This window comes from Salvelinus fontinalis, chromosome 19 (assembly GCF_029448725.1).
Source record: "Salvelinus fontinalis isolate EN_2023a chromosome 19, ASM2944872v1, whole genome shotgun sequence".
Lineage (NCBI taxonomy): Eukaryota > Metazoa > Chordata > Actinopteri > Salmoniformes > Salmonidae > Salvelinus > Salvelinus fontinalis.
In genome coordinates this window covers 11,950,297-12,072,192 of record NC_074683.1, presented here as the reverse complement: position 1 = coordinate 12,072,192, position 121,896 = coordinate 11,950,297, and the positions used below count along the sequence as shown (strand labels likewise).

The 121,896-nt window shown below is 42.1% G+C and overlaps 8 protein-coding genes across 11 annotated transcripts; 3 read left to right on the top strand and 5 right to left on the bottom strand.

The window, feature by feature from the left end:
* Nucleotides 1–865: 865 nt before the first annotated feature.
* Nucleotides 866–61,439, bottom strand: pms1 (PMS1 homolog 1, mismatch repair system component). Its single transcript, XM_055870797.1, has 13 exons — nt 61,334–61,439; nt 60,406–60,560; nt 56,329–56,511; nt 56,131–56,233; nt 55,845–56,008; nt 52,262–52,372; nt 43,307–43,429; nt 42,415–42,561; nt 41,070–41,884; nt 25,041–25,517; nt 24,415–24,545; nt 4,969–5,129; nt 866–2,701 (listed from the first exon to the last, which is right to left on the bottom strand). Exons 2-13 carry the CDS (start codon nt 60,535–60,537, stop codon nt 2,504–2,506), a joined length of 2,745 nt encoding a protein of 914 aa, XP_055726772.1. The 5' UTR covers nt 60,538–60,560; nt 61,334–61,439; the 3' UTR covers nt 866–2,503.
* A 5,235-nt stretch (nt 61,440–66,674) lies between these two features.
* Nucleotides 66,675–73,899, top strand: LOC129816374 (ORM1-like protein 1). 3 transcript variants are annotated; one of them, XM_055870794.1, is made up of 4 exons: nt 66,675–66,773; nt 71,498–71,678; nt 72,483–72,665; nt 72,927–73,899. In XM_055870794.1, the coding sequence occupies exons 2-4, from the start codon at nt 71,505–71,507 to the stop codon at nt 73,065–73,067; spliced, it is 498 nt and encodes a 165-aa protein (XP_055726769.1). In that variant the 5' UTR covers nt 66,675–66,773; nt 71,498–71,504; the 3' UTR covers nt 73,068–73,899. The 3 variants fall into 3 exon arrangements, with proteins under 3 accessions (XP_055726769.1, XP_055726770.1, XP_055726767.1); XM_055870795.1 differs by having other exon boundaries at nt 66,675–66,781; nt 72,483–72,634; XM_055870792.1 differs by having other exon boundaries at nt 66,675–66,781.
* A 187-nt stretch (nt 73,900–74,086) lies between these two features.
* Nucleotides 74,087–79,702, bottom strand: adat3 (adenosine deaminase tRNA specific 3). Its single transcript, XM_055870790.1, is given in 3 exon segments — nt 74,087–75,067; nt 75,069–78,558; nt 78,880–79,702. Coding segments are annotated over 2 exon segments (885 nt in total). The 5' UTR covers nt 75,269–78,558; nt 78,880–79,702; the 3' UTR covers nt 74,087–74,382.
* A 99-nt stretch (nt 79,703–79,801) lies between these two features.
* osgepl1 (O-sialoglycoprotein endopeptidase-like 1) lies at nt 79,802–85,405 on the top strand. The gene is made up of 7 exons (XM_055870789.1): nt 79,802–80,323; nt 80,458–80,845; nt 80,931–81,135; nt 81,503–81,651; nt 82,924–83,054; nt 85,117–85,188; nt 85,260–85,405. The coding sequence occupies exons 1-7, from the start codon at nt 80,118–80,120 to the stop codon at nt 85,342–85,344; spliced, it is 1,236 nt and encodes a 411-aa protein (XP_055726764.1). The 5' UTR covers nt 79,802–80,117; the 3' UTR covers nt 85,345–85,405.
* A 27-nt stretch (nt 85,406–85,432) lies between these two features.
* On the bottom strand, nt 85,433–96,151 carry ankar (ankyrin and armadillo repeat containing). 2 transcript variants are annotated; one of them, XM_055870786.1, is made up of 23 exons: nt 95,334–96,151; nt 94,708–95,145; nt 93,759–93,922; nt 93,528–93,643; nt 93,157–93,337; nt 92,816–93,038; nt 92,697–92,735; nt 92,397–92,598; nt 91,795–92,003; nt 91,548–91,652; nt 91,050–91,297; nt 90,693–90,861; nt 90,362–90,603; nt 89,965–90,118; nt 88,434–88,595; nt 88,059–88,165; nt 87,788–87,910; nt 87,347–87,508; nt 87,062–87,179; nt 86,442–86,551; nt 86,065–86,261; nt 85,932–85,978; nt 85,433–85,843 (listed from the first exon to the last, which is right to left on the bottom strand). In XM_055870786.1, exons 1-23 carry the CDS (start codon nt 95,962–95,964, stop codon nt 85,623–85,625), a joined length of 4,368 nt encoding a protein of 1,455 aa, XP_055726761.1. In that variant the 5' UTR covers nt 95,965–96,151; the 3' UTR covers nt 85,433–85,622. The 2 variants fall into 2 exon arrangements, with proteins under 2 accessions (XP_055726761.1, XP_055726762.1); XM_055870787.1 differs by having other exon boundaries at nt 87,347–87,505.
* A 108-nt stretch (nt 96,152–96,259) lies between these two features.
* On the top strand, nt 96,260–98,640 carry zgc:136439 (uncharacterized protein LOC678627 homolog). Its single transcript, XM_055870791.1, has 8 exons — nt 96,260–96,792; nt 96,999–97,088; nt 97,198–97,277; nt 97,359–97,474; nt 97,720–97,817; nt 98,071–98,139; nt 98,220–98,278; nt 98,363–98,640. Exons 1-8 carry the CDS (start codon nt 96,601–96,603, stop codon nt 98,481–98,483), a joined length of 825 nt encoding a protein of 274 aa, XP_055726766.1. The 5' UTR covers nt 96,260–96,600; the 3' UTR covers nt 98,484–98,640.
* On the bottom strand, nt 98,516–101,990 carry asnsd1 (asparagine synthetase domain containing 1). Its single transcript, XM_055870788.1, has 3 exons — nt 100,575–101,990; nt 100,214–100,395; nt 98,516–98,983 (listed from the first exon to the last, which is right to left on the bottom strand). The coding sequence occupies exons 1-3, from the start codon at nt 101,988–101,990 to the stop codon at nt 98,737–98,739; spliced, it is 1,845 nt and encodes a 614-aa protein (XP_055726763.1). The 3' UTR covers nt 98,516–98,736.
* On the bottom strand, nt 101,984–108,736 carry LOC129816375 (ASNSD1 upstream open reading frame protein-like). Its single transcript, XM_055870796.1, has 4 exons — nt 108,525–108,736; nt 102,340–102,393; nt 102,163–102,238; nt 101,984–102,074 (listed from the first exon to the last, which is right to left on the bottom strand). Exons 1-4 carry the CDS (start codon nt 108,600–108,602, stop codon nt 102,043–102,045), a joined length of 240 nt encoding a protein of 79 aa, XP_055726771.1. The 5' UTR covers nt 108,603–108,736; the 3' UTR covers nt 101,984–102,042.
* Between the last annotated feature and the right edge of the window lie 13,160 nt (nt 108,737–121,896).

The following is a 121,896-nucleotide window of genomic DNA, read 5'->3' as shown; positions in this document are numbered from 1 at the left end:
AAAGCAGTGGCTTCTTCCATGGTGTCCTCCCATGAACACCATTTTTGTTTAGTGTTTTGCGTATTGTAGAATTGTCAACAGAGATGTTTGCATGTTCCAGAGATTTCTGTAAGTCTAACTGACAGTCTAGGATTCTTCTTAACCTCATTGAGCATTCTGCACTGTGCTTTTGCAGTCATCTTTGCAGGATGGCCACTCCTAGGGAGAGTAGCAACAGTGCTGAACTTTCTCCATTTATAGGCAATTTGTCTTACCATGGACTGATGGACATCAAGGCTTTTAGAGATACTTTTGTAACCTATTCCAGCTTTATGCAAGTCAACAATTATTAATCTTAGGTCTTCTGAGATCTCTTTTGTTCGAGGCATGATTCACATCAGGCAATGCTTCATGTGAATAGCAAACCTACATTTTGTGGGTGTTTTTTATAATGCAGGGGAGCTCTAACCAACATCTTCAATCTCGTCTCATTGATTGGACTCCAGGTTAGCTGACTCCTGATTCCAATTAGCTTTTGGAGAAGTCATTAGCCTAGGGGTTCACATACTTTTTCCAATCTACACTGTGAATGTTTAAATGATCTATTCAATATATACAAGAAAAATACAATAATTTGTGTGTTATTAGTTGAAGCACACTGTGTCTATTGTTGTGACCTAGATGAAGATCAGATCAAATTTGATGACCAATTCATCCATCAACAAAAACTTATTCAGAATATTTATTATTACTTTGTAGACTGAATTAAAAGTGTTGTGCAAAATCGAAATATAATGCATATATTAGATAGTCGATAAGCTGAATATGGACGTTTCTTGTAACCTTACGGCTTGCATAACTAAACTATGTAAAAAATAATAATTAATTGTATACCATGCATTTATTCACTTTCATTAACATTAGTAAATACACACATAAAACCATTTATTATGAAGACCTGCATTTTTTTTTATAAATCAGGAACACCACATCTTAATTATAAGCAGATCTTCAAATACGGGTTAAATAAATAAAAAATCTCAGCAATCTACACACAATACCCAATAATGATGAAGAGAAAATAGATTTGAAATTTTTGCAAATGTATTAAAAATAAAAAACAGAAAGACCTTATTTACATAAGTATTCAGCCCCTTTGCTATAAAACTTGAAATTGAGCTCAGGTGCATCCTGTTTCCATTGATCATCCTTGAGATGTTTCTACAACTTGATTGGAGTCTACCTGTGGTAACATAACCAGTCTATATAAGGTCCCACAGTTGACAGTACATGTCAGAGCAAAAACCAAGTCACGAGGAAGGAATTGTCCGTAGAGCTCCGACACAGGGTTGTGTCGAGGCACAGATCTGGGGAAGGGTGCCAAAAAAAATAATGCAGCAAGGAAAGTCCCCAAGAACACAGTGGCCTCAATCATTCTTAAATGGAAGAAGTTTGGCACCACCAAGACTCTTCCAAGAGCTGGACGCCCGGCCAAACTGAGCAATTGGGAGAGAAGAGACTTGGTCAGGGAGGTGACATTGAACCCGATGGTCAGTCTGACAGAGCTCCACAGTTCCTCTGTGGAGATGGGAGAACCTTCCAGAAGGACAACCATTTATACAGCTCTCCACCAATCAGGGCTTTATGGTAGAGTGGCCAGACAGAAGACACTCTTTAGTGAAAGGCATGGCAGCCCACTTGGAGTTTGCCAATATGCACCTAAAGGACTCTCAGACCATGAGGAACAATATTCTCTGGTCTGATAAAACCAAGATTGAACTCTTTGGCTTGAATGCCAAGCGTCACATCTGGAGGAAACCTGGCACCATGTTTTTCCAGAGGCAGGGACTGTGAGACTAGTCAGGATCGAGGGAAAGATGAATTGAGCAAAGTACAGAGAGATGCTTGATGAAAACCTGCTCCAGAGCACTCAGGACCTCAGACTGGGGCGAAGGTTCACCTTCTAACAGGACAACGACCAAGAGCACACAGCCAAGACAATGCAGGAGTGACTTCGGGACAAGTCTCTGAATGTCAGCCAGCCAGAACCCAAACCCAATCGAACATCTCTGGAGACCTGAAAATAGCTGTGCAGCAACGCTCCCCATCCAACCTGACAGAGCTTGAGAGGATCTTCAGAGAAGAATGGGAGAAACTCCCCGAATTCAGGTGTGCCAAGCTTGTAGCGTCATACCCAAGAAGACTCAAGGCTGTAATCGCTGCCAAAGGTGCATCAACAAAGTACTGAGTAAGGGTCTGAATACTTACGTAAATGTTTTATTTTGAATACATTTGCAAAAATGTCTAAACACCTGTTTTTGCGTCGTCATTATGGGGAATTGTGTGTAGATTGATGAACAAAAAACAATTTAAGTCCTTTTAGAGTAAGACTGTAACGTAACAAAATGTGGAAAGAGTCAAGGGGTCCGATTACTTTCCAAATGCACTTTATCCAGGGTTTGTTTTAACTAGCTCTATACTTCCATGGAAAAGGTAACAAAAAGGTAACAAAAAGGTAACAAAGCTACAAAATATTGGACATGATCTTCAGCGCCTCTTGTTCGGTGTCAGGAATATCAGAAAGGTGGTGGAAAAAGGCTTGCCCATGGATGCAGGCTTGGCTGGTCTCCTCTAGCTGCTGTTGCATCCGCAAAAGTGTGTCCTCCACATCCTCTTTGGCAAGGGTCACAGGCAGCTGACGGGCCAGTCGAACAGCTTCTCCCTTCAAGCGGAACACACCATCATGCATTAAAGGCAACATAATCAGTATATTTGGCTTTCACCTAGAGATAGTCTTGATCTAGTGGTCTTGATGTCGACATTGGGTCTTGGAAAGGTGTCTGCTTCTTGGCACCACTATCCTGGTCTGGGTCTTGATCTCGGCTCATAGTATCAGAAAATACCATTGTTTTTTGTAGTCTCTAAACTCATGTGGTCAAGATGCACCACCTTGCTTTCTGGCCAACTCAGTGGTCTTGGGGTAAGAGTATCTGCCCTGAGATTGGAAGGTTGGGTGTTGGGGAGATGGATTTGTGGTAAGGCCCTGTGATAGACTAGCAACCTGTCCAGGGTGTGTACTTGTACATCAAGCTGTTTTATGATACAAACAAGAGGTAGGCTTTTGCCCTATGGGCCATTCTGGTTTGGACATGGCTACTCTTACTTACCTTGCTTCTTAAACCTGGAAGCCGGATACCAAAATGTTTAGAGAGAATGTATTATTTCTCTTGGTCTCGTTTCATCACAATGAATTGGTCTTGGTCTCATGATGTCAATATACAGGGTCTAGGTCTCAATGGGTCTCTGGCTGTGAGTGTTCCAGTCTTGACTCCATCTCTACTTTCATCACATGATAAAGGGCTTTCAAGACCTTCACATCAATTTAACCATCCTACATTTACCCACAGGAAAGTACACTATAGGAACCTTACACATACACACACACAGTGCCTTCAGAAAGTATTCATACCCCTCGACGTATTCCACATTTTGTTGTGTTACAGCCTGAATTCAAAATGCATTAAATCAATGTTTTTTTCTCACCCATCTACACACAATACTCTATAACAGAGGTGGGCAATTCCAGTCCTAGAGGGCCGGATTGGTGTCACAGTTTTCCCCCAGCTCCAGCGAACAATAATCACCTAATCATGATCTTCAGTTTAGAATGCAATTTGATTAATCAACTTCGTTTGCTAGGGGTGGAGGAAAAGTGACACCAATCCGGCCCTCGAAGACTGGAGTTGCCCAACCCTGCTAGATGACAATGAAAGTGAAAACATGTTTAGATATTTTGCTCATTTATTGAAAATGAAATACAGAAAAATGTCATTTACATAAGTATTCACACACACACACACACACACACACACACACACACACACACACACACGTCAATACCTTGAAGAAGCACCTTTGGCAGCGATTGCAACTGAGTCTTTCTGGGTAAGTCTCTAAGAGCATTCCACACCCGGATTGTGCAAAATTTGCCCATTATTCTTTTAATAATTCTTCAAGTTCTGTCAAACTGGTTGTTGATCATTGCTAGAAAACCCTTTAAGGTCTTGCCATAGATTTACAAGTAGATTTAAGTCAAAACTGTAACTCGGCCACTCAGGAACATTCACTGTCTTCTTGGTAAGCAACTCCAGTGTAGATTTGGCCTTGTGTTTTAGGTTATTGTCCTGCTGAAAGTTGAATTCGTCACCCAGTGTCTGGGGGGGAAGCAGACTGAACCAGGGTTCCTCTAGGATTTTGCCCGTGCTTAGCTCCTTTCCGTAAATTTTTTATCCTTAAAAACTCCCCAGTCCTTCACGATTACAAGCATACCCATAACACAATGCAGCCACTAATATGCTTGAAAATATGGAGATGGTACTTTAATGTGTTGTATTGGATTTGCCCCAAACATAACACTTTTTGTGATCAGGACAAAAAGTTAACTGCCTTGCCATTATTTTTTTTTGCAGTATAACTTTAGTGCCTTGTTGCAAAAAGGATGCATGTTTGGGAATATTTGTATTCTGTAGGCTTCTTTTCTCTCTGTCAATTAGGTTAGTATTGTGGAGTAACTACAATGTTGTTGATCCATCTTCAGTTGTCTTCTATCACAGCCATTAAACTCTGTAGCGGTTTTAAAGTCACAGTTGGACTCATGGTGAAATCCCTGAGTGGTATCCTTCCTCTCCGGCAACTGAGTTAAGAAGGACATATGTACCTTTGTAGTGTCTGGGTGTATTGATACACCATCCAAAGTGTAATTAATAACTTCACCATGCTCAAAGGGATATTCGATGTCTGCTTTTTGTTTTGTTTTACCCCCCAAAAAATCTAAATTGAATACATTTTAAATTCAGGCTTTAACAGCAAAATGTGGAAAGAGTCAACGGGTGTGAATACGTTCTGAAGGCACTGCATATTCACACATATATTTGTTATTGTGTAAGTGAGCCTTATTTTCAGGTACACGAATCAATGTTTATTTCTTACCTGAAGGTAGTTGGTGACTTTTAGCGGCCGGCACTCCTGCACGGTCTTAGCATTCCTGTGCAGAACAGCTGTAAGGATCTCCCTGAGGTCCTCCATACCGAGGAAAGGCACGCACTCGGCCATCGCTGTCACTTCCAGATGTCTCTCAGTGGACGAGGACCCTGGCCAAAGAAAGCAGAAAACAAGGATTAATATACTCCAGACACTAACAACTATCTCCAGGAAAGAATAATAAATAAATATTGTGATTTACACCCATACTGGGATCCAAGTAAAACAACCAAGGGGCCAAATAGAGTGCTAAATGACTATTACGATGTCTTTGCAGACTGGAAACAAAATATTGAGGCGGAAAATGATCCTAATGGCATACAATGTTGTTGAATAAAAAGTATACAGTGTTGGTCCCATGTTTAATGAGCTGAAATAAAAGATAACAGAAATGTTCCATACGCACAAAAAGCTTGTATAATTTTGTGCACAAATTTGTTTACATCCCTGTTAGTGAGCATTTCTCATTTGCCAAGATAATCTATCCACGTGACAGGTGTGGCATATCAAGAAGCTGATTAAACCGCATGATCATTACACAAGTACTCCTTGTGCTAGGGAAAATAAAAAGGCCACTCTAAAATGCGCAGTTTTGTCACACAACAATGTCACAGATGTCAAGTTGAGGGAGTGTGCAATTTGCATGCTGACTGCAGGAATGTAAACCAGAGCAGTTGCCAGAAAATGTAACGTTTATTTCTCAACCATAAGCAGCCTCCAACGTTGTTTTAGAGAATTTGCCAGTATCTCCAACCGGCCTCACAACCGCATACCATGTGTATGCCGTCATGTGGGCGAGCGGTTTGCTGATATCAACATTGTGAACAGAGTGCCCGTGGTGGCGATGGGGTAATGGTAAGGGCAGGCATAAGCTACGGACAACGAACACAATTGCATTTTATCTATGGCAATTTGAATGCACAGAGATACCGTCACGAGATCCTTAGGCCCATTGTCGTGCCATTCATCCGCCGCCATCACCTCATGTTTCAGCATGATAATACACAGCCCCATGTGGGAAAGATCTGTACACATTTCCTGTAAGCTGCTAAGACCGTGCAGGAGTGAAACAAACATTTGGGATGCTCTGGATCGACGAGTACGACAGCGTGTTCCAGTTCCCGACAATATCTAGCAACTTCGCACAGCCATTGAAGAGTGGGACAATATGCCACAGGCCACAATCAACAGCCTGATCAACTCTATGTGAAGGAGATGTGTCACGCCGCATGAGCCAAATGGTGATCACACCAGATTCTGACTGGTTTTCATATCCACGCACCTACTTTTTTTCCAAAAGAAAAAAAAAGGTATCTGTGACCAACAGATGCATATTTGCATTCCCATTTATGTGAAATCAATAGATTAGGGCCTAATGAATTTATTTGCAATTTATGAAATTGTTGAATGTTGAATTTATATTTTTGTTCAGTATATATGAAAAATATTACCACAGTGGAGAGAAATGTTTTGCATACACCAAACAATGTGCTACTAGGCTTGGGTAGGTTACTTTCTAAATGTAATCAATTAGTTACTAGTCACCTGTCCAAAATTGTAACATCGCGGACAAACTGAAATGGTCCACCCACACAGACAGTGTGGTGAAGAAGGCGCAACAGCGCCTCTTCAACCTCAGGAGGCTGAAGAAATTTGGCTTGTCATCTAAAACCCTCACAAACTTTTACAGATGCACATCCTGTCGGGGCTGTATCATCCTGATGAGAGCATCCTGTCGGGGCTGTATCACCCGCCTGGTACGGCAACTGCACCACCCTCAACCGCAGGGCTCTCCAGAGGGTGGTGCGGTCTGCACAACGCATCACCAGGGGGCAAACTACCTGCCCTCCAGACACCTACAGCACCCAATGTCACAGGAAGGCCAAAAAGATCATCAAGGACAACAACCACCCGAGCCACTGCCTGTTCACCCCGCTACCATCCAGAAGGCGAGGTCAGTACAGGTGAATCAAAGCTGGGACAGGGAGACTGAAAAACATCTATCGCAAGGCCATCAGACTGTTAAAACAGCCATTACTAACATTGAGAGGCTGCTGCCTTCATACAGACTTGAGATCATTGGCCCCAATAATAAATGGAACACTAGTCACTTTAATGTTTATATATTTGCAATACTCATCTCATAGGTATATACTGTATTCTATACCATCTTAGCCTATGTCGCTCTGTCATTGCTCATCCATATATTTATATATTGTTCCAGTCCTTTACTTAGATTTGTGTGTATTAAGTATCTGTTGTGGAATTGTTTGATATTGCTGCACAGTCGGAACTAGAAGCACAAGCATTTCGCTACACTCACAATAACATCTGATAACCATGTGCATGTGACCAATAACATTTGATTTGTAACTGATTACAGTTAGTCTTTTTGTAATTAATTTGTATTGGACATATGTACCGAATACAACGGGTATAGACTATTGTGAAACGCTTGTTTGCTTATGAGCCCTTCCCAATGATGCAGTTAAAAAATGATATGAAAAAAAGATATACATTAAAGGAATAAATTAAAATACACAGGAATGGAGCTATATACAGGGACTCCTAGTGCCAGATCAATGTGCAGAGGTACGAAGTATTGGAGGTAGATACAGTTGAAGTCAGAAGTTTACATACACTTAGGTTGGAGTCATTAAAACTAGTTTTTCAACCACTCCACACATTTCTTGTTAACAAACTATAGTTTTGGCAAGTCGTTGTTTAACTTGGGTCAGACGTTTTGGGTAGCCTTCCACAAGCTTCCCACAATAAGTTGGGTGAATTTTGGCCCATTCCTCCTGACAGAGCTGGTGTAACTGAGTCAGGTTTGTAGGCCTCCTTGCTCGCACACGCTTTTTCAGTTCTGCCCACAAATTTTCTATGGGATTGGGGTCAAGACTTTGTGATGGCCACTCCAATACCTTGACTTTGTTGTCTTTAAGTCATTTTGCCACAACTTTGGAAATATGCTTGTGGTCATTGTCCATTTGGAAGACCCATTTGCGACCAAGCTTTAACTTCCTGACTGATGTCTTGAGATGTTGCTTCAATAGATCCACATAATTTTCCTGCCTCCTGATGCCATCTATTCTGTGAAGTGCACCAGTCCCTCCTGCAGCAAAGCACCCCCACAACATGATGCTGCCACCCCCGTGCTTCACGGTTGGGATGGTGTTCTTCAGCTTGCAAGCCTCCCCCTATTTCCTCCAAATATAGCGATGGTCATTATGGCCAAACATTTCTATTTTTGCTTCATCAGACCAGAGGACATTTGTCCAAAAAGTACGATCTTTGTCCCCATGTGCAGTTGCGAACTGTAGTCTGGCTTTTTTATGGCAGTTTTGGAGCAGTGGCTTCTTCCTTGCTGAGCGGCCTTTCAGGTTATGTCGTTTTGCTGTGGATATAGATACTTTTGTACCGGTTTCCTCCAGCATCATCACAAGGTCCTTCGCTGTTGTTCTGGGGTTGATTTGCACTTTTTGCACCAAAGTACGTTCATCTCTAGGAGACCACCTGAGTGGTATGATGGCTGCGTGGTCCCATGGTGTTTATACTTGCGTACTATTGTTTGTACAGATGAACGTGGTACCTTCCGGCGTTTGGAAATTGCTCCCAAGGACGAACCAGACTTGTGTATGTAAACTTCTGAACCATTGGAATTGTGATACAGTGAATTATAAGTGAAATAATCTGTCTGTAAACAAGTGTTGGAAAAATGACTTGTGTCATGCACAAAGTAGATGTTCTAACTGCCTTGCCAAAACTATAGTTTGTTAACAAGAAATTTGTGAAGTGGTTGAAAAACGAGTTTTAATTACTCCAACCTAAGTGTATGTAGACTTCTGACTTCCACTGTACTTCTCAGATGGAGTTCAGTGTGTCAAATCAGAGGGCCTGTTGTCTGAACCTCTGACAGTCTCTGGGGGTGCCACAGGGTTCAATTCTCAGACCAACTCTTTTCTCTGTATATATCAATGTCGTCGCTCTTGCTGCGGGTGATTCTTTGATCCACCTCTATGCAGACGACACCATACTGTACACATCTGGCCCTTCTTTGGACAATGTTTTAACAAGCCTCCAAACGAGCTTCAATGCCATACAACACTCCTTCCGTGGCCTCCAACTGCTCTTAAATGCTAGTAAAACTAAATGTATGCTCTTCAACCGATCACTGCCCGATCACTACCCTGGACGGTTCTGACTTAGAATATGTGGACAACTATAAATACCTAGGTGTCTGGCTAGACTGTAAACTCTTCTTCCAGACTCACATTAAGCATCTCCAACCCAAAGTTAAATCTAGAATCGGCTTCCATTTTGCAACATTTTGCCAGCAGCATACCACCCTGCATACCACTACTGGCTTGCTTCTGAAGCTAAGCAGGGTTGGTCCTGGTCAGGCCCTGGATGGGAGACCAGATGCTGCTGGAAGTGGTGTTGGAGGGCCAGTAGGAGGCACTCTTTCCTCTGGTATAAAAAATATCCCAAGTGATTGGGATTGGGGACACTGCCCTGTGTAGGGTGCCGTCTTTCGGATGGGACGTTAAACGGGTGTCCTGACTCTCTGAGGTCATTAAAGATCCCATGGCACTTATCGTAAGAGTAGGGGTGTTAACCCCGGTGTCCTGGCTAAATTCCCAATCTGGCCCTCAAACCATCATGGTCACCTAATAATCCCCAGTTTACAATTGGCTCATTTCATCCCCCTCCTCTCCCCTGTAACTATTCCTCAGGTCGTTGCTGCAAATGAGAACGTGTTCTCAGTCAACTTACCTGGTAAAATAACGGTAAAAAATAAATAAAAAAATAAACACAGCCTTCTTCACTCCTGCTGCCAAACATACCCTCATATAACTGACTATCCTACCGATCCTTGACTTCGGTGATGTCATTTACAAAATAGCCTACAACACTCTACTCAGCAAATTGGATGTAGTCTATCACAGTGCAATCCGTTTTGTCGCCAAAGCCCCATCTACTACCCACCACTGCGACCTGTATGCTCTTGTTGGCTGGTCCTCGCTACATATTCGTCGCCAAACCCACTGGCTCCAGGTCAACTATAAGTTTTTGCTAGGTAAAGCCTCGCCTCATCTCAGCTCACTGGTTACGATAGCAACACCCACCCGTAGCACGCGCTCCAGCAGGTATATTTCACTGGTCATCCCCAAAGCCAACACTTTTGGCCGCCTTTCCTTCCACTCCTCTGCTGCCAATGACTAGAACGAATTGCAAAAATCACTGAAGTTGGAGACTTATATCTCCCTCACTAACTTTAAGCGTCAGCTGTCAGAGCAGCTTATCGATCGCTGCAGCTGTACACAGCCCATTTGTAAATTGCCCATCCAAACTACCACCTACCTCATCGCCATATGTTTTTCTGCTCTTTTGCACACCAGTATTTCTACTTGCACATCCTCCTCTGCACATATATCACTCCAATGTAAATTGCTAAATTGCAATTACTTCACCACTATTGGCCTATTTATTGCCTTACCTCTTTACTTCACACACTGTATACAGATTTTTCTATTGTGTTATTGACTGTACGTTTGATTATCCCATGTGTAACTGTTGTTTTTGTCGCACTGCTTTGCTTAATCTTGGCCAGGTCGCAGTTGTAAATGAGAACATGTTCTCAACTGGGCTACCAGGTTAAATAAAACAATTAAAAAGAGCTGTACATTTCAATGAAACATGTGGAAGCCCAAAAATTGCCAACCCTGGAAGCCTGTGTTTCAGACATAAGGAAGTGGATGGCTTTTAAACTCGGACTAAACAGAGATGCTACTTCTAGGTCTGCTGTCGGATCTAACAATGAATCTTGAAGATAGTACAGCTCTCAAATAAAACTGAAGGACCTCGGCATTACTCTGGACCCTGATCTCTCTTTTGACTAACATATCAAAATTATTTAAAGACCCACTTTTTTACAGCTTCGTAACATTGCAACAATCTGAAACTTTTCGTCCAAATGATGCAGAAAAGCTAAACCATGCTTTTGTCACTTCAATATTATAATACTGCAATGCTCTACTCTCCGCTACCCGGACAAGGCACTAAATAAACTTCAGCTAGTGCTAAATATGGCTGCTAGAATCTTGACTAGAACTCCAGTGCTAGACTCTGGCTTCCTGTTAAGGTTAGGGCTGATTTAAAGGTTTTACTGCTAACCTACAAAGCATTCCTTGAACCTGCTCCTACCTAGCTCTCCGATTTGGTCCTGCTGTACATACCTACACATACGCTACGGTCACAAGACGCAAGGCCCTAGAATTTGGAGGCAGCTGGTGGCAGGGCTTTCTCCTATAGAGCTCCATTTTTATGGAATGGTCTGACGATCCATGTGAGACACCGAGTGGGTCTCAACTTTTAAGTCTTTACTGAAGACCGATCTCTTCAGTAGATCCTATGATTGAGTGTAGTCTGGCTCATGACGAACCACCTTTGCTGTGTCTGCTGGCCGGCTCCCCTCTCTCCACTGCGATTATCTGCCTCTGAACCTAATGGAACTGAGTCACTGGCTTGCTCGCACTCTCCCATGCCCTCCCAAGGAGAGGTGCATCACGTACCAGGCTTTATTCACTATACTTGACTTGAGTGCATTGAGTCACTGACATGATCTTCCTGTCCGGCATTGCACCCCTTCGTGCTTGTGTAGTAGGGCGATATCTTCGTGGGCTATATTCAGCCTTGTGTCAGGGTAGTAAAGTTAGTGGTCTGTTGATATCCCTTTGGTGATGTGGGGATTGTGCTTTGGCAAAGTGGGTGGGGTTATCTCCTGTCTGGGGGTAACTTTGGACGAGGCCACAGTTTCCCCAACCCCCCGCCTCAGTCTCCAATATCTATGCTGCAATAGTCTATGTGCCAGGGAAGCTAGGGTGAGTCTGTCCTATCTGGTGCAATTCTCCTGTCTTACTTGGTGTCAGGCATGATCTTAGGTATGCTCCCTCTAATTCTCCCATTTCGCTTATCTCTCCCGTTGGACCTGAGCCCAACGAACATGCCTCAGGACTACCTGGCCTGACAACTCCTCGCTGTCCTCATCACCAGTCCATCTGGTCGTGCTGCTGATCCAGTTTCTGCTGTTCTCCCTGCACCTGTTCACCGGACGTGCTACCCTATCCCGGACCTGCCGTTTTGACAACCTCCCTCTCTCTCGCTCTACTGCACCTGCTGCCTCGACCTCTGAATGCTTGGTTATGAAAAGCCAACTGACATTCACTGCTGAGGTACTGACCTGTTGCACCCTCAAACACTATGCTTATTATTTGACCCTGCTTTTACTTCATCTTGAAGAAAGATTTTGCCTTAATGGCCATGTACAGTGCATTCGGAAAGTATTCAGACCCCTTCCCTTTTTCGTGAAGTTATTACATTTTACAAATCTATTGCTCAAATACGCCCACAAGCCTCACAAGACTCGTCTGAAGGTCCCCGGTACCAGTTAAAAAAAATGAATTGAAGTAGACATGGAGATATTTTAGGCACTAAACTAAGGTGATAAATACATGCCAAAATGTTTTTAATAATGGTTTCCTTATCTTTATGTTTAGGGTAGGGGTTAACGTTAGGTTTAGGGTAGTGACGTCCCAAGGATCTCGGATAGCATTGACCCTAGCAAAATAGTCTTGTAGCCTCGCTTCTGCTTCCTCAGACCAATTCCGTATTGAGCGTGTCACTGGTACTTCCTGTTTGAGCTTTTCTTTGTATTCAGGAAGCAGGAGAATAAAGTCGTGGTCAGATATGGCAAAGGGAGGACGAAGGAGGGCCTTGTGTGCATTTCTGTGTCTAGAATAAAAGTGGTCTAAAGTTTGTGCCCCTAGTGGCACAGGAGACGTGTTGGTAAAAGTTAGGTTGAATGGTTTTAAGGTCTGCCCTCGTTAATGTCTCCGCCCACCAGAAAAGCTGCCTCTGGTTGAGTGGTTTCTTGTTTGTTTTTGCCCCCATTCAGTTTGTTGAGTGTCAGAGGTGTGGGCTTGTGGAGGGATGTAGACAGCCATGATAATTACGGATGAAAACTCTCTTGGTAGACAAAAGGGTCTGCAGCTTACTATGAGGTATTCTATATCAGGTGAGCAAAAGCTAGAGATTTCCTTCACACTGGAAGCAGTGCACCAGTTGTTTATGAAGAGGCACACCTCTTCCCCTTTGGACTTGCCCAAGGCCGCCTTCATCCGATCGTGCCGCTGCATGGAGAAACTACTGAGTTCTATGTACATAGAGTCATCCAGCCACGTTTCTTTCAAGTCTCTCTGATAGGAGACTCTTGAAAGATGCTCATCCATCTTATTCTCGAGTGACTGGACATTTGCCAATAGAGCGTGCCGGTCGGCTTTCTCTTCGTCTCAATCTCACCAGGATGCCGGCTCGTCTACCGTGTCCACGCCTTCTGTGTTTTGGTAGCCCATGAAACAAAGGAATGGGGTCCAGTATGAACAAGGAAACAGCTGAGTCAGAGTCGGATTTGAAGTTGAAATCGAGGTTAGTAACTGTCAATCTGATGTAAAGAAGTGTGTGGCGGTCATATGTGATACTAGTATGAACTTTGTCCAAAAAAAGTTAAAATGAACACAAAAAAGTCAAAAGTTGGGTTGGAACTCTTAAGATGTCGCCCTTCTCTGTTGGCGCCATCTTTCCATCAGATCCCATGTAACTTTAAACACATGTAATCAGTTACTCCCCAACCCTGTGTGCTACTATGAGGCAAAACCCTTGCCTGTGAACAAATAATCACGATACACATTTCTCTATTGCATCCAGATGATATGGGTTAACTACTTGTAGCGGCAGGTGACTCAAGACAATACAGTCGCCCTGCATTAATCACTCAGTAATGAGGAAAAACATTGGCGAAAGGAAAGCAAATGAAATAGGGGCCGCACTGGTAAAGGATCAAATTTGGGCCAATAAGCCGCCACTAAGCTATTCTGTAGGATAAAACATAGCACAACTTAAGTTCTAAGAGACCTCGGAGACAACAACCACTGTGACCATTATAATACCAGCTCTCATTTCCCCTATGACCAGAAATGGGAGCAATATTACATTACTGTTAAAAATCTGATATTGCTACTATCGTTGGCAATCGCTCCATCCTGGCTACCTAGTCTCACATTCACACCCACCTGCTGGGATTGGCAACAAAAATACTTGGAAATTCTTCCCTCTCTAAAGGGCAGCCATTATCTTCACCTGCACACTGTGGTACAAACCCACTGTGAGGGCACAGTGCCTGGCAAAATGCCAAAGTCAACTAAGGTGACCCATACCGGCACTAAAAACAACCAGGATTTGGAGAAGGCCTTTTGCACTTTTCAACCGCAAGAAAAAATAAGATCACACCAACTGAAGACAAGGGGGATGGGGAGTAGTTTGCTTTAGCTTTCACAGCCATTCAAGGTATTTGAGACTGTTCAGTACCATCTAACACCAAACACTATTAATAGGGAACACGTTTACACATTACAATGCAGATAATCTGTGTGGATGTCATATGAAAAACAAAAATAAACACAAATACTGACTGAAAAGCGAAACATTGAAAAGCTAGGGATTACAGCTACGACTAATGATAATGGGATGGATTTTTATCGTTTCCCCCCAGAGGGAATTCGGTCCCAAGTCAGCACCTAGACAAGGTACTTGAAATTGTTGAACACTGAAAACCCACTTCATACAAAGTAACGCGGAACCTTGAATAACTTTAAACATGTTGCATATGATGGAAGCATTTTGGGTGGAAAATGTTATATCTTTTTTTTTCTCTCATCCACTGCTAAAACAATACTGACACAGCAACTCTGTCAGAAATAATTTACCATAATCCTGTTACTCCAGCTCTTATGTTTGACATTTCAAAATTATTTGTGAACTATGACATTAATGACGTCCAGTGAGCCCAACCTTTGTTAAATCGAATTGCACAATCCTTCAGACCTTTAAACAGCTTGAATCAAGGAATAATAAAGGCCCATTTTCTAACATAAGGAAAGGGTGGGCTGTAAAATGCACTGTTTTATGTACCAGCGAGAGAAGGTAAGTAAAATGAAAGGAGCAGACCAGGAAAACAGTGAAGTCATCGAACAGGTAAAAAAATAAAATAAAAAAGTTTAAATCCTTTTTAACAAGTCAATAAACTTTCACTGTGTCCAACTGCATCACCAGGACCAGGGAAATGCTGACCAATATATTTTACAAACATTTTAAATTGTACCTTTCGTCTCTCCGCGTTTCAAAATGTTCTTTCAATTCGCATGAGGCTCAATGTATCTCCCCGGAGAAAGCATTCGAGCGAGTGAAACAGCACCCCTCTGTCTGTACGTGTAGGCCATCGATCTGATGCTCTCTGGTCAAAAAGAGTATGACATTGTGGGTGCAGTAGCATTGAATGCAATGGAAGCCAGCAAGAATTTGGCCTCCCTTAATATTTAAAAATATAAAATAGCCAATCAGCATTCAGCTAAACTGAGTGAGCTCAACTGTGAATGACACTTTTTTGGTATGCCAGGACCAATAGATTGGATTTGGCTTCCCTCCAATCGTATCACATCGAGAGCAATACGCCATTGACATAAACAACTTGAATTTTTGCATCTCGTCATGTTGTCTTCCTCTGGAAGCTAGCGAAAATTGTCCCTTTCCTAAATTAGCCAAGGATGGAGATAGGGATTTGAACTGGTGGTTTAACTTAATTCTCCGTACTGACCAATGATTATAACAGCGATTCTGATCCAAACTTACAAAGCATTCTGAAAGTATACAGACCCCTTGACTTTCTCCACATTGTTACATTACAACCTTATTCTGAAAGTAATTAAAATATTTCCCCCCCCTCATCAATCTACACACAATACCCAATAATGACAAAGCAAAAGTTTAGTCATTTTTGCAACAAAAAAAATACTATTACATTTACGTAAGTATTCAGACCCTTGACTCAGTACTTTGTTAAAGCACCTTTGGCAGCGATTACAGACTCGAGTCATCTTGGGTATGACACTACAAGCTTGGCCCACCTCCATCTCTACTATTCTATGGTATCTTAGTTACCTAATAATGTTTATATGTCTGGCATTACTCATCTCATATGTATATAATGTATTCTATACTACTGTATCTTAGTCCGTTCCGCTCTGACATCGCCCATCCATAGATGTACACTACCGTTAACAAGTTTGGGGTCACATAGAAATGTCCTTGTTTTTTAAAGAAAAGCACATTTTTTGTCCATTAAAATAACACCAAATTGATCAGAAATACAGTGTAGACATTGTTCATGTTGTAAATGACTATTGTAGCTGGAAACGGCAGATTTTTTAATGGAACATCTACATGGGCGTACTGAGGCCCATTATCAACAACCACCACTCCTGTGTTCCAATGGCATGTTATGTTAGCTAATAGTTTAAAATGGTAAAAAGGCCATTTCCTCATTATAAAACCCTTTTGCAATTATGTTAGCACAGCTGAAAACTGTTGTGGTCATTAAAGAAGGAATAAAATTGGCCTTCTTTAGACTAGTTGAGTATCTGGAGCATCAGCATTTGTGGGTTCAATTACAGGCTCAAAATGGCCAGAAACAAAGATCTTTCGTCTGAAACGCATCAGTCTATTCTTGTTCTGAGAAACTAAGGCTCTTCTATGCAAGAAATTGCCAATAAACTGAAGATCGCGTACAACGCTGTGTACTACTCCCTTCACAGAACAGCGCAAACTGTCTCTAACCAGAATAGAAAGAGGAGCAAGAGGACAACATACTCTGGACCTAGTTTTGTCCCATGGAATAAATGTTGTAGATCTTAATGTTTTTCCTCATAATCCTGGACTATCGGACCACCATTTTATTACGTTTGCAATCGCAACAAATAATCTGCTCAGACCCCAACCAAGGAGCATCAAAAGTCGTGCTATAAATTCTCAGACAACACAAAAATTCCTTGATGCCCTTCCAGACTCCTTCTGCCTACCCAAGGCCATCAGAGGACAAAAATCAGTTAACCACCTAACTGAGGAACTCAATTTAACCTTGCGCAATACCCTAGATGCAGTTGCACCCCTAAAAACGAAAAACATTTGTCATAAGAAACTAGCTCCCTGGTATACAGAAAATACCCGAGCTCTGAAGCAAGCTTCCAGAAAATTGGAACGGAAATGGCGCCACACCAAACTGGAAGTCTTCCGACTAGCTTGGAAAGACAGTACCGAACAGCCCTCACTGCTGCTCGATCATCCTACTTTTCCAACTTAATTGAGGAAAATAAGAACAATCCAAAATGTATTTTTGATACTGTTGCAAAGCTAACTAAAAAGCAGCATTCCCCAAGAGAGGATGGCTTTCACTTCAGCAGTAATAAATTCATGAACTTCTTTGAGGAAAAGATCATGATCATTAGAAAGCAAATTACGGACTCCTCTTTAATCTGCGTATTCCTCCAGGGCTTAGCTGTCCTGGATCTGCACAGCTCTGCCAGGGCCTGGGATCGGGAGAGACACTTAAGTGTTTTAGTTCTATATCTCTTGACACAATGATGAAAATAATCATGGCCTCTAAACCTTCAAGCTGCATACTGGATCCTATTCTAACTAAACTACTGAAAGAGCTGCTTCATATGCTTGGCCCTCCTATGTTGAACATAATAAACGGCTCTCTATCCACCGGATGTGTACCAAACTCACTAAAAGTGGCAGTAAAAGCCTCTCTTGAAAAAGCCAAACCTTGACCCAGAAAATAGAAAAAACTATCGGCCTATAACGAATCTTCCATTCCTCTCTCTCTCTCAAAAAAAAAAAGCTGTTGCTCAGCAACTCACTGCCTTCCTGAAGACAAACAATGTATACGAAATGCTTCAGTCTGGTTTTAGACCCCATCATAGCATTGAGACTGCACTTGCGAAGGTGGTAAATGACCTTTTAATGGCGTCAGACCGAGGCTCTGCATCTGTCCTCGTGCTACTAGACCTTAGTGCTGCCTTTGACACCATCGATCACCACATTCTTTTGGAGAGACTGGAAACCCAAATTGGTCTACACGAACAAGTTCTGGCCTGGTTTAGATCTTATCTGTCGGAAAGATATCAGTTTGTCTCTGTGAATGGTTTGTCCTCTGACAAATCAGCTGTACATTTCGGTGTTCCTCAAGGTTCCGTTTTAGGACCACTATTGTTTTCACTATATATTTTACCTCTTGGGGATGTCATTCGAAAACATAATGTTAACTTTCACTGCTATGCGGATGACACACAGCTGTACATTTTAATGAAACATGGTGAAGCCCCAAAATTGCCCTCGCTAGAAGCCTGTGTTTCAGACATAAGGAAGTGGATGGCTGAAAACATTCTACTCTTAAACTCAGACAAAACAGAGATGCTTGTTCTAGGTCCCAAGAAACAAAGAGATCTTCTGTTAAATCTGACAATTAATCTTGATGGTTGTAAAGTCATCTCAAATAAAACTGAAGGACCTCGGCGTTACTCTGGACCCTTTGTTACTTCTAGGTTAGACTACTGCAATGCTCTACTTTCCGGCTACCCGGATAAAGCACTAAATAAACTTCAGTTAGTGCTAAATACGGCTGCTAGAATCCTGACTAGAACCAAGAAATTTGATCATATTACCCCAGTGCTAGCTTCCCTACACTGGCTTCCTGTTAAGGCAAGGGCTGATTTCAAGGTTTTACTGTTAACCTATAAAGCGTTACATGGGCTTGCTCCTACCTATCTTTCCGTTGGTCCTGCCGTACATACCTACACGTACGCTACGGTCACAAGACGCAGGCCTCCTAATTGTCCCTAGAATTTCTAAGCAAACAGCTGGAGGCAGGGCTTTCTCCTATAGATCTCCATTTTTATGGAATGGTCTGCCTACCCATGTGAGAGACGCAGACTCGGTCTCAACCTTTAAGTCTTTACTGAAGACTTATCTCTTCAGTAGGTCATATGATTGAGTGTAGTCTGGCCCAGGAGTGTGAAGGTGAACGGAAAGGCTCTGGAGCAACGAACCGCCCTTGCTGTCTCTGCCTGGCCGGTTCCCCTCTCCCCACTGGGATTCTCTGCCTCTAACCCTATTTCAGGGGCTGAGTCACTGGCTTACTGGTGCTCTTTCATGCCGTCCCTAGGAGGGGTGCGTCACGTGAGTGGGTTGAGTTACTGACGTGATCTTCCTGTCTGGGTTGGCGCCCCCCCTTGGTTTGTGCTGTGGTGGAGATCTTTGTGGGCTATACTCGGCCTTGTCTCAGGATTGTAAGTTGGTGGTTGAAGGTATCCCTCTAGTGGTGCGGGGGCTGTGCTTTGGCAAAGTGGGTGGGGTTATATCCTTCCTGTTTGGCGCTGTCCGGGGGTATCATCGGATGGGGCCAGAGTGTCTCCTGACCCCTCCTGTCTCAGCCTCCAGTATTTATGCTGCAGTAGTTTGTGTCGGGGGGCTAGGGTCAGTTGGTTATATCTGGAGTACTTCTCCTGTCTTATCCAGTGTCCTGTGTGAATTTAAGTATGCTCTCTCTAATTCTCTCCTTTCTTTCTTTCTCTCTCTCTCTCGGAGGACCTGAGCCCTAGGACCATACGTCAGGACTACCGGGCATGATGACTCCTTGCTGTCCCCAGTCCACCTGGCCTTGCTGCTGTTCCAGTTTCAACTGTTCTGCCTGCGGTTATGGAACCCCTACCTGTCCCAGACCTGCTGTTTTCAACTCTTAATGATCGGCTATGAAAAGCCAACTGACATTTATTCCTGATTATTATTTGATCATGCTTGTCATTTATGAACATTTTGAACATCTTGGCCATGTTCTGTTATAATCTCCACCCGGCACAGCCAGAAGAGGACTGGCCACCCCTCGTAGCCTGGTTCCTCTCTAGGTTTCTTCCTAGGTTTTGGACTTTCTAGGGAGTTTTTCCTAGCCACCGTGCTTCTACACCTGCATTGCTTGCTGTTTAGGGTTTTAGGCTGGGTTTCTGTAAAGCACTTCGAGATATTAGCTGATGTATGAAGGGCTATATAAAATAAACTTGATTTGATTTGACAAGTACATTAGAGTGTCTAGTTTGAGAAACTGGCCTTCTAGGCAGAGTTCCTCTGTCCAGTGTCTGTTCTTTTGCCCATCTTAATCTTTATATTTTTATTGGCCAGTCTGAGATATGGCTTTTTCTTTGCAACTATGCCTAGAAGGCCAGCATTCCGGAGACACCTCTTCACTGTTGACGTTGAGACTGGTGTTTTGCGGGTACTATTTAATGAAGCTACCAGTTGAGGACTTGTGAGGCGTCTGTTTCTCAAACTAGACACTAATGTACTTGTCCTCTTCCTCAGTTGTGCACCGGGGCCTCCCGCTCTTTCTATTCTGGTTAGAGCCAGTTTACGCTGTACTGTGAAGAGGGGAAAAAAGCTGTAATAGTCATTTACAACAGTAACAATGTCTACATTGTATTTCTGATAAATTTTATGTTATTTTAATTGACAATTTCTTTGCTTTCTTAAAAAAACAAGGACATTTCTAAGTGATCCTTTTGAACGGTAGTGTATATAGTCTTAATTCATTTCTTAGATGTGTGTGTATTGGGTATATGTTGAGTAATTTGTTAGATACTACTTGTTAGATATTATTGCACTGTGGGAGCTAGAAGCACAAGCATTTCACTACACCCGCAATATTATCTGCTAATCACACGTATTTGCCCAACAAAATTTGATTTGAATTATCTGGCGAGTTTCTCCCATTTTCTATGCAGATCCTCTCAAGCTATGTCAGGTTGGATGGGAAGCGTCACTGCACAGCTATTTTCAGGTCTCTCCAGAGATGTTCGATCGGGTTCAAGTCCGAGCTCTGGCTGGGCCACTCAAGGACATTCAGCCACTCCTGCGTTGTCTTGGCTGTGTGCTTAGGGCGATTGTCCTGTTGTAAGGTGAACCTTAACCCTAGTTGGAGGTCCTGAGCACGCTTTCATCAAGGATCTCTCTGTATTTTGCTCTGTTAATATTTTCCTCGATCCTGACCAGTCTCCCAGTCCCTGAAAAACATCCCCACAGCATGACGCCGTCACCACCATGCTTCACCGTAGGGATCAAGCCAGGTTTCCTCCATACGTGACGCTCGGCATTCAGGCTTTGGCAGAGAATCTTGTTTCTCCTGGTCTGAGAGTCCTTTAGGTGCCTTTTGGCAAACTCCAAGTGGGCTTTAATTTTTACTGAGGAGTAGCTTACATCTGACCACTCTACCATAAAGACCTGATTGGTGGAGTGCTGCAGAGATGGTTGTCCTTCTGGAAGGTTCTCCCATCTCCACAGAGGAACTGTGGAGCTCTGTCAGACTGACCTTTCTCCCCCGATTGCTCAGTTTGGCCAGGCGGCCAGCTCTAGGAAGCGTCTTGGTGGTTCCAAACTTCTTCCATTTAAGAATGATGGAGGCCACTGTGTTCTTGGGGACCTTCAATGCTGCGAACATTTTTTGGTACCCTTCCCCAGATCTGTGCCGACACAATACTGTCTCGGAGCTCTATAGACAATTCCTTACTCGTGGATTGGTTTTCGCTCTGACATTCTCTGTCAACTGTGGGACCTTACATACAGTTGAAGTTTACATCACCTTAGCCAAAGACATTTAAAAACTCAGTTCTTCACAATTCCTGTCATTCAATCCTCGTAAAAAAGGATTAGGATCACCACTTTATTTTAAGAATGTGAAATGTCAGAATAATAGTAGAGAGAATGATTTATTCTCGCTTTTATTTATTTCATCACATTCCAAGTGGGTCAGAAGTTTACATACATTCAATTAGTATTTGGTAGCATTGCCTTTAAATTGTTTAACTTGGGTCAAACGTTTCAGGTAGCCTTCCACAAGCTTCCCAAAAAATTGGGTGATTTTTGGCCCATTCCTCCTGACAGAGCTGGTGTAACTGAGTCAGGTTTGTAGGCCTCCTTGCTCACAAATGTTCTATAGGATTGAGGTCAGGGCTTTGTGATGGCCACTCCAATACCTTGACTTTGTTGTCCTTAAGCCATTTTGCCACAACTTTGGAAGTATGCTTGGGGTCAATGTCCATTTGGAAGACCCATTTGCGACCAAGCTTTAACTTCCTGACCGATGTCTTGAGATGTTGCTTCAATATATTCACATACTTTTCCTGCCTCCTGATGCCATCTATTCTGTGAAGTGCACCAGTCCCTCCTGCAGCAAAGCACCCCCACAACATGATGCTGCCACCCCCGTGCTTCACGGTTGGGATGGTGTTCTTCAGCTTGTAAGCCTCCCACTTTTTCCACCAAACATAACGATGGTCATTATGGCCAAACAGTTCTATTTTTGCTTCATCAGACCAGAGGACAGTTCTACAAAATGTACGATCTTTGTCCCCATGTGCAGTTGCAAACCGTAGTCTGGCTTTTTTATGGCAGTTTTAGTGCAGTGGCTTCTTTCGTGCCGAGCACCCTTTCAGGTCATGTCGATATAGGACTCGTTTTACTATGGATATATAGATACTTTTGAACCCGTTTCCTCCAGCATCTTCACAAGGTCCTTTGCTGTTGTTCTGGGATTGATTTGCACCAAAGTACATTCATCTCTAGGAGACAGAATGCGTCTCCTTCCTGAGCAGTATGACGGCTGCGTGGTCCCATGGTGTTTTTACTTGCGTACTATTGTTTGTCAGATGAACGTGGTACCTTCAGGCGTTTGGAAATTGCTCCCACGGATGAACCAGACTTGTGGAGGGCTACAAGTTCTTTCTGAGGTCTTGGCTGATTTCTTTTGATTTTCCCATGATGTCAAGCAAAGAGGGACCGAATTTGAAGGTAGGCCTTGAAATACATCTACATGTACACCTCCAATTGACTCAAATTATGTCAATTAGCCTATCAGAAGCTTCTAAAGCCATAACATAATTTTCTGGAATTTCCAAGCTGTTTAAAGGCACAGTCAACTTAGTGTATGTAAACTTCTGACCCACTGGAATTGTGATACAGTGAATTATAAGTGAAATTATCTGTCTGTTAACAATTGTTGGAAAAATTACTTGTGTCATGCACAAAGTAGATGTTCCTAACCGACTTGCCAAAACTATAGTTTGTTAACAAGAAATGTGTGGAGTGGTTGAAAAATGAGTTTCAATGACTCCAACCTAAGTGTATGTAAACTTCCGACTTCAACTGTCTACAGGTGTGTGCCTTTCCAAATCATGTCCAATCAATTGAATTTACTACAGGTGGACTCCAATCAAGTTGTAGAAATATCAAGGATGACCAATGGAAACAGTATACACCGGAGTTCAATTTCAAGTCTCAAGACAAAAAAAATCTAAAAACCCGTTTTCGCATTGTCATTATTGGGTATTGTTGGAAGATTGATGTGGAAAATATTTTATTTAATACATTTTAGAATAAGGCTGTAACGTAACAAAATGTGGAAAAAGTCAAGGGGTCTGAATATTTTCAGAATGCACTGAAAATTCATACATTGTGCCCCTGGCCTGAGCGGATGGAAGTTCAATATGTAGCCAGATGTAGAAGGCTAATGTTAAAGAAGGCTAGCTAATGTTGCCCATGAAATGAAGTTAGGCTAGCGAGCAAGCATTTTAGCCAGGTAGCCTAGGATATCAAAAAATAAAAGCGTGTACTGTATGACAGCCATAGACCTTTTCGTCAACATGAAATAGAGGATGGCATTGGCGTTTCTCTACTAGTAGGGTGAGTCAACATGTTTTTTTTTAAACTTGCACACACACACACACACACACACTGTGAGAAATCAGAACCATGGTCAGCTACATAATATTTAGCTTACATTGTTCGGACTAAATTGTGTTTTGTATCTTTTAGTTGTCACTGTATTTAGATTAAGCATAGGTAATTTGATAATGTTGAAGTTGAAATGGTGCTGGAACAGTGGATGCAGCTCCTGCTTTCTTTGCAAATAGTTGTTTAGTAGTCTGAAAATGTCAGAAACATTATCTTGCTTGACCATGCTGTAATTTAACTGTGTTACATGCAATATGCTTTGTGGACTTCACTGGACAGAGATTTCTCTCAGGTTGTGATGAAACAAAGGTGTGGCTGAATTTTTTCTGTCACTGTCTTCTTATTGTCTCAGCCTTAGGCCTATATCACGGTCACAAGGCATATGAACTAACAGGTTACAGCACACACACAACGCAATTATCACAACACAAGGTTGTAATATGTCATTTTTTCCCTGGCTTGTCTTCCCCAATGATTTTAGCCACACACCGCTAATGAAAGAACAGGTGTCCCTCAGGGCTCAGTGCTGGGTCCCATGTATTGTTGTGAATGTTTTACATTTGTCTTTATCAACTCAAGATTACATGTCCTACTTAAATATGGCTCAACTAACTAACCAACCAATGATAATGAAAAATCTTTTTAATTCATATTCTACCCTACCTGGAGTGAGTGTGATTTGAAACCCGTTGGCCACAAGCCTGGGATCTGAGAAGATGGCCATTCCTCTCAGCTCAGGACTTCCCTTCTCCATTGTACAGAGAGCCTGAGTATACTCTGCACCCCCTAGGACACTAAAAAAAGACAAGCACATATTGCATTAACAAAGCACACCAAATCTATACCTGGTACCACATGGGACAGTGATCCAAAGAGTAATTATGTACACTGTACAAAAATATAAACACAACATGTAAAGTGTTGGTCCCATGTTTCATGAGCTGGAACAAAAGATCCCAGAAATGTTCCATACGCACAGAATGCTTATTTCGCTCAAATTATGTGCACAAATTTGTTTACATCCCTGTTAGTGAGCATTTATCCTTTACCAAGATAAGCTGATTAAACAGCATAATTATAAAATTACCATTCTACTCAGTAATTTATAAGTACTGTATAGCAGGTAACAGATAAATAGAAAGCTGTAAAATGAAGTGTAACATATGGTGTTACATAATGACTAGATTATATAATGCATTATGAAATCACTCTGAACTTATGAGCTAAGAACCAGATTGCGTCAATGTTCACATTTCACTGTTGGGTAACGTATCACTCAGATTTCTCACCTATCTGTTAACTGTATAGGGTTCTGCAGGCTCGCTGCTGGAAGTATATTATTCTCCAGAAGTCTCTTAAACAGCAAGGCCTCCTCCACCCGAAATGGATTTAACAACATGAGCTTTCTACCACATAAAACGACCCAGGCGCTTTGAGAGGCCAAGCGGTTTACAAGCCGGAGGCCCTGAGGTCTTGGGCTGCTCTGGAACGAGAGGCGATGAAGCCGCTGCCTGAGGGTAACCACACTGAACGGTAGGGGTTGTGAGGGCTTTGGCCCAGGGCTCCTCTTTTTCTGGGGCTGGGAAAAGAAGAGCTGGTCTAGGACCGGCTGGTTAGAAGGCAGGACCTTGCGTTTCTGGCCCTGGGGCCGACTCAGCGGGGAGGCCAGACAGAGCCGCCTCTCGGGCTCTCTCACATCTCGATCAGAGGCCAGCTTGGTCTGGAGGTCGTAGCGTTCCAGGTGTTTCTTTGCCTTATCCTCATACCTGCAAGGACCAGAAACCAATTAAGAAATGGTATATTATCATCTACAACATAACACAAAGGTATCTCACTCAAGGTCTCTGTAAAAATGTAGCAACAGACCTGGACAGGACATAAATGCATTTAGTAGTTTATTTGAAAATGCCAACTTTTCAAATACTCGAGGTAGTCGAATATAGTTTATATAGAGTTTCAACAAAAACTATTTTCTTTGACATTCAAATACAGATCTAAGAAAAACTATTTATAAAGTATTTTGAATAACTCTCAGGAAACCAAATAATATTTGAAGGTATTTGAATATATGCAAGTTATTTGAAAACAAAAAATATATATTTTATGGCTGCCAAATATTTGATTAACCAAAAACTACAACAGTTAGTTGAATTAGTCTAAATACTGCATATTATCATAAACACATGGTTTGGAGGGCTCTTAGAGATTAATCTTAGTATACCCATATCGACGGGTTGGCAGACAGTCACGAAAATGACTCAAGCGCATCGATGAGGCCGGAAGGCGTGGGTTATGATTCTTAACTGACAGATGGCTCGCAACAATGACAAGAAGCTGCCATTGATACTGTCTTGTTTTGAGGTCTTTTGATTGATGTCATGTCTATGCTAATATGGCTAAAATTAGCTAGCTATTTAAGCAACAACTCTACCCTTACTAAAAAAGATTGCAGTTATCCAAAATAACAATATTTTTTACACTGCAGTTATTCTGCAATTACTACACCTAAAATACCAGTCAACTGCAGTTTCAAAACATTTTTGTTGTAAGGGTAACCATGTATTTGAGAGAAAAAGGATGCTCATTGTGCAAATGTATTTATGCTTTCAATAAACATTTGGAGATAAAATATAGTTTACATGTTATCAACAGTCTTTGCCAACCCAGTCTGTTTTGGCCCACATTTGCACACGTGTCAGTTTTGTTGCTAAACAATCAACTGTCTATAGCCTAGACTTAAATACATAAGGGACATGGAATACATTTTCATAATGAATGAGACATAAGGTAATAAACTAACACTTGGCATCAAGTTCTTATGCATGTGTAGTAACTGATTATTTCTATAGCAACATTTTCCTTACATAGTACTTTGGAAATTGATTTATAATGCATAATATAAGCGGAACAAGGAACAGAACCTATTCCTCGTGTACATTAGTTAACTCTCAGCTCATTGCTATGCAATTATGAAAGTATTATGTAACAACTTGCTAATATAAAATATTGCTCCAGAAGTCATTTTATTATAATAACTCTTTAATGTTAAGTGTTACTGAGAATGCTAACAGTAACAAAATATGGCTATTAAGTGTTAAAAGGAAACACTCAAAACTTCCTTCTTGAATAAACTACATCCAAGGTATGTGGACAATTGTTAGTTTGTATTCTGAGGAAACTATCCCTTTAAAAAAGACGACAGATGACAAGAAAGACGACAAGAACACTTACCCTCAGAAGGACAGAGGATCAAAGTTGTTTTCGCTAAGCATCCAATGTGCTGTTTGCAAATGGATTTGAATTACTCTGCAGCATTTTTAGGTATCAAAAAAATTGTTTGCGGCATGTTGAAAGAGTCATACAGTAGCTGAGCATAACATCTTATTTATACTTGTCCTTACAAAATATAATTGGTTTGAATTGATTATGTACACCTGGGGCTATAGACAGTCAGGAGAATGGACATTTACAAAATGTTCAGATAGAAATGTATTGTGTTCATCAAATATGACTGTCAGGAGATTGTGTGTGCTCTATTCATTCGATCTTCAACATGCAGTTCCAGATTTGTATACATTTTTATTTAACTAGGCAAGTCGGTTAAGAACAAATTCTTATTTACAATGACGGCCTACCCCGGGCAAACCTGGAATCCCGGCCGAATATGATACAGCCTGGATTCTACACAGGGACTAGTGACGCCTTTTGCACTGAGATGCAGCGCCTTAGACCGTTGCGCCACTCGGGAGTCCTGATAAAGATAGTCCTGCCTTTAGTTGACGGTAGCATTCGATTTAATAGTTTTAGAAAACTAGTTGCTTTCTCAGCTCTGTATTCAAGTAATTTTTGGGGATCTGTATTCAAATAGTTGTAGTCACCTCCAAAGTAACCATTTGGTCGCCCCTGAAAAAATAGTTACTTTCCACAAAGCAGAGTTAAAACTATAGTTATCCCAGATCTGGTCAGCAATCACATTCAGGATTCCTCCTACTTCACCTCACTAGACGCAGCACAAAGTTGCACTGGGTTATAAACCATCTTTAAGATGTTAAAAGGAGTACTGCACTCAAAAATGCTTATTCCTAGGATTTTTTTTAGTTGTTCAAATCAATGAGAAAGTGCTTTTTAAACACTAATATACCCTTTAAATTGTCAATCTTAGAATTCAGAACTATCTACAAATTTGAGCGAGCTCAGAAAGGTAGTTATTGTAAGCTACTGTGCATTATACAACGGGTGGGTCTAATCCTTAATGCTGATTGGTTAAAAAACGCATTCCAGCCATTGTCTATTCCACAAGTTACCACCGTCTAAATCTTTGACATTAAAATTTCAATTTACTTTGTTCCATCTCACTGCACAATCCACTGTCTCATCAGCCCAGCCAGACAATTTATAAACTTGATCTCCACTATAAAAAGCATCTAGATATCTCACATTTCTTTTAGACTAACAGCAGAGATTTGTATAAACCTTGCGGTTTGTCTCGCCAACATTTGCAACATTGTTTCAATATTCAAATTCGATCTCCAGCTGTCCCATAGTAATGAACGTGTCGGGAGTCGGGACAATACATTATTGACAGGCAGGCAGCGTTTCTCAGCCAGTTGAAATCATGAATCAGCTGGCATCATTTATATGGATATATACTGTGAGGTTCTGAGTTATACACTATAGCCCTTACTATATCACGTGATTGAATATTAGCAACTGTTGGCCTGGGCGTCTGTATGTGTGTGCTGGAAGTAACAGTTAGCCCCAGATAAGTGTGCTGGGAAGCTGTGGTTAGCCTTGAGCGAGAACAGTGGGCTTTGTATACAGGTGCAAATAGCGCAGACAATGTTGCCGAGCTGTCTGACCTCAGTCTCTGGGGTGAGGGAGCGTAATCTACACAGCAACAGCGCCGGGACACCAAAGAGCGCAAAGAGGCTAGGACTAGCCTGAGCGCCGGCGATAGGCTGGGTGAGTCTAAACCACGTCCAGTCTCTACTCTGTGACAGGCCGGCTCGGAAGCAGGAACTAACTCTGTCAGAGTATATTATAATGCCTTTGTCAGGAACAAGTCAGTTCTCTATCTTATCCTGCGTGATGATACATTGAACCCGTATATACGAAAATTGCATTTGCAATTTATTACTTAGTTAATCAAAAATACATAGCATACAATTGGTGACTCATTGTCATACTTATCCTTATACCGGATTGAATTGACGCAACCCTAACAATACAAAGAAATGTCAATTAAAAAAAAGATCAAACGAAGAGCAGCTAGTTTGCAGTCTTTCCAGCTTCAGTTTGAAGTGATTGCGTTAGCTGTGTTGTAACCCTCTGAACAACAGCGTCCTGACAATTCGGATTATGGTTCATTGTTTAGCTAGTTACATGTCTAAACAAAAAGACTCCACTATGCAAGTAACCATTTCAATAGAATGTTCATGATGTCACTGCGACAACTGGCTATCTACCCCGAATTCAGAGCACTCATCTGAGAGCGCCAGAGAGCAGAATAACTGACACATTTTTGAATGCTCAGCACCCGTTGAATATGGCCACTGTCAGTAAATGTTGGCAAAAAAACACCTACTCATTCAAGGGTTTCTCTTTATTTTTACTACTTTCGACATTGTAGAATAATAGTGAAGTGATCAAACCTATGAAATAACACATATGGAATCATGTAGTAACCAACAAAAAAAAAGTGTCAAACAAATCAAAATATATTTGAGATTCTTCAAATAGCCACTTTGCCTTGATGACAGCTTTGCACACTCTTGGCATTCTCTCAACCAGCTTCATGAGGTAGTCACCTGGAATACATTTAAATTAACAGGCGTGCCTTCTTAAAAAGTTAATTTGTGGAATTTCTTTCCTCAATGCGTTTGAGCCAATCAGTTGTGCTGTCACAAGGTAGGGGGGTATAGAGAAGACAGCCCTATTTGGTAAAAAAACATGTTCATATTATGTCAAGAACAGCTCAAATAAGCAAAGAGAAACGACAGTCCATCATTACTTTAAGACATGAAGGTCAGTCAATGCAGAACATGTCAAGAACTTTGAAAGTTTCTTCAAGTGCAGTCGCAAAAACCATCAAGCGTGATGATGAAACTGGATCTCTTGAGCAACGCCTCAGGAATGGAAGACCCAGAGTTACCTTTGCTGCAGAGGATAATTTCATTAGAGTTACCAGCCTCAGAAATTGCAGCCCAAATAAATGCTTCAGAGTTCAAGTAACAGACACATCAACTGTTCAAAGGAGACTGCGTGAATCAGGCCTTCATGGTCGAATTGCTGCAAAGAAAACACTACTAAAGGACACCAATAAGAAGACTTGCTTGGGCCAAGAAACACGAGCAATGGACCGGTGGAAATCTGTCCTTTGGTCTGGAGTCCAAATTTGAGATTTTTGGTTCCAACCGCCGTGTCTTTGTGAGACGCGGTGTGGGTGAACGGATGATCTCTGCATGTCGATTTCCCACCATGAAGCATGGAGGTGGTGGTGGGGAGGTGTGGAGGTGCTTTGCTGGTGACACTGTCAGATTTATTTAGAATTCAAGGCACAGTTAACCAGCATGGCTACCATAGCATTCTGCAGCGATACGCCATCCCATCTGGTTTGCGCTTAGTGGGACTATCATTTGTTTTCAACAGGACAATGACTCAACACACATCCAGGCTGTGTAAGAACTATTTGACCAAGGAGGACAGTGATGGAGTGCTGCATCAGATGACCTGGCCTCCACAATCCCTCAACTAAATTGAAATGGTTTGTGATGAGTCAGACTGCAGAGTGAAGGAAAAGTAGCCAACAAGTGCTCAGCAACTCCTTCAAGACGGTTGGAAAAGCATTCCTCGTGAAGCTGGTTGAGAGAATGCCAAGAGTGTGCAAAGCTGTCATCAAGGCAAAGGTGGTTATTTGATGAATCTGAAATAAACAAATCTAAATATATTTTATAACACATTTGGTTACCACATGATTTCATATGTGTTATATAATAATGTTGATGTCTTCACTATTATTCTACAATGTAGAAAATAGTAAAAATAAAGAAAAACCCTCAAATGAGTAGGTGTTCTAAAACTTTGACCGGTAGTGCAGGTTTATTGAAGGTGTCACAAGTTGTGACCACTTAAATATTCTAAATTCACATATGGAATCTTGATTCAATTTACTCTAGTGAATCTAAGTGGGTCCCAGTGACATGCAGTAAATCATAGCTTAGAAAATGTGCAGAAAACGTCAAGATAAAAAAACATCTGCTACTAGTAGCCAGATGGGGGTGGGAGGTGAATCACTCAAAATGGAAGTGGGGGACTGTTAAAATATCCAGTCTTGACCTTCCACTTGGAATTGTTCCACATTCCTGCCAATTAACATCAGCGGCAGTGTGTTGAGGTTTGCTAGCTGCTGTAAATACAGAAGCTTTTTGAGTCACCTCAAGGCTAGGGGTTAGGGCTAAAGTAGCTATAACATGCTTGAAAGCAATAACTACTGCTTGTATCCAAGTATGATCAGACATTGGTTCAATACACTAAAATAAGAGTTTAGCTCCACAAACCCCATTCATTCACAAAAACACACATCTTTCTCCGCATTATGTATGGCACTTCCTTTCACAAGTTTTGTGTTCATGTATTGATTCGGCAAATAAAAGAAACCCATCCCGTTTTACTGTCAATCTGAGTCGTTTATGCCCTGAAACGCCACGTTTAAATTTAAGGAAACAGTCGCAAGTGAAACAGGAAACAGCAGTCCAGGGTGACAGAATAAAAAAGTAATTGAACCCAATTCAGAATGCACAAATCATTGTTGTCAGAGGGACACGTCTCCGTTTCTGGGAAAGTATATTAAAAATAAGCTAAAAACGGTCAGAAAAAGTTAACTATCCTTTCAAAGTTTGTAAACTTTTGTGAAGTGCAGAAGCGATGCCAGTATTCTGATGTGAAAGGGAAAGGAGCATTTGTGGGGAGCTCAAGGGACAGAGAAATTTTTGGGGTGCTCCCAAAATTCTGGAGTAATATTGCTAGCGTTGCTATATAAAAAAGTGTCCATCTATACTGTAAATCGCCTTCTACCAACGCCGAACCTTCTGGAAGTCCAAACAGTACAGCCTTAAGACAAAGGTCCACCTACACAACAGCAATGCAAAGCCTGTGTAAAGCAGTAAGGCAATTTAAGTCTCTCTGGATAAAGTGTGTGTTTTCAGATTCCAGCCAGGTGTTGGTTGTGCAGTGCACAGATGGGAAATAAGGGAGAGATCTTCAAAAATCCTCCCAGCAGCTGCAGTGTCCACTAAGTCCGACTACAGTGGACCGTGTTATACTCAATGTTTCAAGCTACTGCATTATTAGGTAACACAATGTTTGCATTTAGAGCCTGGCTTTCATAAGAGGATCAAAAGTATATTCTGCGTGCAATAAGAAGTCAGTGCTTCTCTAGCACAGGGATTCTGGAGGAGGATCAGGTCTATACATTTAGCTGGAAGACAGCCAGGGTTTTTGTTATCTTTCCTCAGTCTATTGCTTCATATAATCACAACAAATAAAACATTGCAAGAGCTACATCAAGCGTGGGGGGGGGGGGGGTCTGCTAACTTCTACACGCTTCCATATAAATAATCCTATGGGTTTATGGCACTGCATCCACACATGCAACTGACCTGTGTTACTAAAGTTCATGTGAGAGCGATAACGATTCCTAGAAGTGGTGTGCCACTTAACAGCAGCGGCGAAAGGAGCCAAATATTTGCCTCCTCTTATTTCATGTATAAGACAGCACTAACACAAGGCGGGATTCTAAACAGATGTCTTTTTCCATACACTCGTCCATACCGTACATAGGTTCCACACGTAGGCTAATGCTGATACACATTTTCCGTCCTTTCAATTGGTATGCAGTAATCTAGGATAAATTCAGTAGAGGGTAATGATGTTATTCCATGTTGTTCGGTCTCGGTGGATTGAGATCAGAAGACAATGCCGTTTATGATTGGTTTTACTGGCCTGTGAAAGCATTTCTGGATGTTGTTAGAAGTCCAGAGAATGGTAGTACGACATGTATTGCCCATCTTTGATCCGTCCGATTAAAATAAATCTACACTGTTAGGAAAGCACAAAGGTGAGTTGCCTTGTGCTGAATCATGAGTCAAGCAGACCCTATTATAGTGTGCTGTGGTATAGATACTGCTGAAAAATCATATCCTCTCAGTTGTGGAAAGGCAATTAAACAAAGGACACAAAATGTAAGATATGCAATGTGTAATTCCCCAAAGTTGCAAAATGTTCAAAATATTGGTAGCACTTTATAATAACTCCACATAATAAAATATTTATAATTAGTAAATAATTTATTCACAAATGATTAATCATTACTCATTTGTAAATGTTAGTAACCTAGTTATTCCCACGTTTATAAACAACTTTTAAAGTATTTAATAAGATGTTTAATATTGTTCCTTATAAAACATTTACTAATCATTATTTTTGTGTGGTCTCAACTAAAGTGTGGGCTATTTATACTTTATAAATACTGACACAAGTGTTTCTTGGAAGTGGCTTTTCTACAAAAACTAAAAGTGTGGATTGCAATCAACCAAGAACTAGAATCTCACATAATTTGGTCAGGTGTGCGATTAAGTTCTGGGTCCATAAGTGTTAGAAATTGGGAGTTTCGGTTTGCCCTCGCAAAAGGAAACTCTTAGCCAAAGTCCGCAATTAAAAGACTGAAGCAATGGAGACAATAAAAAGGTTAAACATGTGAACATCTCTACCCGCAAATCACACACACATATACAGTTGATGTCGGAAGTTTACATACACTTTAACCAAATACATTCAAACTCAGTTTTTCACAATTCCTGACATTTAATTAAAGTACAAATTCCCTCTCTTCGGTCAGTTAGGATCACCACTTAATTTTAAGAATGTGAAATGTCAGAATAATAGAGAGAATGGTTTATTCCAGCTTTTATTTCTTTCATCACATTCCCAGTGGGTCAGAAGTTTACATACACTCAATTAGTATTTGGTAGCATTGCCTTTAAATTGTTGAACTTGGGTCAAACATTTCAGGTATTCTTCCACAAGCTTCCCGCAATAGGTTGGGTGATTTTTGGCTCATTCCTCCTGACAGAGCTGGTGTAACTGAGTCAGGTTTGTAGGCCTCCTTGCTCGCACATGCTTTTTCAGCTCTGCCCACAAATGTTCTATTGGATTGAGGTCAGGGCTTTGTGACGGCCACTCCAATACCTTGACTTTGTTGTCCTTAAGCCATTTTGCCACAACTTTGGAAGTATGCTTGGGGTCATTGTCCATCTGGATGACCCATTTGCGACCAAGCTTTAACTTCCTGACCGATGTCTTGAGATGTTGCTTCAATATATCCACATAATTTTCCTGCCTCATGATGCAATCTACTTTGTGAAGTGCACCAGCCCCTCCTGCAGCAAAGCACCCCCACAACATGATGCTGCCACCCCCGTGCTTCACGGTTGGGATGGTGTTCTTCGGCTTGCAAGCCTCCCCCTTTTTCCTCCAAACATAACGATGGTCATTATGGCCAAACAGTTCTATTTTTGCTTCATCAGACCAGAGGACATTTCTCCAAAAAGTACGATCTTTGTCCCCATGTGCAGTTGCAAACCGTAGTCAGGCTTTTTTATGGCGGTTTTGGAGCAGTGGCTTCTTCCTTGCTGAGCGGCCTTTCAGGTTATGTCGATATAGGACTCGTTTTACTGTTGATATAGACACTTTTGTACCCGTTTCCTCCAGCATCTTCACAAGGTCCTTTGCTGTTGTTCTGGGATTGATTTGCACTTTTTGCACCAAAGTACGTTCATCTCTAGGAGACAGAACACGTCTCCTTCCTGAGAGGTATGACGGCTGCGTGGTGGCTGCGTGGTCACATGGTGTTTTTACTTCTGTACTATTATTTGTACAGATGAACATGGTAACTTCAGGCGTTCGCAAATTGCTCCCAAGGATGAACCAAACCTGTGGAGGTCTACAATTCTTTTTCTGAGGTCTTGGCTGATTTCCTTTGATTTTCCCATGATGTCAAGCAAAGAGGCACTGAGTTTGAAGGTAGGCCTTGAAATACATCCACAGGTACACCTCCAATTGACTCAAATTATATCAATTAGCCTATCAGAAGCTTCTAAAGCCATGACGTCATTTTCTGGAATTTTCCAAGCTGTTTAAAAAGGCACAGTCAACTTTGTGTATATAAACTTCTGACCCACTGGAATTGTGATACAGTGAATTATAAGTGAAATAATCTTGTCTGTAAACAATTGTTGGAAAAATGACTTGTCATGCACAAAGTAGATGTCCTAACCGACTTGCCAAAACTATAGTTTGTTAACAAGAAATTTGTGGAGTTGTTGAAAAAATAGATTTAATGACTCCAACCTAAGTGTATGTAAACTTCCGACTTCAACTGTATACGGACACGCCTTCAAATTAAGAGATTCTGCTATTTCAGCCACACCCGTTTCTGACAGGTGAATAAAATCGAGCACACAGCCATGCCATCTTCATAGACAAACATTGGCAGTAGAATGGCCTTATTGAAGAGTTCAGTGACATTCAACATGCCACCGTCATAGGATGGCACATCTCCAACAAGTCAGTTCGTAAAATGTCTGCCCTGGTCAACTGTAAGTGCTGTTAACCTGTTGAGGATGGGGGCGCTGTTGTCACTATTTATGCTAATCGTGTAATTTTTGAAACGGCTTCCCACAAAATTCTTGATCGTACAATATGCATATTATTATTATTATTAGATAGAAAACAGTCTATAGTTTCTATAGGAGTTGAAATTTTGTCTCTAAGTGGAACAGAACCCATTCTACAGCAATTTCCCTGACATGGAGTCAGATTTCAGAAATGTTGGCCCCTGATCTGGAGTCAGTTAAAAGGTCACAGTTATTGCTATGAGTATACGGACACTGCTTACGTCTTCCCCTGGATGCCTTTACGTGATGACGATTTGAATGGGGTCGATTGCGCGTTCACAGGCACTACAAATGAAAAAACCCTGTAGCTAGGAACTCTTTTCTTGCTGCGTAATGCGCCTGGAGGACATCGACCAGCACTTGTTCCAAGCATTAGTGGAGGGAGTAATATTACTCGGGTCATGTTTCTACTCGTTATGGGAGTTAAAAACATCATAAGGTAGTTAATTTAAAGCGTTTTATAGCAATTTATATGCGTTTAGTGCGATTTTGGGACATTTATTTCTGAAACGCTGTGAATTGCTGGGCACGCTTCCAGTTCATCCCGAACGCAGTTGGCATTTCCACATGGCAAGAGGACAGCTTTCCACCAAAAGACGATTAGACCCAAGAAAGGATCCTTTGCCCAAGATACTGATGGAAGAACAGCTCAAAGTAGGACATTTTTATTATGATAAATCGTGTTTCTGTCGAAAAATGTTAGTGGCTTAGGACGCCATGTTTTTTGACGTAGCTTCGCTTGGCGCAAACTGTATTGAAAAGTAAGGATAAATTAAAAAATGTAATTCCGCAGTTGTATTAAGAATTAAATTGTCTATCAATCCCTGTCCACCCTATATTTTTTAGTCACGTTTATGAGTATTTATGTATAAGAGTAGATCACTGTCTAATATGGCGCACGGACATTTTCTCACCAGCTGGGCTACATTTCTCATTGTCTAACCATGATTTTGGTGGCTAAATATAAACATTTTCGATCAAACTCTATATGGATTGTGTAATATGATGTTACAGGAGTGTCATCTGAAGAATTCTGAGAAGGTTAGTGAAAAAATTAATATATTTTGGCGATGTTGACGTTATCGCTCACTTTGGCTAGAATCAATGCTGGGCTGCTATGTGCTATGCTAATATAACGATTTATTGTGTTTTCGCTGTAAGACACTTAGAAAATCTGAAATATTGTCTGTATTCACAGGATCTGTGTCTTTCGATTAGTGTATGCTGTGTATTTTTACGAAATGTTTGATGATTAGTAAGTAGGTAAACACGTTGCTCTATGTAGTTATTCTAGTCCATTTGTGACGGTGGGTGCAATTGTAACCTATGCCATCTACCTGAAATATGCACTTTTTTCTAACAAAACCTATCCCATACCATAAATATGTTATCAGACTGTCATCTGATGAGTTTTTTTCTTGGTTAGGGGCTATAAATATCTTAGTTTAGCCGAATTGGTGATAGCTACTGGTGTTGGTGGACAAATAAAAGATGGTGGATTATGCTAATGTGTTTTTAGGTAATAGATGTACATCTTTACATATTGTGTCTTCCCTGTAAAACATTTTAAAAATCGGACATGTTGGCTGGATTCACAAGATCTGTGTCTTTCATTAGCTGTATTGGACTTTAATGTGTGAAAGTTAAATATTTAAAAAAATATTTTTTTTGAATTTCGCGGCACTGGTTTTTCAGTGGGGGTGGGGGGGGAGTGCCGCTAGCGGCACCCTCATCCTAGACAGGTTAATGTGAAGTGGAAACATCTAGCAGCAACAACAGCTCAGTCACAAAGTAGTAGGCCACACAAGCTCACAGAACGAGTTCCAAACTGCCTCCGGGAAGAAACGTCAGCCCAAGAACTGTTCGTCTGACAAAATAGCCTACAACACTCTACTCAGCAAATTGGATGTAGTCTATCACAGTGCCATCCATTTTGTCACCAAAGCCCCATATACTACCCACCACTGCGACCTGTATTCTCTTGTTGGCTGGCCCCCGCTACATATTCGTCGTATATTTCACTGGTCATGTCCAAAACCAACACCTCCTTTGGCCGCCTTTCCTTCCAGTTCTTTGCTGCCAATGACTGTAACAAATTGCAAAAATCACTGAAGCTGGAGACTTATCTCCCTCTCTAACTTTAAGCATCAGCTGTCAGAGCAGCTTACCGATCACTGCACCTGTACATAGCCCATCTGTAAACAGCACACCCAACTACCTCATCCCCATATTGTTCATTTGTTTTGCTCTTTTGTTCCCCAGTGTCTCTACTTGCATCATCATCTGCACATCTATCACTCCAGTGTTAATGCTAAATTGTAATTATTTCACCACTATGGCCTATTTATTGCCTTACCTCCCTAACCTTACTACATTTGCACACACTGTACATATATTTTTCAATTGTGTTATTGACTGTACGTTTGTTTATCCCATGTGTAACTGTTGTTTTTGTCTACTGCTTTGATTTATCTTGGCCAGGTCGCAGTTGTAAATAAATTGTTTTCACCTGGCCTACCTGGTTAAATAAAAGGTGAAATACATATTTATTTATTTTAACTGTAAAGTTAGGTAGAGGATGAATAATGGTCTGGGGCTGTTTTTCAGGGTCCTCCAGTGAAGGGAAATCTTAATGCTACAGCATACAATTACATTCTAGATGATTCTGTGCTTCCAACATTGTGGCAACAGATTGGGGAAGGCCCTTTCCTGTTTCAGCATGACAATGCCCCCGTGCACAAAGCGAGGTCCATACAGATATGGTTTGTCGAGATTGGTGTGGAAGAACTTGAGCCCTGACCAACCCCATCGAACACTTTTGAGATGAACTGGAACGGTGACTGCAAGACAAGCCTAATCACCCAACATCAGTGTCCGACTTCACTATTGCTTGTGGCTGAATGGAAGCAAGTCCACGCAGCAATGTTCCAACATCTAATGGAAAGCCTTAACAGAAGAGTGGAGGCTGTTATTGGAGCAAAGGGGGGACCAACTCCATATTAAAGATTTGTAGGACAATTCATATTTCACACGGTCACTTTAGTGTTTCCATCTAGTCTACAACATGTCACGGAACTTCTGGAAGCACGGCCCCATCCTGCAAAGTGGCACAGAACACCTTAAAAGAGGTTTCTACACATCTCACACTTTATGCCCCATGTCCACTCAGGATGCACACCACAGACCCTCTTGCACCCTTAAAACTTCACCTGCTTTCAAAAGAGTTACAACCTGGTCCACGCGACTGATATAAGTTCCTACCACTTAAAGATCACTCCAAAACCCCTGCCACTATCACTTCAGGCCCAGGCTGTGTGGTACAAGGATGAATGGTTGGACCTGGGTCAGACACACTCCATGTAAACATAGGCTCCCCTCTCATGTGTGCCCTCCTCTCCCCCCCTCCTTTTCACTCTCCTCCCCTCCTTTTCACTCTCCTCTTCCTTTCTCCCTCCACTCCTCCTTCCACATCTCTATCCCTCCCATCATCTCTAACTCCTCTTCCTCCCTGCCTTTGGCTGCTTAGAGAAGGAAGTGATGTGGAGATTCAGGGCTAACGCTGACAATAGAGTAACAGAGGGAGAGGAGCAACAAATAGGATACAATTGTGGTTAGGAACATAATCTCCCTCTTCCTTCTGCTCTTTATTTTTCCTCAACCATACACATACTCTCTTCCTAATAAGGGGTTCCATCCCATTCCACACACACAAACTCAGTCTCCTCCAATCAACTCTTGCTTTCTTGCCTGACAGACTAACTACAGAGTTTGACAATGTTACTTGATTAGTTACGAAGCTGGGCCAGTTTCCAAATGAATTGCATCGGTAGAAACAGGGAAAAAACAAGCATCTTGTTCGCTGGCGATGTAAACAAATATACTATAGCAGCAAAAGGGGGGACCAACTTCATATTAATGCCCATGATTTTGGAACGAGATGTTCGACAAGCAGGTGTCCACATACCTTTGGTCATGCATTGTACATGTAACATTTCTACCTCAATCACATAGTAGTGAAAGAATAAAAAGTCCACTAGTTGTAAGCTACATTTCCCCGTTTTATGATTAATTAGCACTCACTAGGTTGACATTAGCAAAACAGTTACATTTACAACTCTCCCTCAAGTCCTTGCAACAGTTTCACTGTTTGTGAATAAAATGGTTGATATATTTCCTTTAACATTCTGTGTTGTATGCATATTCTTTAACCATTGGTTATGCGCTTGGCTATTTTGAGAATTTAAGGAGCATCAGCTTATAAAGTATTTATAAAGCATAAATAGCCCACACTTGAGGCCAAGCAAAAATACTTAACTAATGATTAGTAAATGGTTTATAAAGGACCCATATTAAACATCGTATGAATGGAGTAATGATTGGTAAATGATGAGTAAACTATTTAACTAATCCATTATAAATGCTTTATTACGTGGTGTTATTATAAAGTGCTAACAAAATGATCCACTATATTTTCTAAAAATATATTCATACACCAAACATTAGGAACACCTGATTTTGCCCTCAGAAGAGCCTCAATTCGTCGGGGCATGGACTCTACAAGGTGTCGAAAGTGTTCCACAAGGATGCTGGCCCATATTGACTTCAATGCTTCCCATAGTTGTGTCAAGTTGGCTGGATGTCCTTTGGGTGGTGGGCCATTCTTGATACACAAGATAAACTGTTGAGCGTGAGAAACCCAGCAGTGTTGCAATTCTGGACAAAGGTGCATGGCACCTACTAACATACCCTGTTCAAAAGGCACTTAAATAAGTTGTCTTGCCCATTCACCCTCTGAATGGCACACACACAGCAATCCACGTCTCAATTCTCTAAAAGGCTTAAAAGTCATTCTTTAACCTGTCTCTCCTCCCCTTCATCTACACGGGTTGAAATGGATTTAGCAAGTGACATCAATAAGGAATCAAAGCTTTCACCTGGATTCACCTGGTCAGTCTATGTCATGGAAAGAGCAGGTGTTCTTAATGTTTTGTATACACAGTGTATATCATCCGTTTCGTTCGCCTACATCTTATTATTTGTCGAAAACGCAACAAATCGAAATACTAGAACATATTCATAAATCAAGACATTTTTGATGCATCTGAAATGTGGCCCTTCTTTTGCACTTGCTGATTAAGATCTTTCTGACAACGTCTTCAACTAGGAACAAGCCGCACCAGACGGGCGAGACATAGGAGAGAGTTAGTGCGTGTCCACATACAGAATATTAAGTTAAATGTATCTACAGAATATTAAGTTAAATGCGTCTGACTAGCAAAATACTTTTGAGTGCCTAAGATGCATGGCATACTTTGGAAAAAGGGGAGATATTTCATCATGCAGAATACCTGTTTTACAGTGGAAAATATTGACCATGTAACCTAGTAATCAGATTCAGTTGTCTGGAAAATATAAACATAGCTCATCTCAACAATTCTCTGTCTGGGTAGCAACATGAATATGCCAAGCAAAATTTCCTGGGACATATTTTACACATGCAAGTGACAGGCCAACCTTTCTTTTTTTTGCCTTGCTAATAATAACAAATGGAAACAACTGCTTCGAAAGTGAAGTCTGGAAACCCACTTCTTTCGGTCCTCCTCCCCCAGGTTTTTCCATCTCTCCTGCACGGCAGTGGTGATGTCCTGGAGGCTGGCTGTGGGCTTCTCCTGGAGAACCGATGCCCGGGTCTCCCTCTCAAACAGGGCGGCAGGAGACAGGGGGGTCCTCATGGCACGGTTATTGATCAAGTCGTAGGCCGTCAGCGCCGCCCGTTTCTCCGTTATAGCGTTGGACACCTTTTTGCCAGGACTGCTCTGACCCTTGGCCTTGACCTGGCCAAGGTCACTGCTCCATCCGGTGGCCAGGTGGACCTTGACGGGCTGCAACGGCTCGCCTGTGGAGGGGTCCGTCAGAGCCGTTCCTCGGCTCCAACTCACTGCTGATAACTGCTCGACGTCTTTGCCTTTGTCATGACCTTGGTCGTGGTTGTCGAGCCTCTCCAGGCCTTTGGCCGTGCCTGGATTTGTTGTCCCGGTGCCAGTCGAAGCCATGTAATCTTCCAACTGTGGAAATGCCAGGTCAAAGTCCCCTGGATTTAGGTTGACTATCCAGTCTTCAGAGGAAGAGGAGGAGCTAGTGTTTGCTGTCTGGTCACCAGCCACTACCCTGGATGGAGGGCCATCACTGCAGTCAGATGGAGCTTTGGCCACTCTGACACTGTGCTCCGCAAGACTGTCCTCTAAGTCAGCGTTTCCCCTACAGTCGCCCAGTGATGGGCCAGCATGCAGGCCGCTGCCTCCATCATATTCTTCAGTGACTGGTGGAGCCTCAGCGGCAGACCCCAACCCAGGGCCATAGAAGGTAACCAACAGCGTCTCCACTGCAGCCAGCACAGCCACCTGAGAGTCAAAGTCTCAGTGAGAAATAACACCACACACACTAATGCCCATGCTGTTCACTTTTCCCTTTCACAGGAAATGGCTGTGCAACCAGGTAACTGTTAATTTCATTTCTGTTGTTAATTACAGCACTGGTCAGCTCCTCTTACTTCAAATGGTGGTGGGTGCAGAACTGATTGTCAACTTACTGTTTACGGGCAGCACTTTCTATTTTTATAAAAGAAAATCAAGTTGTTTTGAGGAGTTACATTTAAGAGAAGTTAAAGTTAAGAGACTAACGTTTACTAGCCAAACCAAGTACATGGATTCCTTGCTGTACCGTAGAGGTTACACGTAAGGAAATCGTGAATTTGCTAAATGGAATTTGCTTGCATTGCACATTTGCAGTTGAATCAGTCTGAAAGCCGAAATGTCTAAATTGACTGGTAACTGGTTCTGCAGCTACCCCCCCATCATATTCGGTTTCCCCTTAGTTCTCTAATCCTTCAACCTGTCTGCAAGGAAATGGATAAAAGAATAGAAAACGGCACCTTGTTCTGGAACAGAATCTGGGTCTTGTCGGGTGTCAGGTTGACGTCTACAGTGGATGCGGGAACAGTGATATTGAGCATCATAGTGGGATAACGATTGAGGGCAGAGTCTGCCGGGTACTGAGCCAGGAAGTGCTGCCGGACCACCTGATGGTCAAGCAGAGAGAAGGTATATGAACTGCAATGATACTATGAGCAATGCTTCACTTTGTTATGTAAACGCTACAACACTGTCAAAGTGACAGTATCAATGACAGAGAGCTACATTGGGGATAATAGACAGGCCTATACGATGACAAAGTGATAATTTAGAGGACCGTAATGGAAATAAGCTTTTGGGTTTTATTCTGTACGCATTGTCTTCAGCTGGAGCGACTTTGTATTTATTTATTTTTTTAATCTTCGGTTAAATAAAAATACTACTGGGTGTGCTTGTAGTGCCTGAATTGATGTGATAAAGATAAATATAATGATAGGTTTATAACACTAATATGAACCACTGTTTAAAAAAATATATATTATCCTTGAAACTACTAGCAATAGTTTGCTGGTTGTAGCCACCAATTGTCCCATTAACAATCACCCATATTACAACAATTATTTATTTTCAAACTTCACATTTCTCTAGTATAGGCTACGTAACATCATGAACTAAAATCAGCAAAATGCCACCGATAAGTGATCGGTATGATCAATGATGTTTGGTTTATCCTCCCAGGTCTAGTGAATACGCACTGTACAATTACAGGAAAACAAAAAATAAATTTGTCCAAGCAACTTCAAAAGCTCTTGTTTATAGAACACCTCGATCCCATTGGTTTAGGTAAAGAAAACCGGCAGCCAAACAAAAACAAACATATGTACATTTCATTAACACAAAAAATGTTTTTACCTTCAGGATATCCTTCTGGTGGACAGGTCGATCATTCACAAAGATAAATGTTTTGTCGGGGTTACTGGAGCTTCCTAAAGAGCAATCCATACCAGGTCTGGGAAAGAATCCATCAATTACGATCTGTTAAAAGAAATAAAATCAACATAATAACTGGGGAATAATTTATCAGTGCAAAACATTTTTTACAGTTATATTTTGATCTCACTTCATACCAAGTGGCCCTGCCTATTAACATGCATATTACACAGGCAGGTAGAATGTAATACAGCGGTACCCTTTTGTGATAGCAAATTCATCAGGGACCCCCCTCATAAATCAGAACAACTCTCATGCGATAAAAATGTATTACAGGGAGTTAGGGCTCGGCGATATGGCCCAAAAATAATATCTCGATTTTTTTCCTACTTATGGGTGATTCACATCGATTTTTAAAACCTCTAAATAAGCTTTGTCGCACAATTACAATGCCCTCAGAAAGAATTCATAGCACTTGACTCAATCCACATTTTGTTGCATTACAGCCTGAATTCAAAATTGATTCAATTCATTTTGTTTCTCACCCATCTACACAAAATACCCCATAATGACAAAGTGAAAACTTATTTTACAAATGTTTTCACATGTATTGAAAATAAAATACAGAAATATCTCATTTACATTCTATAAAGTATTCACACCCGAGTCAATACTTTGTAGAAGCACCTTTGGCAGCGATTACAGCTGTTTTAAAGTCACCATTGGCCTCATCCCTGAGCGGTTTCCTTCGGCTCCGGCAACTGAGTAGTTACTGGGTATATTGATACACCATCCAAAGAGTAATTCATAACATCACTATGCTCAAATGGATATTCGATGTCTGCTTTATTTATTTTTTACCCATCTACCAATAGGTGCACTTTTTTTTATTTATTTTTTATTTCACCTTTATTTAACCAGGTAGGCTAGTTGAGAACAAGTTCTCATTTGCAACTGCGACCTGGCCAAGATAAAGCATAGCAGTGTGAACAGACAACACAGAGTTACACATGGAGTAAACAATAAACAAGTCAATAACATGGTAGAAAAAAAGAGAATCTATATACAATGTGTGCAAAAGGCATGAGGAGGTAGGCAATTCTTTGCAAGGCATTGAAAAACCTCCCTGGTCTTTGTGGTTGAATCTGTATTTGAAATTCCTGGGTCACCTGAGGGACCTTACAAATAATAATTTTATTTGTCACATACTCCGAATACAACAGGTGTAGATCTTACCGTGAAATGCTTACTTACAAGCCCTCAACCTACAATGGAGTTCAAGAAAGAGTTTAATGTATTTAGTAAATATTTTCTTAAGTAAACATAGTAAAAGAAAAAGTAACACATTAACAATAACGAGGCTATATACAGGGGGTACCGGTACCGAGTCAATGTGCGGGGGTACAGATTAGTAAACTTATTGTGTACATGTAGGTAGGGGTAAAGTGACTATTCATAGATAATAAACAGCGAGTAGCAGCAGTATAAAAACAAAAAGGGGGGGTGCGTGTCAATGTAATAGTCCGGTGTCCATTTGATTAATTGTTCAGCCGTCTTATGGCTTGGGGGTAGAAGCTGTTAAGGAGCCTTTTGGACCTAGACTTGGAGCTCCGGTACCACTTGCCATGCGGTAGCAGAGAGAACAGTCTATGACTTGGGTGACTGGAGTCTGACAATTTTATGGGCTTTTCCTGTAGCCCATGATCATCTCCTTTGTCTTGTTCATGTTGAGGGAGAGGTTATTGTCCTGGCCCCACACTGCCAGATCTCGAACCTCCTCCCTATAGGCTGTCTCATTGTTGTCGGTGATCAGGCCTACCACTTAAGTCGTCAGCAAACTTAATGATGGTGTTGGAGTCATACTTGGCCATGCAGTCGTGGGTGAATAGGGAGTACAGGAGGAGACGAAGCACACACCCCTGAGGGGTCCCAGTGTTGAGGATCAGTGTGGCAGATGTGTTGTTGCCTACCCTTACCACCTTGGGGCAGCCCGTCAGAAATTCCCAAATCCAGTTGCAGAGGGATGTTTTTAGTCCCAGGGTCCTTAGCTTAGTGATGAGCTTTGTGGGCACTATGGTGTTGAACGCTGAGCTGTAGTCAATGAAGAGCATTCTCAAATATGTGCTCCTTTTGTCCAGGTGGGAAAGGGAAGTGTGGAGTGTGATTGCGTCATCTGTGGATCTGTTGGGGCGGTATGCGAATTGGAGTGGTCTAGGTTTTCCGGCACGATGGTGTTTATGTGAGCCATGACCAACCTTTCAAAGCACTTTGTGGCTACCGACGTGAGTGCTACGGGGCGATAATCATTTAGGCAGGTTACCTTCGCTTTCTCTTGGGCACACTATGGTGGTCTGTTTGAAACATGCAGGTATTACAGACTCGGTCAGGAAGAGGTTGACAATATCAGTGAAGACACTTGCCAGTTGGTCCTCGCATGCTTTGAGTACACGTCCTGGTAATCCGTCTGGCCCCACGGCTTTGTGAATGTTGAACTGTTTAAATGTCTTGCTCACATCGGCTACAAAGAGCGTGATCACACAGTCGTACGGAACAGCTGGTGCTCTCATGCATGCTTCAGTGTTGCTTGCCTCGAAGCGAGCATAAATGGCATTTAGCTCGTCTGGTATGCTCGCGTCATTGAGCAGCTCGCGGCTGGGTTTCTCTTTGTAGTCGGTAATATTTTTCAAGCCTTGCCACATCCGACGAGCATCAGAGCCGGTGTAGCAGGATTCAATCTTAGTCTTTTATTGCCGCTTTGCCTGTACGATGGTTCATCCGAAGGCATAGTGGGAGTTCTTATAAGCGTCCGGATTAGTGTCCTGCTCCTTGAAAGCGGCAGCTCTAGCCTTTAGCTCAGTGCGGATATTGCCTGTAATCCATGGACTCTGGTTGGGAAATGTATGTACGGTCACTGTGGGGACAACATCGTCGATGCACTTATTGATGAAGCCGGAGACTGAGGTGGTATACTCCTCAATGCCATTGGATGAATCCTGGAACATATTCCAGTCTGTGCTAGCAAAACAGTCCTGTAGTGTAGCATCCGCGTCATCTGACCACTTCCGTACTAAGCGAGTCACTGGTACTTCCTGCTTTAGTTTTTGCTTGTAAGCAGTAATCAGGATAGAATTATGGTTGGATTTTCCAAATGGAGGGTGAGGGTCCATATGACTGATTACGTTGAACCAAACCTCAAATGCAAATAGCAAGTTGAAACTGCTTGTATTCAGAGAGAAAGAAGTTATATTTCTTTGCATTGTTATTGTGGGGGAGGGGCTTGGTGTCTGTGTGCGTGTGGGAACATGCACAGTACAGAAGGAATGAAGGAGACGAGACCAAAAAGACAAACACTCACAAACAGAAGTAGAAAAAAAAATACTCGATTCTTGCGATACAGGCATTTGGAACATTCATTCAAATTTGTTTTAATACAATCTAATTAACTCAATATATCGCCCAGCCCTACGAGGAGTTTTACTATAACGTCTGCAGTGCACGGCTGGACGAACCAAGTCTCGCCCCCTGGGTTAATAACACTTACAAAGGCTAGCCTCAGCATCGCAAAGAAAATGTTGCATTTTTCAACATTTCAAGTTAATATCCTGCAATTCTACACATTTTGCCATGAGGCAGAAAGAAAAGATTGCCGTTTTAAAGCTTATATTACAGTGCATTTATAGTACTGAGTTGAAAAATATATAATTGGTGGAGTACTGTGGATACCAATATCTCTGAGCCTCCCAGGCCCATGTTGGCCAGTGATATGAACATAAATTGTAGATGAGTAATAGTACATTGTATTACACAGTTTAAACATATTCCATGGATCCCTTGGGCAAAAGTAATTTAAATCTGTTAGTAGTACTCATTTCATTTGTTTTTCTATCATCATCATCATCATCATCATCATCATGATGTACGCATTAACTACAGCAGCTATGAAACAAACATGCTTTTTGCAAAATTTGTAACAATATGTACCGATACTGTACTTACAATGCATCTGTAATTTAAATACCATGTAGAAAATAAGGTAAAATAAAAAAGGTACAGTTCACCCAAATTAAAAACATACTTATTTGTTTCCTTCTATGGACAAGGAGAGACAGTAGTCTATGCTTTTTTTGTTTACCTAGGCCAGCACTTCCCAGCACGTTTTGGTTTTTGCCCTAGCACTACACAGCCGATTCAAATAATCAAAGCTTGTTGATTACTTGAAATCAGCAGTGTAGTGCTAGGGCAAAAACAAATACAGCTTACATTAGTGTTTTCGAACCAAAAATCAGTTACCCAACATTAGAATGTTATACATCGCTCGCCAAAATCTTAAAAATAACTTTAAACCAAGTCTTTGAACAATCTAGTCTCAGGGACTTTGAGATTTAAAAAAGTACACTATCAAATCGATTCATGCCGGATCCTTAACGATTTCACATCTTTAAAGGGATAGTTCAGCCAAATTACATATTGGTTTCCTTTGTCTATGAACAAGGCATGACAGCAATCCATGCTTTGGTTTAGTTTCCCTGGCACGGTTTCCATTTGCTAACTTTTTGGCATTTGTGGCACAAATCTCATTCAAGTCATGGGACTGACAGTTTCTCACATGTTCAAATATTAACATTTTCTCACATGTTCAAATCATCTAAGTGCCTTTGTTGAGCTTCACAATCAATTTTAGATAATTTCGGATGATTTGGACATAATGCTTGAAAAATGCCCATATCGGTCCCATGACTTGAATGGGATTTTTGCCACAAATGCTAAAACATTAGAAAGCGGAAACAGTGCTAAGGGAAACTAAACAAAACCATGGATTGCTGCCATACCTGGTCCATAGACTGCTTACAGGGTAAGGAAACCAAAGTCCTTTTGTAATTTGGGTGAAATATCCCTTTAAGGATTCACATGTTTTTTTTCAACAGAAACATCACACGTGTTCACACTTGAAAACTGTTTGGACAACCAATGACATCAAACTGCTGTTTCCAAGCTTCTTAATTCTAGGAAACAGTTTCTGTTGGCGGCATGTGATTGACAAAAGTGTTGGTGAAAAGAGAACCAGCTCCAAATTACTCAAATTATCCACTGTGTACTGCATAACTCAGGCAAACAATTCTAAAATAACAAGCTCCACAGTTGACAAGCATTAGGGCCATATAAGTTTAAACTAACTCTAATTACTGGCATTGAGACCTTGACAACAGCCATGTATAGTACGTATACTTTCCCATTAAAATATTTGTCAATTACTGTGATGCAGGTGATCCTGCCCACTGACTACCTGGCCATAAATGAGCTTGATTATTCGAGGCTGAGTCGTGTAGAGGTAATCTGGGCCTCATTGGCAGCAGTGTTCACTGCCACAGGACCCCGCTCTTGTAATTACAAAAGCAGTACAGAAACAAAACTGACCCAGGTTCTGACACACTTGCAGCTAAGCCTCCTGAAAAAAAAAAAACTATTGATGCGTCCACTCAATCAAGGAGTGACCGCGAGTATATTTTTATACAAAATATGTCAAAAAATGTCTTGCCAAAGATGAGGAAATACTTATATTAGTAGGCACCAAAGTTAAAGGAAAATAACTAAACAAACCAAGTGAGACCTGTCTGAGATATGAAATCTGCAAGACAACCTACCTAAATCTGAAAAACAGAGGTCCTAGGATTGACACAGGCCAGGGTCCTAAGATTGAGTCAAACTTTTCTCAGGTGACCTGAGCAGCAGGCCTGGCTGTGTTCCCCAGTCTGTCTGCACACGTCTTCACGTGTCACACCCATGAGCCCGGAACTGGAACACATCTTGGCTTGGTGTCCTACCCGATGAGTGATCATCTCTCCCTGGCTAATGACTGATTACTCAAGCAGACCTCGCACCGCATAAATTAAAAGGGTGGGTCTATAGGACATTCTAAGAATGTTGAGAGAAAAAAAATAAAATTGGTAGACAAAAACATTTCCTTATCTGGATAATGAGTTTCATGAGCCAGACCTAAGGCTAATGTTATTGCAAAGCTATCGATGTAGCTGGGCTATATGTAATGCGGTACCACAAAACAAAAGAACACACTATCCTCACACATGGAAGATGTAGTTCCAGGGACACATTGTTTTGGTTTTAGATTGGCACACTGATCATTTTAAATGAGCAACGCAAAACTTCTCATAACTTAACACATAGTAAATGAAAAGCCAGTTCATCGATGCAACGCTGTTTGAAGATTTGCATGTACACTACCTTTCACAAGTTTGGGGTCACTTAGAAATGTCCTTGTTTTTGAAAGAAAAGCACTTTCTGTCCATTAAAATAACATCAAATTGATCAGAAATACAGTGTAGACATTGTTAATGTTGTAAATGACTATTGTAGCTGGAAACGGCGGATTATTAATGGAATATATACTTAGGCCCATTATCAGCAACCATCACTCCCGTGTTCCAATGGCACGTTGTGTTAGCTAATCCACATTTAGCATTGTAAAAAGGAAAATTGATCATTAGAAAACCCTTTTGTAATTATGTTAGCACAGCTGAAAAATGCCCTGATTAAAAGAAGCAATAAAACTGGCCTTCTTTAGACTAGTTGAGTATCTCGAGCATCAGCATTTGTGGGTTCAATTACAGGCTCAAAATGGCCAGAAACAAATAACTTTCTTCTGAAACTCGTCAGTCTATTCTTGTTCTCAGAAATGAAAGCTATTCCATGTGAGAAATTGCCAAGAAACTGAAGATCTCATACAACGCTGTGTACTACTCCCTTCACAGAACAGAGCAAACTGTCTCTAACCAGAACAGAAAGGAGTGGGAGGCCCCGGAGCATAACTGAGCAAGAGGACAAGTACATTAGAGTGTCTAGTTTGAGAAACAGACGCCTCACAAGTCCTCAACTGGCAGCTTCATTAAATAGTACCCACAAAACACCAGTCTCAACGTCAACAGTGAAGAGGCGACTTCAGCATACTGGCTTTCTAGGCAGAGTTCCTCTGTCCAGTGTCTGTTCTTTTGCCCATCTAAATCTTTTATTTTTATTGGCCAGTCTGAGATGCTCCAGATACTCAACTAGTCTGAAGAAGGCCAGTGTTATTGCTTCTATAAAAATCAGCACAAAAGTTCAGCTGTGCTCACATAATTGCAAAAGGGTTTTCTAATGATCAATTAGCTTTTTAAAATGCTAAACTTGGATTAGCTAACACAAAATGCCATTGGAACACAGGAGTGATGGTTGCTGATAAATGGGCCTCTGTGCGCCTATGTAGATATTCCATAAAAAAATCAAATCTGTCGTTTCCAGCTACAATAGTCATTTACAACATTAAAAATGTCTACACTGTATTTCTGATCAATTTTATGTTATTTTAATGGACAAAAAGTTGTTCTTTCAAAAACAAGGACATTTCTAAGTGAACCCGAACTTTTGAACTGCAGTGTACATGTGGTTTCCTCTTGTTCTACTCATTATCTAATAAGTTATGGGATCACCAATGGTACCTTTGCACCAAAGGGCATGGTTGTGTGTTGTCACGTTGCCAAAATGAGCGTCACATTTTGTTCCACAAAAGGCATGGCCCCTTCATCAACTTTCCAGAATTGCGTGTGGAATCTTTGAACTGGATTCCGTGATCGCTAAGCTTCGGCGAATGAAGGGGGAGCCAATAAGTGTTCTTTCATTGCTACCGGGTGGACAAAGGCCAACGGTCCTTCTCATAACTAGGACCCAGAGTCCTGCTGAAAAATAACAACAAAGCAAACAAGGAAAAGGAACTTGTGCTCCGTATCTGTCAGGCCACATTAGCCGAGAGATGCACGGCAGGTAGCAGCCACACAACACCTACCATGACCAAGCAGAAACTTAACGCTCCACAGCCAACTCAATTACCAGCAACAAAGCAAATCTCACACAAGGAGAAAAGGGCATAGACGTAGCTGCCGAACAACCAACCAACATCATATACTGGCTTGAAATCAGGAGTTCTTGATGCAGTCATTTACCAAGCTTGCCGTCTAGTATTTCTCTTGGGTTTCTCACTTGCAGTCAGTCACACACACAGTGGACCTGTCCGTTCTGCAGCTGAACCACCACCATCCAGCGCAAGGGCCATGCACTGTGGAACACACCCAGGATATGGAAAGAGGGTCTCTGGGAAACCTGGTGTTGGCAGTGGGAGGACGAGTGGCTGGGTGCCAACGCAGCCGTGCCATGTCTCTCTATGACGCTGGGCCATCCACGTGCACTACGGGTCACACAATCTCTTCTAATTGAGTTCAGTGCCACATTTGTCACAAGGGTTCGAATGGCTTTTTCTTGTAAAGACAGTTATGGTGTATCGTTTCATGATTGCCCCTTCCACTTACATCACACGTCATTCGAGTCAAATGGTGCTCTTTACATGTCCTCTTTTTCTATTTTGAAGGCAGGGCACTTATTGTAAAAAAAAATATATACAAATGTTTTTTAAAGTGACTGATGTGTACTTTTGGGAGATACAGAAGTCAATAAAATAGTAATTGGTGTCATTGAGCATTGCAGGAGGGGACAGTACTGCAAAATCAGCAATGTTTAAGTCAAGCTCTGTGTGGACAACTCCAAGAACAGCCACCTGCTCACATATTTCAGGACTGAGGTATAACATTTAAGCCCTTGACTGTGGCTAATGTGTAGCCTTGCTTGATACAATTCCATGTGGTGCATGAGACTACATTATAATAGCCACTCGAAAGAGGGTTCAATCAAAACAGATGGGGGGGTTTCTGGGGTAAGGCCAACTACATTGGTCCTAAGCAGTGTTGTAAAACTCATATCCAATTTCTGTTTTTCACTTATTTAGCATAGTTAAATTGCATTATTGCAGTACGACAGAAGCGTTTTATCTATGATTACTGGTTTGGTTGGATCAGTCCCATGACAGAGTGATGCTGGTGTGAGTGTTTGACTGACCTCTGGTTGTTGATGGTGGACGGGGAGCAGGTGGGCCACAGCGTTGGGCCCCAGTGTAGCCATGAGAGCCATCCTGTGATCGGACACCTTGGCCTTCTGCCACACCACCACCTGCAACAACACGCAGCAGCTTATTTTCAGTCTGGCTAAAAAAAGACCACCTGCCAGATCTCGAAATCAAGACAGTAGACGCTGACCACCAATCAAAGCCTCTCCTGTAGCACTTCCCTTACCTGTGTGGCGGCACAAGAGGGGCAAAGAGAGAGGTTTACTGTGTCAACTGTTCTAGACCTGAACCAGACCAGGGGTTTTGGGGAAGGCTCGAGAACAAGTTAGTGAACACTGGTGCATATGTCAGGTCACATACTGTGAGAGCAGTTCTACTGAATCAGCGAGTCTGTGCTAGCACCTTGGAGCTTGTAAAACAGACACTAGTTCACATTCTCAAATCAGCATGTTGTCTGAGCATATTATTCAACCCAATGGATCAATGTGCACTGCATAATGAAAGTTGACCACAGTGGCCACAAGGTTACACAATCTTCCTCATCACTGTGCAACCTCCACCGAGGCATGGATTCCTCAGATTTTCCTTCGTGTCAGATGTATGAGAGGAAAGTAGTCCAGGAGAAAAAGCGAACACATTCACACCCACGGGTGGCCCTGTCATTGGTGTCCACCAGCGAGTACATCTCCAGGGTGTTGATTTCTGTAAGCATGCTGCCCGCAGCAGCACACGTCTATGCAATGAAATATGCAATTTAGTGACTGTAAACGGATCACTCCCGTAAAAAGCACTTGGAGAAGCCATGAAACCCAACACAGGCTGAAGTGCAAAGTTCGGGATACGGGATATGTCTCCCAAGTGCTAATGCCATGAAATGGGGCACGCTCCTCCCTTGATGATCTCCGAGTGATTTCAATGAAAAGTATACGGCGGTCGAGTAACTCCTCTGACTCCCTACCCTAATATTTTATTCCAAGTGGACACTGACAAACTGAATCTCAAATCAAATTGTATTGCGGCATACAAAAGCATTTCACTGAGCTTCTGCAAATAGTGTATCTAGGTCCAACAGTGGAGTAATACCTAACAAAACACACACAAACCCCAAAAGACTGAGCAATGTCAGAGTCTGGAATATAAATATACACACACTGAAAAAAATATTTAAAAAACTAAACATGAAACAATTTCAAAGATTTACTGAGTTACAGTTCATATAAAGGAAATCAGTCAATTGATATAAATTCATTAGGCCCTAATTTATGGATTTTACATACAGATATGCATCTGTTGGTCACAGATACCTTAAAAAAGTAGGGGCGTGGATCAGAAAACCAGTCAGTATCTGGTGTGACCACCATTTGCCACATGCAGCGAGACATATCCTTCGCATAGAGTGCACCAGGCTGTTGATTATGGCCTGTGGAATGCTGTCCCACTCCTCTTCAATTGTTGCTGGACATTGGTGGGAACTGGTCTTACACGTCAATCCAGAGCATCCCAAACATGCTCATTGGGTCACACCTGGAGAGTATATAGGCCATGGAAGAACTGGGCCATTTTCAGCTTCCAGGAATTGTGTACAGATCCTTGTGACATGGGGCCAAGCATTATCATGCTGAAACAGGAGGTGGTGGCGACGGATGAATGGCACAACAGTGGGCCTCAGGATCTCGTCACGGTATCTCTGCGCATGTAAATTGCCATCAATAAAATGCAATTGTTTTTGTTGTCCGTAGCTTATGCCTGCCCATAACATAACACTGTTCACAATGTTGACATCAGCAAACCGCTTGCCCACGACACCATACACACGGTCTGCAGTCTGCCCGGTACAGTTGAAACCGGGATTCAGTCAGGTCAAGACCCTGGTGAGGACAATGAGCACACAGATGAGCTTCCCGGAGACGGTTTCTGCAAAAAATATTCTGCTGTGCAAACCCAGTTTCATCAGCTGTCCGGGTGACTGGTCTCAGACGGTCCCGCAGGTGAAGAAGCCGGATGTGGAGGTCCTGGTTACACGTGGTCTGCGGTTGGGAGGCCGGTTAGACGTACAGTCAAATTCTCTTAAATGACGTTGGAGGCGGCAATCAGGCCACAATCAACAGCCTGATCAAATCTATGCAAAGGAGATGTGACCAATGCAGCGCGACACACCAGATGCAAACTGTTTTCCTGATCTACACCCCTACCTTTTAAGGCATCTGTGACCAACACATGCATATCTATCTTCCCAGTCATGTGAAATCCATAGATTATGGTCCAATGACCTTATTTCAATTGACTGATTCCTTATATGAACTGTAACTTAGTCAAATCTTTGAAATTGTTGAATGCTGCGTTTATATTTTCATTCAGTGTCAGTTACATTTCTGTTTTCCATTTTCAATAAATTTGCACAAATGTCAAGAAACTTGTTTTTACTTTGTCATTATGGGGTATTGTATGTAGATGGGTGAGAGAAAACAAAATGTAATCCATTTTGAATTCTGGCTGTAACAACAAAATATGGAATAAGTCAAGCGGTATGAATAGTTTCTTAAGACACTGTACCTGCGTATGACACTGATCTACAAGTCAGACGTGCACACAGTGCGGGAGACTCATTGGCGTGAGCAGCTGTGAGGTAGCTAGGCCTACCCTATCCCTGTTCTAATATTCGTAGGCTACACCTGTGCTGCACCTTCAGATGTAAAATGGCTTTCGCAATATTAAAATCATAGGCTTTAATGCGGGACAACCAATGTAATTTGCTGGGTCATTGTTACCAAATGCACTGTAGAAAATTGTGTTTTTACCGGCAGAGCTGTGTGGGCTACCGGGGTGGACACAACTCACATCTTGCTGATTGAACAAGTTACTGCTAATTGGGGTTTTTCGGCCATTACATGAACAGGGTAAAACTGTTGTTTCATAACAAGGACAGCAATAATTTTAGTGAGCTGCACTGGTCTGAACGGGAGAAGAGAGCAGCTCTCCTCCATGAAGTTCCAAACGGTCAAAAACATTCGCTTTTGTGACAGGGGTGAAATCCAAAGCTGTGTTATATTAATTGGCTATGTATGTCATTGCTCATTTCTAAAGATAAATATTGACATATTACTAGCTCAAAACAATTGTATCTTATATATGACAAGTTAATCACTGGGTGATGAGAATTTCAGATCAATTGCCCCCCACCCTCATCTGATTGTGGTAGATGCTCAGTCTGCCCTATGGCTCAGCTCACACACTACATCATACAAACACACACACAGCTCAGAAGTCAGCTGAGACAGATCCAATCATTTCAAACTAAAAGTATAGTCCCTGTATAGTATCGGAGCCCATGTAACTAGATGTGTATCGAATTGTGTTTGTAAGGAGAGAAACACATCCCTGAAATAAGATGATCTACCATTTTAAGTCCCATCAAGACACCACTAACGTATCAAATCATACACAGCATTAACAACACTCTAAACAGTGATTACTGGAGTTGGTGTGCAGGGATTGGTTTCATGGAATATACAGACAGATGAGGACACCTTGTGGTAAGAAGTATAAGATTCATAAATAATGAGAAAGAAGTTGTACCTTATTGTGAGTGAGGGTGAGTCTCAGCTCTGGTTTTAAAATGGCGTAGGCCATGAGCAGGTCCTGCACCTTCTTCAACTCCTCCTTGCACTTCTTCGTGTTGGCATAGTACTGCCTCCTCACTGGGAGATTCTTAAAAAGCTTCAGCGCACAGACTGTGGTACCTGAAAAGACATCAAAGCTCATGTCTACCCATAATATTTTTCTCTGTCACGCACACATAATAAATATTGTTGGAAACAGACGGACTGGATCGTCTGTTTCAGTAAAAAGGAAAAAGCCAAACCTTGCCCTAGGTGAGAGGGCTTCTGGGAAACAACACTTCCCGTGAGGTCAAGCGTGTATTGGGTCCCGAAGTCGTCCTCTGACGTCTTTGTTGTGACAGCTACCTGGTGGGAGTCAACGGGACAAATCTATCACAGCTAACCTATTTCCGCTTTGGACTTTTTGGAGCAGAATTGTCTAAAAGACAGATGTATCTGACCTCTGCCACAGCGCAGATGGAGCCCAGGGCCTCTCCTCTGAAGCCATATGTCGCCAGGTGCTCCAGGTCATCGTGGCTGCAGATCTTAGAGGTGTAGTGTGGCACAGCCATCACAGCAGTATCAGCAGCTTTGATGCCAGAGCCATTGTCTCTGATTTCTATTCGATCAAAACCATAATTCTCCTAAGACATGACAAACAAAAGAACAGAGAATGCGGTTCATACGAAATTGAAGTCAGTTCAGTGTAGTCCCTTCAAAAGTGTCTCAAAAGCAGATTTAGTTTTGTGTCCTATTAACAGCTAAGTTCTTAAAAGTACCTTTTGTGGGTTGACATGATAATATTTTAGTGTCCACTGCAGCTTAGTTTCCAATTGAAGAGGAGGAAGTACAAGAAAATGATCAATTGTGTTTCAATAAAACAATAGCTTCCTTCCATACAGGCAGGTGTATGTGCTAGATGCTTGGAGGCTTTTGATATTGATGATGTGGTGTTCACAGTTCCGGGAAAATGTTTTCCTCTCCATAAGTGGATTTGCTTTCCTCTTGGCAATATAGGAGAAGAGTTAGAAATATTAGTCCAATCAAAAAGCTTCACTATGTCCTCAGAGGCTGGCTGTGCTGCTTGAAAGTATTACTGCTGACAGCTCATTAAGAAATGGCTTTGAAGTGGGCAAAGACTGCATTGATGAGAGTGAACTCAAGTATTCCGCCATGCCAAGAAAAACAAGCTCACACTGAGAGCAGGTGAGCTGAGCCCACTCGAAATGGGAAAATATCTTAGGAATTCAGATGACACGACCAGGAGTACACTACAACCATTTCAGACAGTAATTGGGAGTTGGAGACAGTGTGTATTGCTAGCTACATTAATTTTATCATGACAGGTTAAACATCATACCTTAAAAAAAAGGGCAATTCTGCCACTTTTCAACCTCATATTCATCATCTCCAACACAAAACCATTGTCTACATACAGTGCCTTCGGAAAGTACTCATACCCCTTGACTTTTTCCACATTGTTACATTATAGCCTTATTCTAAAATGGATCAAATATTTTATTTTCCTCAGCAATCTACACCCAATACCCCATAATGACAAAGTGAAAACAGGTTTAGACATTTTTGCAAATGTATTAAAAATAAAAAACAGAAATACATTATTTACATAAGTATTCAGACCCTTTGCAATGAGACTCAAAATTAAGCTCAGGTGCACCCTGTTTCCAATGATCATCCTTGAGCTGTTTCTACAAAGTGATTGTCCACCTGTTGTAAATTCAATTGACTGGACATGATTTGGAAAGGCACACACGTCTAAATAAAGTCTCACAGTTGACAGTAAATGTCAGTGCAAAAACCTAGCCATGAGGTCAAAGGAACTGTCCACAGAGCTCCGAGACAGGATTGTGTCGAGGCACAGATCTTGGGGAGGGTACCAAAAACAATTCTGCAGCATTGAAGGTCCCCAAAAACCCAATAGCCTCCATCACTCCTAAATGGAAGAAGTTTGGAGCCACCAAGACTCTTCCTAGAGCTGGCCGCCAGGCCAAACTGAGCAATAGGGGGAAAAGGGCCTTGACAGGGAGGTGACCAAGAACTAAATGGTCACTGACAGAGCTATAGAGTTCCTCTGTGGAGATGAGAAAACTTTACAGAAGGATAACCATCTCTGCAGCACTCCACCAATCATGCCTTTATGGTAGAGGGCCAGACAGAAGCCACTCCTCAGTAAAAGGCACATGAGAGCCCGCTTGAAGATTGCCAAAAGGCACCTAAAGAATCTAAGACATGAGAAACAAGATTCGCTGGTCTGTTGAAACCAAGATTGAACTCTTTGGCCTGAATGCCAAGCGTCATGTCTGGACGCTTGGCATTCAGATTTGTAAGTCGCTCTGGATAAGAGCGTCTGCTAAATGACTTAAATGTAAATGTATGGAGGAAACCTGGCCCCATCCCCACAGTGAAGCATGGTGGTGGCAGCATCATGCATTGGGGATGTTTTTCAGCGACAGGGACTGGGAGACTACAGAATGAGGCAAAGATGAACAGAGCAAAGTACAGAGAGATCCTTGATGAAAACCTGCTCTGGGGCGCCGTTGTTTCTCTTTGCTTATTTGAGCTGCTCTTGCCACAATATGGACTTGGTCTTTTACCAAATAGGGCTATCTTCTGTATACCACCCCTACCTTCCACAACTGATTGGGTCAAATGCATTAAGGAAAGAAATTCCACAAATTAACAAGTTAATTGAAATGCATTCCAGGTGACTACCTCATGAAGCTGGTTGAGAGAATGCCAAGACTGTGTAAAGCTGTCATCAAGGCAAAGGGTGGCTACTGTGAAGAACCTGCAATATATATTTTGATTTGTTTAACACTTTTTTGCTTACTAAATGATTCCATATGTGTTATTTCATAGTTTTGATGTCTTCACTAAACTCTACTATGTAGAAAATAGTACAAATAAAGAAAACCCCTTGAATAAGTAGTGTCCAAACGTTGACTGGTACTGTAGCTGTGCAGCAACGATCCCCATCCAGCTTTACAGAGCTTGTGCCAAGCTTGTAGTGTCACACCCAAGAAGATTGGAGGCTGCAGCGAGCCTAAGGTGCTTCAAGAAAGTACTTAGTAAAGGGTCTGAATACTTATGTAAATGTTATATTTCCGTTTTTCATTTTGTAAAAATTTGCACAAATTTCCCAAAAATGTTTTTTGCTTTATCATTACGAGGTATTGTGTGTAGATTGATAGGAAAAAAAAACATTTAATACATTTTAAAATAAGGATGTAACTTAACAAAATGTGGAAAAAGTCAAAGGGGTCTGAATACTTTCCGATTGCACTGTATATGAAAACGTTTCTATGATCTGTGGTTAAAAAGACAAGGTACAAAAAAAATGCAGGGTAGGAGTAACCCTTAACGCTCGTTACGCTCGTTCTCGTATACGGTTTGAAAATGGCAGATTTGGGCAATTATAAGCCTCCTAAATTGGAACGTAGTGGCTGTACAGTAACATGCTATACATGACGTCAGAGCTCTGGCTCTGCGCTTCACAGTGCTGTATGGTTGACTGACAGCCGATCTGAATTTGAACACTGCGAGCAACAAGAAGTTACCCCCATCCCTCCTAGCAATTTTTGCACATTTTTTGTTGTCTGCAATAATGAAATGCTGTAAATTAAGATGACTGTGTATTTTGACAGATGAGACATTGAGTATTATAATAAATACTGCTTTGATGTCATAAAAGTAAGCCATGAGTCCAAATGTGCACTTCATATTTCCAAATCATCAAACTCATGTCATATACAGTGTCAACTTTTATGAAGACTATGTTTGATGTACAGTTACAAGATGACATGGTGTCATACCCTGGGTTGTTCTGAACAGAATGAGCCTGGTTGATGTACAGTTACAAGATGACATGGTGTCATACCCTGGGTTGTTCTGAACAGAATGAGCCTGGTTGATGTACAGTTACAAGATGACATGGTGTCATACCCTGGGTTGTTCTGAACAGAATGACCCTGTTTGTGTTTTTAATTTACCACGGCAAACCTACCTGAATGAACTCATAACTCCTTTCTATGCGTACCAAAATGACAATCTATTTTCTGAATTGCATTGTGAAAGCCTAACACTGTAAGATCATATTTTATAACTTAGCTAGTCAAGTTGGCAATAGAACAAGCTTTCAAATCATGATAGATTGCAATTTATAATGGACTGTTTTGGATCGCGTAAACATTAATTTTGTGATGGCACGGATGCAGGGTTGTGTACCAAACTAAAAGTTCCTTCTAGTCATACAAGTTCATTAAAACTGCTTAGGAACTGTGCACACTGCGGACCACCCCATGTAGAAAAACATCCTTTTCACATATGAAGATTGTGCTTATTGTGCTGGAGATAATGAAAATTAGGTTGAAAAGTGGTGCAATTGCCCTTTAAGTATGCCTAATTCTCACCAGGGAAAACAAGTCAAATATGTGCTTTACAATGTGACAATTTCATCATGCCATTAGGGATTTTCATGTGCTTCCCTGGCCACAGTAATGGTTAAAATAATATTTTACCAGTTTAATGTCGATACTCAAGGCACCAGCATCCAAGGAATTCTCCAGCAGCTCCTTCACCACGTTTACCACAGAGGTGATGACCTGACAGCTGGACAGAAGCCTCACGGTGTCTGCAGGCAGCCGTTTCATGATTTGTTACTGTTTATGGACACCTGCAATATGGAGCAAAAAAACTGATATCACATTGTAGCACAGATAGAACAATGAGAGATATTTCACTGGAATATAAAATATGAAGCATCCGCTTGGCGTTTCCACTCACTACCAAATATGGCGGGCAGTGGGAGAAGATGAAACGAGATTGATTTTGGCCTACAATCTGCAAATGTTCTCATCGATGAACGTTTTTAAAAATCACATTGTTTAGGAGTGTAAAGTCGAATTGACTTATTGTACACGCACATTTCACGAGTAGGCGTTCCCGAACGGAAATATGCAGTGTATGCAAGAACGGGCCAATAGGATCTCGCTTGGCTCTGCCCACCTCCTTGCTTGTTCTGCCACTATGACTCATCTATTCCAATTGGAAATGACAGGCTGTGGTCTATCTTGGTTTAGTTATAACAATCTTTGATTGTAGTGCAATGAGATGTCACTCACAACACAATTGCTAGCTAACTGGTTGGCTGATTAGGGTTAAATTAGCTAACAAGGGTGTATTCATTCCGCAGATTCTGTTGCTAAAAGTTTGTTAAACGGAACGGAGGGGGACTTAAATTAATTTGTTCAATATAAATTCTCGTTTTAGTTGCAGCTAATTATTATACCCATGGTTGGCTGAGTGAATAACATTAGCTAGTTAACTAACCTTACCTGACAGCCATGAACTCTCGAAACAATGAATACATTTACAATACATTTTAACACAATAGTGACTAACTGGTGGACTGTGTAGTTATTTATTTGAAAGACAGCTGTCTCCTACCTCCGCGTCCGGTCTGGTTCAATAACAATAATGTAAATACACGTGCTAAAAAATTAGACGCTGTGAAGTCGTTCAGCGTGTAAAGCAGGCAAGAACAATTAAGTATTTCCAGGTCACGAGTTTTTGGTATCATTCAGAATAAGAGTCCCGTCCAGTATACTTAGTAAACAATAGTTAGGACGAACATTATGGAAAATGTGCACAATTATTGATATATTGTATACTACACTGAACAAAAATACGTAAAGTGTTGGTTTCATGAGCTGAATTAAAAAATCCCAGAAATGTTCCATACGCACAAAAAGTGTATTTCTCTCAAATTCGATGGACAAATATGGTTACATCCCTGTTAATGAGAATTTCTCCTTTGCAAAGATAATCCATCCACTTGACAGGTGTGGCATATGAAGAAGCTAATTGAACAGCATGATCATTATACAGGTGCACCTTGAGCTGGGGACAATAAAAGACCACTTTAAAATGTGCAGTTTTATCACAGCACAATGCCACTGATGTCTCGAGTTGAGGGAGCATGCAATTGGCAAACTGACTGCCGGAATATCCACCAGAGCTGTTGCCGGATAATTTAATGCTACCTCCAACTTCATTTTAGAGAATTTGGCAGTATGTCCAATCAGCCTCACAACCGCCGACCACCTGTAACCACGCCAGCCCAGGAAATCCACATCTGGCTTCTTCACCTGTGGGAACATCTGAGAGGGGGTGGGATGGTGCTGAGGAGAATTTCTGTCTGTAATAAAGCCCTTTTGGGGGGGGGGAACTAATTCTGATTGGCTGGGCCTGGCTCCACAGCGGGTGTGCCTGGCTGCCAAGTGGGTGGGCCTATGCCCTCCAAGGCCCACTCATGGCTGCACCCCTGCCCAGTCATGTGAAATCCATAGATTAGGGCCTAATGAATTTATTTCAATTGACTGATTTCATTATATGAACTGTAACTCAGTAAATCATTGAAATAGTTAAATGTTGCGTTTATATTATTTTCAGTATAGTTATCATACAAAGATATGATAAGATAATTATTTCTAAAAGATATTATGTGATTGATTAGTTGTTTTTTTTCAAGCCTAAATCGTCAACAATGTTTTTTGTGTGTGTACCCCTATAATTTATTGCACCATGTACACAATTTTCTGTACATTTTGTCACAGTAAAAGGGTGTCCATTCTAGTCAGGACTACTTCTAGTTTCCAAATCCACAGAGTTTCACCCAGAGGAGCGTGCTGCTCATTTTGCGGTCCTTAAATGAACTCAAAAGTCCCCTCAATGTCAACTGCGTTTATTTTCAGCAAACTTAACATGTGCAAATATTTGTAAGAACATAAGATTCAGCAACTGAGACATAAACTGAACAAGTTCCACAGTCATGTGACTAACAGAAATTGAATAATGTGTCCCTGAACAAATGGGGGGGGGGTCAAAATCAAAAGTAACAGTCAGTATCTGGTGTGGCCACCAGCTGCATTAAGTACTGCAGTACATCTCCTCCTCATGGACTGCACCAGATTTGCCAGTTCTTGCTGTGAGATGTTACCCCACTCTTCCACCAAGGCACCTGCAAGTTCCCGGACATTTCTGGGGGGAATGGCCCTAGCCCTCACCCTCCGATCCAACAGGTCCCAGACGTGCTCAATGGGATTGAGATCCGGGCGCTTCGCTGGCCTTGGCAGAACACTGACATTCCTGTCTTGCAGGAAATCATGCACAGAACGAGTATTATGGCTGGTGGCATTGTCATGCTGGAGGGTCATGTCAGGATGGGCCTGCAGGAAGGGTACCACATGAGGGAGGAGGATGTCTTCCTTGTAACGCACAGCGTTGAGACAGTGTTTAAACATTGGAGTAAAACAAGCTTTTATTTTGGGTTCTGATGGGGTACGACAGTTGAACTAAACACATGCCGTATGTATAAGTTAATCGTCAAGAATCAAAATGGGCGTTTGTACACACAATTAAGTCAAATGGATGTTGCAATGGATGATTACTTTTAAAGCTGTTAACAATAAAATCAATGCTATGTGGTCCCGTGTGGCCCGTGTGGCTCAGTTGATAGAGCATGGCGCTTGCAACGCCAGGGTTGTGGGTTCAATTCCCACGGGGGGACCAGGGTTCAATTCCCACGGGGGGACCAGGATGAATATGTATGAACTTTCCAATTTGTAAGTCGCTCTGGATAAGAGCGTCTGCTAAATGACTTAAATGTAAATGTAAATGTAAATAATATTATTTGTGCTATAAAGGCAATTCACTTTTCCCTTTTTTTCATATTGTTAAACAAAATTCTAAGTTAGCTAACATTTCCACATAAAATGTAATGAAATTCGACCATTTTTATACATTTTTACGATCTTCATTGCGGGACTTTTATTTTGAAGGGAAATCGCGGAAGTCACGGCCTTATTCTTGCTGGTGGAAGAGGTCAAATTAGCGCCTTCACACCTTTGGCATGTGATTGGCTGTTTGGAAAGTTCGTTGCATCCCCACTGTGAAGGAAGCAAGGATACCTAAGTACATCCGGGTCATGGATTTTTGAACTCCTTCAGAGTAAGAGTTATGACCTGTATACTTTGTAAATTAATAAAATGACAAATGTGCACAATTACTGATATATTTTCTAGCTATCATACAAAGAATAATTGAAAGTATTTCCATAAGATATGATTCATTTGTATATTTTTTCAAGCCTAAATGGTCACAATGTTTTTTTGAGTGTGTGTGTATTTTCTATCATTTATTGCACCTACATTGTGTCACAGTAAAAGGGGGTTCCATTCTACTCAGTGCACTTGTAGTTTCCAAATCCACAGAGTTTACACCCCTAGGAGTGTTGCTGCTGATTTTGCCAATCAGTTTAAATGCAGTACTTTTTTTCATATTGAACATACATATTTCACCATACACAATTACATCATTGCCTGTGGGGGGGGTCCATCCTATTCAGGAGCACTTCTATATATGTCATTTATACCATACATAGATTCTGTAGAACCTACTAAGTACTCCCAACCCCACTTTTACGTCGGCACATATAATAGTAGTTTATTTTTTCACCCAATGTTTAATTTATAGGCCTGTAGGGGCCGATTCCGACTAAGGAAATGTAAGCCTTTTCTATGCACGCCTTTCCTCAGCACTTCTCAGTAGTTAGTATTCTGACACCTTATGCAGGTGCTTAACGGGCTTTGCAGGCGTGGTTCCCTTCCGCGCTGAAGACATTTCATTCATCACTGAAAACCCCCCACCTGCTGGCCAACAGATTTTCTTGTGGCATTTTCATTCAATAGGGTTTTCAGTACATTTATCTTAAGCCATCCCTATAAATATGGTGTACCTTTAATTTGAAGTTTGTCAACAGACACTAGAATACATTGAGAGAACAGTGTCAGAATATAGGGATCAATGAAAGAAAGCCATCTAAATATATGCATTTTGTCTCCGCCTCAGTACCAACTGGTAGATTTAAAAATACTCTGATTTTGTAGATTATTTAGGCAAATTTAAGGGTTAGGAAATATTTGGAGAGCCTTTATACACTATAATATATTGAGGAATAAAAAATACAGTGGTTTGAATTCATCCAGACTTTTGTCATATTCAAGTTCAATCCATGGAACATTGGAAGGTGGATAAAAGTGTACAATAGGGGTTGAACAATAGTCCTATAAATCGAACCTATCTGTCACTAATCATAGAACTGTATGACAACGGTGTAGTTGTGAACCATGCACCAGGTTTCATAATGATTCCATAATGATTCAAATTGGCTGCATGTCCCAAATTATTGCACACTGTTAGCATAATATGATCCACTAACGCTAGCGACCCTCAGGTTAAACAAAGACAGGTAAATGGAATAGAATAGAATGATGCAAAAAGATAAGCTACAAATTGAAGAAAACAAACACTAAAGTGACAGTTATAAATGTATATGGGTATTACTGACGGTGGCTTCCGAAAGTGGCTAACATTTAACATGATACAATTTGTCACATAAAATAGAGAAAAGCCTGGGCATAGGCTCTAATTAAAACATTCTAATGTGCATACATCCTCTCATCAGGTCCAGCCCAACAGAAGCCTATAGCTTGGGTGTCCAAATTTTATCCAGGCAAATTATGAGGGCACACAATTAAAATTCTGAATAACGGCACAGCTATTTACAGCCTATTTCACTGTGGAAAAGCGGCTGCAATGTTGGTATTATTTTAAATTTGCTTCCATATGACTGGTTTCCCATTCGTCTCCAGAAATGATAAGGAATAATTCTCTAAAACAATTGCTATGTGTATTTACAACCCCCTTTACCTTACTAACTTACCTAGCTCTTATCAATAGCTCTTAAGGTGCATGGAGAATGCTGTTATTTATATCAGAGAAAAAAAAGTAGATACCTTTTCCCACTTTGAACCGGACGGTTCCCTCTACCTTATTCATGGTTTCCTTATGTGTATAGGTGGTGGAATTATGAGGGCATTAAGTCAAGGTCAGAATACGACTTATCTGAAGACACATCCACCACACCTTAAATTCTTAGATCTCCACCACGAATGAATAGCGGGTGAATAACTCATACTTAAATTCAAGGGCAGAATACTCAGAGAGAAAAGTGCATAAAAGGGAATAACATTCCATTTACGTGCGCTTAACTCGGGTCGGAATCAGGGCCATAGAGAAAAGTGCATAAAAAGTGAATTATGTTCCATTTATGCACTGCTTAACAAGGGTCGGAATCGGCCCCATAGTGTTTCGCTTGGGACCAATGGAGTCAGTGGAATAGAAAGTGCTGCTAGGTATTTAGACCTCAGTCCCCCAAGTAATAACACCATATATATATTCTACAGACCCTACTGTGTAATCCCAACCCCACCTTTACTTCGGCACATAGAATAGGTTTTTTTTCTCTATAAGCCAATATGTAATTTATAGGCCCAAAGTGTATTGCATTGGGACCAATGGAGTGAGTGGAGTAGAAAGTGCTGCTGGGTATTTAGACCTCAGTCCCCATGAAAGAACTGCATATATAGATACTACAGACCCAACTAAGTATTCCCAACACCACTTTTACCTCAGCACATATAATCGTTTTTTCTCTACAGCCCAATGTTTTGAACATACCAATCTGAACATTGTATTTTTCGATAGTGGTCTTATTTTTGATTTATTTAGGAGCATATTTGTATAATTGTTTCCATAAAGTCCTTCTTGCATTTGCTTATACGAACAATAAAAAATGGACATTGATTAAAATGTAATATCTTTTAATGAGTTATCCACATTGCAATGTTTTGAAAGGCTGGCTTTTATTTTTTTTAGGATTCCTAATTTCAACTCAAAAGTGACGTCATCGTTTGTGCCGCTAGTGAAGGGGAGCTTGGCCTTCTGTCGTTCTTACTGCCACGTTTAAAAACCGATTCATAACAAGGTACTCCAGTAAGTACATGGCCATATCTATGTTGACTGTTTGTTAAAATATTTGATAACACTATTGATATGCAAATATTGTGACTTCTGTATTCCTATTTTCACGAAAAATAGCTAGCTAGCAAGTTAGCAATTCAACTGGTGTTGTTTCAAGCATACAATACTTCACTTGACTTGTTGAAAGTAGCTGGAGCTTGGCTGTTGGCTAACGTAAGCTAGCTACTTAGTTTTCAGCTGAATCATTAGGCACTTAAAGAAAGGTGAAAGTAATGGTCGTTACCTAGTGCGGCTTCGCTAGCTAAGCTAACTAGAAATTGGCCATTGATCGCGACTCAGTTCCATTGCATTAAACATAAGTCATTGAACGAAGACATCTTCTGTACGGGGGCGTTTTGTTAAGAGCCCCGAAGCTCGGTCTGAACAGTAACACGCATTGCTTGCGCTACGGTTTTGGAAGCATACGGATCTTATCTTTCATATCAGTGAGAACCTTTTGTTTTTTTGAAAAGTGTTTAAGTTGATACACACCTTTTTATATGGTTAGTGTTCCCACATGGCCATATTTCCATGTTACAGCGCTTGTTTAGGCACCACTTGTGCTAATTCGCTATCTAATGTTAGCATGATCGGATGGAGGCACCCATAGCTGTATGGATCTGTGCAAAACTGCTACAATATCTTTTATTTGAAAGATTTTGTTTATCGCCGATGAAATATGAGGGACATATATACATATACTTATAATACATAAGACTTAATATGTTTATGGAAAATGTAAAAATAAAAAAAGAGTGCGTACAAAGCGATAAAAAAAACCACCCCTTAGTACAGCAGATCACAATACATCTAATCCTAGCCTATTGCACCAAACTACAACGGGAAGATGTGGTTAAGAAAGTGGTCAGAAAATGGGAGAATGATGCCAGTGAGACCTTAGATGGCTGCTTTGACTGTGCAGACTGGAGTGTGTTCAGAGGGAGCAAGTCTTGAGGCCAGAAATTCTGTGAGGATATTATTGTTGCTTCCAAAACTTAAAAGTTATTTTCTAACAAACCCATGATCACAAAGGATCTAAAAATGACTCTAAATGAAAAGACAATATAATTTACCACTGGCAACAAGATTGAAGGTAAACTAATTCAATCCAAATTAAATAAACAGATGAATCGGGCCAAGAGAGATGAAGGAAGGCTCTTTCAGGAAGGTAAAGCCAGAGGTGCTTGGAGGGGTGTGAAAACACTGGCAGGCCTTAACAGCACCCAACTGTCCCTTGCTCCAAAATAAAAAGATTTTGTTGACTTTGCAGAGAATCTCAAGATTTTTTGTAGATTTGACCAATATGACTTTGCAATGGAAAAGGAGCTGATCTCTTGACCTATCTAACATGTCACACACTGTAACAAATGTTGAGCTTCAACCAAAAGATGAAGACGCCGTATTTAAAAGGACAAAGTACCTTGGCCAGACAACATTACTGGTTGCCTACTAAAGCTTTGCCATAAGCAACTGTCAGGTGTTTTCTGTGAGATTTTTAACCGCACTCTGGCAGAACACTCAATATGGAAATCAACCACCATATACCCAGTACCTAACAAGAGCAACCCCTACTGCAACAATGACTACCGCCCTGTAACTTTAACATATTTGGTGATGAAGAGCTTTGAACGGCTGATTCTCCCTCAGCTACAAAAGGAGGTATGCTCTTATACAAACCCACTCAAGTTTGCTTACAAGAGGCACAGGGGTGTTGATGATGCAGTTCTGTCCCTACTGCACTGTGCCTACACCCACCTGGAGAAACCCAAGACATGCGTCAGGATGGTATTTGTGGATTTCTCGAGTGCCTTTTAATATAGTCCTCACTTAATGGGTTAAAAGCTCCAGAACATGAATGTCAATCGACATCTGGTTCTCTGGGTCCTCTCCTTTCTGACAAATAGAGAACAGTTGGTCAGATTCAATTGTCTCATTGCAGCTTGTCCAGAACCATCTTTACAGGATCACCACAAGGCTCCGTCATCTCACCTGTTTTAGGAGCTCAGACCCAGAGATGATGTTCATCAAGTATTCAGATGACACAGTAATTATGGACACAGCAGGCAACTCAGAGGGGCACCTCCAGGCTGAAATTGACAGGTTTTTACTGTGGTGTATACAGAACTACCTGGACCTCAATGCAACCAAAACCAAAGACCTGGTCATTGACTACAGAAGAGACCAACCTACCATCCCCACCACTGGAGATTAACAGACAGATCATTGAGCGAGTGGAGGACTACAAATTCCTAGGAACCATCATTGGCAACAAGTTAGCTCTCCTTGAAAAGAAACATTAAACACATTCACTCAATGTCAACAATGCCTGTTATTTCTATGGAAATGGAGGAAGTTTAATGTACAATCAATCCTCCAAGCATTTTATGCAGTGCATTTGGGAAGTATTCAGACCCCTTGACTTTTTCCACATTTTGTTACATTGTAGCCTTATTCTAAAATGGATTACATAACCCCCCCCCCCAAATCTACACACAATACCCCATAATGACAAAGCAAAAACAGGTTTTTAGACATTTTTGCAAATCTATTAAGAATAAACAGATACCTTATTTACATAAGTATTCAAACCCTTTGCTATGAGACTTGAAATTGAGCTCAGGTGCATCCTGTTTCCATTGATCATCCTTGAGCTGTTTCTACAACTTGATTGGAGTCCACCTGTGGTAAATACAATTGATTGGACATGATTTGGAAAGGCACACACCTGTCTATATAAAGTCCCACAGTTGACAGTGCATGTCAGAGCAACAACCAAGCCATGAGGTCAAAGGAATTATCCGCAGAGCTCCGAGACAGGATTGTGTCGAGGCACAGATTTGGGGAAGGGTACCAGAAAAATGGATTGATGGTCCCCAAGAACACAGTGGCCTCCATTCTTAACTGGAAGAAGTTTGGGACCACCAAGACTCTTCCTAGAGCTGGCTGCCCGGCCAAACTGAGCAATCGGGAGTGAAGGGCTTTGGTCCCGGGAAGTGACCAAGAACCCCATGGTCACTCTGACAGAGCTCCAGAGTTCCTCTGTGGGGATGGGATAACCTTCCAGAAGGACAACCATCTCTGCAGCACTCCACCAATCAGGCCTTTATGGTAGAGTGCCAGACGGAAGCCACTCCTCGGTAAAATACGACAGCCCGCTTGGAGTTTGCCAAAAGGCACCTAAAGACTCTGACTATGAGAAACAAGATTCTCTGGTCTGATGAAACGAAGATTGAAATCTTTGGCATGAGTGCCAAGCGTCACGTCTGGAGGAAACCTGGCACCATCCTTACGGTGAAGCGTGGTGGCAGCATCATGCTGTGGGGATGTTTTTCAGCGACAGGGACTGGGAGACTAGTCAGGATCGAGGGAAAGATGAACGGAGCAATGTACAGAGATCCTTGATGAAAACCTGCTCCAGAGCGCTAAGGACCTCCGACTGGGGGCGAAGGTTCATCTTCCAACAGGACGACCCTAAGCACACAGCCAAGACAACGCTGGAGTGGCTTCGGAACAAATCTCTGAATGTTCTTGAGTGGCCCAGCCAGACTTGAACCTGATCAAACATCTCTGGAGAGACCTAAAAATAGCTGTGCATCAATGCTCCCCTTCCAACCTAACAGAGCTTGAGAGGATCTGCAGAGAATGGGAGGAACTCCCCAAATACAGGTGTGCCAAGCTTGTAGCGTCATACCCAAGAAGAATCAAGGCTGTAATCGCTGCCTAAGGTGCTTCAACATAGTACTGAGTAAATGGTCTGAATACTTATGTAAATGTGATTTCATTTTTATTTATTTTTTACATTTGCAAAAATTTCAAAAAATGTAAGGCTGTAATCGTTTTGTCATTATGATGTATTGTGTGTAGATTGAGGGGAGAAAATACAATTTAATCAATTTTAGAACAAGGCTGTAATGTAACAAAACTTAAAAGAAGTAAAGGGTTCTGAATAATTTCTGAATGCACTGTATGTGCTTTATAGAGTCCATCTTAGCTTATAATATTACGGGTTTTAGGGAACATTTTAGGGAATATTGTCATCAGAGCAAGCAAGTGTCTGCCATAGCATTGTTGCTGCACTTTTCAAATGAAAAGCCTCAGTGCAGCTGCTTTTGAATGCATGACCCTCATGGGACATTTGCAAGTGAATAGGTTGGTGTTTCCCCTTTTGATGCTTGAAAGCGAAAATGCTACACACTTTCTCCAAATGGCTTCGATACCAGCTAACCCTATTCCAAGCATAATGGTATATAAACAAGGATAGCTACTTGCCCACAGTTAAGTTTTTTGACATCACCATTATCAAGAGCTTGAAATCTTGAGAAATTATGACTCAACTTCAAACTTTCAATCTCAAGCCAACCAATGGTCTGAAAAGCAACTCTCAGACAATTAAAGTCCAAATAGGTGACATATGTCATGTTGTGGAAAGCGTAATTTAATGATTTGTCTGAACAACAGCAAGAGGTATTGTTGTGCAAGAAAGGTGAAAGTGTACTACATAGCCTAAGCAGATCATGTTCATTTTATTTGCGTAATCTCTCTTGTACCTGCAGGCTATGAACTTTGTGTATTGCAGTAGTAATTGGCTCCCTGTTGGGATCATTTATGAGTGACACATTTTTGTGATGTTTTCAAAGGAATAAATTGTGTTCATCAGTAACACAATCCTCATACTCCTCTCGTTCACAGAAACAAAATGAATGTTGGCGTAGCGCACAGTGAGGTGAACCCCAACACTCGGGTCATGAACAGTCGAGGGATCTGGCTCACCTATGCCCTTGGTGTTGGAATGCTTCACATTGTGCTCTTGAGCATACCCTTCTTCAGTGTACCTGTGGTGTGGACTCTCACAAATGTTATACACAATTTTGTAAGTCATTTTTCTTCTCACGCTTTAATAACCTATTACCAGTTTGTTGTTCTTACTTTCAGCCATTTCATGGTAACCCCCCCCTTCAAAGTTGGTGCCTAGACAATTGTTGCTTCCTCAATGCACTGGCCTCTCATTGTTCCTTGCGCATTCTGTTGAATAAAGAAACAAGGTCAGTGACATGACAACTCACTAAGTTTAACTGTTGTCCCCATATTGGAAAAGTCTTCTGTATCATAGCCATAAGGAAGGCCATTAAAAGGCAACCACAATATCCTGCTATTTTAGTTCAACAGCTTATTGTTTACTGTATCTTTTGCTTGCCATTAACTGCTAGTTCAGCTGGTATATGAAGACTTTTCACAGACCCTGTTATTTCATCGAATGTAGCATTCTCATTCAAATGACCTGATGTTCTCAGTGCCAAGTGTTGTGAAGGAACTTAGGAAGTGATTAACCAGAACATACTCACTCCAATGTCCCACTTATGACCTAGTAGTTAATAAAGTATCAGTTGAGGTAATTGTGAGAGGCTTTGGTCAGCTTTGCACCAGTAAGCAGATTTCACACGCACTCCGCTTCTTATCATAAATACAGTTCCGATTCTATCCCAGCTCCTTCCAAGGAAGGATAAATTAAAATAAATATTTAATTTAAATGAACCAAAAGGACACGTAGTTGTGCTGCAACATCTACCCTCAGTCTCAGGCACCATTTGCTACTTTATGATTAGTTTGTCTTGTCTTAGTGGACTGTCTCTCGCCATCAAGATTTGGACTCATTCACTATGTGTCTGTCTTGCAGGGGATGTATGTCTTCATGCATGCAGTGAAAGGCACTCCGTTTGAGACCCCAGACCAAGGCAAAGCCCGGCTCCTGACACATTGGGAACAGTTGGACTACGGCGTGCAGTTCACATCATCCAGAAAATTCTTCACCATCTCCCCAATCATTTTGTACGTCGCCTCCCGTCATTTAGAACAAGAGGTTACATTTTTGTCCATTGTCTTTAGATACCCAATGCAGAAATAATTGCAAACTGTATGGGACGGTTTCCCGGACACAGTTCAATCCTAGTCCTGGACTAAAAAACACTTCAATCCTCCATTGAGAATGCGTTTTAGTCCAGGATAGGCTTAATCTGTGTCTGGGGAAACCGGCCTTATAAATTCCAACTGTTGACCATGTTGCAGAGCTTTTTTTAACTGACATATTTGCTAACTTGTCTTATTTTGTTTCTCCCCCTAGATATTTTCTTGCAAGTTTCTACACGAAGTACGACACAACACACTTTGTCATAAACACTGCTTCCCTTTTGAGTGTGCTGATCCCCAAATTGCCACAACTACACGGAGTCCGCATCTTTGGCATCAACAAGTATTAAGCTGAGTGTTGAGGGTCAGTGGTTGGACAAACTCTCAAAGGAGCTATTGGCTCATAGCAAGATGAATAGTTAACCCTATTTACTCTGTACCACTGGAGTTTGTACTGAGCAGTTTTGTACAGTATGTGTAATTGTCACTCATTGTTTAGATACGCCAGGTTAAACTATAGTGGGAGACATAGAGATCGCCGATAATTCCATGTGCATTACTAACTTATATTTAATTTTTTTTTTATCTACATAGACCTGGGCTGGCCCATGTTTAAAAAGTGGAGCTTTTTTTGTTCTGTTTTTGTTTGCCCCCACTTCACACAGTGAAACAAAGATTGCGTTCCTCCTTGTTACAATAAATGTTTCTCATCGTAACCGAAAGCCTTGGAAATATCAGATGCATTTTTAAAGATAATTTCTCCATAAAAGTAGGGGCCTATGGTTCAATGTTGGACACTTATTTTTAGATGGGTTATCATTGCTGAAAAGAACTGAACAATATGAAATACACATTTTGCATGATTTCCTTGGTATATGAATCATTTCTCATTGTTACTCAGTTCTATAGGGCAGTTATTTTTTCCAGTGTATATAGTTGTATGTATAGGTTCATGTCTTTCTTGATGATTTTTCATAAGATGTGTCGTCAGATAAATGTTTACTGAGATGGGTCTATGGCTTGCCTATGTACCTATATTCATGTAGCTGTACTTGTTTAGGAGATCTCCTGGACGGTATTACCAAGGCAGCTAGTCCTGTTTTGTTTGGTCATGGCTTATCCACGATATTCTTGGAGCTTTGTCAGCCCCTGTATCTAACATCATTAAAACATTTGTGTCCTTAAAAGCAGTGTGTATGTCTTAACTGGCAAAATTTCTTGAGGGAAATGGATGGAAACCATATTTTGACATGCACTGACTACAGTGGGAGATAAGCATAAAAACAAGCTGTGAATGCTTTAAGTGATGTCACAGTGGCAAAAGCTTTGTTACAATTTAAAATGAAATGCAATAAAGTAAAACAATTGATGTAATCCAAAATGTCGTTACACCTTGATCTCATTCATAAACCGTGTGTGCATAGTAATCTGACATGTGAGACTATCCAATTATAAAGGTAGAGCATTCCTGTAACAATATGTGAACCTTAGGAATTCATTTTGGTACTGTTGGCCCAAGACTCCTTGGAAAACCTCAAAGCGGTGAGTCTGATATTTTTGAGCATCGATTTTTATATTTAGTCCCAAATGCCCCATCGGTAGAGGCTGTTCCATAGAAGACTGCCTATCCTGGACTGGACTAGCAGCATAGCACAAATAATATAAGGCTCTCAAGTTACATACAGGTTGTTCCGGGTGCAGATGTACAGCTGACCGCTCTCCTCTGCACTGTCCTTGTCCCGCAGGACACCACAGGTTGGCATGGTGGTGGCGCCATGTATTTCAGAGGGTGAGGAGTCACCCGAAATGTCCCACAAAACAAACTGGCAGGCGGGGTACTTATCATGGGTGTAGGCCCCACCATGCTGCCCACGTGTCACAAGGTCAATGCAGACCATGACAGTGTGATTAAGTGGGTGAACGCCTTTCCAGCAGTCATGTCCCACAGTGACAATCCTCACTGCCTCTGGCTCAACGACCGCAGCCCCCACAGCCTCCATGCATCTCACCTGCCCTGCTCTTGCTGCAGCCACAGCAACCATCATGTAGTCCTGCATCTTGGCTTTCATAGAGGAGGTGAACAGCTGGCCTTTCAGCGCCGTCAGTTGCTTGTCCTCCTAATAGGTGGGCCAGTGTTTCCTGGCCTGCTCAAACTTTGATCTGGTCAAAGGAGGGCATGCTGGTGTCTTGACCAGGAAAAGGTCCCCTAGACCAACACAGTTTATTCTACCTGAGGACGGCAGATCAGATATGTGCATGTCCTTACTGCAGTCAAAGTCTGGTGCATCACTGGCAAGGCATACAATGATCTCCAGAGGGTGAGGGTTGCCCTTATCCTTGCATGCCCGTACTCTCGATGTGCGTCAGTCCAGGTAACGGGTACATTGTGGCTAACTCCTTTATCAAACGAGAGGTTTCTTTCTTGTTGACGATGGGAGCTGCAAAGGCCTCGATTAGCTCAGCGTCATGTGAGTGAAAGTTGGACAGCACAGGATAAGCGAACCAGGAGTCTATGTCACACTCAGATTATTTGATGCGTTTGGACTGTGGCTCCATTTCATAGTACCTGTGTTAAAAAGATTTTCAACCACAAATCTGGTCAAAGAACTCGGATCCAGACAACGTTTACATAAATGGGTGATTCTGCAACTTTGGGCACTTTGGCTGTGTTAAACTTATTCAAACACCATTTTACCAGTATTTCAATTGTCTTTGATTTGTCTAGAAACAATATCTGATAATGGCTGCATTTGTACTATTTTTGTCATTTTTCCCAGACAGCCAGACAAATGTAATTTCCATCATGTCATTAATCATCCATTTCAGTTGAAAATGAACTTATTTTTAACACATTTCTTATGGGTACATGAACTTGTATTGCCTTGGCGACAGCTGAAAACGTTTATCATGAAAAATACGATATTTCCACCCAACCTTTTTGTGAGATTATGATAACAACCATATGATTTCCCTATCTAAAACAAATCAATGTAAATTATACATAATATTACTCATTTACCTCAGAAATATGTGTTGTGGTGGAAATTACATCTATGTAAAAAAAATAAACGTAGGAAAACAATATTTTATTGCTAACATTTTGAACCACAACCGTTGTTAAACATTGAAATAATATAAGACAAAGTAAGATTATAAAACACTGGAACTAGCACCTTTTTAACATGAGAACAATGTTTTGTCTTTGACTACACTTAGATGCAACAACTAGAACTTCCAGCACCTATATATTGATGCAAAAGTTAATTGAGAGCTGCACATGTTTTATTTCCGGTATGATTTTATGTCCTGCTTTATACTGTATATGAGTATCTAAGGCTTAGAAATAGAGCCACGTTCCTCTCAGACCAACCATCCAGCTCCATGTGCCTTTTGGTCACGGGAATGGGTTCAGGGGCAAGTCCAAGCACATGTTGTGGTCTGTACCAAAAAAAACAGTTGGGGCCAACGCGACTCATGGTTTTAACAAGAGCACCACTCTCTGTGTGAACGTCTTGCACGATACCAGGGTAAACGTCCTGTTCATACTCCATCACACACCACTTTCCAATCAATGCTTCACTTAGATCTTCAATGGGCTGGAAGGCGCTGTGAGATGTGTTGGATTTTCCATCTTGGTCTGCCTCTATTTTTTCAAACAAAGTCACAGTCTGTGGAGTGCAGTGATGTGGAAAGGAACAGAGGCAATTGAGTATCCTCTGGACTGTCGCTGACGATCTGGGAAAAATCTATTCTAAAAGTTATGCACATTCAAAATATGTAATGATATCATAGTCTAGTGATACATAGTGTAGTGATAATGTTTGTATAACAAATGTGAGATTTGACATAAAATAACCCACAACTATTACCTGGTGTATCTTCATTGTCCCACAGATTGTCTCCAGGTGATCTGATGGGAGGGCCTCCATGCTCTTTTATCTCCTTTGAGATATATAAGAGCTTGACAGCCGACTGAACTTTTGACAATTCCTCAAATACAGTTCTTCCATTTGGGAGGTCCTTGCCTTGTGCCACAATTCCATCTGCTCTTTGTTTCACAGATGCTCCTACCCCATCAGCTGGGCCTTTTCCATGTCCGGCTTCTAGGAAATTCCATGTGACTCTCTGGAAGCCCATTTCAAACGGAAGGGTGGAGCGATAGTATAAAAGAAATGTTGACCTATACTGGGTTGTAGGCCCATCACTCAAAGTGTACAGCAGTAGCCGATGGGCAGAGCTCAAGAAAGTAGGCCAGTTTTGAGAGACGGGCCCAGATAGCAGAGGGGTTATCGAAGAGCTCAGTGAGCAAAGTGAAACAGTATAATTGTGGTATATCCAACACAGGTGTGGAGGGTCACCTGCTTGTATGAATCACCAAAGTGAACTGCCGAGATTTCACTGGTGTCTTTACACAGGTAGTTCTCTGCAAAGTCAATATGCATGATGATCTCCTCTTTCTCCAGATTCACTTTTAATTATCTCAGTTTTGAGTATTGGTGTCAAATGTTGTGCACGTGTTTCGCCAACTTCTCTTTCAATCCTTTGGAGAAGTCCTCCAGTAGAATCTGCAGTGTGCCACACACCTTTTCGTTTACTGTCAAATGTCTTTGTTTTTCTTCTCTCTCTCTCTTCAGCATTGTTTTTCCACTCAAACCACCATGTCTGATCACCAGAATCAAAGTCAAATGTTTTTAACAATTTTTCTAGACAAAGAGAGCACACTGTGTACATGCACTCTTTCTTCGGGTTCCCACAGCACAAGACTCAATAAGGTTCTCAATGTTGCTGCAGCTGATCACTTTGTGATGCTGTAGTTTGTCTGCCATGAACTGGAGGTTGGCGTAGGTTTTGCAGAGGCATGTGTCCCTATCATGGATTGTTGGCTTGACAACCCAAAAAGGACGTATTTTGCAGAATGCATAGTAGGAAAAGGTTCTGAATTATGCCATTAAAGAAGCGCTTCTGCTTTTTCTTCTTAGTGTGTCCTTTTCCCCTGTTGTTGCTCTACTGTTGTCATCACGTTCATAAAATCAGGTGATTTTCTCTTCTGTGGCTGTGCTAATTCTGTTACACTGCTTTTCCTGGAGTACTGAAGACTTGTTGGCCTGTTTTCATTTGCCCTCATTGCTTTTGCTGAAAATTCAAATGATCCGTTTGCGGCTTTGACCAGGTCATACTTTCTCAGGATGTTGCCTCTGAGCATTTTTTAAGCCACTTGTTTGTCCTTGGTAATGCACATTTTTTGATATTTTTGCTTTAACTCTGCAATGATGGCATTTTGAAACAATAAAATAAAATCCTTCTCAAGTTCTTCGGAGTTCCCTTCAGTTCCCTTTCTTTTTGTCTTTGGGGAATCTTTCTCCCCATTTTCTTCATCAGTTTTTCTCAGCTTTCCGTAATGCATTATCAAGTTTGACATTGTCATGCAAAGATCTGTGTATGTTTTTGAGCGACCTCTTCCAACCTTTTTACTTCCAGCAAGTGTTTGACTTCTCATTCCTGTTGCAGACGACTAGGAAGGGGTATAATGGTGTGCATCAGGGGCAGGTATGTTGGCCTCATGTTCTGGCTGCAAGTCATCTGTTGACTGAGGTGTTGTGTTGCCTGATAGGTAGGTCTCCATTGCAACTGTTCTCTTTCAAGCCTGCCTTCTATTCCATTGGTTGCATTTCCATTGTCTTCTCTTGCTTCTTTGATCTCGCTTTGTCAGCTCAGAGATAGATTTCACTTCTCCTTTCTCCTTTTTCTTCCAGCATCTCTCCCTGTCTTATTGCAAATGTTCCTGGTATCATATAGGATATTTTTTTTGTCATGTCTGTGACCTCTACTGTTTTATGTGGCATCTTCTAAAAACAAAGAAAAATACACACCTTAGAGAATTTTCGAGATTAAACCAATTTAAAACAGGATTAAATAAGCCTAAAGTTTAAAACGAATAAGAGAATATTTTGTCATTTCCACCCCTGTTAAATTTGTAATAGAAATGACTGATGGAAATTATGATTCTAAAGTTTTTGGAGAAAAATGACAGGCTGCTTAACATGCTTTCGCTAGTATTACAGCTAGCATATAGTTTACACTAAATACATAAAATATAAAAAGAAAAAAGTATAGCCTGTTTGGAAATGACTAACAATAAAAATATTCTCTCCACAAGCAATATTTACCTAGATTTTTCTTCAACTTCTGGACATCACATCTGGAACAACTGTAAACTGCAGCCACGTGCTTCAGTGTCACAATAAGTTTCCATGGTAACTAAATTAAGTCTTTTGAAAAAACTTTATTAATGAGGAATTTGTCCTCAGTGTTGGAAATTACACAACTACCAAAGGACAGGTATATTTTGTGTAAAAAAACAATATAAAAAGGCATACTCATAATAAATATTGATATAGATTTAATTTCATTGACTCTTTCACTAGTAGTTAACATTAATAATTACACATTATTAATAATTACACATTTTCCCATAGAAAAACATAGTAGAAGTTCAACATTCTGGGTCAGGAACAAGGGCAAAAGTGAAATGAAGGTATAAAATTCATTTGAAAAAATGCTAAAATAATTGATAGAGAGGTGTTAAAACAGAATGGGGTAATTGTCGTGTGAACTTAACATATAAAGAATTAAAAAATAAACAATTCTATAAATTCAAAAAATGTACTACCCCGAGGACATAGAAGTGCCCGTAGTTGCAAAATCATCCAAATAAGATAAACATTGGATGCAGTGCCGCAAAGATGTGAGGATACTTTAACATCAGACGAACAAAATTCAACAAGTACACATTTTGAATTCCTATCGCATATTGATTGCCGAATTAAATGTGCCTTGTTGACCAGCTTTGATTAGATGTCCAACTGCATATAATTTCCCCCTGAAACAAAGGCTATCACTATTCAGAGACACCCACAGTTTTGTTTGCTAGGTTAATAAAAAAAAGTCGTTATTCAATTAAAACATATTCCAGTCGATATCCGCAAAACATTTTAAAATGTTCTTTCACATTTTCAACTCGGAAAAATGTAACTGCACCTAACTAGAAAACTATTTGATGTTTCATGGAGGAATTGTTTATATGTGACACAAGCTCCTCAGAGGTACAAGCGTAAGGTCGTGGAGCTCCGCACAAAAAAATTCATCATCGCAATTTTAGCTTTTGCGACAAATGCAAACGTATTTAATTGTCACTTGACAGTGGCATTGTCGTGAGACTTAAAATAAAGTTATTAATGAATGACATACCTTTAGAAAATACTAATAGACCATCGTAATGGTCCCTGGTAGCAGAGCTATTTTCCTCGCCTCTTGCGATTCTCTACGGATAGCGGTGCTTACCAAATTTCAGTAATTTAAGCATGTATTTTGGCTAGTGCAGGAAAATCGGGTTTAGTGAAATAAAATGTTTGCATTTAAAGCTTCGGCTCAACAGGGCACATGTATGTTTAGAGTCAAGACTTTAAGCAAATGTGCTTTTAGAAGAAAAATGAGTTCCAGGCTTGTTCTCGGTATTGAGACAAGCTGTGACGAGACAGGTGCGGCTGTAATGGATGAAACAGGCTTAATCCTTGGAGAATCTCTTCATTCACAAAAAGAGGTGCACATGAAGTGGGTACAATCTTGTATTATGTTCATTAAATAAAAGTGATTGTCTTATTTATCAGTGCAATGCCCTCCTTGGTCAAGAATCAAGATAAAACCTTGCAAATGACATCATGTTCTCCATTTGTATTTGATTGTAGGACTGGTGGGATTATTCCCACTGTTGCCCAGCGGCTCCACAGAGAGAACATAGGCCGCGTCGTCCAGGAGGCCATGGAGAGGAGTGGCGTCACCCAGAGTCAACTGTCTGCTGTAGCCACCACAGTGAAGCCGGGCCTGGCCCTGAGTCTGGGGATAGGCCTGGACTTTAGCCTGAACTTTGTAAAACTACACCAGAAGCCCTTCATCCCCATCCACCACATGGAGGCCCATGCCCTGACAGTCAGGATGTTCCAGCCTGTAGTATTCCCCTTCCTCGTCCTCCTAGTCTCCGGGGGTCACTCTCTCTTGGCTCTGGCCAGAGGAATCGATGATTTTCTTCTCCTGGGTCAAACACTGGATGAAGCTCCAGGAGACACTATGGACAAGGTAAAGAGTATAACTTTGAGGAAACACTTATCAGAGGCCGGTGGGTTATCTTGGCCTTGAATTTGTGACATTTGTGTGTTCACAGGTGGCAAGACGTTTGTCACTCATCAAACACCCAAAGTGCTCCATGATAAGTGGGGGTCAAGCAATAGAGCTTCTGGCTCGAGATGGAGACAGGTTGAAGTTTCTCTTCAAGCCACCAATGGGAGCGCACTATGACTGTAACTTCTCCTTCGCTGGTCTGCGAAATCAGGTGACGATGTCAATACAGAAAAAAGAGGTAGAGGAAGGTAATAAATAATTCATAAAGATATAATATGCATTTATATCATAACCTTTCCTATATCAACTAATAGAATCAGATCACTTAAATTGAAGGACAATTCCACCCAAAAAACAATCTTTTGGTATTTGTTTCATTAGTCCATTGTCGATATCAGCCCAACATGTTTTGGATGTCAGCCAGCCATCAAGGTTTCGAGATATATAACTTTCAAAATACAGAAATCCCAGCTATATTTCTTTATTTTGAAAGTTATATCTTGATCGCTGATATGCAAAACATTTTGGGACTATATCAACAATGGACTAATTAAACAAATACCAAAGGACAAGTTTTGTGTGAAAATGCACCTACTTGTTTTTTTTTCATCCAAGGTGTGGAGCAGGGAACTTTGTTGTCATGTGTTAATGACATAGCTGCTGCTACGCAGCACACAGTGGCCTCTCACATTGCCAAGCGCACACATCGTGCCATTTTGTTCTGTAAGGCCAAAGGCCTTCTGCCTTCCTGCAATCCAACACTGGTGAGTGAAATCCCATCATTGGATAGTGGTTTTCACAGCTATCAAGATGATCTAATCCACAATATTGCATTGAATTATCTCCTTAAGAAAGTATTCACACCCCATGACTTTTTCCACTTTGTTGTGGATTTAATTGTCATTTTTTGTCAACGATCTACATAAAATACTCTGTCAAAGTGGAAGAAGAAATACTAACATTTGTAAAAAAAAAAATAAGAAGAAGAATAAAACACTAATATACACTGAGTAAACAAAACATTAAGGACACCTGCTCTTTCCATGACATAGAATCCAGGCGAAAGCTATCCCTTATTGATGTCACTTGTTAAATCCACTTCAAATCAGTGTAGATGATGAAGGGGAGGATACAGGTTAAAGAAGGATGTTTAAGCCTTGAGACAATTGAGACACGGATTGTGTGTGTGTGTGCCATTCAGAGGGTGAATGGGCAATAAAAAATATTTCAGTGCCTTTGAACAGGGTATGGTAGTAGGTGCACTGGTTTGTGTCAAGAACTACAACGCTGCTGTTTTCTTCACGCTCAACATTTTCCTGTGTGTGTCAAGAATGTTCCACCACTCAAAGGACTTCCAGTCAATTTGACACAACTGTGGGAAGCGTTGAAGTCAATATGGGCAAGCATCCTTGTGGAACGCTTTTGACACCTTGTAAAGTCCTTGCCCTGATGAATTGATGCTGTCTTAAGGCCAAGAGGAACTCAATATTAGGAAGGTGCTCCTACTGTTCGGTATACTCAGTGTACAATGAGCTTCAAAAGTATTGGGGCAGTAACACTTTTTTGTTTGTTTTGGCTCTGTACTCCAGCCCTTTGCGAGGCATTGGAAAACCTCCCTGGTCTTTGTGATTGAATCTGTATTTGAAATTCACTGCTCAACTGAGGGACCTTACAGATACTTGTATGTGTGGGGTAGAGATGAGGTAGTCATTCAAAAATCCTGTTAAACACTATTATTGCACACAGAGTGAGTCCATGCAACTTGTTAAGCACATGTTTACTCCTGAGTTTATTTAGGCTTGCATAATTTGTAACAATTTTGAAAAACATAATTCCACTTTGACATTATGGGGTATTGTGCATAGGCCAGTGACACAAAATCTCAATTTAATCCAGTTTAAATTCCAGCTGGAACACAACAAAATTTGGAAAAAGTCCAGGGGTGTGAATATTTTCTGAAGGCACAGTGTTTCTACAAACAATGGTGTGGTGTCCATACGGTGTCCTATGGTGTCCTCAATGTTTTGCTCTGTCAGGTGGTGTCAGGAGGAGTTGCCAGTAACCAGTACATCCGAAAGACTTTGAAGATTGTCACAGACACCACTGGATTACATTTACTTTGTCCTCCATCCAAGTTTTGTACTGACAATGGAGTCATGATCGCATGGTATGTCGAAGACTATTAGTTATTTTGGTTTTGAAAATATATAGGTTAAGTTCTTTTGTCACATGCACAACTCCAGTGAAATGCTTAACTTGCATGCTCTACCCAGCAGTGCAGTAATCAATATCAAAATAGTATAACTAATTTAAAAAATATATATATACACACATACTCATTCAAGTTTTTTTTATTTTTTTATTATTTTCTACATTGTAGAATAATAGTAAAGACATCAACACTATGAAATAACAAATATGGGATCATGTAGTAACCAAAAATGTGTTAAACAAATCAAAATATATTTTATATTTGAGATTCTTCAAAGTAGCCAGCCTTTGCCTTGATGATAGCTTGGCACACTCTTGGCATTCTCTCAACCAGCTTCACCTGGAATGCTTTTCCAACAGTCTTGAAGGAGTTCCCACATATGCTGAGCACTTGTTGGCTGCTTTTCCTTCACTCTGCGGACCAACTCATCCCAAACCATCTCAATTCGGTTGAGGTCGGGTGATTGTGGAGGCCAGTTCATCTGATGCAGCACTCCATCACTCTCATTCTTGGTCAAATAGCCTTTACACAGCCTAGCGGTGTGTTGGGTCATTGTTCTGTTGAAAACAAAATGATAGTCCCACTAAGCGCAAACCAGATGGGATGGCCTATCGCCTCGCATAGTGCCGTGAATTCTAAATCACAGTGTCACCAGCAAAGCACCATCACACCATCTCCTCCATACTTCACGGTGGGAACCACATATGCAGAGATTATCCGTTCACCTACTCTGCGTCTCACAAAGACACGGTAGTTGGAACCAAAATTCTCAAATTTGGACTCATCAGACCAAAGAACAGATTTCCACCGGTCGAATGTCCATTGCTCGTGTTTCTTGGCCCAAGCAAGTCCCTTCTTATTGGTGTCCTTTAGTAGTCGTTTCTTTGCAGCAATTCGACCATGAAGGTCTGATTCACGCAGTCTCCTCTGAACAGTTGATGTTGAGATGTGTCTGTGACTTGAACTCTGTGAAGCATTTATTTGGGCTGCAATCTGAGGTGCCAGTTAACTCCAATGAACTTATCCTCGCAGCAGAGGTAACTCTGGGTCTTCCTTTCCTGTGGTGGTCCTCATGTGTGCCAGTTTCATCATAGCGCTTGGTTTTTGCGACTGCATTTGAAACTTTCAAAGCTCTTGACATTTTTCAGATTAACTGACCTTCATGTAATGGACTGTCGTTTCTCTTATTTGAGCTGTTCTTGCCATAATATGAACTTGGTATTTTACCACATAGGGCTATCTTCTGTATACCATCCCTACCTTGTCACAACACAACTGATTGGCTCCAATGCATTAAGGAAATAAATTCTATAAATTATCTTTTAACAAGGCACACCTGTTAATTGAAATTCATTCCAGGGGCCTCATTTATAAACACTGTTTAGGCACAAAATAAGGCGTACGTCACGTTCTAAACAAACTTTTTGGGATTTATAAAAAACTAACTTGACGGGAGAATGTGCGGTCCTCCACGGACACTTTGACCCATACGTACGCACATAACTTGGAGAAATGAGAAACTGCGACTGATGGCAGAAGGATGAAACTCAAGAAACGCTTTGAAATTGATACCATTATGTCAAATAAATTGAAATATTACCTCACTTCATATGGGAGTTCCCTGGAGTGCACACAAATAAAACGTGATTTAGGATAAATACAAACGGAGATATGTTTTTGCAAAATAACCCCTCAAATATATTGTACAGTTTAATCAGGAATCATATACAAAGAAAAACCCTTGAATGAGTAGGTGTGTCCAAAATTGACTGGTACTATATATATAATAAAAACAAGATAGTAAGCTATAATACACAGGAATTTAGGAAATGGTTAGAGGGAATGCTGGGAGATTTTGCATCACCTTGGACCTTTTTTAACGTGTTGGCTGGAGTTTTACTGTTCTCTATGGCCAGGGAAGGAGCGTTGTGAAAGGTCGAGTGGGACTCTGGCAAATAGTATATATTTGGCTTTGGAGCTTTTGGAGTCCAGTGCATTCAACCACACTTTATTTCAGGAATGGAGTTGAGAGACTGAGGGAAGGAAAGGGCATCCTGTCCCATACTGATGAGGTCAACTATGAGCCCAAGTAAGTAAAAAAGATGACTAACTTCTATTGATAACAGTTCTATAGCTTAATTGTTGCTCTTTGTGTTCTAGAGCTCCCCTGGGTGTGAACATAACAGCAGAAGTGAAGGAGGCAGCTATCAAACTTCCACCATTAAAGCTGAGGATTACGGACTGACATTCACTTATGTGCATATCCATGATGCATATAATTCCTACCATTAAACTTTTGAAATACATCCTGGCAGAAAGGACTCCATTCTGTGTTAAGCGTTTAATTTCGTTTTTTTATTCAATCGACTTCCAATATATTATACCATTAAGTCAGTCATATCCATTAATAATATAAATGTAATATATTCATCTTGAACATAAATAGAATGGCTCCCTGAGTCATAAATTCACTACTACTTTAAGCTAGCCCAGTCAGGTTAGATCCTAGGCTGACCTCCAGGGTCACTGCCTTTGCTGGGGCCGCTGGCTGTCCTTATCCAGCCTCAGTGACTCCAGGGTGGGCTGAGAGCTATGGGTTGGCCCCTCTCCCTGCAGCCTAACCTTGGGGTTGGCTGTCCTGCTCCTCTGGGGTTGAAGCTGGAGAACTGGAGCCGAGCTGGTCCTCCCAAAGTGGCCTGCAGACACTGACAGGCCAGGAGTGCGGCTTGTCTTTTTGGTCAAACCTGACGTAGGTAGAGAGACGATTGAGACGACTGAGACTTTTTATATGAAATAGATTCAAATAATTATGGACAGCATAACAAAATGTACCTTTTTTGTTGCGCTGAGGAACAGGTGGGCCACCATTTATCTCCAAACTGTTAAAAAGGACAGAAATTATTGATGTTATCCCAGCTAGAAATATGAAAGGATTGCTTTTTAGGGCAAAAAAAAACAAACATACCTTAGTGATGGCAGCCCCACTATTTTCTGCCTTTCAAACTCCGCAGTAAAAATGTGTGAGATCTTGGCGTCCTCGATGAGATGCTGGGTCAAAAGGTCGTACATAGATGGAGTGTTTCGACATTCCACCAACAAGAGGCGATGTGCGTGACGGTTAAAGGTGAGGTAGCCGAGGGCACTTGAAGATGCCGTTCGCACCTGAAAATATTCAACATTTTACCACCATGCTTGTATCAAAAATCTGCACATCGTAACCAGAAATATGTAAAGTTGGATAGCATTTGATGGTTGTAGAATTAATTATCTTGATAGTCTGTTAGATTTCAGACAATAGTCATAGACAGGAATGCTCCCCCATACCACAAGTCCCATCCTTACCTCTTCCTCCTCAGAATACAGGTGAGCACATAGGTGACCAACAGCTCCCATGGTGACAATAGCATCAGGAATACCTGCCCGGGTGTGAGCCAGACTGGCTAGCAACTGAGCTATGGCAGAAATGTATGCAGTAAGGCAAGACTAGTGCTCTTCTATACTGGACAAAAATATAAAACGCAACAATTTTGAAAATTTTACTGAGTTACAGTTCATATAAGGAAATCAGTCAATCGAAATAAATAAATTATGCATCTGTTGGTCACAGATACCTTTAAAAAAATAAATTGGCCTCAGGATCTCATCACGTATTTCTGTGCACTCAAAACTGCACATTTTAGAGTGGGTTTTTATTGTCCCCAGCACAAGGTACACCTGTGTAATGATCATGCCATTTAATCGGCTTCTTGATATGCCACACCTGTCAGGTGGATGGATTATCTTGGCGGAAATGCTCACTAAACAGGGATGTAAACAAAATGTGAGAAATAAGCTTTTTGTGCGTATGGAACATTTCTGGGGTCTTATTTTAGCTCATGAAACCAACAGTTTACATGTTGCGTTTATATTTTTGCTCAGTGAATATAATGTTCTTCCCATACATAGTACTGGGCTGAAGTTACCTGTCAGGACCACAGTGTTGGGATTAGTGGACTGCAGAAGGTCTACAAGGACAGTCACCCCTCTGGCAGACAGAGTCACCTGGTCTGTGTCCGTGATCACTTTGGCCAGCACAACTATCTGGAGACCAGTTACCACGAAACGAAAAGGTAGCGATAAAAGACATTACCTAACGCTAATTCCGTGTCAAGTCGGAAAACACATACAAATCAGCAGCTGTTAATGACTCATTGATATTACTGTGGCCCTCAGTTGATTTTTTTTTTAATGATCTGCTTCATGGCTACCTGAAAAGCAGCTTTGGCCCTCTCCATCTCGTTCTTGGAGTTCAAGAAGGGCTCGTACATGGCTATGGGAATGCCACCATTCTGCAGGATGGCTGCCTGCTGGGTGGTGTTGTTGTAGGCAAACAGAGACAGGGCGTAACCAGCTTCCAGGCAGATGTCCTGCTGGGAAAAGGCAAACATGACAAATTGCCATGGGGAATGCACTTTACGGAGTGTCAACACCCCTTAGTGCTTGAGGAGTCCATGACCATTAGCCAGTAGTTCATTGCACATTGAGATAACAGTATTGGATATTGGATGCTTTTCTTTCTAATCTCTACTAGACCCATATCTTGTTCCACCTCATCTTGTTAGTGACTGTGCTGACATACTGAAAGGTTCTGGGCTAAAGTTGGTTTAAAGTTATGAAGTAGCCCACAAACAGCCTTTCAAATGGTTTACCTGATCTGGCACTCGTAGCAACTCTAGAACTGTTTCGTAGGTAAACTCCTCTTTTTCCCAGAAGGTTGTTTGCAGGTCCTGGTTTCCCAGCAGCACACAGGCCAGCGTTTGAGCCACTTGGACCTGAGGGAGAATCAACATGTCATCCAAGCCTCAATTCTTTCAATGGAAAATTCTAGTATTGGACGCCCTTGTTTGTGGGACTTTTGTGGCATTACCAAGGACATTTAAGAGGAGAGATCATATTTTTTTCGATTTCCAATGTATTTACCTTGACCTGCAGTGATTCTTGGTGCTTCACAAGTTCTAAGAGAGTTGGAATGGCTTGCTCCTCAGCTATGACCCTCTGGCTGTTTGGGTTATTGGTGTGTGCCCCTCCTAAAATTAGATGTACGAAACATGCATGCACTAGAAGTCATGGTATATTATTAGCTTGTATACTATGACCTGTTTCCAAGTCAAGTCTGAAAGCCATGTTACTACTGTAGCACTGTTAAAACATCAATGGGCAAAATCGTCAAGTAGTATCATGACAAAGGTTTACTCAAATCTCCCATTGATACCAATGCATGGTTTATGCAAACCTTTGAGTGCATGTACTGTGTTTCTCAAGATAAGATTAAGGCTACAGTGAGAATGTACAAACCAATACACAGAATGCCCAGGGATCGTATAACGCTGAGGAGGGTACTCTCTGTGGTCCGGGACCCCCGTAGTAGACGAACCAGTGGGGGCACCCCATTTTCTTTACACAGCCCGTCCTGGTGGCTCCGACTGTCCCTGCTCAGTGCTATAACTGCCTGGCAGCCTGAAACACAATATTATTTGTTTACACTTTACCAAGCTAAATTGCATGTAAACCTTGACTTGAATTCTTTCATAAGGGCCCTCTCTGGCCTCACCAGATCTGAAACCTCCACACCACATCTGACAATTGGTGGCAGTGCTGGGATGTGAGTGAGTGATGCCTTTATGGAGTATCGGCCAGCAGTGGTGTCCATCAGTGTAAAGATGACAGGACGAAGGAATAAGTTGCTGCCAGCTGTCAGCTTATGAAACAGTTATGGCGGAAAATATTATCTAGGTAAGCTAGTTGGCTAGAGTTATGACCTGTCAATTAGCTGGCCCTAATAACAATTTTAGGTTAGCAGGGTGTAAAGTTAGTTGCTAGGCCTATAAGCTGACATTAGCGGTCATGACTGTTATGCCATTACTATGATGGCGTTATGTAGACTTTGTGACAGACGGTTCAGGTAAAGTGTTACCTACAATTCAATCTGTACATTCACTTTTTAAACCATTGGTCGGGGTGTTATTGTGGTCAGGGGCTGGCCTACCATTTCCACATCATTAACCTCAGTTCGTCTCCCTTTTAAGAGAACGACAGGCATTTTTTGGGTGAAAAAGAAGGCTGGAATGAAAGAACCATCTGTCGTCTTGTCTGGACAGAAACTATTTCAGAAGCTGCAGAATAGATGTTCTGTAGACATGTGTGACAGACCGAGGACCTAAGGGAAGAGTAGAGGCTCTTAACATGTTACAGCAAAAAACTACCCGGGAACACGTGTTCAAGGAATGACAGAGGTATGGGGAGTGACCCATCCCATTCCAATTGATACCCCAGTTCTTCCAAATCAACTTTGGGATATTGAAATGTTTGTCACATTCAATTTTGTTTGAGATTGTGTTCCTCTTATTTTGAAGGTGTTGGGATTCCCAATGGAGGGATAGACAGACAGGCATTCCTGACTGCATGCCTTCCTGTGCTCTGGCTGCAGGTGATGAGTCTAGCAGAGGAAAGCCGTCTGGGGGTAGGAGGCGGCTGGTCTTGTGGTGACAGAGGTGAGGCTCGCTCCAGCACAAACCTCAGGGTTCCTGTTTATGGTACAGTCAATCATTTATCTGCATCGCCTGTCAACAACACATGGAAGTTTTGTTGTTTTACGACACTCAGTGTTTAGTTTCATCGATCCCCGGAGACGGCATCCCCTTGACTGAATAAAATGTCTGGAAAAGCTTGATGTCAGCAAGCCAACTCTGTCCATGAACCGATGATTGCATTTAACTTCCTCTTGTGAGAGATTACTTTGGTGTAAAAGACCTATTTTGCGTAAGAGACTTAGCAAGTACAGAGGGGTAGCATTTAAAACAAAAATATGAGAAATGAGAGAACCTACCGACGTATTGCATCCTGTCGGAGGAGGAGAGGATGAGCTCGAGAATGAAGTGGTAGCCGATGTGCTCTGCCATGAGTCTCTGTTGCTTCAGAGTGTGTCCTGCCAAGGCCCATAGAGAGACGGCCCCCTGCTCCCTCGCCTCCACCTGGAACACCTGGGTCACGTTCAATAGGGAGAAAAATATTGAAATGGGGAGGTACTACCTGAATTTGTCCCATAAGAACACAGATGTTAATTTTCTGTTGCAAAACAGTTTGATACAGCGTGCCCTACTGAACTCAACCCTGAACATGGCCCAGGGGACACAACTTAAAGTACATGAATATAAAATGTTCAAGAATTCCATAAGCATATTTAAAATTGAGGGAAACAATGATTTGACTTGCTCAGGTCCTACCTTTAAGAGTCGTAGGAGGTGCTTGGCGGCCGACTTCTTCAGAAAGCGGGCCTGTATGGCAGGGTTGTGATCGGCGATGGCCTCAAGGGCTCTGGCCGCCGTCACCTGCGCGGCTATCTTCCTCCCCCGCAGTATGAGCACCAACGGGGCCACGGCGCCCGCTCCACAGATGGTGTCCTGGTTCTCCCGGTGTCCCTTAGCCAGCTCAGCCAGAGCCGCGCACGCCTCCTCTTGCAACACTTCTGGAGATACACGGCCAAAAAGACGATTCATCATCATCATCATCATGTTCTATATCCATCATCGTCTTACTCATGATTTAACAATGTACCCGATCTGACAGTCAAGAGCTCCACAAGTTGTGGAATCCCCCCAGCCAGGGCCACGGCCGTCTGGTTGCCAGGGCTACGGACACACAGCGCCTTGATGCACCGCACAGTGTTCACCAGCACATCATGTAGGTCCGAGCCCAGGAGCCTCACCAACGGGGCCACTCCACCCTGGACACACACGAATGAACTGTCAAACACGTATGCACGAATTGTCAAACCTACACAAATACAGACAGACACACACACACGTGCGCGCTCACACACACAAGACTGGTTATAACTGAACCCACCTATTAGTTACAGGAATACTAACTAGATGGGCTATGGGAAAGACTGATTATATCAGTAGTACTAACCTGCTGGGCTATGAGGGACTGGTACTGGTCACTGTGCCCTGCCAGGTCTGCCAGTATGAGGGCACAGCGGGAGTGGAGCTCGGCCTGCTGGCTGCCCAGCAGATTGACCAGCACCGGCACGGCACCATAGCGCACCAGGGCCTCACACACGGGCGTCCTCTCCGAGATATGACACACCACGGCGGCAGCCATACGTTGCAGCGCTGGTCTCGTGCTGCGCATTAGCTCCAACAGGGCCGGGATCCCTCCTACAGAATAGGTCAACTGCTTTAGGGTCCTTCGATATTTTGATTCTATTGCAATTGGCCTAGCTTTGTATTCCCGTAGTACCAAAAATGTTTAATGCTGTAATATTACTGTGATATGGAGTATAACTCTAAGGATGGTTGAAAATTGGCAAAATATAAATTGACAATACAAAGGTAGTTTTCATGGCTATAGTATAAAACAAGGCATTCCTGTCTGATATAGGCCCAAACTCTCCAAAAACTCACTCACCTGCATCCATGATATCCCTCCAGAAGGACTTGGCCGTGATACACAAAGCTTCCAGGCAGCGGATGGCCATCTCCAGCCTGCGGTGGTCCTCGCTGTGCAGCATCTCTGCTCCATCACACACACACACACGCCTCAGTAACAGGGCAGACTCATCTAACGGATACAACCTGCGTTCCAAACATTGGCCTCGCTTAACCCTCGCTCGCTAGCTAATTCCCATCTACATCTTTTCCACCAGGCGGCGTACCCACAAGGATCTTCCAGACAGGCAGGTCCGGCAGGCCCAGTGAGATGAGGTGCCTGAGGACTTTGGGGTGGAAGTAGAGGGCGGCCAGCTGCACGACGTCGTTGCCCTTGCTGTCCCTCCTCCGCCAGTCGGCTCCTGCGGACAGCATGTAGTCCAGGGCCTCCACGGAGCCCGACGTGGCCGTCAGGAGCAACGGGCAGCTGCGGTACCTGAGGAGACAAAAAAACAACACCGTCAACCTGTGTGCACGTAGAAGATGCATCCGTACCGCCTCCAGTGCATTTAGTGGTGTCTGTTACTTGTATGTCAGTGGAGGCTGCCGAGGGGAGGACGGCTCATGATAATGGCCGGAATGGAGTCAATGGAATGGTATCGACGACATGGAAACCACGTGTTTGATATTCCAGCCATTATTATGAGCCGTCCTCCCCTCGGCAACCTCCACTGTTGTATGTGCTGATTACAGAGCAATGTCATGCTAGTGTTACATTAAATGACACTGAAAGCGTCTGTGTAACGGTGCCAGTGGCCTGCTGTTGCATCCTATTGATCCCTGTTAGACATGTCATCTATTCTAAACCTAGAAGTGTCTCCTCACTCACTCGGCAGTGGTTTGCATCTCCACCAGCTCTGGGTCTTTCCTGCAAAGGGCCTGTATGCAGGCCACCTGGCCGTAGTAGGCAGCAAAGTGCACAGCCATCCAGCCCCTGCGGTCCACTAGCCGGTGGTCGGCCTGCAGAGCCAGCAGACAGCTGATGGCCTCCAGGGAACCACACTGAGCAGCCAGGTGCATGGGAGTGGAGCCTGGAACAGGTACAAACAAACAGTGGAAAGCCGTGTCTGAAAGCCCTATTTTGTTACAGTAGAGTGAGGCTGGCATGTTCACACTGGTATGTGCTTACCAGCTCCTTTTGGGGGCCCAACGCCACCTCCAGATTTCACTGCAAAATAAAGGTGTTTGTAAACAGTTTTGAGGACAGTGTGTAAATGAGAGTAAGGGAGAGAGAGGCATGTCTCTGACCTGTGCGGCTGAACCTGCCGCTGCTTGTTTGGTTGAGGTTGACCCCGGTGGTGGCCAGCTGGCAGATGATGTGTGTGTGGTTGTGTTTGGCGGCGTGGTGCAGCAGGGAGTAGCCCTGCTCGTCCAGGACTCCCAGGTGAGATGGAGAGTTCCGGCGGCACAGCGAGTAGAACACAGCGGATAGGCCGCGCTCTGCCGCAGCACGCATGCCGAATGGCACACTCTGACCCCAGTGAGAAATAACACACACGGTCATACAAGCCTTTTACATTTACCTAATACTAAAAAAATTAAAAAAATAACAACTTCTTATATTGCCCTATCTTCTTTTTCGTCATCACCTTGCAATTGATGGCCTTTTTGTAGCCAAATGTCTTCTTGAACTGCTCATGCAGCTGGACGTCAGAGAGTGGCAGTCTCTTCCCTCTCAGGGTTTTGATGGCAGTGTTGAGGGCCTCCCACCATGGAACCACGTTAGGCTGAGGGTAGAATGAGCCCACCTCAATGGAGATCACATGATAGCTGCCAAAGACATCAAGCAGCGTGTAAGAGCCTGACCATTGGACACTGAAAAGCATGGGTTTGTGTTCTCTTACAAGTGCATCTGTGTGCGAGTGTGTGGAGTATAACGCCTCCGAGCTCAATGTAAGTGAGATGTGTGTGTTTATGCGTGCATGTTAAGACAGCTTCTCTGCAAGTGAACTTAACATACTTATTGCCGTTGGCCTTGTGGACTGGTACGGGGAAGTGCTCTTTGTAGGTGGTGTCCTGACTTAGCAGGTCTCTTAGGTGATCCACTGCAAGACTCTGCAGTGCAGCAAAGGCCTCCTGGAGGGAACCACAAGACAACCTGATTTCATTATGAAACTAGGGCCTCACTGTGGAAGTAGATAGCTCTTAAGTGGCTTGTGACGGCTCACTAGTAAGTGAATCTAACTCTCACCTTTGTTTCCTCAGAGACTTCCTCTAGCTGAGGGGTTCCGATGTCAACTTCAATCCCACCGTGAAGGTGAAAATACTCATCTGACTTGTACGGAAAATGTTTACAGGCGAACGCAGGTCCAAGGAGCAATGGTGGTAATTCCCTCTCTGTCTTCAGTTTATCATCTACAAAAACAAAATGAAAACAACGATAAACACATCTGTTGCAACCTCATAGATAATGGTATGATAGCCATAGGGAACCTAGGCACAAAACGTGGCAATGCCTTCAAATTATGTAGGCATCGCCACGCACATTAATGTTAAAACATTTCAAACAGTTCCTACAAGTCAGAATGTTGAATAAACATAATTTGAACTTACTCTGCCGATTGTCCGTGCTGTTGGTCCTTCAGTTGGTCGAAATGTGACGCAATATTCAAAGGAAAGTGTTATTAGCCTGACTTCAAAATACGTATCTCTGTGTGGCAATTAAGATTTGTTTGCTTGTGACCAAAGGCACGTGCACAAGACAGAAGTACAGTAACCGAAGTCTACAGGTGTTTACACATGTAAGGTGATATACATTTCAACAGCAGTACTGGCGCTCTAAAGAAGTTGTGAAACAACGCTTAACTGTGAATATTTTGTCAAAAGTGTCAAGCAGCTGAAGGACCAACCACACAACCGGTAGAGTAAGTTAAAAAGTAATTGTAGTCAACATTCTGGCTTATAAGGAAAACTTTGATTTTGCATTGCTATGTTTCAGACTGTATATTAAAGTATTGGTATAAAAGTCTGATTTATTAGGCAATGGGGAACCTAGTTGTTTCAGTGACAGAAAATTGGCCTCAGTCTACAATTCAAATACCGTTATGAACGCAGTAAGTAAGTAGCACAGAGATGTAGCTAGTGTTGCTCATGGAGATCCTGTAAGTTATATTTCATTTTTTTGCGCTGCAGCAACCGACCTGAGTAAGCCGGCAGCATCTGCGCCAGGTCTGGGATCTTCATCCTCTTCTTTAGCCCTACCAGGAAGGGCACCAGGAAGGTGAGGAGGCGCAGATAAGCCAGGTCTCTGCACACCTCTGCCTTCCTCTCCAAGCAGCTCCTAACCAGGCCTGCCTGTAGACCCAGCCTCTGCTGCAGCCTCTGGTAGGTGGCCAGCTCCAGCCTCTCCTCAGTCAGCCTCACCACACTGGCCAGACTGTGGGCGCCCTCAAACACAAACAGGTTGCTGTGCTGTCGGGCAGAGGACAGGTAGGATGTCAGCTTAAGCAGGATGCTCTCCTGGTGTTGGGAAAAAAGCCTCTCCTCCTCTGCACTGTTGGGGTCATAGGTAGGATCCACATTGACTTCCATGTTGTATATGCCCTGGTAACAGGGCTCCTCTGAGATGTCCTGAAGACCTGGAGGATGCAACAGGCATCATCAGTTGAGGGGAATCTTATTTCTAAAGTAGGCATGTTCAATTGAATCTAATTAACATCATTATTAGAAAACGGACACAATTTTGCCTCAAAGTTAGGGCATACATTTATCTATGTCAGTATTCATCTTGCATTACATTACATTTCTCTCTCTGTCACCCAAATACCTGCTGTGAGAAACTCTGCAAACACATCTTTCTTCGTCTGCGGTACTCCATTTGAGTCGACACCCATGCTGCTTCTCCAGAGTTCAGAGAAGCGAATGCGATTTTCTCTGGGAATGTTGGCTCCATGCCAAAGAGCCTTGATAGTGTAGTCAATATTAACCAACATTTGTCCTACTTTCGTATCGTAATATGCTGGAGACAGATGGCATGAGGTGCTCTGGTCAAAGTTTGGCTCAAGACTTATAAATGGCACTTGGTTGAAACAATAGATGCCAACTGTGAGCTCTCGGACTATTTGATGGACCACTTTGTAATCAAGAGGGACTCGCGCATCCACAGGTGCGAGAATGATGCAGTTTGATTCGGTGAAGTTCCTCATTTGTTTGATTATGCCCGGCGGCATTTCAACTGGCTGAGTGAAGTCATCACCACCCAGAAACCAGTTACAAGAGGTCAGGCTCAGCAACTCCTGAACTTCGCCCTTTTCGTACTTCTCAAAGAAAGCGTTGGCATTTCTTTGAGCTGTCAATGCAGCAAGGTATGCCGTGTCATCCTTCTCCTCCTCTTCAACAGAAGAATGTTGTAATCTGGACGAAGAACTGGATGTCAGTGAGCGCGCCATTACTTCCATAGTTTACGTTAGCTAGCAGGCTATTTTAACCTTTGCTTACACTCTAAATGACTGCATAGACCGTTTTAGAATAACGGGTGAAACTTGTTGGTACCATCACAGCACAACATTGTTGTAAGATTCCGTGCTCGTGGCAACCAAGACGCTCAGCCTTGGTTACGGGCGCGCGATGTCTAGACAGACTTGGGGTGCGTTCGTAAATTCGTCAGTTATTCTGCTATTTTGCACACTCAAAGAGAGTGCTCTGAAATCGTAGTAGATAGCCAGAGTGAATTTACGAACGCACCCCTGATCTCCTCATAAAGTTTTCCAATTCATGACATATGGGGGCGCTGTTCAATTACTTTTGAAGACGTTGCTTTGTTGAGACTTTGTACTGTAACCTACAGCGTATGGTCGGTTTACCCCTGAAAATTGTTTTACGTCGTGGAAGAATGATATTCTGATTGACACAGGTTCGTGTATTCACTATTGAACACAGATGTGAAGTCATATGTTATAATTGCTGCTTTGATACGTTTACTTGACCTATAACTCACAAGCAGTTTACAGCAGCATTTGAACTAGCTTCTTATTTAGCCACCTAGCTAAATAAGTGACTTACGCTAAGTAGCCTACTCTGGCACGGTTGTTTAAATGAAAGCGGTTATTCTCGCTGCGGGATATGGAACAAGGTTGCAGAGAGATGTTGATAACGACACGAGCAGAAGATTCAAACATCTGGCTGGCATTGCCAAGCCACTACTTCCTGTGGGGCACTGTGCCTTGATATCTCACTGGGTCCAAGCTTTGAATACCACTGGATGCGTGGACACCGTCTTTGTCATTGTAAGTATCAAAGTACATTAAGAGTATTTTATGTGAATTATTTTACTCCACATGTAACTGTACCTGGCCAACATTTTGAACATTCATCAGTTCATTAGAAAGTAAAACCCAATAAATATTTTAAGAATTTCGAAATACCTAAATTCGTGTTTAAGGACTGATGTGTGGTGATAATGTCAACGATGACTATCTTTTTACCTTAACAGACCAATGCCCTCCACCACAAAGCATTTGAGGAGTGGGCCCTGGACTTCCCTAATGTCAAAGTGCTAAGTGACGGAACAAAGAGCAATGAGGTTCGTCAGCTTGCATGATTTTCCCTGGGATAGTGTTGTGTCATGTTGATCCATGTGCATTGTCCAGGTCAAATATGAATTATACATTTGACAATTTTTATTCCACAAGGACCGTCTTGGTGCTGTCGCCTGTCTTCAGCTAACAGTCAAGCACTTCAAGATCGAAGACCATGTAATAGTTATCGGAGGGTATGTTTGAAAAAGCTTCTTCGCTTGACTCGATGTAGAAAACATTTACTGACTTATACTGACAGGCTCTTCTCCACACAGAGACACTTTGTTCAAGGAAGATTTCAGTCTCATTAAAGTTAAAGATAAGTTTTCTGACCTGCAAGCAATGTGTGAAGACAGCAGTCTGGTTCTTTCCTACCAATGTACAGATGAGGGTGAGTGAAATGTCAGATTGTGTACTTTTGAAGTTGTCATGCTAGCTGTAGCCCCAAAGAACTCAAGAAAATATATTTTGTATCTCTATCCTGTTTTTTACACTAAAACCTTTCAAATGCTGCACTAATCACACGACTTGTTTAAAGCACATCCAGTTGGATAACATTTGTGAGCGATTATCATTACATACTGAGTATACCAAACACCTTCCTAATGAGTTGTATTTCTGTATTTGCTCCCATAGAGACACAGAAGTATGGTATTTTGGAAGTCGATGAAGACCTTCGGGTGCTCTGTATGAAGGAGAAACCTCTTCCATCTGAGACAAAATCAAGGAGAGCAGTATGTGCATACTAACACTTTTCTGTCCCTCCCTAGAATATATACCCAACCTCTTAAGACTTTTCTTGCTTTGGAATGTTTATAAATTGCAACATTAAACACAGCAGATAAACCTTTTGTTTTTAAGGGCTCAAACTAGGAGCAAGTTATCTATTTGCTGATAAGCGCAAGAAGTATTCGACTTGCTACTAAACCTCCCAGTTTCCCACCGTGTCTACATATTCGCCTATTGATGGTGTATGCTTTTTTGCAGTGTCCATGTTTCTACTTGTTTTCCAAGAAAATCCTTCATCTATTGGATGCCTTTCTTGATGAAAATAAGGTAAACAGTAATTTCCTTCATTTGTGCTGGTAATCCATCACTTGATATTAATCTAAACTAAAGCAGCTCTTTTTTCAAAGGAAGCACCAATCGAAGAAAAGGACGCACCTGGAAACTTTTTGTCGTGGCTCATTTCAAGGTACTAATTCAAAATTGATGATCAACATTCACGGCTGCAAAAACAATGCATTCTCTCAGTACACTTTTCCTTTTCCCACCACAGAAAGCCTGTGTATATTCATCAGATTTCTGGCCGTTTTGATGTGGGAAACCTGCCCTCCTATGTTGAATGTGACCGGTACTTCAGAGAAAATCTTCAAGATGTGAAGTCTTACATGATGTAGCGTGCACAGAGCCATGTTTCAGATTGGCAATGTGAAGAAAATTGTAACTTTATTTGTGCCTTGAATATTACAAGAACAAATTTGGAAAATATTCAAATTATATTACAATCAAAATGTGTTTGTATATTTATCAGAAAATAAAACATGTCTGTTCATATTGTGGCTCACTGTGACCCTAATTAAGAGGATGACTTAGTTGCTTTATGTCAATACAGTGTAAAAAAAAACATTCCTGATTAAATGTTGTGCTGATCTAAGGGGTGAGGAGTCTCTTGCACTTGTCTGAGGCCTTCTCGTGGCTGTTTTCCATCTTTGCAATGCGGGAACCAAACTGCATGGCTCTCTTAGGCAGTAGAGCAGATGCCCCCAGACCCAGTTTCTTGGCAGCCAGCCTCAGCAGCAGTTTCTCCCCTACACCTCGGGGCAGGGACAGATCTGCCTTATCAGACACTGGCAGGGCATTCAGGAAACACACCACATCCTCGTCCAAATAGGGAAACCTATACAAGGCCAACAAAAACATCCAGCATATCACAATTAATTCAAATACACAAAAGTATGTGGACACACCTTTCAAATGAGTGTATTTGGCTATATCAGCCACACCCGTTGCATAAAATCGAGCACGCGGCCGTGCAATCTCCATAGACAAATATTGGCAGAATGGCCTTACTGAAGAGCTTAGTGACTTTCAATGTGGCACCGTCATAAGATGCCACATTTCCAACAAATCAGTTGGTCAAATTTCTGTCCTGCTCGAGCTGCCCCGTTCAACTAAGTGCTGTTATTGTGAAGTGGAAACGTCTAGGAGCAACAACGGCTCCACCGCAAAGTGGTAGGCCACACAAGCTCACGGAACAGGACCGGCGTGTGCTTTAGCGCATAAAAATCATGCCCTTGGTTGCAACACTCACTACCGAGTTCCAAGCTGCCTCTGATAGCACCTTCAGCACAAGAACTGTTTGTCTGGAGCTTCATGAAATGGGTTTCCATGGTTTCCAAGCCTAAGATCACCATGCACAATGTCAAGCGTCAGCTGGAGTGGTGTAAAGCGTCGGCATTCGAATCTGGAGCAGCACCATCTGGCAGTCCAACGGACAAATCTGGGTTTGGCGGATGCCAGGAGACTGCTACCTTCCGAATGCATAGTGCCAACTGTAAAGTTTGTTGAAGGATGAATAATGGTCTGGGGCTGTTTTTCATGGTTCAGGCTAGGCCCCTTAGTTCCAGTGAATGGAAATCTTAACGCTACAGCATACAATTACATTCTAGACGATTCTGTGCTTCCAACTTTGTGGAAACAGTTTGGGGAAGGCCCTTTGCTATTTCGACATGCACAAAGCGAGATCCATACAGAAATGGTTTGTTGAGATCGTGTGGAAGAACTTAACTGGCCTGCACAGAGCCCTGACCTCAACCCCAGCGAACACCTTCGGGATGAATTGGAATGCCGACTGCGAGCCAGGCCTAATCGCCCAACATCAGTGCCCGACCTTACTAATGTTCTTGTGGCTGAATGGAAGCAAGACCCCGTAGCAATGTTCCAACATCTAGTGGAAAACCTTCCCAGAAGAGTGGAGGCTGTTATAGCAGCAAAGGGGGGGACCAACTCCATATTAATGCCCATGATTTTGGAATGAGATGTTTGACGAGCAGGTGTCCACATACTTTGTCATGTAGTGTATTTTTGGTACTGGAAAATCTGCTTGCTTCTTATGACTGAGACTTGCCTAGCCTCCTTCCCGTGGTCCCCTATGATTCTGTCATCTCGACCCAGATTCCTTGTGGAGATTCTGCCCAGCTCCATGGCCAGCTCTTGGACCAGACCCTCTTGCCCAGAGGTCTTGAAGCGGACTCGGTGTCTGGAGTACCCTGCCAGCTGCTCATCCGCTCCAATACCGGTCAAAATTACCTGCCGTCACAGAGCAGTGGAACAGACAATTTACTTGAAAGGTTGTTAATTGGGTCTGATTTATACCACTGCAAAGCTAAACATTTTCAACAAAAAAAAGTTAGAATATGAAACAGACTTTTAACAACTTGTAAATGGCATGTTCCTTATTATTTTACCCATTTGATACTCTACTGTACCTTGGCAGATGATGTGAACCCCCTCTCTTCGTTGCCTTCTGTAAGGAAGCCGGTTCCTCTCGCCGCAAACCACACAGCACATCCAATGCTGTCATCCAGCACGGTATCCAATGGGTGCACCAGGTGACAGATGTGCTCCTGGCGCATTTTCTGCAGCTCTTCCCGAGAAACGTTGATTTCAACAAAATTCCATCTTCTCTCTGGGTTCAAGTCCTGAAGCTCTTGCAGACCTGCTCTACCAGTGATCCTGTCTGGAACGCCGAAGGGGTTATACACATTGGAATCAGGAACGTCAGTTTTAGAATCCATTGGCTTTGTTTTGTGCTTTTTGCTTTTTTTGGTAGACGCCTTCACAATTTTTGGTTCCTGCAGTTTGAATGCCACATTCAGAAGGTCGATTGGTTGGTGGTTTGGGATGTGGCGGTCGGCCAGGGCAGCCAGAACCATGGAATCAATTCCTCCTGAGAAAAGAATTGCAATTGCTGCCTTGTCATTGGTCAGTGGTGATGTCATCTGTGTATCAAAGGGAAGACACTGCACACGCCTCCGTACTGCCTCACTGAGAACATCAATGAGACGATTTACCACAGGCTCTCTCACACCAGACTTTAGCAACACCTCCAGGTCTTCAACTGAGGACTGTGAGCTTGGATCATGTTCCATCTCCAACAACTGAGGGATTGACATGTTCAGTGGGCAAACTGGAGACGTGAGGGAGAGACCTGAATTGTTCATCATTGCTGAGGTGTAACTTGGTATACCCTCCCACTTAGATTCATGACTAACAGACGATAGATTCTCGCCTGCGTGAACCCATGGATAAACCTCAAAGGTCAAACAGCCAGACTCTGCAAACGCCCTCAGATCAATCCTGTAAACACCAACTGCTGGAACCTCTTGCCACTGTGGTGGTCGGTCAGAGCCAGGGAGACAGGCAGCCACAGACGTCAGAGTCAAAGACTTCTCCTCAGCATCATATTGCCAAAGCAGGCTTCGCCGGCCAAAGAAGTCTCTCCCAAACCAAAGATAGTGTCCGGCCTGTTGGTAATAAGTGAAAGCCCAGGGTCCTCGGACATTGCCGAGGACAGACAGGATCTCTGTAGGGCTGTGGCAGGCTGCGAGGTGGTGGGAAAGAACATCAGTGTCATTCTCTTCTGGTCTCAATAACAGTCCTCCAAAAACCTCTCCATTCCACATCAATACATTGCTGTTACGGTCTTGTGCTGGCTGAGGGGCAAGGCAACCTCTCATGTGAAGTACGTGAGCAGAGAACAGACACTGGTAGTGGGGATTTGAAGCTGTTTTGGTGATGTTGCAACTCGAGTTAGGCCCTCTTTTCCTTAGGTTTTCATGCACACTCTTCTCCAGCACAAGCTGGGAGGGGGACAAGCTCAATACACAGCAAATACCACACATATTTATAGCTAGTAAGGCCTTATTTGTAGTTCCGTCCCGGATTGAGTAGATTCTACATATCCTTCTTCATGCTGTCGAGTTCCTCTGAGGGAAGAGAAGTTCACATGTAGTGTATCTCACATAAAAATGGTTAAGAGAAAACAAAACTTGTACACAAAATTGGTATTCTTACTTTTGCATGAAGCAAGAGTCTGCCCTCTGTCTGCCAAGAAGAATATGTTACTGTTGGGCTGTTGAACATAGACCCTCTGAAAGGAATATGCATCAAGATTAGTATTACCTTCACAGGAACATCACATCTTAAAGAAATTAAAGAGCTAGGTTTTCCATTTTATTAACCACTTCTTACCCTGTTTTTCTTCAGATTGGAGAGCTCATCAAACACAATTTTCTGTTCCTTGATCTGCAGAAACATGACTTTAAGTGAGAAAAAAACATAGATAATATAGAAATGAGTTCAGTTCAGAGAACTTTCATGAAAAGGCCTTTCCAGGGAGTTTTTCCTAGCCACTGTGCTTCTACACCTGCATTGCTTGCTGTTTGGGGTTTTAGGCTGGGTTTCTATACAGCACTTTGAGATATCAGCTGATGTAAGAAGGGCTATATAAATAAATTTGAACAGTGTTTGTAGGCCTATGTACCACATGTACCTGTCCTGATTAATGCAAGTTCAATTTCTCTCTGTTGCAGCTTGGTGGGGGGCCCAGGAGCTTTTCTCTGTGCACCATGTACCTGTATAAGCTGCCCACATCAGTGTGAATATCTACCATAACAATAGTCATGCATTTGTAACAAGAACAGTGAGTGTTGTGTTTGTATATCCTTATTTTGCAAAATGTAAATGTTTATCTGATCTGGACTACATTTTAATTAAAATAATTTTCTAGGATGACTAACAGCCATCATTATCAATGACCACCATCCACATGCACTCCACCACCACTTTTCTAATGAACACTTCTCTTCAATCAGCATATTGTACATGGATCAGCAAAATGTTCTATGTATTTATGATTAACATTCCCTTTTGTCAATAACAGCTTCTACAGATCATGGCAACATGCTTGACTGAAAATCTTTAAAAACATGTACAGTGGGGCAAAAAAGTATTTAGTCAGCCACCAATTGTGCAAGTTCTCCCACTTAAAAAGATGAGGCCTGTAATTTTCATCATAGGTACACTTCCACCATGACAGACAAAATGAGAAAAAAAATCCAGAAAATCACATTGTAGGATTTTTAATGAATTTATTTGCAAATTATGGTGGAAAATAACTATTTGGTCAATAACAAAAGTTTCTCAATACTTTGTTATATACCCTTTGTTGGCAATGACAGAGGTCAAACGTTTTCTGTAAGTCTTCACAAGGTTTTCACACATTGTTGCTGGTATTTTGGCCCATTCCTCCATGCAGATCTCCTCTAGAGCAGTGATGTTTTGGGGCTGTTGCTGGGCAACACGGACTTTCAACTCCCTCCAAAGATTTTCTATGGGGTTGAGATCTGGAGACTGGCTAGGCCACTCCAGGACCTTGAAATGCTTCTTACGAAGCCACTCCGTTGCCCGGGCGGTGTGTTTATATTTTGGTTTCATCTGACCATATGACAGTCTCCCAATCTTCTTCTGGATCATCCAAATGCTCTCTAGCAAACTTCAGACGGGCCTGGACATGTACTGGCTTAAGCAGGGGGACACGCCTGGCACTGCAGGATTTGAGTCCCTGGCGGCATAGTGTGTTACTGATGGTAGGCTTTGTTACTTTGGTCCCAGCTCTCTGCAGGTCATTCACTAGGTCCCCCCGTGTGGTTCTGAGATTTTTGTTCACCGTTCTTGTGATCATTTTGACCCCACGGGGTGAGATCTTGCGTGGAGCCCCAGATCGAGGGAGATTATCAGTGGTCTTGTATGTCTTCCATTTCCTAATAATTGCTCCCACAGTTGATTTCTTCAAACCAAGCTGCTTACCTATTGCAGATTCAGTCTTCCCAGCCTGGTGCAGGTCCACAATTTTGTTTCTGGTGTCCTTTGACAGCTCTTTGGTCTTGGCCATAGTGGAGTTTGGAGTGTGACTGTTTGAGGTTGTGGACAGGTGTCTTTTATACTGATAACAAGTTCAAAGAGGTGCCATTAATACAGGTAACAAGTGGAGGACAGAGGAGCCTCTTAAAGAAGTTACAGGTCTGTGAGAGCCAGAAATATTGCTTGTTTGTAGGTGACCAAATACTTATTTTCCACCATAATTTGCAACTAAATGAATTAAAAATCCTACAATGTGATTTTCTGGGGTTTTTTCTCATTTTGTCTGTCATAGTTGAAGTGTACCTATGATGAAAATTACAGGCCTCATCTTTTTAAGTGGGAGAACTTGCACAATTGGTGGCTGACTAAATACTTTTTTGCCCCACTGTATATAGTCTTTATGGAGGTTATGGGGGTTATTCTGTTGCCCATCAGATTTAATTTATTATGGCAATATGTCAAAGTTCTCAATTAGGAAGACGGTACTGTTCAAAAAGCATGTTTATGCCTGTTCACAGGACTCTACAAATGTTATGTTGAACAAGCATCACGGATGAAGGACGGGTAGGAAAACACCACCAAATCATCCAATGTTTGCTTCATGGACAATTGTTGGCATCTTTGAAAATAAATACAGAATACATGTTGTTTCTAATGACTTGTTATGCTAAATGTGAGTATTTAGCAGGTCTATGGTTTTGGAATGTTTTAAATATACACAGCTGAAGTTGGAGGTTTTACATACACTTAAAAATTCCCCGTCTTAGGTCAGTTAGGCTCAACACTTCATTTTAAGAATGTGAAATGTGAGAATAATAGTAGAGAGAATAATTTATTTCAGCTTTTATTTCATTCATCACATTCCCAGTGGGTCAGAAGTTTGCATACACTCAATTAGTATTTGGTAGCATTGCCTTTAAATTGTTTTACTTGGGTCAAACGTTTCAGGTAGCCTTCCACAAGCTTCCAAAGAAATTGGGTGATTTTTGGCCCATTCCTCCTGACAGAGCTGGTGTAACTGAGTCAGGTTTGTATGCCTCCTTGCTCGCACATGCTTTTTCAGTTCTGCCCACAAATTTTCTATGGGATTGAGGTCAGGGCTTTGTGATGGCCACTCCAATACCTTGACATTGTTGTCCTTAAGTCATTTTGCCATAACTTTGGAAGTATGCTTGGGGTCAATGTCCATTTGGAAGACCCATTTGCGACCAAGCTTTAACTTCCTGACTGATGTCTTGAGCTGTTGCTTCAATATATCCACATAATTTCTCCCCCTCATGATGCAATCTATTTTGTGAAGTGCACCAGTCCCTCCTGCAGCAAAGCACCCCCACAACATGATGCTGCCACCCCCGTGCTTCATGGTCGGGATGGTGTTCTTCGGCTTACAAGCGTCCCCCTTTTTTCTCCAAACATAACGATGGTCATTATGGCCTAACAGTTCTATTTTTGTTTCATCAGACCAGAGGACATTTGTCCAAAAAGTACGACCTTTGTCCCCATGTGCAGTTGCAAACCGTAGTCTGGCTTTTTTATGGCGGTTTTGGAGCAGTGGCTTCTTCCTTGCTGAGCGGCCTTTCAGGTTATGTCGATATAGGACTCGTTTTACTGTGGATATAGATACTTTTGTACCGGTTTCCTCCAGCATCTTCACAAGGTCCTTTGCTGTTGTCTGGGATTGATTTGCACTTTTCGCATCAAAGTACGTTCATCTCTAGGAGACAGAACGCGTCTCCTTCCTGAGCGGTATGACGGCTGTGTGGTCCCATGGTGTTTATACTTGCGTACTATTGTTAGTACAGATGAACGTGGTACCTTCAGGTGTTTGGAAATTGCTCCCAAGAATGAGCCAGACTTGTGGAAGTCTACATTGTTTGGGCTGATTTCTTTTGATTTTCCCATGATGTCAAGCAAAGAGGCACTGAGTTTGAAGGTAGGCCTTGAAATACATCCACAGGTACACCTCCAATTGACTCAAATTATGTCAATTAGCCTATCAGAAGCTTCTAAAGCCATGACATTTCCTGGAATTTTCCAAGCCATTTAAAGGCACAGTCAATTTAGTGTATGTAAACTTCTGACCCACTGGAATTGTGATTCAGTGAATTATAACTGAATCTGTCTGTAAACAATTGTTGGAAAAATTACTTGTGTCATGCACAAAGTAGATGTCCTAACCAACTTGCCAAAACTATAGTTTGTTAACAAGAAATTTGTGGAGTGGTTGAAAAACGAGCTTTAATGACTCCAACCTAAGTGTATGTAAACTTCCGACTTTAACTGTATAAACTCAGCAAAAAAGAAACATCCCTTTTTCAAGACCCTGTCTTTAAAAGATAATTCATAAAAATCCAAATAACTTCACAGATCTTAATTGTAATGGGTTTAAACACTGTTTCCCATGCTTGTTCAATGAACCATAAACAATTAATGAACATGCACCTGTGGAACAGTAGTTAAGACACTAATAGCTTACAGACGGTAGGCAATTAAGGTCACAGTTATGAAAACTTAGGACACTAAAGAGTCCTTTCTATTGACTCTGAAAAACACCAAAAGAAAGATGCCCTGGGTCCATGCTCATCTGCGTGAACGTGCCTTAGGCATGCTGCAAGGAGGCATGAGGACTGCAGATGTGGCCAGGGAAATAACTTGCAATGTCCGTACTGTGAGACGTCTAAGACAGCGCTACAGGGAGACAGGATGGACAGCTGATTGTCCTCACAGTGGCAGACCACGTGTAACAACACCTGCACAGGATCGGTACATCTGAACATCACACCTGCGGGACAGGTACAGGATGGCAACAACAACTGCCCGAGTTACACCAGGAACGCACAATCCCTCCATCAGTGCTCAGACTGTCCGCAATAGACTGAGAGAGGCTGGACTGAGGGCTTGTAGGCTGGTTGTAAGGCCTAGGCACGTCGCCTATGGACACAAACTCACCGTCGCTGGACCAGACAGGACTGGCAAAAAGTGATCTTCACTGACGAGTCGCGGTTTTGTCTCACCAGGGGTGATGGTCAGATTCGCATTTATCGTCGAAGGAATGAGCGTTACACCGAGGCCTGTACTCTGGAGCGGGATCGATTTGGAGGTGGAGGTTCCGTCATGGTCTTGGGCTGTGTGTCACAGCATCATCGAACTGAGGTTGTTGTCATTGCAGGCAATCTCAACGCTGTGCATTACAGGGAAGACATCCTCCTCCCTCATGTGGTACCCTTCCTGACATGACCATGCCACCAGCCATACTGCTCATTCTGTACTTGATTTCCTGCAAGACAGGAATGTCAGTGTTCTGCCATGGCCAACGAAGAGCCCAGATCTCAATCCCATTGAGCACGTCTGGGACCTGTTGGATCGGAGGGTGAGGGCTAGGGCAATTCCCTCCAGAAATGTCCGGGAACTTGCAGGTGCCTTGGTGGAAGAGTGGGGTAACGTCTCACAGCAATTACTGGCAAATCTGGTGCAGTCCATGAGGAGGAGATGCACTGCAGTACTTAATGCAGCTGGTGGCCACACCAGATACTGACTGTTACTTTTGATTTTGCCCCCCCCCCCCCCCCATTTGTTCAGGGACACATTATTCCATTTCTGTTAGTCACATGTCTGTGGAACTTGTTCAGTTTATGTCTCAGTTGTGGAATCTTATGTTCATACAAATATTTACACACACATTATATTATTTTGTTGCTTTTTTAAATGTTTGCTAAAATTCTAAAAATCTACTTTGTAGATGCTGAAACAGCCTTATTAGTTTTGAGCTAGATTATGATCTGTAAACGAAATTAACACTTTCTAATATTTGTTTTTGCTGTCTTTTGAAGAAGTGAATTGGGAAATATGGAATATATTGGAAGGGAGAATTAGTGAGTGACTTCATGGATGTATAAACGGAGCGCATCCGTAAATGACATTGACAACGGCAGGGAATAAGCTGGTAAATGTAGAGCGTGTCAATGACAAAAAAATGGTTCAGAGAAATAACATTACTTAGGATAAAATTAGATAACGTTACATATAGCTTAACAATAATTTAACAACATAAGTACTTCGACCGATTTCTCTGTAAAAAAACGTTAGATCCAGTCTATGACATTAGCCAGAAGGCTCTGATGTTAGCAACCAGTCAAGTCTATGGAAGAGGCTCGCTAGCTAGCATCAGCTTTGTAGTGGTTATAACTACTACTATGTTGAAACACTCGTTTTAAAATGTCCTTACATTTCTCACAAGCGCAGTATTGTAGCTTTTAAACTATGTGAATATAAATGTAGTAATTCTGACGAATTTAAACCATATTTAACCAGATATCCTCCCTGTTGGTTAATGCCTGACGCACCGGAAACGGCTCCCCCAGTAAGAGGGCTTGGAAAGTTCGAGCGTGTAACGTGTATTGAGGTAATTGAAAGTTTAGATGGAGTATTTGGCTGACAGAAACTCAGATTCTGACTAATTTAGCTGCCTATCTGCTCATTTCTCACACCAACAATCTGGCATTATCTAACGTTACCTTTTTGTTTAATTCCTCCTTCAGCGTAGACTCTCCCTCAGCAATGTTTTCGTTCTCTTGCTGGTTCTTTGCAGACATTTTGATAAGGTAACACACAGCGAAGATAATATCTTATTTATTACCTAGCTAGCACTAGCAGACGAAAAACATTGTACAAGCAAGAGACGTCAACGAGGACTGAGTACTTTTATATATCATGGCGGTCCGCAAACAACCGTTTAAGGTGCATGCCGCCACCTACTGTGTTGGAGTGTGCGATCAATCATGTTATGCCTAATTTTGTACTACTACGAAAATAAAATGTAAAAAAACAAATAAAACTTCTACCCACCTGGGCGGTTGATGTCTTCGATTATCTGTTTTGCCTTTCTGTGACATCACTTGCTGTAGGTGTCCTGGAAGGCAGGCAGTGTGCCCCTGACAGGATGCTCTCAATTGTGCATCTGTAAAAGTTTCTGAGGACCTTAGTGGCCAAGCCAAATTTCTTCAGCCCCCTAAGGCTCCCATGAATGGAACGGTATCAAACATATGGAAACCAAGTTTGGCTCCATTCCAGCCATTACAATGAGCCTGTCCTCCTATAGCTCCTCCCATCAGCCTCCACTGATGCTGAAACAATCCACCCTTAGAATTATTCATCATGTCAATAACCATTTCGACATTAACATCTGTTACCCCCAATAATTATTTTGCCATATCCACTATGACCTTCAATCTGGCATTTCTGCTTTCCACATGTTGATAACCTTACCAATGAAAGCTATGGAGTTAACTTTATTCACTATCAAAGTGTCCTCTGACACAGCACATTCATGATCTCAAGATTTCTGAACAGGTCTCGAAAAACATGCCAGGACCAGCAGAAGCACCAACCCCAACAGTAGGTCCACTTAGCACAGGAGCAGCCATGGAAGCGCCATCAGTCCGCACTGTAGTTCCACCAATGTGTCTTACAGCCTGTGCATATGATACGTCATGACTGATTCTATATCTCTGACCCTCTCTCTGTGCCTGGCATCCACCAAATGCTGCACTATAGCCCCCCCCCCCCCCCCAATTACAACACTTAACCTTCACATTGCTCCCACATTCACCATAATCATGTTGTGGAGGACACTTGGCACATCTTTTCTTTCCTTTACACTGAACATTTACCATTCTTTGGCATTTAAAACACCACACTGGGGATTGGAGAAATTCTCTGACAATGAAACTAAAGAATCATATCTGTACTTTTCCAGGCAAAACCTTCTCAAACCTCAGCAGCTCTGATAAACTTTCACTTCTTTGACACTCTTTCCTACTGATCAACCCTTTGGCCTCAATCTTACAGAATCCCCCTGCCGAGGGTGCTGTAGGACTAATTTCCAGCGCGTGCTGTTGTTTATGTCTGGCTGGAGCTGCAGTGTCTGACTCTCACCCATCCTCACCCTTTCTCCCACTCACTATAGAGATTGATATCTCCTCCAGATCATGGCTTCTTTCAATCGGACAAGCCACGTGTCTCACCCCTGTGCACGCCCTGATTGGCCAGCCACCCTGACCCATGCTCTCCAAGGAAGTAATATTGCCCGTACCTGAACGGTATTATTCCAGTCTTTAAGTAGACATATGTGCATGGAATGTGTGACTATAAAGTAGACCAGCCAGAGGTAGGCCTGATCACCGACAATGATGAGACAGCCTATAGGGAGGAGGTCAGAGACCTGGCAGTGTAGTGCCAGGACAACAACCTCTCCCTCAGTGTGAGCAAGACAAAGGAGCTGATCGTGGACTATAGGAAAATGAGGGCCGAACAGGCCCCCATTAACATCGATGGGGCTAAAGTGGAGCGGGTTGAGAGTGAAGTTCCTTGGTGTCCACATCACCAACAAAAACTATTATGGTCCAAACACACCAAGACAGTTGTGAAGAGGGCACGACAACACATTTTCCCACTCAGGAGACTGAAAAGATTTGGCATCGGTCCCCAGATCCTCAAAAAGTTCTACAGCTGCACCATCGAGAGCATCCTGACCGGTTGCATCACTGCCTGGTATGGCAACTGCTCAGCATTTGACCGTAAGGCGCTACAGAAGGTAGTGCGTACAGCCCAGTACATCACTGGGGCCAAGCTTCCTGACATCGAAACGCTCCACTTCAGCCAAATCGATGTTAATGGGGGCCTGTTCCCCAAGAACACAGTGGCCTCCATCATTCTTAAATGGAAGAAGTTTGGAACCACCAAGACTATTCCTAGAGCTGGCCGCCCGGCCAAACTGTCGGGGGAGAAGGGCCTTCGTCAGGGAGGTGACCAGCAACCCGATGGTCACTGACAGAGCTCCAGAGTTACTCAGTGGAGATGGGATAACCTTCCAGAAGGACAACCATCACTGCAGCACTCCACCAATCGGGCCTTTATGGTAGAGTGGCTGGACGGAAGCCACTCCTCAGTAAAAGGCAAATGACAGCCCACTTGTAGTTTGCCAAAAGGCACCTAAAGGACTCTTAGACCATGAGAAACAAGATTCTCTGGTCCGATGAAACCAAGATTGAACCGTCTGGCCTGAATGCCAAGCGTCACGTCTGGAGGAAACCTAGCACTATCCCTATAGTGATGAATGGTGGTGGCAGCATCATGCTGTGGGGATGTTTTTCAGCGGCAGGGACTAGGAGTCTAGTCAGGATCGAGGCAAAAATGAACGGAGCAAAGAACAGAGCGATCCTTGATTAAAACCTGCTCCAGAGTGCTCAGGACCTCAGACTGGGGCGAAGGTTCACTTTCCAACAGGACAACAATCCTAAGCAACAGCCAAGTCAATGCAGGATTGGCTTCGGGACAAGTCTCTGAATGTCCTTGAGTGGCCCAGCCAGAGCCCGGACTTGAACCCAATCAAACATCTCTGGAGAGACCTGAAAATAGCAACACTCCCCATTCAACCTGACAGAGCTTGATGATCTCCAGAGAAGAAAGGGAGAAACCCCCGCAAATACAGTTGTGCCAAGCTTGTAGCATCATACCCAGGAATAATTTAGGCTGTAATCGCTGCCATATGTGCTTCAACAAAGTACTGAGTAAAGGGTCTGAATACTTCTGTAAATGTGATTTTCAGTTTTTCTTTTTAATACATTTGCAAAAATGTTTAAAATAATGTTTTTTGTCATTATGGGGTATTGTGTGTAGATTGATGAGGGGGAAAAACTACTTAATCCATTTTAGAAAAAGGCTGTAACGTAACAAAATGTGGAAAAAGTCAAGGGGCATGAATACTTTCCGAATGCACTGTATATACCCATGTTCATCCTCTCCTTTGTGTGATTAAAGTTCCTGTGTGTGTTAATACTTGGGCTGCTTTATTCCTCTTTGACCTGCGGCGGTGTCAGTAAGTCACAAACCAGTAAAATAAGTAGAGCCGGGTCGCTCTCTTTCACAATCACTCTGACTCCCTTCACATTTTCTTTAATATCATCTATGGACATATGGTGCCAACGGAGATGGCAGCATCGCGACTAGCTCTTAGGAAACTTTGCAGTATTTTGTTTTTTTTATGTACTAGGCTCTCCAGAAGGTGGTACGGTCTGTTTACATAATGTTAATGTTTACATATCTGGCATTACTCATCTCATATGTATATACTGTTTTCTATACTATTCTACTGTATCTTAGTCCGTTCCGTTCTGACATTGCTCATCCATATGTAAACTCAGCAAAAAAAAGAAATGTCCTCTCACAGTCAACTGCGTCTATTTTCAGCAAACTTAACATGTGCAAATATTTGTATGAACATAACAAGATTCAACAACTAAGACATAAACTGAACAAGTTCCAAAGACATGTGACTAACAGAAATGGAATAATGTGTCCCTGAACAAAGGGGGGTCAAAATCCAAAGTAACAGTCAATATCTGGTGTGGCCACCAGCTGCATTAAGTACTGCAGTGCATCTCCTCCTCGTGGACTGCACAAGATTTGCCAGTTCTTGCTGTGAGATGTTACCCCACTCTTCCACCTGCAAGTTCCCGGACATTTCTGGGGGGAATGGCCCTAGCCCTCCCTGCCTTACAACAGGCCTACAAGCCCTCAGTTCAGCCTCTCTCAGCCTATTGCGGACAGTCTGAGCACTGATGGAGGGATTGTGCGTTCCTGGTGTAACTCGGGCAGTTGTTGTTGCCATCCTGTACCTGTCCCGCAGGTGTGATGTTCGTATGTACCGATCCTGTGCAGGTGTTGTTACATGTGGTAACAATCAGCTGTCCGTTCTGTCTCCTGTAGCTCTGTCTTAGGTGTCTGCAGTCCTCATGCCTCCTTGCAGCATGCCTAAGGCACATTCACGCAGATGAGCAGGGGTCCTGGGCATCTTTCTTTTGGTGTTTTCAGTCATTAGAAAGGCCTCTTTAGTGTCCTAAGTTTTCATAACTGTGACCTTAATTGCCTACCGTCTGTAAGCTGTTTGTGTCTTAACGACCACATGTGCATGTTCATTAATTGTTTATGGTTCATTGAACAAGCATGGGAAACAGTGTTTAAACCCATTACAATGAAGATCTGTGAAGCTATTTGGATTTTTACAAATTATTTTTTAAAGACAGGGTCCTGAAAAAGGGATGTTTCTTTTTTTGCTGAGTTTATATAGTCTTAATTCATTCCTACTTAGATGTGTGTGTATTGGGTACATGTTCTGTAATTTGTCAGATATTACTTGTTAGATAATACTGCATTGTCGGAGCTAGAAGCACAAGCATTTTGCTACACACAATTAAATAACATCTGCTAATCACGTGTATGTGACCAATAAAATTTGATTTGATTTGAGATATTGGGACCCCAGTGATGACTCCCCTCAACCTAGCATCAGGGACATGGCTTTTAATCTTCTTCCCATTAAGCTTCCCATTTTGGGCTCCCGAGTGGCGCAGCAGTCTAAGGCACTGCATCTCAGTGCTAGAGGCGTCACTACAGACCCTGGATCGATTCCAGGCTGTATCACAACTGGCCATGATTGGGAGTCCCATAGGGCGGACGAACAATTGGCCCAGCGTTGTCTGGGTTTGGCAGTAATTGTAAATAAGAACTTGTTCTTAACTGGCTTGCCTAGTTAAATAAAGGTTAAATAAATAAAATAAAAAAGCTTTTCCATTTGCAGAATCTTCCCTTGCTGAGCTTGGCTACCACAAAGTATTAATAATCTACTATTTCCAATGAACCGGGCTAGTTTGACTTCACCTATCTCTTCCTCTACGGCTTAGTTAGTTGGATAAGGTGTAAATGAGATCCTGTGGTCTCACCAAACACCATCACCACTTTCCACTCCGACACATTATTACTCTTGCTTTGTACCTTGACCCTCTTTATGCTTTCTTTACTAGACACTCCATTGCTTTCAGTATCTTATTCCTGTCTTTCCACTACAGACCATTCAGGTCCTTGATCTTAATCCTCCTGCTCCATATCATCAGAACTGACACCCATATTGTTCACATTCCAACACAGCTCGTTTCTCCAACCTTTCCTCCATTTCGTCGACACTGGAGAACTGATGACGTTGCACACATGGGAACTTAAAGGCCCAGTGCAGCACTATTCTTTATTGAAATAAGAATGTTTATTTAATTTACCTAGCTAATAAAGTAGTGATGAAAAGATTAGAGGGTTTGCGTTCCAGATTTAAAAGGTATCCACTCACTGATCCCTATCTAGATACTGTATGTGGCCTGTGGAGCGGACACTTAGTTTTTATAAAAACTTAATTTTACATGATGTTGGAGCTCCAGTCCGCCCACACTAAAGATTCATATTTTCTCGAACATCTACCAGGTTTCAATAGCGGGAATATTTCAGTATTATATTCAATATCAATATTCATATTTATCCAGAGTCCTGGGAAATACCGCCAAAATCATGCTGATTTAAAGCATTTAAAACCAACATATGGTCACTTGTATACTGACTACATTAGCATTAAATTGATTGTGAGTTAATAGACGTGACAGATTTAAAACTGCACAGGTTGTCCTTTCATAAGTGGGTGAATGAGTTGTTGAATATAAAGTATGGAAACATCTGGTATTATTTACATTTGAAGTGAACTATCCCTTTAATCCTGTCATGGCACATGACTTGCTGCCCTTAGATAGTACCAAGTTGGAGATCTACCCCTATAATCCACTAGGCTACCTCTTGAATGTACAGCCATGATTGTTGAGTCAAGGACTTTGAAACCATATCTACAGCTGCAACTGCTTATTTAACCCCTAATTCACCTTCCCCTTTCAACAACTACATTGCTTGCAAAAGAGGAGATATATTGTGATCTCATCATACCATGACTTAGTTCAAAGTCAACTTGTGTAAAAAGCCCCTTCATATATGTGGTTCGCTATTATTTGCTGTGCTGCTTACTCTAAAATGGCTGACGATTGTGGTTGTTTGCTCTGCCATTACTTGCAAGAAATTTTGATTTTGATCTACATGCAACGGCATGAGAGGTCAAGCACACAATCCCCGCTCTCAGCTGCCAGAAATGTGACAAACACTCTGGATTCACTTCTCTGTTGCCAGATGAACAGTTTTCTTTATCGATCAGAAACACCTGTCAACACTACGACAACGGGTGGGTCTAATCCTGAATGCTGATTCGTTAAAACCGTATTCCAGCCAGTGTCTATTCCACAAGATAAATCTATGACCTTAAAATGCCTATTTACTCTGTTCCATCTGATGGCGCAACTCACTATCTCATCAGCCCAGTCAGGCAATTTATAAACTTGATCTCCACTATAAAAAGCATCTAGACATTCTCACATTTCTTTTAGACTAACATTTCGTTTTCAACAGTGGATAGTTGTATAAACCTTGCTGTCTCTCCGACATTTGCAACATTGTTTCAATATACAAATTCGATCTCTGGCTGTCACATTGTAATGAACTTTAACATATACGCAGGAAGTCAGGAAGCAGGTGCAGAAAGTGAGTTTAATAATAACCATGACGATAATACAAAAACAAGAGAAGCTTACTGAACGTAACCAAAACCAATACTGCCTGAATACTGAGGGGTGGTGATGAAGTCCAGGTGTGTTTAACGATGGGGAAAAGGTGTGCTCAATGTGGGTTGCCAGGACCGGTGTTAGTAGAACGGTGACGTTGAGCGCCAGAGTGGGAGTAGACGTGATATGAACGTGTTGGGAGTCGGAATGATACAGACAGACAGGCAGGCAGTTTTCCTCAGCAAGTCGAAATTCCGAATCAGCATAATGTAATGGATATACTGTATACAAAGAAATATCAATAGAAAAAGGTCAAACGAAACGAAGTGCTACTAGTTTGCAGTCTTTCCAGCTTGAGTTTGAAGTGATTGTGTGAGCTGTGTTGTTGGCTAGCTCCTGAGCAACAGTGTCGAGAGAGCACATTTTCTATGCCAGGTGAAATCGCGCATCAATAGCTCATTGTTATGGATGTATCCAAATAAATTTCACTAGAAAAGCGCTTAAACAAATTCAAATGCAGATACTTTGTTATTATTCTGGCTGCACTGGTTGACATGACTGTAAGTTAGCCATAGTTGGCTAGCTAGCTAGCAAGCAAGAGATAAGAACATTGCCAGCCACTATCGCAATAGAACACTTAGAACAAACGACTGGATACAGAACAAAAAGACTTAACGACTGCCGCGTTTCTGGCAACTGAACCTTTAGAACGAACGACCAGCCGGCTTGGGTCTCATCCCTAGATTTGTGTTCAGACTATATCTTGTGGAAGGATTAAATACCACAGGGCGACCCAATTCTTAGAAATAAGAATTTGTTTTTAACTGACTTCCCTAGTTACATAAAGGTTTTATTTAAAAAAGATATATTTTTAAATAGTATGAATAAATTCATACAAATATATTTTTTCATGAAAATATGTAAATCACTATTTGAATATGTTGGTAACGTGTATAAAAGTGATCATCCCTTGAAGCAGGTATCTAGAGGATACCCGTGCCAATATACACCAGCATGATCCAGCATCTCAGCATGATCCCTGTCAAAAACTGTGGGCTACAGAGAAAAATAGAACAGTGCAATTTGAGGCCATATGGCATAGTTAAGTGATAATGCCGGAGAAGCCGGTGTGACTGGTTGTGGTGAGAACATGTGGGTCTGAACAAGTGTGAAGTCATTGATGTTTGTTGAAATTTGTGTGTCTGTTTGTCTTTTGTTTATGTATGTAGGGCTGGGCGATATGGCCTAAAAATCAGACTGCAACTTTTTTTTAACTTATGGGCAATGATCACGGATCTGGCTTTCAAGTCTGTCTATGAAAATGCAATTTTTGTTACAAATTTAACCTGAACCATGCACAATGCATATCCACTAATAGTGGCAAACTTCTTGTAGCAGGCATTATAGAAAATTAGCACAGGTCTCATGAACAATCTCTCAAGCACAAGCCCATGTGCTAGTGAGTAGCCAGCTTACCTTTATATTTAAATTCTAGCCAACTTGGATCTATTTGCTTTCTAAAAAATGTAGAACAGTTGAATGGTTATGAACAAACCCTCCTGTCGGTCTCCATCTGTTGAACATAGCCTGTTCACTTTGTTAAGATATTGAAATCCAGTGGCCCACCTGGATAAGAAGATGCTTATTTCTCAGAATGAGTTGCCAGGGGTCTGCTCTGTTCTACATTTGGGGAGTTGATACATAAAGATACCGTTAGAAAGGTTAAGTTCTCGTCTACTACAGTAAAATAATGTTTCTGCGTTTCGGTGACCATATGACCGATTCTGTTGGACCAAACCTCAAATGCAAATAGCGAGTTTAAACTGGTTGTCAGAGAAGAAAAAGTTATCTTTGGTGGTTTTTGTTGTGAGTGGGAGGGTCTTGGTGTCTGTGTGTGAATGGGATGGTGCACACTGCATACAGCACAGAAGGAGCGAAGGAGCCCTATATGTATGGTTGTTATTGATTAAAAAATAATAATCATACAACAACAAAAAGAAACCCGTCAAATGTTTACCCCTCTCTTTCCTGGAAGATGTCCTGTATTAGATGTTATGATGCCTTGTCTCTAACTCTGATATCCTCAATCAAACCAAATTAAATGTGGAGTAGTTGTAAACATGTTAAAATGCAACTTCTGTAAAAAATTTTAAAAAACGGGGGGGAAACCTGTAAGCCTCAGTTCAGCAACTCAAAAAAGGGGGAAGGATATATGCTTAATCAATACACAAGTATATATTTTTAAACCTGCATATTTAGTTGATATTGCCTGCTAACATGAATTTCTTTTAACTCGGGAAATTGTGTCACTTCTCTTGCGTTCTGTGCAACAGTCAGGGTATATGCAGCAGTTTGGGCTGCCTGGCTCGTTGCGAACTAATTTGCCAGAACTTTACGTAATTATGACATAATATTGAAGATTGTGCAATGTAACAGCAATATTTAGACTTATGGATGCCACCCATTAGATAAAATACGTAACGGTTCTGTATTTCCCTGAAAGAATAAACGTTTTGTTTTTGAAATGATAGTTTCTGGATTTGACCATATTAATGACCCAAGGCTCGTATTTCTGTGTGTTATTATATTGTAACTAAGTCTATGATTTGATAGAGCAGTCTGACTGAGCAGTGGTAGGCAGCAGCATGCTCATAAGCATTCATTCAAACAGCACTTTACTGCGTTTGCCAGCAGCTCTTTGCAAAGCTTCAAGCATTGCGCTGTTTATGACTTCAAGCCTATCAACTCCCGAGATTAGGCTGGCAATACTAAAGTACCTATTAGACATCCAATAGTCAAAGGTATATGAAATACAAATGGTATAGAGAGAAATAGTCCTATACAACTACAACCTATAACTTCTTACCTGGGAATATTGAAGACTCATTTTAAAAGGAACCACCAGCTTTCATATGTTCTCATGTTCTGAGCAAGGAACTTAAACGTTAGCTTTTTTACTGGCACATATTCCACTTTTACTTTCTTCTCCAACACTTTGCTTTTGCATTATTTAAACCAAATTGAACATGTTTCATTATTTATTTGACACTAAATTGATTTTTGTCACGTTCTGACCTTAGTTTATTTTTATGTCTTTGTGTTAGGTTGGTCAGGGCGTGAGTTGGGGTGGGTAGTCTATGTTCTGTTTTCTATGTTGTTGTATTTCTATGTCTGGCCTGATATGGTTCTCAATCAGAGGCAGCTGTCGATCGTTGTCTCTGATTGAGAATCATATTTAGGTAGCCTGTTTTCCCCATTTTGGTTGTGGGTGGTTGTTTCCTGGGTTTGTGTTTGTGTCACCATTCAGGACTGTTTCGGTTTTCGTTCACTTTGTTATTTTTGTATTTTGTAGTGTTCAGTTTATTATTAAAATATGACGAGGGCCTCCCAGGTGACGCAGTGGTCTAGGGCACTGCATCGTAGTGCTAGCTGCGCCACCAGAGTCTCTGGGTTCGCGCCCAGGCTCTGTCGCAGCCGGCCGCGACCGGGAGGTCCGTGGGGCGACGCACAATTGGCATAGCGTCGTCCGGGTTAGGGAGGGTTTGACCGGTAGGGATATCCTTGTCTCATCGCGCTCCAGCGACTCCTGTGGCGGGCCGGGCGCAGTGCGCGCTAACCAAGGGGGCCAGGTACGCGGTGTTTCCTCCGACACATTGGTGCGGCTGGCTTCCGGGTTGGAGGCGCGCTGTGTTAAGAAGCAGTGTGGCTTGGTTGGGTTGTGCTTCGGAGGATGCATGGCTTTCGACCTTCGTCTCTCCCGAGCCCGTACGGGAGTTGTAGCGATGAGACAAGATAGTAATTACTAGCGATTGGATACCACGAAAATTGGGGGGAAAAGGGGGTAAAATTTATTTCAAAAAATAAAAAAATATGACGAACACTTACCATGCTGCATATTGGTCCGATCCTTCCTACTCCTCAGACGAGAATCGTTACAATTTTATTGATGTATTATATTAAGTTAAAATAAAAGTCTTCATTGTTCATTCAGTATTATTGTAATTGTCATTATAACAAATATATATATATATACACTGCTCAAAAAAATAAAGGGAACACTTAAACAACACAATGTAACTCCAAGTCAATCACACTTCTGTGAAATCAAACTGTCCACTTAGGAAGCAACACTGATTGACAATACATTTCACATGCTGTTGTGCAAATGGAATAGACAACAGGTGGAAATTATAGGCAATTAGCAAGACACTCTAGTGGTAGCATGAGACGGAGTCTACAACCCACACAAGTGTCTCAGGTAGTGCAGCTCATCCAGGATGGCACATCAATGCGAGCTGTGGCAAGAAGGTTTGCTGTGTCTGTCAGCGTAGTGTCCAGAGCATGGAGGCGCTACCAGGAGACAGGCCAGTACATCAGGAGGCGTGGAGGAGGCCGTAGGAGGGCAACAACCCAGCAGCAGGACCGCTACCTCCGCCTTTGTGCAAGGAGGAGCACTGCCAGAGCCCTGCAAAATGACCTCCAGCAGGCCACAAATGTGCATGTGTCTGCTCAAACGGTCAGAAACAGACTCCATGAGGGTGGTATGAGGGCCCGACGTCCACAGGTGGGGGTTGTGCTTACAGCCCAACACCGTGCAGGACGTTTGGCATTTGCCAGAGAACACCAAGACTGGCAAATTTGCCACTGGCGCCCTGTGCTCTTCACAGATGAAAGCAGGTTCACACTGAGCACATGTGACAGACGTGACAGAGTCTGGAGACGCCGTGGAGAACGTTCTGCTGCCTGCAACATCCTCCAGCATGACCGGTTTGGCGGTGGGTCAGTCATGGTGTGGGGTGGCATTTCTTTGGGGGGCCGCACAGCCCTCCATGTGCTCGCCAGAGGTAGCCTGACTGCCATTAGGTACTGAGATGAGATCCTCAGACCCCTTGTGAGACCATATGCTGGTGCAGTTGGCCCTGGGTTCCTCCTAATGCAAGACAATGCTAGACCTGATGTGGCTGGAGTGTGTCAGCAGTTCCTGCAAGAGGAAGGCATTGATGCTATGGACTGGCCCGCCCGTTCGCCAGACCTGAATCCAATTGATCACATCTGGGACATCATGTCTCGCTCCATCCACCAACGCCACGTTGCACCACAGACTGTCCAGGAGTTGACGGATGCTTTAGTCCAGGTCTGGGAGGAGATCCCTCAGGAGACCATTCGCCACCTCATCAGGAGCATGCCCAGGCGTTGTAGGGAGGTCATACAGGCACGTGGAGGCCACACACACACTACTGAGCCTCATTTTGACTTGTTTTAAGGACATTACATCAAAGTTGGATCAACCTGTAGGGTGGTTTTCCACTTTAATTTTGAGTGTGACTCCAAATCCAGACCTCCATGGGTTGATAAATTTGATTTCCATTGATCATTTTTGTGTGATTTTGTTGTCAGCACATTCAACTATGTAAAGAAAAAAGTATTTAATAAGAATATTTCATTCATTCAGAACTAGGATGTGTTTTTTTAGTGTTCCCTTTATTTTTTTGAGCAGTGTATATAAAATTCGTCCGATTAATCGTTATCGGCTTTTTTTGGTCCTCCAATAATCGGTGTTGAAAAATCATAATCGGTCGACCTCTAGTATGGAGAACCTCGCTGGTGGTGTCGAGGCGGTGGAGAACGCGGAGGATTTCCTTCATGGCCGTACCCAGTAGAGCCAGCTGGTCGTGGAGTAGATGACCCTGTTCCTTGTTTTACCAACAATTGTGGTATTACAATGAGAAGGTAAATGAAGTAAATTGGGAAAAATAGGTTACGCATCTTTGTTTGATAATTAATATATTGTTCAAACCTGTTTCAAATATAAGACGTAAAGAGACCATACTCTCACTTGTTACAATAATCTGCTCTGAGTGGATTGTGAAGCAGAACGATTACAGACACTTTTTGCCAAGTCATCCTTCGTTTGTGTTCCTGCCAGGGGTGTATATTTAGATGTAAACTGAGATGTTGTTCCACTGCTAGCCTGGGAAAGGTGCTCAGTGAGGCATACCTCCAGGTCATGTGACCCCTACATGACACAGCAAAAGCCTTACTACTGAACATAGACACTGACAATAACAGCCCACTAATGGGACCAGGTCAGATGTTTTTACTGCTTTGAAGTGGTTGAATATAAAGTATGGAAACATCTGATAATGTTTCAATATTGAGTGAACTATCCCTTTAATCCTGTATTGGCACATGACTTGCTGCACTTATATAGTACCAAGTTGGAGATCTACCCCTAAAATGCGCTAGGCTACCTCTTGAGAGAAGTTTCACACACACTTTTAGATCCATGCACTAAGATGAGAAGGGGGTTATCAATTACCTCCTACTTTACAAATTATTGTTATGATACACAGAATTATTCATCAATAACTGACCAATGTAAACATGACAAGCCTATTTTAAAGAG

Coding starts and splice junctions, on each gene's coding strand:
- pms1 (XM_055870797.1), bottom strand. CDS start 60,537: ATGAAACGGCTGCCTGCAGACACCGTGAGGCTTCTGTCCAGCTGTCAG. Junction 43,430..52,261: donor TCCACCATCAACAACCAGAG/GTCAGTCAAACA, acceptor TTCTTTTAACAG/ATCGTAATTGATGGATTCTT. Junction 5,130..24,414: donor TCAAATCACACTCACTCCAG/GTAGGGTAGAAT, acceptor TTCTTTGGCCAG/GGTCCTCGTCCACTGAGAGA.
- LOC129816374 (XM_055870794.1), top strand. CDS start 71,505: ATGAATGTTGGCGTAGCGCACAGTGAGGTGAACCCCAACACTCGGGTC. Junction 71,679..72,482: donor CAAATGTTATACACAATTTT/GTAAGTCATTTT, acceptor TCTGTCTTGCAG/GGGATGTATGTCTTCATGCA. Junction 72,666..72,926: donor CCCGTCATTTAGAACAAGAG/GTTACATTTTTG, acceptor TTCTCCCCCTAG/ATATTTTCTTGCAAGTTTCT.
- osgepl1 (XM_055870789.1), top strand. CDS start 80,118: ATGTTTGCATTTAAAGCTTCGGCTCAACAGGGCACATGTATGTTTAGA. Junction 83,055..85,116: donor AATGGAGTCATGATCGCATG/GTATGTCGAAGA, acceptor ACTTTATTTCAG/GAATGGAGTTGAGAGACTGA. Junction 85,189..85,259: donor GAGGTCAACTATGAGCCCAA/GTAAGTAAAAAA, acceptor TTTGTGTTCTAG/AGCTCCCCTGGGTGTGAACA.
- ankar (XM_055870786.1), bottom strand. CDS start 95,964: ATGGAAGTAATGGCGCGCTCACTGACATCCAGTTCTTCGTCCAGATTA. Junction 92,004..92,396: donor GAGATGCAAACCACTGCCGA/GTGAGTGAGGAG, acceptor TTGTCTCCTCAG/GTACCGCAGCTGCCCGTTGC. Junction 87,509..87,787: donor TGCTACGAGTGCCAGATCAG/GTAAACCATTTG, acceptor GCCTTTTCCCAG/CAGGACATCTGCCTGGAAGC.
- zgc:136439 (XM_055870791.1), top strand. CDS start 96,601: ATGAAAGCGGTTATTCTCGCTGCGGGATATGGAACAAGGTTGCAGAGA. Junction 97,818..98,070: donor AGACAAAATCAAGGAGAGCA/GTATGTGCATAC, acceptor GCTTTTTTGCAG/TGTCCATGTTTCTACTTGTT. Junction 98,140..98,219: donor CCTTTCTTGATGAAAATAAG/GTAAACAGTAAT, acceptor CTTTTTTCAAAG/GAAGCACCAATCGAAGAAAA.
- asnsd1 (XM_055870788.1), bottom strand. CDS start 101,990: ATGTGTGGTATTTGCTGTGTATTGAGCTTGTCCCCCTCCCAGCTTGTG. Junction 100,396..100,574: donor GGTTCACATCATCTGCCAAG/GTACAGTAGAGT, acceptor CTGTGACGGCAG/GTAATTTTGACCGGTATTGG. Junction 98,984..100,213: donor GACCACGGGAAGGAGGCTAG/GCAAGTCTCAGT, acceptor GGCCTTGTATAG/GTTTCCCTATTTGGACGAGG.
- LOC129816375 (XM_055870796.1), bottom strand. CDS start 108,602: ATGTCTGCAAAGAACCAGCAAGAGAACGAAAACATTGCTGAGGGAGAG. Junction 102,394..108,524: donor AGGAGGAATTAAACAAAAAG/GTAACGTTAGAT, acceptor ATGTTTCTGCAG/ATCAAGGAACAGAAAATTGT. Junction 102,239..102,339: donor CCAATCTGAAGAAAAACAGG/GTAAGAAGTGGT, acceptor TATTCCTTTCAG/AGGGTCTATGTTCAACAGCC.